The 121,896-nt window shown below is 38.1% G+C and overlaps 5 protein-coding genes and 1 pseudogene across 7 annotated transcripts; 1 reads left to right on the forward strand and 5 right to left on the reverse strand.

Annotated features, from left to right (window-relative positions):
* The window catches only part of LOC122663250, a 3,399-nt pseudogene extending 523 nt beyond the window's left edge, over nt 1-2,876 (forward strand).
* Nucleotides 2,877-10,204: 7,328 nt separating this feature from the next.
* On the reverse strand, nt 10,205-12,292 carry LOC122663251 (glutamate receptor 2.8-like). Its single transcript, XM_043858939.1, has 2 exons — nt 11,810-12,292; nt 10,205-10,957 (listed from the first exon to the last, which is right to left on the reverse strand). The coding sequence occupies exons 1-2, from the start codon at nt 12,290-12,292 to the stop codon at nt 10,205-10,207; spliced, it is 1,236 nt and encodes a 411-aa protein (XP_043714874.1).
* A 440-nt stretch (nt 12,293-12,732) lies between these two features.
* On the reverse strand, nt 12,733-33,851 carry LOC122663438 (patellin-3-like). Of its 2 annotated transcripts, none has more exons than XM_043859152.1 (4): nt 32,402-33,851; nt 32,143-32,292; nt 14,302-14,311; nt 12,733-12,743 (listed from the first exon to the last, which is right to left on the reverse strand). In XM_043859152.1, coding segments are annotated over exons 1-4 (1,533 nt in total). In that variant the 5' UTR covers nt 33,773-33,851; the 3' UTR covers nt 12,733-12,741. The 2 variants fall into 2 exon arrangements, with proteins under 2 accessions (XP_043715087.1, XP_043715086.1); XM_043859151.1 differs by lacking the exons at nt 12,733-12,743; nt 14,302-14,311 and adding exons at nt 31,071-31,803; nt 31,938-32,079 and having other exon boundaries at nt 32,168-32,292; nt 32,402-33,842.
* Nucleotides 33,852-49,056: 15,205 nt separating this feature from the next.
* LOC122663437 (ATP-dependent DNA helicase Q-like 4A) lies at nt 49,057-69,626 on the reverse strand. Its single transcript, XM_043859150.1, has 25 exons — nt 69,534-69,626; nt 69,278-69,448; nt 67,758-67,815; nt 66,800-67,429; nt 66,482-66,655; nt 66,265-66,395; nt 65,718-66,096; nt 65,501-65,632; nt 64,608-64,694; nt 64,170-64,297; nt 61,234-61,354; nt 60,988-61,139; nt 60,752-60,887; nt 59,532-59,655; nt 59,379-59,449; nt 59,103-59,171; nt 58,841-58,969; nt 58,605-58,763; nt 58,374-58,454; nt 58,118-58,279; nt 57,804-57,859; nt 50,369-50,495; nt 50,161-50,255; nt 49,974-50,051; nt 49,057-49,865 (listed from the first exon to the last, which is right to left on the reverse strand). The coding sequence occupies exons 1-25, from the start codon at nt 69,554-69,556 to the stop codon at nt 49,412-49,414; spliced, it is 3,927 nt and encodes a 1,308-aa protein (XP_043715085.1). The 5' UTR covers nt 69,557-69,626; the 3' UTR covers nt 49,057-49,411.
* Nucleotides 69,627-73,462: 3,836 nt separating this feature from the next.
* Nucleotides 73,463-76,070, reverse strand: LOC122660982 (GDP-fucose transporter 1-like). 2 transcript variants are annotated; one of them, XR_006332813.1, is made up of 2 exons: nt 74,787-76,070; nt 73,463-73,600 (listed from the first exon to the last, which is right to left on the reverse strand). XR_006332813.1 is itself a non-coding variant. In XM_043856257.1 (1 exon), the coding sequence occupies exon 1, from the start codon at nt 75,924-75,926 to the stop codon at nt 74,865-74,867; it is 1,062 nt and encodes a 353-aa protein (XP_043712192.1). In that variant the 5' UTR covers nt 75,927-76,070; the 3' UTR covers nt 74,661-74,864. The 2 variants fall into 2 exon arrangements, 1 of the variants encoding a protein (XP_043712192.1); XM_043856257.1 differs by lacking the exon at nt 73,463-73,600 and having other exon boundaries at nt 74,661-76,070.
* Nucleotides 76,071-87,156: 11,086 nt separating this feature from the next.
* LOC122663252 (ankyrin-1-like) lies at nt 87,157-117,403 on the reverse strand. Its single transcript, XM_043858940.1, has 8 exons — nt 116,822-117,403; nt 116,561-116,742; nt 107,897-107,903; nt 94,984-95,361; nt 94,459-94,643; nt 88,903-88,909; nt 88,180-88,755; nt 87,157-87,888 (listed from the first exon to the last, which is right to left on the reverse strand). The coding sequence occupies exons 1-8, from the start codon at nt 117,401-117,403 to the stop codon at nt 87,157-87,159; spliced, it is 2,649 nt and encodes an 882-aa protein (XP_043714875.1).
* Between the last annotated feature and the right edge of the window lie 4,493 nt (nt 117,404-121,896).

Genomic DNA, 121,896 nt, shown 5'->3' on the forward strand with positions numbered 1-121,896 from the left:
CTCACTCCAGGTGAAAGCAGTGTTTCATCTAGTACAGAGTCTGTGGTTAAGAACATCAAAGAGAGATTTGGATCAAAAGTTAGGGATATCAATGAGAGGTTAAAAAGTATAGCACAGGGTGGTGTTGCTCTAGGTTTGAACTCGAGCATGGCATCTGGGTCCTCAAGGCCCAGGGTATTCAGTGAAAGGCCACCCACGAGTTCTTTGGTGAATAGTGCTAAAGTTTTTGGGAGAGAGGATGATATGTGGAAGATTGTTCGATGGTTGCTATCAGACAAAACTCCTAGTAACAATGATAATAATTTCTCTGTGCTACCCATAGTGGGCATGGGTGGAGTTGGTAAGACGACTCTTGCTCAACTTGTTTATAATGATGAGACAGTTGGGAAGCATTTTGGTCTCAAAGCTTGGGTCTGTGTATCAGAAGACTTTGATGTGGTGAGGTTGACTAAAGAAATTCTAGAGTCAGTTACTCGCTCATCCGAATCTTCTAACTCATTGGATGTATTACAGAGAAACTTAAAGAAGAATTGAGCACGAAAAGATTCTTATTGGTTTTGGATGACGTGTGGAACGGAAACTACGAGAGATGGGATGTGTTAAGCACCACTTTTGCATTCGGTAAATCAGGAAGCAAGATATTGATTACAACACGAAACAAAGGTGTTTCATCAATCGTAAGCAATGTTCCAAACGATTATGATTTAAAAGGACTATCTGACAGGGCTTGTTTGGCATTGGTTAGAAAACACGCTTTCAAGGATGAAAATTCATGGGATGCAAATCGAAAGTTAGAAGTATTTGGACAAGAAATTGTGAAGAAATGTAAAGGCTTACCATTGGCTGTAAAGACACTTGCTGGCCTCTTGCGAGATAAAAGGGAGGACAATGAGTGGAAAGATATTTTGGAGAATGAAATATGGGAGTTAAGAGAGAGTGAGATCCTTCCATCCCTCTTGTTGAGCTACCATCATCTCCCACCACTTCTGAAGAGATGCTTCACATATTGTGCTTTGTTTCCCAAAGACTATGTATTTAACAAGATTGAATTAGTCATCTTGTGGATGGCAGAAGGTTTTGTTTATCCAAAAGGAAGGAAACGGATGGCAGATATAGGGGCTGGGTATTTTGATGAGCTATTTATGAGATCCTTCTTCGAGTTATCTAGTCGTCATCCTTCTAACCAAAGATCCCCTTTTAGTCAATCAAGCAACTTTTATTTTGTGTTCCCCGATGACTTTCATAATGAACTAGTTGGGTTTAGATCATTTTTTGATGAGTCATGTAGTAACACAGACGGCTTATCAAATGAACATCACACCAGCTCTTTTTTTGAGTCATCTTGTAATACAGAATCAGGATTTGTGATGCATGATCTGGTCCATGATTTAGCTCAAATTGTTTCAGGTGGAATATATTGTAGGAAAGAGCACGATGAGCCATCCAATGCTCTTACAATGACTCGTCACATGTCCTACTACTATATATGCAATGGTAAAGATGAGGCAATAGAATCTGTGGCCATGAAAAGCTTACGCACCCTTCTAAACCCTACGTGTGGTATGTTGTCGTCCACCATGCAATTCCAATTCCTACGTGTGCTATGTTTTAGAAGTTGTCACAATTGTGATTTGCTTGATTCAATTGGCAAGTTGAAACATCTAAGGTTTCTTGACCTCTCTTTTTCTGATATTGTGAGGTTACCCAACTCAATTACAAGTCTTTACAATCTACAAACGTTGATCCTAACTTGCTGCAAGAATCTTAGAGAGTTGCCTAAAGATGTGGGTAATCTTATAAATCTTCGACATCTCATTCTCCCTGATGGTTTCTTTACAATGCCGTTAGGAATGGCCAACTTAACTTGTCTTCAGACGTTGAACAGATTCATTATGGGGTCAAAAAATAAAAGCGAGTTAAGTAACTTGACCCAACTCCGTGGGACTCTGGACATTGTTAATGTGGAAAATGTAGCCAATAATGGGATAGCAGCAAATGTGATCAATTTAAAGAACAAGCCACACCTTCTTGGGCTACGGCTTTATTGGAGATATTATGGAAGCAATGAAAGTTTTCATGATTTGGGGAGAGGTGAAAAGGTAGAGGAGGATGTACTTGAGCAACAACAGCCTCATACGAATCTTAAAGCGCTAAGGATTGAAAACTATGGTGGTACGAGATTCCCAAGCTGGATAGAACATCTTTCCTTCTCTAAATTAGAGACCTTGCATCTCGTTAATTGTCGAAAATGCAGGTTCCTCCCTCATCTTGTACAACTGCCCTTGCTCAAACACCTATTCATCCACGGCTGCAGTGCAACAAAAATGGTGGGAAGTGAGTTACATGGGGATATCTCATCATCAAGTAATAAGCAATTCCGATCATTAGAGACACTACGAATTCAAAGGATGGTAGAGTGGGAGGAGTGGGCCAAAGTAGTTGAAGAAGAAGAAGGTGGAGGAAAATTCCCTTGCCTCCGTGAGCTAATTATAATAGATTGTCCCAAACTAAGGATGATCTCTCACCACTTTCCTAGCTTGGTGGAACTAAAAATAAAATTATGTGGAAACCTAAGAGAACTACCGCGACTTCTTCCTTCGTTACTACGGCTCCATATATGGGTATGTCCAAAATTGGTGGCACTTCCAAGTCTTCCATCCATTAAGAGATTGTATATGGGGTACTGTTTTGAGATAACAACATTGTTCAATTCTGACTACCCATCATCATCAGCCGCATCAGCAGCAACAACAACAACAACATCAGGTGTACATAGCTTGTTCCCTTGCCTCCTTGAGCTAAAAATTGAGTGTTGTCCCAATTTGAGAGAATTACCACACAATATTTCTTCTTTAGATGTTATTGGTGAAGCCTAATCTCAGTTCTAATCCAGAAAGTACTATGGTGTTTCTTCGGCGGGGTATTTCGCCTTCGAAACACGCATAAATGGCCCAAAAGTGCATACTTCAATGCCAAAGACCCTGATTCCTGAAAAGCTCATCAAGAGTTTTGAGTTGGTTTGGACCAGACCAGGTGGGTTTCTAGGGGTAGTTTTGTACTTTCCTCTTTGAGAGAAGGAAGAGGGTTTGTATTTTCTTCACATAAATAGTTGATTCAGACTATTGCTCGACCATGGATATAGCCTCTCTTCTTGGGGGTGAACCACGTAAAATCGTTGTCTTGTATACTTGATTTCTCTCTCTTTGCTTTCTTCTACAAAATCGCCATTCTGATGTGGTATTTTTCTAACATTGGAGTACTGCTTTATATATTAGAACTTTAATTCCTTCCCATGCTTCCATCTATCAAGACTTTGAAGTAAAGGGATGATACTCAACAACAAAATGATGCCTCATTTCTCATAACTTTACTTGTTGGCTATTTATGATATCTCTAACAGCTACTCAATAGATTTATGCAACACTTGAAAACGTTTAAAAATTATGTATCTTTTTTAGTAGAGATCTTATGATTCTTTTACAGAACAAGATTGGTTTGATATCCTTCTTTTAAGCCTTCAGATATTGTCCATCTGCTTTTGTGACAAACTGGGGAAATTGGTATCAATACTCAAGCAAGTACACACTTTAACATCTCTCCAAGAATTTGGAATCAAAACTTGCTTTGCTCTTGTGTCCTTCCAGGAACAAGGTTACCCCCACTGCACTTCAAAGATTGAAGATCATCATCCATTGCAAGAATATGTAGTCGTTGCCCATGGGACTATCACATAACCTCACTGTTTGAACAAACATCAACCAAATACAAACAAAAACGAAAAACAGAGCAAAATGACATTGAGATTTAACATGATACACACACTAGTATGGTATGCTACGTCTACAGGCGAACGTGTTTCACTCCATGTATATCTTATCCTAAAGTCCTTGCCAGATGGACTGTACAAACTCACATAATTTAAAACATTGAGAAGGGAAGGTTGCCATGCTCTTGAGTCCTTTTTCAGAAACCGTGCATCAAGAGCTATTGATTCTAGACTCTGGAAAACTGAGTTCCTTGCCTATTATTTTTCTAGCGTTGCCGACAGACTTATCAGCTTCCCATTACTTTCTGCCAATATTCAAGCTTCAATTGGTCACAAAAAATATTGGACATTCTATGCATGGGAATCTGTTCTATTAGTTTAACTCAACCATCTCTCTCTCTCTCTCTCATACTAATTTACTTTTCAGCTTGGCACATGCATGTTCCAGACTATACATGCACTTGAAGTTTTTATCTTCAGGTGTGGTGCAATGCATCAGACGTTGCATCTCACTTGTGCATTTATTTTTTCAAGTGCAGTGACCATTGTCCAATGCACTTTAAAGGTGCACTGGACAATGCACCACACTTGAGAGGATAAAAATCCCACACTACGAGCAGATGGGATAATAATTCTGAACTTTATAAGCATCAATTAACATATGTGAATTAATATCTACATGCTTGAAGCCTTTAAGTTTTTCTACCCAAAAAAAAAACCTTTTAAGTTTAGAATTGAAAGGTACTATGAGATAATAAATAAGGGTGTCAATCGGTTAGGCTCGGTCGGGCATAATCGGGCCTCACGGTCCTTAAAGCTTGCACCGTGACTGCCCGTTTAAGTATTCGGGCTGGGCCTGGTTGGGCAAGGTCGGGTTTCGGGCTATAATCGGGTAATGTAATCGATCCTTAACCGGGCCTTTAACGGTGTAGAACCAGGCTATGGGCCTGTTTAAATATAAACGGGCTTTAAACGGTGTAGCCGATTAAAATTGAATATTTTAATTTTACAAATAGATGTACTATCTTGCCACCTCTATTCCGTCTTTTTCCATTAAAATTGAATATTCCAACCATTCGAACATGGCCAATTCATTAGAATTATTGGCTGAAATAGTGCAGCTCGTGCTAGCCCATGTCTGATGATATAAATTTAAGCTAAAAAAATATCATAAAAAGATATCCAAGACATCAGGCCCAACCCAATAGAAAATTAATGTCATAAAAATATACCCAATACATCAAACCCAACCCAATAGAAAGTTAATGTCAAAAACAAATTTGGGCCAATAAATCAAACATGGCCCAAGCCCATAGCAAAGTTTATAAGTTAAAGGGTCGGGCTAAGTCGGGTTGTAACCGGTTGGGCTAGGTCGGGCCTGGAATCAGTCGGTTCGGTGGGCACCCAATGGGGTAGGACTAGGGTTGTAAACGGATCGGATTCGGCTCAGATAGTGCTTTATCCGCATCCGCATCTAATTAGCTTTCGGATGGATTCGGATAGTGCTAAATGGATACGGACACGGATACATAACAGATATTTTATCCGTTTACATATAAATATAGCTTTTCGGATAGCTATAGCCTATCCGTGTCCCCATCCATTTAGCTATCGGATGGATTCAAATAGTGCCAAATAGATACGAATACGGACACGGAAACGGATTTCAGCTATTCATTTACACCCTTAATTAGCTAGGACCTTACACCGGGAATGCCTGATTAGAAAATGTGACGGGCGCTTGAGGCCGCCTGGTTAGAAAACGTACCAGGCTTGAGTCCGACACGTTTAGTAAACAGGCAGGGCTAGGCTTTAGTCGGGCGATTCGGTTGGGTCTGTTGGGCCGGGCGTAGAATTGACTCCCCTAATAATAAAGGACTAGCTTCAAGATCTTACCAAGGGAAAAAAAGACTACCTTCTAGATAGATGCCTAATTGCCTAATAGGGTGGCTTACATTCCTTTTCTAGGTTTCAATGAGAACTCTTCAAAGTTCAAGGGAATCCTTCAAGGACTTTGTGTTGACTTGAGAGTCTTTCAACAATTACTTCTTGTTCAACAATGTGTTCTTCCCTATGCTTGGCAACCCTACGTTGAAGTTCCGTGGATCCTACTTCTTCTTCAACTATGCCTTCCCTTCTATATATGTCAACAACAGCCCTAGCTTGATTTTCCATGCGTACAATTTGAGTTACACGATACCTCCTCCTGAGAGCATTTGTGATATAATTGATAATATGTCTAGCGTTTTGCCTAGATGATTATATAGAGAGTAAGAAATATTCAAAAACAACATAATATGATAATTTCAATAAGTGAAAGTGTCTAACATAATATGACCAGTAACCCATGTCAGATACAAAATTAGTAAAATGCTTAGACGCTAATGCCTTGGTGAGAGGATTAACTATCATTAAACTTGTCTTGATGGGTATGATACTTACATATGAAACCTTCACAGTAGTTATCTATCAAAAAATAATAAAAAGTAAACGAAAATAAATTGGAGTATATAGAAAGTATCAAAATGATCAAATTGAAATGTGAGGAGTAGAGCTCCAACATGTGATCCATAAAAATAAAAAAAACAGAAGAAGAAGAAGAAAGAACCACTTGAATTTGAGCACACATTTGGATTTGGGTCATTTACCCATGTTTATAAGGATTCAGATCCTCTACTGCCAAGCTGCCCGGCAGGACCCTACTATCAAGACACAGCGGTAAATGACTGTCCTACCTTTACTCGGGCAAGGCGCTTGGGCAGGGGTAAGGCGGTCATTCCTCGCCTCGCTGTGTCTTGGCAATAGAGTCCTGCCGAGCTGCTCAGCAGTAAAGGATCCAAATTGTATTTATATAGACATCCAGACCTCAGTGACCGAATCTTTCTTCCATAAATGGCAATTTTAGGTATAGATTATTGAATTCACACTCTCAGAGTCGGAGTATGCTCAGTCATGAAATTAAAAAAATTTAAGATCTCAAAATATAGGTTTAGAGTATAAGTTTTTTGTAAAAAATTTGGACTTAATTGGACAAGTCTAAACTTAAATTTCTTATTCGATCAAACTTTATTGGTGCTGCCATTTTTCATCATCCTTTATTTATTTATTTATTTTTATTTAGTGAAACTTGAAGCTCACGTATACATATAGATATGCTCAAAAAGCTGCACCTTTTGGGTACTAGACCTAGATGCTATTAGACCCACTAGTTTAGATCTTGTTACTTTCCACCACATTAGTGCATTATAGAAGGCATCTAGTCCACCCCCTTTTTATCCCCTTTGTCCTCTACCCCCTCCAACCCTTTATAGCATTCAAAAAAATAAAAAAAAATAAAAAATAAATAATTGAATTTGATGGACACACTTCCAACTATTGGGAAACTGATTGGGCAAATGACAGTTGGTGTTGTCATTATTATTAACATAATCAGTGTGACACACAAACATAGAAGCAATGATAGACACTTAGACATAATGGACACACTCACACAGTCAAATAGTAGATAGATAGCATGTGTGACGTGGTACAATGAACGTATGTAGTGGACATATGTGATGTGGTAATATAGTGATAAGACTTATGTGTACACATGTACAAGACTGATGTGGCATAGTATATATATGACCACATGTACAGAGTACATAGCACAGTTGCAATGCACCTGTGATGAGACATAGTATTCAGATGAGCATGTATTGATGACATCAAGGTTCGAAAACTCGCGTCTCGGTGCCAACTCGGACCCTTGAAAAACCGAGTTGAGTCGAGTCGAGATCTCGCCGAGTTGTTGCATTTTTTTTTTTTCTCGACTCGAAGCCTCATCTCGGTGGGTTTTAGACCTAGTTTGAGTCTGAAACTTGGTATTCAGCCTATTTTAGGCCATTTAAACACAATGGCACTATCAGATTTTGCAAAAACTAAGTCCAAATAGGAGTTTCAGTTAGTAGGAAAGCAGGACAGACACTTACTTATGCTAGAAACCAGGACAGACACAAGACAAATACACTTATTTATGCCTAATATCATTTAAGTAAATGATATTGCATTTACTTAAGATATTATTCATAAATAAGCAAATACCCCCCTATTTGAATCCAATAAAAATAGTTAAAAAATCAAATTCCAAAAGAAAAAAAAGTCAACTCCCCAATTCAAGAACAAAAACTGAATTTTCGGCGGTAGGTGCAATTTTCAAACTTTCTAACGCAACTGGATTTTGACAGCATTCGTGCACACCAAATTAAGTTTGACCGGTACATAACTCTTTCAATATAAATCAGATTTTAGCAATCTTGGACTTGTTGGAAAGCTTTCTTAATTCAGTGTGCGTGAATGCTGTCAAAATCGCTCTGAATGAAAATAATTTTTTGGACATCAAAACAAATGAATATTTTACCGCACTTTTGGTTTTTAGCAATGTTTTACCATAATAAGAATTATGGAATTTTTAGATTTGAGAAAAACCCCAGTATTAGGATGTTGAAAATTGCACCTACCACCGAAAATCCAGTTTTTGTTCTTGAACTGGGGGTTGACTTTTTTTCCTTTTGGAATTTGATTTTTTAACTATTTTTATTGGATTCAAATGGGGGGAATTTTCTTATTTATGAATAATATCTTAAGTAAATGAAATTAAATGATATTAGGCATAAATAAGTGTCTGTCTTGGTCCTTGGTATAGATAGGTGTCTGTATACCAAGAATTTCCAACAAGATCTCGAGATTTGGCACTCATGTAAAGGACCTAAATGGGCATTTTCCTATGTCAAACCGAGAAACTCGGATATCTCGGAGAGATCTCGCCGAGAAAATGCACTTTTAGAATGCGTATGTGATCTCGACTCAAAATTTTAAAAAACCAAGAAACTCAACGAGATCTCGGTGAGATCTCGCGAGTTCTCGGCGAAATCTCGCGAGTTCTCGACGAGATCTCGCGAGTTCTCGAACCTTGGATGACATTGCAGCTACAATCAGAGTCAAATGTCAGTGTAGAAGGTCATATATTATCAGCACAATATTAGTATGTTGAGGTGGTTGTGAGTGCAGTGTACCAATTAATGGCAATACAGATATGTACATTGTTATGACCGTACTGGGAGTGAATTTTTTATGACCTACAATCACAAACAATGACTTGCAGTACAGTCAGGTTGACAGAGTTACTGAGGCATCACAGAGGTTTCAAGATGATTCACACAGGTTTCACACAATAACAAACAGTAACTGGAGAGTACATACAGGTCAAATTCAGTGAATATAGTGTTGGGTAGGTCGCAGAGGCTTTTCGAGCACATATGGAAGGTTATGTCAGTGTATATTATTGATGACTTGGCAGATCTGAAGTGGTCAAAATATGAGTTGGTAGAGCTCGAGTGATCAGAATGTGACATGACAGTGTTATAGATCCCTATTCCATTTGTTATAGAGTTTTGTAATTGTTGAAAAAACCCAGACCATGTTTGTAAGGGAGAAAATTTAGATATTTTGATCTTGCATTTAAAACTTAGTAAGTTGAGAATTGTTTAAGTGTAGGGATTATAGTCCTTTCCTTTCCATTGTCAAGGATTGAAGCAGGTTGGACATTGTGGTGCTAAAACACATAGTTGGGATTCTTAACCTTGCATTTGTGTAGGCAAATGTTGAAGTAGGATAACGTGTTCCTAAGTTGATGTTATTGCGGTAAAAAATCATTAGTTACTAAGTAAACGTTGAGGTCAGTTAATTGACCAGTACTCTGTGGACGTAGACACATTGCCAAACCATATAAACCTATTGTCATTGTGAATATTTATCTTTATTTCTGGATATTGGAGTGCTATGGTAATGGCAGGATGGGTATGGACTTCCTGATTGGCCTGATCAATTGTGATTGTGAGGTATGAAGGTATACAAAATTATAGACTGGTAGAATTGGAATACCCCAACTAGATGGTGTATGTGCCAAGCAACCAATGTAGTGTGAAGGATAACAGTATTTGTGATTGTACATCCGTGTGCGTGTGTGCTAGAAGTGAGATAATGCCATCAATGTTTTAATCAACGAGATTGTATTGTGTGTGTTGTCGTGCCATAATAGTTGATAAATGCAGTGGCATCATTGTTGAGAATACCGGCCAAGGGTGCAATGCAACGTGTATATATATATTGGGAATAATTTTTGGAATTGTGACCTTAATTCACCCCCCCCCCTCTTTGTCAACGTGGGAATATCACCAACAATTAATACCACAATTTAATACTTTAAGTTCACTGTAACAAATGAAGATGAAAAAATATTAAATGTTGTAGTTGTCAATGCAAAATATTGCAAACATACTTTCAACTTTCCTTAGATAATAATATAATAATATAACCAGTAAATAATTATATACAAATGGTAATAAAATTTCTATTATTGCTTTGGTTATAATTTTAAGAATGGCAAGTCATTGCCCTTTATAATGGTTTAGAGGATTGTATGGACCTCCTTGAGCAGTGACATGAGAGTCCTCCAATAATGACTTCATGTTCAACAATGGGATCGTGATCCTCTGCTGCCGCCTGCCTATGCGGTCGGCGTGCACCCTCACTTAGGGAAGGGTGAAATGACCACCCTACTCCACTCGTGCAGGGTGCTCGATCAATGGGTAGAGCTGTCATTTTGTCCCTACCTACGTGAGGCTGCATGCCGGCCGCACGGGCAAGCGGCAGGGGAGGATCCAAATTGTCAACAATGTGTTCTTCACTATGCTCACTATGCTCTGCAGCCCTACATTGAAGTTCTATGGATTCTAGTTCTTCTCTGACAATGCCTTCTTCTCTTTCCATGGGTACAACTTGAGTTTCAGGGTACCACCTCCCACTGAGACCATTTGTTATATAACAAAGAATATAACTAATCCTTTGTCTAGTGTTTTGCCAAGATGATTGTAGAGATATCCTGGCGGTTCGTACATGCCAACTGCCATACACAGACAGGAAAAAGTGTATTAACAGTGCAAGGACTGAAACGGCTATTATGATGATTAAGAGACCTCCGAAGCTTCGCAAAGAAAGCTTGTCGGTTGCTATGGAAGAAGCATCTGCGGTGTTACAATTTGTTTGACTTTCTAACCACCCTTGCTTAAGTATGTCCAATGTCCCATCATCAGTCAGATTTAAGATTGCCATTGACATATAAGAAATTAAAGGAGAGCCTTTAGGAAAGACCTGGAAGAAATTAAATAAGAAGCTACAATTAATATTTTCATAGAAAAAAAAAATAATTGAAATGCAGGGTTTGTTCATGAGCACCTAGAGCTACCACAAGTCAGATGAAGGTTGAAATATTGTGAACCGATATGCCTTAATTCTTCATCTCACTCGTCAAATTTCAGCCAATTAGAGTATTTGGTCATGGAAATCCAATTGTTGGAATTTCTATATCACACTTTCACATGACAAAAATAGATGCCCATCTAGGGAAATTATCTCCCCCAGTCCTCCAATGCCTGTAATAAGGGAGGGTGGATCCCATCTGGGCAGAGTGTTCAAGCAGGGGTAGGGTGGGCATTGCGCCCCCCCCTCTTATTACAGGCACTGGGGGAACTGGGTCAGGCAGGAATTGGAGGGGACAAAGTTCCTCCCATCTAGACAAAGTTTTCCCTCTACCTGGGTTGCAGGAATGTTCCTGCTACCCAGTTCACAACCAAAGAAACAGAATCTAAAAGGGTGTTTTGAAAAACAGAAAAACCTAATAAGAGAGTATGTGAACCTAAGGGGAAGTGAATTATTCCATTTCTTTGGCTGCAAGACTGGGTAGAAGGACATTATTCCCTCCAGTTCCCTGCCCGGCCCAGTCCCCCTAACAAGGGGGTGCAATGACCATCCTACCCATGTCCGAACACTTTGCCCAGCTGGGGTCCCCCCTATTAGAGGGACTGAGGAACTGGAGAATATAATTTTCCAACATTCTTCCTCATTTTCTTTCAACTTTAAACAATATCTAAGTTTCACCATTACTGTCTAAGGTCTGAGTTTCTTTTTTTTTTTTCCCACATTTGGAGAGAGAGAGAGACTTACAAAGCCAAATCCTTCAGAGGAGTAGGTGCGTCCAACCATGGTGTATTTATTACAATACGTATTGAGGAAGACTTGGATATAAGGAAGTTCATCAAAAATTGCAGCAACTCCTCCATTATCTGTTCCATTAGATAAAGCATAATGATATTCTTCTGGAGTGCTATAATTTCTGAGCTTGGACGGGTCCAATTTCAAATGGTCTATCAAGAATTCATTCATAAACGAACCATCTTGGTATCCCACATAATATCCATTTTTTATTATGTCACTAACATCTGTGATTGTTGGTTGCAACTGTCGTGTTGTTAAGATGGATGCGAGACTTGCTGTGTAACTTTGTGTCAGGATGAGCACAAAGAATATCCATGTGAACAATACAACCTTTGTTAAGTTGTTCTCAATCTTCTCTCCTGCAACCATTGAAAGAAACTTAATGTCAGGTACTTCATCGATGCCAAAAGTTTCAGATCTGATGGAACGCATTAAATCAAGCCATTTAACCTATCCCATACTAGGTTGGCTTAATCTAGCGCCCATACACTAGTGTGGGCCTCATTAGACATATAACAGACCACCACGCTTTTGCAATCATCGTTTACGACGGTTCTCACTCTAGGCAGCTTTCACTCTGGCAGTAGGTAGTCCTTTCCAAGCGGCTTCACTCTGCCCCAGGGTTTTTTCCTGATGGCAAGTAGTCCTTTCTTAAGGGCTTTCAATCTACTCTAGATAGCCCTTTCCTAGGTATCCCATCCTGTGACTCGAACCTGTGATGTGGTGCCCAACTCTGATACCAAATGTTAGGTACTTGACCAATACGCCAAAAGTTCTAGAGCTAATGGAACACGTTAAATCAAACCCTTTAACCTGTCCTATACTAGGCTAGCTCAATCTAGCGCCCATACCCTAGAGTGGGCCCCATTAGGCACATAACTCTCTATGCTTATGTTTTTAATGCAAATAAATGAGAACAAAAATAAGGTATGTGTGAGAGAGAGTGATCTGTTCCTTTGGGCAGGGTTAAGGCGGGTTAAATCCCCCCCCCCTCCCTCTTTTACCTCAGATTTCTTTAAAATTTGTAATAAAATTCTAGGGGCTGCCCCCGATCCCAGATAATATTCGGATTAAAAAACATGAGAACAGAAAGAAGGTAGAGGGTGTATAGACTTACGTTGGGCAAATACGAGCGTTAAGAAGGAGAACCAAAGGCTTGCTTGAAGTCTTTCTCGACGTGAGCTCCCAAGCTCGGTATTTGTATTGCGTTCAAGAATGCACACCACAAGCCCTATGTAGATGAAACCTACAACAGTCACCAGCCAAAGACCTCGGCTTAAAGGCTTTAAGAACATCCAGAACTCTTTCGCCAAATTATCTTGCTTTGGCACCACCATTGCAATCCCAGAATCTGTATAAGGCATTGTGAAATCTACATAACTAGCTCGATCTGTCAAAATCGATACATCCCCTACTGCTGCATCGAAGTTCTGTTTTGTTTCCATCACTAAAAAAAAATTAGTATTCTTTCATGAAGAAGATGATAGAAAAACAAATTATATATCCAACTCACTCACCTTATGATTAACTTGATAAATAAGCTGATCATAGTCATAAAGTTCTTCTCCATCTAGTGGGTAACTTTGAAATTCATAGGAGAGACCAAAGGGTAGCCTACTTGTAACATTTCGAAATACTTCTACAGAGAACCCTGTGACATTAATTGTCTCATTAGTGAGGGGGTCTCTTATAATGCTCACAAATTGAGTGAAGCCATCCTTAATTGGCACCAAAATTTTTAAGCTCTCTTTACCATTTATCAATAAATCCCAACCTTTTGGCTTGGTAGTTGAGTCCCCTGGCCATACAATAGCTTTGAGATTACTCATAGAAGAGGAATTTGTTAAATTAATTGTTGTGTTTAACTGCCTTGAAATGCCTCCTGTTGGGTTCCAATATCCAATTACTCTCTCCCCTTCCCTAATCACATTGAATATTTGAAAAGAAGAAGATTCCAACTCTCCATTAACCAAATTGAAATCACCACTCAAGCCATTAAATCTAGTGCTCAACATTTTTTGGAGAAGTTGTGGACCAATTGATGAGTATCCGAGGCTCGAAATATCGGTTAAATTATTGGTGTTGTTCCTACTAAGGAACTGAGGATTCAAGGTTCCAACTCCCTCTACTGCCATAGCTAGTGCCCAAACTGTATCATATGCCCATATCCCATAGAGACTTGGCTCAGATACTTCACTGAAAGACTTGTTGGAGTAGAAGTTTCTTTTCCATCTGACTTTAAAATCTTCAAGATTTTTGGAGTTTGGTATGTATGGTCTTACACCCAATATACCTTCCATTGAATTAATAGCATTGGAATCTATAGGAGCCAATAAACTTGATAACCCATCAGTAACAATCCAAGCATAACCTTGGCTCATCATTCCTGCATTTTCTGCAGTAATAAAAAGCTGAGATCCTATAGAAGAAGACATGTGAACAATGAAAACCCTAGTTTGCATGGTTTTCAATTTATTAAGCTCTATCAATATTTGATCATCTTTTGCATCCAAAGGAATTGTACTCCTATATGGCACATGTACATCAATCTCTTGGAAGGCATCAATGAAATAGGGTATAACCCCATTTCCATATAGGGTATCTTCATATATAAGAACCACTTCCTTCCATTCAAATGCTTGGATAATGGCAGCAATAGCTTTAACTTGAGTTGAGTCATTAATACCTGTCCTTATAAAATAAGGACTCTTAAGAGGAGAAAGAGAAGGACTTGTTGCAGAGAAAGACACAATTGGAACTTGAGCTTTTTCTCCAAGATCAATCACAAATGAAGCTTGAGTTGATTGTTGTGGCCCTATGATAGCATGCACCTCTACTTCTTTCATCAAGTATAAAGCTGCATTTATAAAATCTAGTAAATGAAAAGATCTAAACCCAAATAAATTAGTATTTACAACTTTCCTATTAACAAATTGCATAAGGTTGACCAAAAAAGAAAAAGAAAAAAGAAATTGTTTGTTTTTGTTTTTTTTTTATTTTATTTTATTTTATGGCTGGGATCATTTGTATTAAAAGAGAAAAAGAAAAAACTGGACTAAGCCAGATACCCAAACAAAGAATAGCCAACCAAACTTGCTCCCACCTACGGCAAACCCAACAGCAGGAGAGGAAGATCGTTAACACTAGAAAAAAATAAAACTAAATAAATCGATATCTCGATCTACATTGGGCATCAACTAACAACTCATCTTTGATTGAAGAAGGGAAGTTTATCACCATCTGTGGCCTAAAAGTTTTCACTTCTCTAAGATAACCCCTATCAATTTATTCAAAAGAAACAAAACTATTTACAAGCCAAGGCAATTGAACTAGGTCTCATGGACAGGACTCACTTGACCCAGATTAAAACCAAAATTCAAACAAATTAAAGGCTGCAAATTACAACAGGAGTTAAATTTGAACACAAATAGCACTAAAGTTCATAGAAGAAGATCCCATCAAAACTTCTCACCTATTCTCCCATATTGGATGCGCCCTCCTACTTTGAACGAAGCAAAGGTTCTTACGAGATTTCCTTTCCTTAGGGATAACCGCTCTACATCTGTCATCCATATCCACTTGGATATCACTGATGATAAAAGGCATGGCCCTCGTCTTGTTACGGAAAATACAGAAGTTTCTTTCCTTCCAGATATGACCAATAGTAGAACAGAAAGCTAGCTTAGCAATACCCCCAATAGAATTTCCCTTGAAGGTCTTTCTAATCCATCTAACCTCCATGATGACACTACTCCCTACCCTTCTAGAACAATGGCATAGCTTCAACACATTTAAAGTAAACCAATTAACTCTTTCTTAAGGTTTTATACCACTATTCAAAAACCACTTAATATTTCTATTATCAGAAGTCCAACAAGTACATTTTGTGGTCCCCTACAAAGAGATTGTCTACATCAAATATTAGCCCAATTAGATTATCAAAATCCTCCTAGTGGCCCAAGGTACATAAATAATTGGCATTGACTAATAGTTCGAGATATTGGATGGTTAGTTTTCCTAAAATTGAAAAAAATAATATATCATTTTTTTGGGTGAGGAAAAAAAATATATATGTGTTAATGACTTTAAATAATTGGCATTGACTAATTCAGAACCTTTTTTTATTTTTTCACCTACACTGGTATTCGATTTGGATTTATTGTTTTTCTTTTAAGGAAAATAACCACGAAGTCCCTAAATATATACGAAAAGAAAATAATTGACTAATAAAGCTTTAAAGAGAAGCAAAATAACCAAGTATATCAGCCTTTGCAAGTGGTTGTGTTAATGTAGGGTTAATATTTTTCTAAAATTCCCAATTTACCCTTTGTAAGTATCGCGGTCTTCGGGATGAGGGTTTCTCAGCCTTATGGCGACAAGGATTGGTTTCGATGAATAACGGCATATCGTTCCGACATATCATCATGGGGATTGGGATCATGCTTCATAAAGAAATGGAGTCGCCACCTAGGATTAGGGCCTAGGACCCAATGGGTGTAGCCCCATCCGGGATTAGCGAAAAGGGCTACGTGATTCCATATGGCCTGATAAGAGATTCAGGGTAAGTAGTCAGGTTACAAGAGTAGGAAGGTATTAGGCACCCACCGCGTCCGGATAAATCGGTCTTTCTACTAGATGCTTGTTTTTGAATATTCTCCCTTAATAATACATCATATATCAATATGCAAAGCTAGATTATGATGTACTAAACATGACAAAGAAAGAAAGAAAATATATCATTTACTATGTACACTAAAGCAAGTTACTTTAATGGTCTACATTATGCCAAAAATAATAAGAAGGAAAGAGACAGATGTCAAGAAATACAAGAAATAAATGAAAATGTACCAAATACGAAATATGCGATGTCCCACGGCTCATGTGGAGATGGGCTTTGTCGGACAGAGTAAGGACTATATGAGATGGGCTTTGTTACTCAGACTTCGAGCAGAGCAACGGTTGTATAAGTGATTCTCGTTATCTGTATACAGACAGAATAACGGCTATAAAAGAGATTATTGCTATCTGTATGCTAATGGAATAGCAGTTGGGTTGGGATGGGAGCATTCGTCACTCAAGTGGGTAATCGAAGGATCTACCCATGACTCGGACAGAACCGCTCACATTCATCTCAGAATGACTCAAAAGGGGACAAGAGAGCTTGAGTGGGAGTATGTATAGGGAGGGGACCCAGGAATCACAGCGCCGTAGGGTCCACCACGACGCCTTGGCGACGTCATCGCAGCCTCCCACGGCGGCGTGGTTTTTTGCCACGCTGCCATGGGGGGCTTCCACGGTGCTGTGGAGGACTGTCCACGCGCCGTGGTCAAAGTATGTCACTCCCCACACTTTTGGGCCTTAAATAGGCTTCTTTGCTCTTTTTGTGCCTATTTGGGCCTATTAGGCTTCTTTCTTTGGGTTAGGGAAGGTGAGCAGTACCTCCTTCAGCATTTGGTAAAAGGGTCTTATAAGTCATTTTTAGGGATATCAGGGTGATTTGGCTCTAATGTAGGGGCAAGAATCCTTCTTAAGAGAGATACCGATGTCTGTCCGTGTCCAGTTGTCATCATTGCCGGGGGATGACAAAATTCAGTGTCTACACCCTTATTTTAGTATCTTTCTGAAGTCCTAAACTCCTAATTAATGACTTTTAAATAGGAGAAAGAAAAGAAATATTTCTCTCATCATTGAGATAATGGAAATTTTGAATTTTTTGCACTCATAGAAGGAGTGCTGGAACAGAAAAGTTGTTCCCTAATAGAACTTTTTTTCTTGGTAAATATGATGAAATTCATTAAAAACTAGGAGAAAGAAACCAAACTTCATATAAATTAAAATAAAGCAAAGAATCAATACAGAGATCAAAATGAGAAAACCTAGCTGATAATTGGTTCAGTGAAGTACCTGAGGATGTTGCTGTTACAACATCATTTTCGGAATCCATGGTGTGAAGCACAAGTCTTGTTGTATAATTCGCATTAATTTCATAAAAATCAGATAGAGCCATGGAGATGCAGCTCTTTGCAATTTCCCCGATGTTCGATTTTAAGTCAAGAACAACTCCTACATGAAAGAAAGTTGTTGAATTGACACTTCCATTTTGTGCAACGACGTTCTTGTTGAAGAAGCATGAATAAGAGAGTATGAAGAAGAACAAGGAAAGAAAATATGTTGATTTCAACATTAAGAAGTATATACTAGAGAGCTTTGTGTTAATTTAGATTTGAATGCACTAAATCCATCTATTTTATAGAGGATTAAATACCACCTGCAACAAATTATGAGGGTATATCCTTCCCCATATAATTGCACTAAAGGGTGCAAAGTCACATACATTTCATGGAAACTTCACCAAACATCAGCAAATTAGGTCAACCCACAAGTATCTCAAAGTGGTAACAAGAATAGAAGGACAGTGATAGGATGGATGGCATTAAACTACATTGGTCAATGACTTATCTCATTGGGCAAGCAAAGAATATTACTTCCATAGTTGAATACCTAGTTTAGATTGATCCCAAGATTTTTTAAATGTCTTACACCTTAAGTAGAGTGAGGAACCCAATTAGGGCTAGGATTCCACATGTGATAATTGAAGAAGTTTCCATATCACGTGTGGATTACAAAGGGAAGAAATCTATATACATTAGGAAACCCAATATAGCGCATTCCATGAGTGAGAACGGCTATAACAATTGACTTCTTCTCTTTGAACAATCTAACAGATTTGGAGCCTCTCGAAGGAGAACCAAACCAAGTGGTACAATTAATAATAAGATTAAAATGTTTCTACGTAATTAACAACAAGTTCGATCTATATACATTAGGAAACCCAATATAGCGCGTTCCATGAGTGAGAAGGCTATAACAATTGACTTATTCTCTTTGAACAATCTAACAGATTTGGAGCCTCTCGAAGGAGAATCAAACCAAGTGGTACAATTAATAATAAGATTACAATGTTTCTGTGTAATTACCAACAAGTTCAATTCCTTTCTAAAAAAAATTGACAATTGCCCATGTTAGCAAGTTAAAACGAGAGAGTAGCATATGTCATGCTGATTTTCTTTGCTTCTTTTATTATTTTAAGTTTCTTCAATGAGTTATTTTTTTTGAAAAATCTCCTTAAATTATGGAATTAGTCTGTGAGAGAATGTGAGAAGGGAGTGAAGCAGAGAGAGAAAATGAGACGCAAGCTTTAACGAGCTTATAATGTCCACACAACAAGGGGGTTCTTCGATGTATTACATTTACATTGAGTCTCTCCTTTAAACAAGAAGGAAAGGATACATGTACAAGGAAGGAGAACATATGTTACAAAGAAAGGGGATAACTATTACAACCCATCATATCTTCTTTCCTTCTTGAAGTTGTTGGTAGGGTTTGTACTCTATCAAATCCGATGCTCTTGCACCATCAGTGTCAATAGTTGTATTTCTTCTTCTACACCCCATCAAGATCAAGGGGGTTGGAAGCACCTTGAGCTTGTTCACGAGATAGGAAAAGTGGGGCCTTCACAGCACCTTTGTGAAGATGTCCGTTGTTTGAACCTTGGTTGAGATAAAGCAAACATCAAGATCATCTTTTGACACCTTGTCTTAGACAAAGTGGAAGTCAATTTCAACGTGTCTAGTCCGGTCATGGAATGGTGGGTTTGTTGTGTGGTAAGTGGCACCAACACTGTCACACCATAAGATAGGGGCATGAGGCATATACAGGATAAGTTCTTGATAAGAGATTGAAGCCAAGTAAGCTTGGCGGCGGTGTTTACGATTGCTCGATATTCAGCTTTGGTTCTAGAGCAGACCATTGTTGTCTACTTACAAGAGTTCCACGAGATGAGATTTGTACCATGGAAATAGCATATCCACCAGTGGACTTTCTATCATTTGGGCAATTGACCCAATCCGCATCAGAGAACGTAGATAGTTGCATGGAAGTTTGTTTCTAAATGACTAGACCATGGGTGGTTGTGAGTTTCAAGTAGTAGAGGATGTGTTTTATTGTAGTCTGGTGCTCTATGGTGGGTCAATGCATGAATTGGCACACCTTGTTGACAACATAAGTAATATCAGGCTTGTAAGTGTTGCATACTGGAGGGTGCCAACAATACTGTGATACAGAGTTTGATCGTCCATAAGTGGTCCTGATAATTTTGATAACTGCTGAGAGGGTGAGATGGGGGTAGAACTGGTTTGCAATCTATCATATTCGTTTGTTTAAGTAGGTCAAAAATATATTTCTCTTGGGAGAGAAGAACCTTAATGCCAAGGAAATAGTGGAGAGGACCCAAATCCTTTATAGAAAAAGGCAGTGGTCAGTCTGTCTATGAAGCTGAATACATTGTTGTCAGTGATGATGATACCATCAACGTAAACAAGGATGTAAAGAGTGACACCCTTATTGCTGTAAATAAATAGTGAAGTGACAGTTTTTTAGCCACTAAAGCCAAACTCCAAGAGGAAAAAGCTCAAACGATCAAACCAGGCCATGGGTGCCTGTTTAAGACCATATATTGATTTATGGAGGTTGTAGACATGCCGTAAGAGCTGTGAATCTGTAAAACCTGGGAACTGGGAGATGTACACTTCCTCCTTTAGGAGGCCATGAAGGAAGTTGTTCTGAACATCGAGCTGGCAAATAGGCCAACCATGAGAGATAGTAGTGGAGAGTATCAACAAAATGATGGTCGGTTTGACCATTGGACTAAATGTTTTATGTGTAATTGGAAGCTTCCTATTGATTATCTCCCTTGGCAATCGAACGAGCTTTGCATCGTTTAATGGTGTCACCTGCCTTCTTTTTAACATGAAACACCCATTTGCATCCTATAATGTTCATAAAGGGACATAGAGGCACCAATGTCCAAGTACCATTTTTTTATAAGTGCATTATACTCACTATCCATAGCTTGGCACCATTGAGGTTACCTAGAGGACGTGGTGTAGTTGGTTGGTTCCGGTGGGGAACCATTGGATTCCGTGAGCAAGGATAAGGTTAGGGGAGTTGTGTAGAGAGAAGAACTTTAGGTTGACGTGTGTCATCTTTTGTTCAGGTAATCATGGGATGATGAGGTGGGGAGGCACTCGAGGAAGGTAGGTCAACAATCAAGCCAATAGAAGGAAGAGAAGTTTGGCAGCAGGAGGACCAGGGTGAGAAAGGGGAAGCGGCCTTCATCAAAAACAAAATGGCGGGATATAAGAATGGAGTTGGTGCAATTATTAAGGCAACGATAGTCGTGATGATGGGGGTTACAACCTATGAAGGTGTGCATTTCAGAATGGTAATCAAGTTTATGTTTATTGTAGGGTCGTAATAGAGGGTAGCATGCACTTCCAAAAATCCGAAGCTGACTATACTCCAAATGTGCCCCAAACAACCAATACATTGTTTAAAAGGGGTGTAGGAAAGCAATTAATAAGGAAGACAACGGTGTCAAAGGCATACTGTTGAGGTTTGGTGTCTTGACTTCTGATGATTGGACTATTTTATGGAGCCTCCGTGGGCCGAAATTATTTTGGGGGTTATTTTTGTAACTTCGTCCCTATTATTGTTGCCATGTTTTCGTAGTTGTTTGGGGTATTTAGGGTTAAAAATTGTAAGAGAGGCTTAAGCTAAAAACACTTTGTATTCCTATTTACTCCATCGATCAAAGAAGAAACATCATCCTTGTGGACGTAGGCACATTAGCCTAACCACGTAAATCATTTTGTCTGTGTGTGTGTGTTCTTCCATTATTGCTATTGTTTGCAGGTTCCACAAAACAACACATACTGCCAGTAATACTAAGGGACATGAGAATGAGCAAGAAGGGAATAAGAATAAGGATCCTCTGCCCGGGAGTGTGGCCTATGCCAGCATTCCCATGAGTCTATCTCTCTTTCCCTGTATGAAAAGATACATCTGCCCCTTGTTTTGAGGAGGAGAGAGACATACATTCTCTGGGAGTGTGGCCTACACCAGCTTTCCCATGAGTCTATCTCTCTCGATCTTTCCTATATGAAAAGACACCTCTACCCCCTTGTTTTGAGGAGATAGACACATGGGAGTGCTGGCGTAGGCCACACTCCCAGACAGAAAACTACTTCCCCTTAAACGATGTGGAGAAGAGTGACTTACCTATTTTTAAAACAAGGCTGAGCTACATTTGCAATGAATGAGGAAAATGTGGCATTTCTCTCAGCTGGTCTTGCCCAACTGGCAGTAAGAGAAAGACCCACACTGGTTGGGCCCAGTAATGTGATTACTAAATGGGATGGACCTACGTCTGAGGCCATTATCCAATGGATTGCTCTGCTCTTTCACTTCCAGTCCAAACCAGCCCAGATTGCCAATTGCCTGCTCAAACCTTCAACCAAAAGCTTGTTTTGACAGTCTATCCATCTATTGGGGTAATGTGGAGCGTGGTTTTAATAATCGGGTATTAGATCACCTGGATCCCGTGCTGGTATCAACAGAGCTCATATCATAGTAAAAAGGTCAAATAATTAAAACTCTAAAGAAAAATAGGGGCAAATCCAGACCAATTCTGATCAATTGACAACCCCCCCCCCCCCCCCAGTGTTTATAGCATGGAGCCACCCATGTCTACCAACGGCTAGCCACAAAACAGAGCCAATCCCTCATATGTTAGTCTAGACAGTCCAGCTTCTACACTGGACCCACAAATAATGGACTAAGAGTCCATGTTGGTGGGGACCCACAAAATGGGGTCCAGAGTCCAGACTCCCCCGACATGATCAACTGGTGGGAGGGGTGGAGGGTGAGAGGAGAGATACATGGGGTCCAATGTTAAAACCTGAAGAAGTCGGGGTTTGGCCTGGGAAGAGGTCAAGAGGTTGCACATGGTGGACACTCTGGCCCTCCCTCTCCAGCTACTCCCGAATCTCGCGTCCCTGCTGCCGTATCTCTCCAACCCCACCACCTCCATGATCCATGGACTTTCACCCTTTTCCAGGCCGGAATCGCCAGACCATGAAAGTGGGTCAAAGATTCTACTTTTCTTCGTGATCCCAACTGATGGAAATGGGTCGTGTTTTTGGTGTTTTTATCGGATACCCAAGTTTTTTTTTTTTTTGTTTTGTAAAAATCTGATTACAGAATACTTTCCTTCATTATTTTGCATTGAATTAATCTAAGAATATATACAGGTTACAGAGATAGAATCCTATTCATATTGGGATCAGTTGTGAGAAGAATTACACTTTGAGAAGGAAATAAAAGAGAAAAATGAGAGGGAAGATATGGGAGCCGTGCGTGACTTGGGTACCTGATGATAGTTTTCGGGTTTAGTTTTATAGATAATAAATCATATTGGATGCCTCCATGTAGGGCTGCAACAGGGTCGAATTAGGCAGGGTCTTTAAAAACCTCAGCCCAACCTTAAGTCTCCTTAGCAGGGTCTTGGCTTTGCCCGATCCTGACTCAGGGCCAGAAAAATTCAATCCTAACCCACCCTCAAGGTCGGGCCAGGCTGTTCCTGATTGGTCTTGTTGACCATGAAGGGGAAGGGAGCTACACGGGTTGGCCAAGCTAGGAAGAAGAGAGAGAAAGAAAGAAAGAAAGAAAGAAAAGAGAAAAGGAAGAGAGAAAAATAAGAAGAAAGAAGATAGGGCCGGATTGGGCCAGGCCGGGCTCAGCTCGAGGCCTCAACCTTGTCCTGGGTCGGAAATTCCCAACCCAACCCGCCCTCAGGGCCAGGGTATCTCAGCCTAGGCCTTGTTCGGCTTAGGGCTGGTTCAGACCGTCAAGGCCAAACTTGCACTCCTACTTCTATGCATTCCTTCATTGGCTCGCACTAGTGCAAGGGTCATGCGATTAGATAGCAAATCACTAAATCCTTCCTTTATATGTTTGGTTGGCAAGAATTTGATAGAAAAGAAATGAAAAAATTCAAAAATTTTTTAATTTGAGGAGAGAGATAGACACATAAATCAATCATCATGTCATGATCAGGCCTTGTTCGGCTTAGGGCTGGTTCAGACCGTCAAGGCCAAACTTGCACTCCTACTTCTATGCATTCCTTCATTGGCTCGCACTAGTGCAAGGGTCATGCGATCAGATAGCAAATCACTAAATCCTTCCTTTATATGTTTGGTTGGCAAGAATTTGATAGAAAAGAAATGAAAAAATTCAAAAATTTTTTAATTTGAGGAGAGAGATAGACACATAAATCAATCATCATGTCATGATCACAAAAAACCATCATGACACAATGATTGATGTATGTGTCTCTCTCTCTCCTCAAATTCAAAAAATTTTGAATTCTTTCTTTTCTTTTCTATCCATTTCTTGTCAACCAAAAATAACCATAATATGAGGGAAAAGGTAGGTGTATAAGTTTGGCCCAGTCAGCCAAGCCTGCCTGAGCTCAGCTCGAACAAGATTTGGGTTGGATTTTTCGTATTTTTTATTTTGTAAGAGCTGGATTTTTCAACTTTGAGGGTGGATAAGGGTTGAAATTTTTAGGCATTGGTTAGGGTTGGGCCAGGCCAAGGTTAAAGCCTCGGGCTGAGCCCAACCCAGCCCGGCCTGACACTGTATGTAGATTATGCTTTATCTTTTAAACTTTTTTGTTTATAGAGTGTAATTGTCTATTGAACGAAAGTTTGATAAAAGTATTTAACATTTTAAGTTCTTTGGGTCGTATCTACGGATCTATATCGGATCAATCAATATTCAAGATCAGCCTCGGTTGATACCAATCCAATCAGAAGATTCAATCAATCAGATCCCGAGATTGCGAACCATCACTATGCAACTCGAGAAATTTGGTTTGAGATCCGAACCGATTCAGGATGGAGACTATATCAAAAGTTAGTGTGATCAAGCTGAGGCTTTTATCCCTCCTTTGTTGTCAGGCATCCATTTCCTTCCGAGAGCAGATGAAGAGGTACCAGTTTGCCGCTCGAGGCGACTACCAAGTTCCAAAGACCAGCAATGGAATCAAGGCTCTATGACTGAGACCACCAGAAACTTCTTCCTTTGATAATTCTCACGTATATTAGTATTTCAAAAGAAGACCTGGGCCGGGATAGATTCGATCGGTGGAAGTTGTTGAGAGTGGGGATCTTGTAGGTTGATGTGGGAAGTTTAAAGAATGATAGGGGAGGTTTTATTGTACATTCACTTAAAAGAGGTTATGGAGACCAAGTAAGATAAATCTTCAGGCAAAGGAAGAAGAGATACGGATTTTTTTTTTGATGAAAGTGTAATCACACAAACCACACCAATCCCAAAAGGTTAATCGACTTTTAGGACCGTGGAATGGCAGATATATACAACACACACCTGATGTGAGACTAAACCTACACACCCCTTCTTTTTTTGATAAAAGAGATTAGGATTTGGCAGTTGTCAATGATTCTTCTCCTAAAGATAAGGAATTAAATGTGAATCCGGATCAGCTACCCACATTGGGACGGGTGGGGACAGATCTGACCCCTCCATGGGGCATGGGTCCCACACCCTAGAGACGGGTCCCATACTCCCATGAAGAGTTCAGATCATGGTTTGAGGTATCAGATTGGATCGGCTGATTTTGATAGGATCGGTATCGGCCTAGATCGATCCTGATACCGATTCGATTAGATCCAATTGTACGGACAGGGGTAAAAATGTAAAAAAATAATCTTTTTATAAGAAAATAGGGACAAAAGTGTCATATTTACCCGAGTTTGGGCGATCCCAATCCAATCCGATCTAGCCGATACCGAGATCACGAACTATGGTTCAGAATTCAGATATGAGATGATGTATCCTATTTGGGAGGGGTTTGTCTAGTTGTAACCTATTTTTAGTTACCTAAAATGCCCACTTTGTGAGAGGGTTGATTGATTGAATTGGGAAGAATAAAAAAATAAGGGTTTATATACTCACACACGTTGACAAGAAAGCAAAAGAATAAAATTGATTCCCAAAAAAAAAGTTCACCGCCCTCTTTTTCTTTTTCTTTTTCTTTTTTTTTTGCTTGTTTGAAGGAAAAAATAATTCCATTGCTCTCATTCTAGATTTAGGAAATTTAGATTTATGTGTCCATCAAACTCAATTTAAACAATTAAAATAGTAAGATGATTTACATTGATTAATTGGGTGTTTGATTGTCCTAAGGTTATGTCTTAAATTGTTTATAATAATTAGAGATAGAAATGAACACTTTGTTCATATGATTGTCGCATTGTGCACTAATGAGGATGGTGATCACAAAATCAAATATGAGTGTTTATAATTGTATATCAAACTGGATCACTTGAGAGTCTCATTAAGAAACAACACCCAGAAGTGGCAATTTGCGGAAGAAATACGAAAACAAAGAACAACAAAACATAAACACACACACAACACAAAGGATTTACGTGGTTCACCCCCAAGATGGGAAGCTACATTCACGGTCGAGCGACAGAACGAATTTCACTATCTCTAAAATGTTACAAACCCTCAACAACTTCTCTCCCAATGTAAAGAACAATATAAAGAGAAGCCATAAACCAAAAAGTACAAAAATGCCCCTAAAACCCAAAAATGACCAGTCGATCAGGGTCGGACCAGAACTAAACATATGTCGAAATGCATATTGTTTCGAATGTTTCGATGAGCTCTACACGACCCACTGTCATTGGTAATGATGTACGCACTTTTTAGGTCATCCGAATTCGTTTCGAGATTGAAATAGCCCTCCAAAGATACTCTGAACCACTTTCTGGACCGAAATCAGGCTTCACCAATAACGAGTCTTGTATGGATTACTATCAATTGTGTAAAATACAAGATTCTCAATAGTAGTTTATTTTTAGTTCCCAAAATTGAAAGGTCTTTATCATTGCAGTGAAATATTATGTGTCTTAGTGTACTAATAGTTGACATCTCTAACTATTTTTTGGTGCATTAGATTCATGATATTTATCTATGAATAAAAGAGATGCTAAATAAAGAATCAACTTCTCAAGTAGGTTGAATATCCTTAGAAATATATTGTAAATGGATAAAAATTACGAGCTCAATGGCATGTTTTGTAAATTGTTTATATGAAAATTTTAAAATAATATTATTTATTGATAATTAAGTTATAAATAAATAAAGAAATTTTATTGTACTCTTACATTCAATCAGTGATCAAAATTCTCTGTATAAGACATTTCGATAGATTCATGTGGTAACAATAATTATTTCAATGTCACTAAGTCCGTTATACGATATTATTAAGTGGAAAGACTAAAATGTAATGAAATTATTTCTTTGGAAATTTAATTGTCATTTCTTCTTAAAATTATCTTAATACGTAAATACCTATATTTATGGAATAAATATAGGGATACTTACGTATGATCATCTAATAGGATCTCATGCACAACTTGGCAAGTTGTGATACAAAGTTTCAATAGTTCAAAGTTATAAATAAAGTTGCAAAAAGGAGATAGACAACTTGATACACACAACTTGATACAAAGTTTGAAGAGTTCAAACTTATAAATAAAGCAGCAAAAAGGAGATAGAAACAGTTTCTTACGCAAGATTCGAACACACCCTAAAAGATACATATTTTAGGGGGAGGAACCTTTCCTCTATATATGTCCAAGACTTTCCCCATAGCTAGGCAACATGAGATTATTGGGGAGGGGAGTTTGAGGCTATAATAATTTCCCCAGCTCAATCCGTGGGGCCCTTTCCAATGATGACCCACACCATTGTTATTGGTGAAGCCTGATTTCGGTCCAAAAAGTTCAGTTGGGATCTTCGGAGGGTCATTTCGGCCTCGAAACGAGCTCAGATGATCTAAAAACTGGATACATCATTGTCAGAGGCGGTCTGTTGTGTTGGGCTCATCGAGACCTTCGAATCAATATGTTTTGAGACATGTTATGTTTTGGTCCGACCCTGTCCGGTTTGGTATTTTTGGGTCTAAGGGTATTTCTGTACTTTTTTGAGTTAGGGCTTCTTTATATAATGTTCTTATCTCTGGGAAGGCTGTATGAGAGGTTTTGCAACCTTTCCAAAAGATAGTAAAGTCTGTTCTATTGCTCGGCCATGGACGTAGCTTCCCATCTTGGGGGTGAACCATGTAAATCGATCTCTGGTGTTGTGTATTGTGTGTCTTTTCTGTTTTTCGTTTTCTTCTGCAAATCGCCATTTTGGGCATTGTTTCCATGACAACCGTTATATCCTTGAACCCACATCCCCACATCTTTGGGTTTGACTCTGATAGCATGTGTCATGGTCTTACCCAACCATTCCAAAGATATATCTATTAAAGAGAGAAATCATGCCACTATATATGCCCAAGACCTTCCTCATAAGTGAATGAAGTGGGATTCTTGGGAGGGAAGTTTGAGATCGTCACACTGTGTTCACTAACTTGAATTTGGAATTCTTTAATGTTGCATAAGATAAGATTAATCAATTAAATCATCGTGGTCCAATGTTAAATGATGACCAAAAGAATCTATCAAATCATTTTGGATGCTAAGAGGTTCCGGGAGGTGTTACTTGTTAGAGAAGGGGCCAAACATGCCTTAAAGAGTGTAGTAGTAATAGTAGGTGGCCAATGGGATAGACGTGCAAGCCAGCTTTAGAGTTTGTATTACAAGTAGTGCTTACGCTTCATCTTCTCAACCACTGACATTGTACTTCTCTGATTGAGACGTCTAGTGAGATATATGTTTTGAAGGAAGGAAGGAATGAGTTTGAATTATTCAGATAAGGCAATATAGGTTGTGGCCAAGTATTAACAACAAATCCCCAAATTTCTTCATTGATCTTGAGGTTGCTTGTAATGATTTCAATTCTAAATTAAACCAAACCAGACCAGATGGTTGAACCATCAATCATGGTTTTAATGCACGGTATTGAAGCGGGTATCGGTCAATTTGGAAACCGATATGATATTGGATCGATATTGGCAAGGATCGGCTGTATCGGACAAATTTTCCCTTGATCCTCCTTTAAAATAGGTTTTTTGACCGATTTACCCCTTGGGTGTACCATGTCTTTGATATGGTATCGGCATGGTATCTTACTTCATACGACTCCTCTTTCAATTCTTTCGAAGTAATTGGATCGATTATTTCCTAATAATTGTTGTACCTCACAAATCGGGGGATCAGCAAGGTGCAAAACCAATACGGATTGCCCAATATCCGTATCGATACTTAGAATCATTCCATCAGTAGCCTGTTAATATTCATATTTTGTGGACAGTGCATGAAACTATCTGTTACAGCCCACTTCCAAAAAATTTGTTGTATAAAGCTTGACTTGGGTGCTTGTTTACCTACCCAAACCACCACCCATGACCCATATTTATACAAGTTGATTCATAAACCAAACCAATATATCCATCACCAGAGTAGGTACCTGATGATCAATTATAGAGAGAGAAAAGTATTTTCAATGCCTAGCAAAAGGATTTTAATGTGAAAAGATTTTTGTGATGATGATGCTAGTTGAATACTTTTGAAGTTCAAGGATGAAAAAAGAGTTTGAAGAAGATAAAAAGCATTTTTTTGCTAGGGAAGATACAACCTTTGATAGAGTAGAATAACAAGAGACCCTAGAATTGTTGAACCAACCAAGAGTTTCGAATTGTTATGGTGTGGTGTATATTTAATATGGAGAAAAGACCTAATCACGTGCAACGTGCATCTCCTACATTCAAACACAAGGTCGCACAAAATGACTATCGTACATTTGAAGTCACTAAAAATAAGAAGAAAATCAATGAATACAAATTGATTTTCTTCTTATTTCAGTCATGATTCTAATTAGATTGGATTAGTGAAATCTTAATATACAAGAGGTAAGCTTCATTGATTCTAAGTAGAATCATCACTACTGTTCACTTCATATGCAGTCATATCTCTTAGTAAGGGTGTCAAAAATCAACCCAAACCGATTGGACTGACCAGAATCCCTTATCGGTCGTATATGGTATGGGGTTTTTAGAAACCAGCACAAAATTAAGATTCTTTAGATCAACTGTTAAGACCGATCAAAATCGAAAAAACCAAAGAAAAAAATGATAAAATAATTTGTTTTCATTAATTTCTTTTTATATATGAAAATTTGAAACTGAACCGACAATGAACCTATAAGAATCTGTTTTTTTTAAAAAAAAAAAAAAACAGATAAAAACCGATTGAATCGAATTAGAATATCACCTTAACGGTTTGGATTTGGTTTGGACTGGTACTTGCATAAAACCGATTCAGACCAACCATAATTACCAATTCAGCACCCAAAAAATAAATGCCAGAGGTTGAACCGTTTTTCCAATCCACCGCTCGTGATCTTGCCAAACAGTTCTTGTAGCATGTGAACGGTGTCCTTCTAGCACCTCCAAGTGGTACTGGTATCATATCAATGCAAGATTTTCTCCTTCCAACAAGGCAAAAAGATCAAATTGGATTCCAACACGCAACTGCCGTGGTTTGATGGCAAGTATTTATCAAGTTTCTAACCCAGCCAAACAATGGCAAAGCTTAAAGTTGTTGAATTCTAAATCTATGAACCAGTCCTGCAAATATTTCTGCATTAGAAAAGAACTAAAGCAAGCACCACCTGTTCTTTTCATACATGTAAACACTAATTACTAAGCAGGTGCTCAACAATTCATACACAGTTAAAAGTCCAAACTCTTACTAATGAAAGGTAGATGTAGCTGAACATTGAGCCTTGGGATGGTTATAAGAAAGCTACAAGTGGAATCAATAAATCAATAATGAACAACTATGAAAAGTAAAGTCCCCTACAAAGTGGAGATGGCAGATCCATGAACTTGAAAATTAAACTTTTCTTTTTGTTTTTACTTTAGGAAAGTGATTAAAGATGCAGCTTTTATGATCAATTTGAGCAGAGTTATACATGAGCTTTTTCAGTTGTTTCTTTTGAGGATTTTTCATTTCACATCAGAGAATGTTTAGGGATGTGAACAATGGGCTCAGGATTGTGAATGATACTTTCAGAATCACTAGCAAAAGGGCAAAAAGGGATTCAACACTTCAATTTTACCATTAAAAAACAGAGTATTTTAATTGAATTGGTGGATCAAATGATTAGGGAACCCTATTAAGAAACACAGCAACCCTTTACAACTAATAGCAAATAAGATATATAACAAAAGCAAACCATGCCCAATAATAACAGTTCCATTCTTTATCAAGATTGAATTTTAAACTAAAAAGACAGAAAATGAAGAATATCATAAATGAAGCAAGAATACTTAATAGACATCCATTTTTAACGGTGATAAAAAATACCAACAAATGTACATAGAAATTTTACAGGCATCAAAAGTAGTAACAGAATTTCTTTCCACACTTCTATAGCTTTCTTCTTACTACAGAGTCCATTGATTACTCTTCCTTCCACATTATCTTCACCAGTAAAATCTCACAAACCAACACCAAATTCATCTTTCATAAAAAGCAAAAAAGAGAAGACCCAAAAAATTCCCAAAAGTAAAAAAATATATATATAAAGATTAAATTTAATAGAAAGAAAACTTTGATTTCTTAACAAAAAGAACCCAACCCAAAAACTTTCAACTCTTATCTATGTGATGTTGCTGAATTCCTGATGATTAGGTGTGGGAGGCAGTAATCGCAGGTCAGCTTCTTGCATTTCTTCTTTTGAAAATTTTGTGTTCATCTGATTGAATTCCAACTCCTCATGGACGATCTAGTATTAGAGTGAACTCAATCTGAAGAGGGTTTGGTCTTGAACCTGTAAAGAAGCTTTTTCTTCTTGGAGCTGGTGTTGTCAATGGTGAGCACCACCTTTCCGGGCTCGCCAATCTTGAAAGTGTTGGAGATCACTGGTTCTTCAGTGGGCGTTATCTTCCTTGTCTTCTGCACAAGCACAGTGTAACCATCTTCTGCACTTGGGACAAATTCAGCACCATAACTAACTTCCCAACCGATTACTCGAAGCTCCCAAACGAGAAGGCATGTCTGCAGATCATTAATCCAAAATTAGAAATAACAGAAACTTTAACCGTACGAGCAATGGGCATTTATTGTATCAGACAAACAGATGTTTCTTTCAAATTAATTTATATAATTGGGAACTAGTAGAAAGAACCCACCTCAGAAACGGGGATTTCAACAGTGTGCTTTGATGTAGGCTTTACAGTGACTTCAATGGCTGGATCAGTTGTGGAGAATTCTTGTTCTCCTTCCCTGCTCAGGCCTCCATATTGAACTGGCACTTGTTCAGGAGCTACGTATCTATTAAAGAAACAAACACATCAGAAAATTCCAATTATAGAAACCTAGAAATAAATGAGAAACAGAGAAAGCTGTAGTCTTCACTGACTTGAAAAGGGTTTCAGCGGATTTTGATGGCCCAGCAAAGACAAACTTGCTCTTGGTTCTCTGGGTTAGGAAGGGACTGATCATCCGATTAAAGGCAAGATACCACCATGGAACATTGATGAAGACCTGAACAATCGCCAAAACAAAAACCAACAGGTGGGCAAAATCAAAATTCAATTAATCTAGTCCTTGAATCAGATCATTAGACAAGAAGATGCAGAGGAAAGAGTTGTACCTGTATGGCGACGAACTCAGGGTAGTTGTCCTGAAGCAACAAAAGGGCCTGCCTTGTTGCCAAGCGAAGCTCCCGCTTTGCGAGTCCAGGAGAATTCTTGAGATCATTAACCTGAACCATCGTGCAAATCCCATCTGGGCTAAAATCAAGCTTCCGAATGCTCTTCTCAAGGAACTGAATCCTCCACCTCAGGAATTTCTGTCGCTTCTCCTCATCAGAAAAGGCCTTCTGATACAACTCCTTGTTCTGGAACTCACCATAAACGTTGTAACACACAGGATGACCTTCCTTATCAGACCCATACATGAACACTGCCTTCTCCAGATCATTACCCAAGTCTTCCTCGAGAAGGGTCTCAATTCCGAACTCCTTTCTCCATGCAACGGTGGACTTGATCATGGCAAAAGCGTCCTTAACCTTGAAATCCCTGGCACGGAGGAACTTCAGAAGGATCGCATCGCTCCGCTCATCTGCAAGCAGAGGGACTCCCCATATAGACACCTCCTCTGGAATCAGAGGTGATGGCGCAGCCGCATCAGCTATCTCTTCCTCTTTCGTCTCAGCAGGTGCTGCAGAAGTTGACTCTCCCTCCGCTTCCTTCTCCGGTATCGCCGGTGCCGGTTCTTCAGCCGGGGCTGCAGGAGCAGAGACTGCTACGATGGTCTCTTCAATGGCCTCAACGGTCTTGGCACCGTCATCATCAACGGATGTTACCGTCTCAACCACCTCTTCAACCACCACAGCCGGTGGTGCCGCAACTTCCTCTACCGTCTCAACCACCACAGCTGGTGGCGTCGGCTCTTCTTTCTTCTCTTCCTTCACTTCCTCCACCGGTGCCGGCTCTGCAACATCGCTAGCCTCTGGCTTCGGGGGCTCTTCCGTCGCTGCTGGTGCCGACGCCTCGGCAGTAGCTTCTTCAGTAGTATCCGGCTTTTTCTCAGCCGGGGCAGGGGCTTCTTCAGTCTCGGCCTTCTTCTCCTCCTCAGCGGGCTTCACTTCCTCCTTCGCCGCTGGTGGAGGCGGTGGAGGAGCTGTGAACTCGCTTTTGTTAAGGGCTTCCTGGATGAGTTGCTTCAACTCTTCAAGAGCTTTCTTCTCTGGGTCAGGAAGATCGGAGACGACGTTGCTCTCCTCCTGGAAAGTAACCGCTTGATCGATGGACTCTACCTCAGTGGCCTCCGATTTCTCAGCCTCCTCAGTAGTAGCAGTAACAGCAGCAGCTTCTTCTTCTACAACGGCTGGTTTGATAGGCTCCTCCACCTCTGGCACCTCCGCCACTGGTGCAGGTGGTGCTGTCTCTTTCTCAATCGCCGTTTTCTCAGTCTCAGCCACCACTACTTCCTCTGCTTTCGTCTGGGTTTCTTCTGCCATGGCCGAGTAAGAAGAAGATAAAGATCGGTTTCTGGAGTTTCTTCGATCAAACGGAGATTTGATTGGAAACTGGAAAGAGAGAATTTGGCTTCTAGGGTTGAGGTTGAGGAAGAGAGGGGGTTATAAGAAGACTATATATCTCTGTTGTATGTGAGAGAGTGAGAGAGAGAGAGAGAGAGATGAGAACCAGTCTGTCAAACTTGAACAGACAGCTCGTACTAATCCCTACGTGGGACCCACAAACTCTTTATTTTAAATCAATAATTATTTTTCTTTAATTAAATAAGTAACGGCGTTTCCTGCCGTTCTCTTGCAGTTACCGTTGCTCGCCGGCGATTGGGCACTTCAGCTCTGTGGAAATAGAAAAGCTATTGGATGGGTTTACCGTTTTAGGTTGTTTCCTTGGTTTGATGAAACCTTTTTTCTTTTTTTTTGTTTTTTTGCGGCTGATTTTGTTTTTGTCGTGGTTTACAACTGGCTGAAGAATATTCCTCTCTTCAAATGGACGGTTTTAGTGTGTTTGAATTAGCTAAATTGACGGTTGAGACTAAGGTTAAGGTGCTTGACAGTGAGGATGACAAACGTGTTGGGTCGGGTCATGTCGGATCTGTCATAAATAGACATGTAAGTTTGAGTTTCCTTGGGGGTTCCATCGGTTTGGACCGGTTTTAATTCAATTTTATCGATTTCAGTGTGAGAATGAGTGAGTCCAAAACATGATCCAATATGGGTACATTAGTTTCAATGCGGTTTTGATTTGGTTTCGATTTCTCTTATCAGTCTGCCCGGTAAAAATATTCAAGAGTATAAAAAAAAGTGTATTTTTTTTATGAATTCTGGGTTGATATCAATTTCTTACTGGATTATATCAGTTTCGATTCAGTTTTTTAAGTTTGATTTGGTGTTTTATCTTTTTAGTACGATTCGGATTGGTTCGATATCACAAAATCTCAATCTAAAACATGATCCAATAAACTTATATCGGTTTCGATTCAGAGCAAGGTTTTGACACCCCTAGGTATGCATTCAATAGGTTCTAAGTCTAGAATAGTGTAAATCTAAGCCTAATGGATTTGAAGGGTTGAAAAATTAGTAGATTTGTTGAAAACGGACCCATGTTGATGTTCATATCGACCTAAATCTAAGCCAATTAAGGGAAAAAAAATTTATTAGCAATAATACCAAAATCATTAATTTAATTAGTTTAACTTCCCCTATTACCAACCATACTATTGGGGATCTTTATCACCTCCAGTTTGCTGACCGACCCAGTTCCCCAGTTCCTCTAACAAAGGGGGGCTGAAATGACCTCTCTACCCATGCCCAAACACCCTGCCCAGGTGGGGTCCACCATCCCCCTATTAGAGGAACTGGGGAACTGGGCCGGTCAGCAAACTGGAGGTGATAATTTTTCATACTATTGGGGTTTGTTGTTTGAGCTTTGGACTAGAAATGGAAAAAGTCAAAGAAAGGGTTTGGGAAAGGTTGCAAGTTAAAAGAATAAAACATGGTTGTTTTCATTAAAAATAAACAAAAAAACATGGTTATGTACGTACTGTCTCATATAAGTGTACCAAACCCACACGTTTAACCTTCCCCATTGTCATCCTCTCTCTCTCTCTGTCTCGTAAACAAACACTAATCTCACTTTATCATGTCTAATGTCATAATTAGTGTAAGAAATAAATGGTAGAATCATATATGTCAAATTTAGTTTGGTTTTGCTTTTGGAAAAATGATTATTTTGAAGTAAAGGAACAATCTACAATGACCCAACAGAGTTTGGATAGAGTTGGTCAATAGTCTTAGGTCTTTTGGTACTTGTATTATATATATGTGGGATTTTTATTATTTAAAAAATATTAAAAATATTTTTTAATTGACAGATTATATATTAGATAAAATATACTTAGTAGGTGTATGAGTTGTTATCCATGTGAGGAACACCTTTTTTCTCCTTCCTTCTATTGGTGGAGAAGGTGTGAAAAGGGATTGAGAAGATTAGGACTTAGAATCATACTAATACAAGGATGGTTATATGCATCAAAATAGCTTATTCTAATTAATCACCTTTTTTAAACCTCTTACTAAATCTAAATTTCAAATGACTTAGGTAGGTTCCTATTCATTTCAAGAACCAGGTCCTTTTTATCACAAAATAATTGGATGCTAGGTTAACTTGAATGAGATGGATTGAGTCTCAAAACCTATTGTTAAGTATCAATTTTAAGTTCTTAATTTCAACTCAGATTAATTACAATGTAATACATAGTGATTATTATTGAAGAACCCATGCAATCAAAGTATCAAATTGTGCTTTAATAAATACATTTTGTATTGGTGTTTTTAGGAAATTATAGCTCATTTACCATATCAATACCATAAGAACCCTAAGGATGTAACTCAATTGAGGGAGCATGCCTAAATCGACATGCATCCTGAGTTTGAATCCCCTTATCCCTTTGGGACCACATAGCATTTATGGTTCTCATAGGATTCAGTGTTGATCCAATGCGTGTGTATAGAGGCGTATGCATGTGTCCAAGTGATTAGCCTGGCCAAAGGTCCAGATACCCTTGTTTGCAAAAATAAAATTTAAATCGTAAGACTGTCACAGGGGAATGAAGAGTAAAAGTATAATATTATCTAAGAGTCTAATCATAAGGTCACTTCACTAGTGGAGAAAGAATTCTTCCTTCTCCAAAGGTGAAGGAAATTTTTAGCTTTTTTAATATATTACACAAGAATTTCATCACTTTATATCCAAACCCTAGAGGATAAGCACCACGTAATGAGGAATAGGTAAGAAAATAACCAGGTTGATAAACTGATCAGTTTATATTTGTAGGGAAGACAATTTTTTAATCTTTTTTATCTTAAATTTGATCTGTTTGTACTAAGGAAAAATGTATTATCATCCATTTTTTTATATTTATTAAAATCAATAGGAGGAGAGAAGGGGTAGGTGGCTACTATAGAAATTGGAGTCTTAACACTTTTCAATTTATTAATAAATGACATGCTAATAATTATTGATTAATTTCATATATTAGGAAAGCATATCCAAATAAAATATTTCAGGTTTCTTGTACAATTGTAAATATAACCTATAAATTAACAAAAGAAATCTAAAAATATCATTAAAGATATTATTATAATTGAAGAGTAGAAGTTAGAAATCTAAGACATGAAAGACATGAATGCTTTCTTTATGATATTTAACTATTTAAAATAGTATACAAATTTTAGAAGTTATTCCTCCACTAACTTGGCTTGGTTGTTTACCAAAAAAAACATATATATATCCTTTTAAACCTTGGTATATGCTCAAGGTTTAAAATCTCAAAATCAGGTATAGAATTGGATTCCATTGATTTCAATTCAATTCGTCCTGAAATTAATCGGGAATTGGTCTAATTCAATAAGACTTAGCAAGCAAAGAATCAAGGTTAATTAAGATTGGCCTCGATAAAATTCGAACCGGTTTATAAAACCCTAAATACATTACCTATCCAACAATCAATGACCTTTCCTTCTCTCCATCCCTATCCCTTCCAAAACTATTCAATGACTAATCAGCATTTATATAGTATAACATGAATGAAACTTTTTTCTATTACCAATTGAAGAAAATTTTCTCCTATTTTTCAATTTTCATTTGAATCATTCTATATTGTCCAAAATAATTGAAAACATAGATGTGGCACTCATTGCCTTGACTAATCAAATTAATAATTTTTTAATTAAAATAGTTTAGAATTAAATTTTTTTGTAGTTTAATCCCTCTAAGTCCACCCTTTCCTAAATTTAATACCATAATTATGATTAAAAGTAAGTGAAGCAATTAATACTTTGTGTCCATATTCAATGACACTTCTCTTTCTTTTGAAAGGAAGAAGAGGGAGGAGGATCTAAAATTGAAATAGTTCAACAAAAGAACTTTTTAGAATGTAACATTCGGTAGTATCCTCACTTAAACATGCTCAATGTCCAATAGTGCATCATCAAAATTCCTAATCAAGAAACAATAATGGCACTTAATTTCTGTACAAATGGATGAAATAATTTATCTTATACATGGTTTTAGTGTATGATATTAGATTGGGTATCAGTCACCTTCAAAACCGATACAATATTGATACGGTATCAGCATGGATCAGTCGTATTGGACAAGTTTACCCTTGATTTTCCTTAAAGAAACAGATTTTTTTTTACTATTTTATTTCTTGTATTTACCATTTCACCGTTACGGCATCAATTATGTATCGGTATTGGTCACCTTCAAAATTGTGTAGTATTGGCTATATCAAGCAATCCGATACCATTACCTCAAACCATGATTTTATGGAAATGTCTAGGCTCATCGTCAAGGTGCCTAGACTATGTTTGTCTCTCTTCTACCCTCTTGGAAAGGACCACCCTATTCTTCCCCATGCCATCCACCCATTGGTCCAAGTTGCCAGTATGCCTAGAGCGGGTAGCAAGTCCACCTTTTGTCCTTCACCCTAATCTTATTATCCTAATAATAGTTATAGTTGTGTGTAAGTAATCTTTAATGTCCAATATTTGAATTTTTTTCTTAGAGTGACTAGACACACCGTTAACATACCGTAAATTAGCGCCCACTATGTGGATCTTTCTGTTCCCCTTCAAAATGACGATTCCATAACCCTATTGGTATGTTCTTTATTTTTTCTTTTTTTTTTTATTGATTAATTGCAATCTATGTGAGTAGAATTGAATAGGGTTTACACCTAAGCTTCCTTGTACTTGTATGAAAAGAAAGATTACAAATTCTAAATAGATAGTTGTCATTTAAACAAGGAAGGCAATCATTTTATGTCTAAATCTGATTCAAACCCTTTCATAGGTTCAATCCCCATTAAAATGTTTAAAGATTAAAAGGAACAAAAGGCAGAAGGACAAACAGATAAGCAGAGACTGACGAAAGCTGAAAACTTGTTAATATATTGTCAGACAGAGAAGCAACTCGGGACAGAGTTTTGACAGACTACACAGATTCCCCAAAAATCTTCTTTTTAGGTTTGCCTTTATTTTAATTTTTTTTTTTCCAATCACAATGACCAATCAGAGCCGTTGATTACGGCCAGGACAGTACGTTGCCACGTAAGCTGGGAAATCCCGCTTCCGCCGTCAAAATCTTTTTTTTAAAAATAATTAGAAAAAAAAACCCAAAACCGCAGGCGAGTTAAGAGGTGGTATCTTTAACGACCGTTACCGTCAAATATAACGTCGTTTCTGCTGTGAAACTGTGAAAGTACTATCAGTTAATGACGCTCGGCGAATCCTAAGAACAGAAGGTTGTAACGGAACGACACTACGACTCTGAAACGAAGCCCCTGTCAGAGACGGTGGGCTTTTAACTCGTGCGCGTGGTTCGTGGGGCCCACGAAAATGTACAGTGCCGCAATTCTCTCTGATTTTACTTGATTTGAATTTATGTTTTTTTAAATCTATTTCTCTGGTAAGGAAAGAGGAACAAGCGACAACCCGAGTTACGGTTATTAAATGGGCCAGTTCAAGTTGAATCTATTTTTGGACTACATTGCTGTCAAGATGGGTCTAATGAAGCTCTTGTGGGTATTAGAGTTTGGGTTTGGGTAGACCAATAAACAGATCGGATTCGGTTCAGATACGGATTGGATGTGATCGGATCTGGATATTCTCTGACCGAATATAAATATCTCTAAATGGATTCAGATGTGAATCGAATTCAGATTTTCGATCATCCATTTACATCTTTGCCTTGTGTAACCCGGACCTTCCTTCTCCTAGCAAATATAATTCACTCTCAATCCATATCTCTAAAATCATGATCCTCTTTTTCTCATATTCTAGAACTTGTTGAACCTTCAAAAACCCTCAAGATGATTATTTACTTAATTTTTTTATTAATAAGTATTCAGATTTTTTTCTGAATGGATTTGTATTGGAGTATTTGGATTTTTTTCTGAATATCTCTAAACAAATACGGATGCAGATCAAATTCAAATTTTCGGTTATCCATTTATGGCCCTAGGTTTGGGCTCTGGTATTTTAGTATAGGAAATAGTTGGTCGAGCTCTTAATGCATCTTGCTATATCCAAACTAATGAATTAAAAAAGTATAAAGGTTGGGTATGCTAGCGTTGTGCTCAGTTCTGTGTTTGCCTCTCTCCTCACCCCCATGAAAAGCCTCCTTATCCCTCCAGTCGCAAACCTCCCCCCCCCAACACACGTACACACATTTATCGAGCCACTAGCTCCAAGGAAACTTAGCAGTGTGTCGAACCTCCACTCATTAATAAATGGAAATTTCTTTTTGATTGTCTTTTGTTTTATTTATAAATGCTTTTTAATTCATGAGTAAAAAAGATTTTAAAAATAATTTAAAAATGACTTATTATTATATTATTCTTGATAACTCTAGTTGTTTTGCAAGGTTTTTGAGCATGCATAAAAAATGATAGACTTTTATCATCATTGAAGGAAGAAGTATGTTATATTATAAGGGTGAAAAATAAGGTTTCAACTTCCTGTTCACCAACTTTGGTTACAACAATATTTTTCCCTTAAACGTCCAAGTAAAATGGGAGATTGTCCCAAGGCCTTGTTAATAACCAATTCTCAACTATTTTTCTTAGGGGAGCAGTGTTTATAGTTGGGTAGGGTACGCAGAGTGTTCTCTAAGCATGCCTTGCTTTTGCCACATGGTTGGTTAGATTAGACTATTATTTTCTAGATAAATGAAACCATGAAACCATAGGGGTCGGTTGTTCATATGTCAAATTCATCCTAATCAGAGTTACCCGAGTGGCAAAATCAAGCATTGAAAAATTAATGACTAAGAGTAGGTGCACAACAAAAGATGGACGGTTGACAAATACAAGGATACATGGACATGCAGGAAAGGAATTTTATGGAACTTGAGTTTGCAAAAATAGGTGGCCCTCTCAAAAATCTCTTCATGAGGGGCGGCCTAGAAAATTAGCCTTTTTCTTAGTTTTAGAGCAAGTTTTGTTTTGAAGATTTTATATGGATTGATGGAGTATTTGGAATTGACTTAGAAAAGTTTGAACAACGCGGATTTGACTTTTATAGAACCTTAATCAAACATGAAAATGCATGTATATGGTGTGCAAAGGGCAGAGATCCATAATTTATGAAAACTGATGGATTTGTAGCACCACAAGTCAACATGTGAGATCGTAATTTAAAGGTTTTCTCAATATTATGATAAATTTGGTCTTATTCTAGAATCATATAATTTTTTGTTGCCAAAAGTACGAAATTTCAAATTTTCTATCCTACAAGCAATTTTTATACAAGTGGTGTTACTAAAATAGAAAATGCATTATTTGTTACACAATTATTTTGTGGATAAGTGGAACCCTGGAAAAATCAAATATTGAAAAAATAAGGTCTAAGAGTAGGTGCACGACAAAAAATGGACAATTGATACATACAAGAATGTATGGGCATATATGCAGGTATTTTATGGCATTTGAGTATGAAAATTAAATTGATACTTGTCCAACAATATTCAATGGGTTGGACTTGTCAAATCTTGCCTTCACATGGCAAAAATACGTGGCCACTAGAAAATCACTCCATGCGGGTCGGCCTAGAAAAGTTTTGTTTTTTCCTTAGTTTTAGAGGAAGGTTCTAAATTGAAGAATTTATGTGGATTGATGGAGTTTTGGAATAGACTTAGAAAATTTTGAGTAGAACAGATTTTGCTTTTATAGAACCCTAAATCATACATGAAAATGCATGTATATAGTAACAAAGGATGTAGTTCCTTGATTTTATAGAAGTGAATGGATTTATAACACTGGAAGTCAACTTGTGACATCATAATTTAAAGTTTTCTAAAAATTTTGATAACCCATGTCTTATTCAAGAATGAATTTGGAATCATAAGGTTTTTGTTGCCAAATGTATGAAAAAAATCAAATTATTTGTCCCACAAGAAATGTTTTAAATTAATACAAGTGGCATTACTAAAAGAGAAAAATCACTAATTGCTATACATTTATTTTGTAGATAATTGGAACCCTAGGGGTCCATTGTTCATATAATCATATGTCAAGTTCATCCCAATGGTATACCCAAAAATATTATTTTTTATCTCAATCAAGTATTGGAAGATTAAGGGTTAAAAGTAGATGCATGACAAGAAATAAATGATTGATAAATACAAGGATGCATGGACATAAATGTAGGTATTTTTTGGATTGAGTAAGCAAATTGACACTTGTTCAATCCAGACCACTCTCTCGATATCCAATGGTTGGAATTACCCAAATATTGCCTCCACATAACAAAAATTAGTGGCCGCTAAAAAATCTCTCCATGTGGGCTGGCCTAGAAAATTTTTTCGCTTTTCTTAGTTTCTGTTTAAGGTTCTATTTTGAAGAATATATATGGATTGATGGAGTAATTGGACTGGACTTAGAAAAGTTTGATTAGAATGGATTTTATTTTTATATATATAACCCTAAATTATACATGAAAATGTATGTATATATGGTATCAAAGGATAGATACCCATGATTTTATAGAAGCGAATAGATTTAGAGCATCATGTGAGATCGTAATTCATAAATTTTTGATAAATTTTTGATAAATTTCAAGAATGAATCCAGAATAATAAGATTTGTTGCGAAAAGTATGGAAATTTCAAATTATTTGCTCCACAAGAAATGTACTAACATTTAATAGGAGATGTATTACTAAAAGAGAAAAGACACTAATTGTCACAGATTTATTTTGTGAATAAGTGGAACTCTAGGGGTCATCTGTTCATATGACAAGTTCATACCAATCAAAGTTGGCCAAGTGACAAAATAAAAGTACTGAAATTAAGGGCCAAGAGTGGATGCATGACAAAAAATAGATGAATGATAAATACAATGATGTATGGACATACATGCATGTATTTTATGGAATTTGAGTATGTAGCTTGACATTTGTCCAATCTAGACCACTCTCTCAATATCCAATGGTTAGAATTGACAGATCTTACCTCCATATAGCAAAAATAGGTGCCCCCACCAACAACTGCTTAACGTGGCCTTCATACCCATGCTCACCAAGAGGTCTCGAGTTGAGTCTCTTGGGTATCTTATCCCTCCCGGTTCAATCCCCCTTCTATCAACTATATATGTAAAGCTCCCAATTACCAAAAAAAAATAGGTGCCCCGCTTGAAAACCTCTCTTGACAAACTAGTCTAATTTTCTTATCTTTTTTTTGCATTTTTCTTAGTTCTAGAACTAGGTTCTATTTTTAAGACTTTATATGGATTGAAATGTATTTTGAAAAGGTTGGGAAAAATGTTTGAGTAGAAAGAGTTTTACTTTTATAGAACTGTAAATCATACATGAAAAATCATATATATGGTATGCAAAGGATAGAGACCCTTGATTTTTTATGGAAGCGAAGGGATTTATAGCACCGGAAGTCAACAAGAGAGATCATAATTTATACGTTTTCCCAAAATTTATTTTGTTTTATTCAATAAAGAATTCATAATCATAAAATTTTACTACCAAAAGTATGGAATTTCAAATTATTTGTTCCCCACGCAATGTTTTAAAGGTTACCAAAGAAAAAGCAATATTTTTAATTTAATACAAGGAATGTTACTAAAGAGAAGACATTAATTTTTTTTGTTGTTATAACGAAGAAGGCATTAATTATTACACATTTATGTAGAGATGATAACTTATTAATGATTAAGAGAGAGGGTTCCCCACGAGACTAGTATGAGGAGGAATATGCATGTCACACCAATGGCCACTGTGAAAAGGTAACATCCACACGATACCATATATTCAAAGCAAGCGTGAGAAAATAATTTTAAAAAATTATTTGAGAGAGAAACTGCATTTTGACGTCATGGAGAAGTTTTTCCCTAATGATAATTTTATTTTGTTTTTTTCTTGTCAAATATAAATGGTGAAACTTAAACTGCCTACAAGCACACAAGGGGGCATATGGTTAAATGAAAAGCAATAGGAATTTGGTGGTTGATCCATGTTCTTCCCTTGTAAGACTTTGGGACCAAAAATAAATATGATAGATTAAGAATTTTGAACATAAACATAAGAACATAAGAGGACAAATGTTTAAATGAGAATAATAGTATCTACAATTATTTCATTAAAATTAAAATAAATTTTTAAATCCATAATTTAATAATAAGTTTATTCTCCTACTTGTCAAGATCCCACATAGTTGTAATATGAATTGATTAGAAGGATTAATAAGCTTTAATTAATACATAAAGATACTTAATCATCATTCGAAATATCGCACTTAGGGTTAATTATTAATTTCTGAGAAATTAAAAAAAATAAAAAGAAGGAAAAAAAATAAAGGTGAAAAGATAGAGGAAATCCAAATGTAACAACCATTATAACTGATATATAACAACAAAGAACAAGTCTAGTTCCACATATCATTTCAAATCATCTTTCTCCTTTGTTAAGGCGTGCAAGAAGAAGAGAATGCACATAGAGGATTCATCTTTAAAGTGGGTCCTACCTTCTCAAGGGCCATGTGGTGAATCAAGCTTATGATACCAAGTTTGGCCCATACCCATGGGCCCAAAAAATCACTTAGGATTCTATTCTGTCCTGGATTCCCGGCCCATGTGGGACAGAGCTTAAGCCATATTAGCCCCCTTTAACTGACACACATGGGAGGGTGGAGAGGGTGGAGGGCCCTAAACTAAAGTCTAAACATCTTTAATATGATAATTATAATAAGGTTTTATTTGTTTAATTATATATATATATATATATTTATTTATTTATTTATTTATTTATTTTTGGTAGTTTAAGAGTGTGAGGAGGGAAATAGCAATGATTAAGGAAGCCTTTTAGAATGAGGTGTATAACGTTAGCTGTCTATTGCCAACTGTCATGAATGAATCATTGGAATTAAAAAAACTTTTTTTTTTTCTTTTTTGATATTTTTTATCTATTTATTTTTTCATGTTGGGGTCATGGTGTAGAGTCTGTAGACAGCTCTCTGGCTGTTAGATTGGAATAACTAAACATGGGTCCCACATATGATGAAGTATAAGGAGGACAGCTTTGCATGTTGTGGAAGAAGAAGAAGAAGAAGAAGAAGAAGAAGAAGAAGAAGAGCAGAGACTTAAAGAGAGAGAGAGAGAGAGAGAGAGAGAGAGATGTGAACACCACTACTATAGAAGTCTAAAATATGAGGTGAGTGGGCCCCACCACTCCTTATCAGATTCTTGCTTCTAAGGTTTTCTTTCTTGGTGTTGATGGAGATTCCTTCCTTTGTATTTATATGGGTGAACAGGACCTTCGTGACAGTGACAGTGACAGGGTGGAATATAGGCATCCAATGGGCGACCGTTGAGGCTTGAGACTTGGGATTTTTTTCTTTCTTCCAACGGTCGTTTTAACTGTAATAACGGTTATATGGCTACGTGCAGGTGAAAGACCGTCATTTTCGAAGAATATGTTATTTTTGGTAGTACCAAACACGTCCTCCTTTCCAAAGTTTAATGTGGTTAATAATGTGTTATATGGAAGGTTGATTTAGTAAAATTTAACTCATTGAATAGAGAAGGTACGGTTTTGGATTCACCATCTGCAAGGTTTAAACTTTAAAGTGGGATTGGGGATCGAACCGGTCAGTGTTGATTCCAGTCTGACTCGGTTGGATTGGCTGATATCCAACGAATTGATCGAAAATGGAACAAAATTGATGGGAATTGATTGGACTAAGCACGGCTGATTTATATTCAAATCGGGTGGTTTAACCGATCCAATCCCAATTTTTGAAACCATGACCATATGTGAACGATGATAGAATTGGATGGGAATCAACCTAATTCCAATGATTCTAATTGAATCAAATTTGGACAGACTCGGTGAGGCTGATTCTTCTTAAGGTTTCGTTTGTTTCAACATAAATTTTTACCTGAGAATTTTTTACTTGGAAAATTTGACTTGTAAAATATTACATGTAGCAAAGTTTTCCAATGTTTTTTTAGGCTGAAACAATTGGAACCTTTTACTACAATCATGAATATGAAGTTTTACATCAAAACTCTATAATTTATAAACATGTATTAACTCTTTAAAAAAGTCAGCGTGTGTTGATATATTTTTCTTTTATTTTAAGTCATTCATTCATTTTTTCAAAATGAAATGAATCTTCAATGTTTTGTATTGCACCATGTTTTGCCACATGGAAGAGTGATATGGTAATCTCGATTTATGAATATCTAGAAAATAGTCAAAATAGGTCAAATATCAAATTTCAAATCAGATTCAACCATATACCTTGTGTTAGAAAAACAATGCCCAGAAATGGAGATTTGCAGAAGAAAACGAAAATAGAAGAGAACAATCAAACACACAACACAAAGGATTTACGTGGTTCACCCCCAAGATTGGAAGCTACATCTATGGCCGAGCAACGGAACGAATTTCACTATCTCTGAAATATTACAAACGCTCAACCACCACTCTCCCAAAGAAAAGAACAATATAAAGAGAAGCCCTAAACTAGAAAGTAGAGAAATGCCCCCTAGAACCCAAAAATGACTACTCAATCAGGGTCAGACCAGAACTGAACATATGTCAAAATACATATCGTTTCGAAGGTCGTGACGAGCCCTACACGACACACCGCCTTTTGCAGTGATGTACGCACTTTTTAGGCTATCTGGACGTGTTTCAAGGCCGAAACGGCCCTCCGAAGATCCTCTGAACCACTTTCTAGATCGAAATCAGACTTTACCAATAACACCTTGCCATGTATCAGTATGTTCTCTTTTATTTATAGCCATTCATTCTTTATGTTTTAAAGGATTCACAACATGGATGAATCAAAACTCTACTCAATGGACTTGGAAGTTTTCACTATTTTGCTGGATATTAGATCTGTAATTAAATCTTTTACAGATCATACTGAACAGTAAATGGTGTTTGAGGGATAGAAAAGACACCTCTGTTCGACGCCTCTACTCCTTATTTTGAGGAGGAGAGAGATAAACTCATAGGAGTGCTGATGTAGGCCACACTCCCGGACTGAGTTCTTTTTTCCATAGTCTATATGCGAGAATCTAAAATAGATAAAGTGCACAGATGACCAAACTGTGGATCAACCATTTGAACTGTCAATCTCACACTGAACAGTAAATGGTGTTTGAGGGATCAACCAAATCCAACTGGTTGGGCAGGGAACTTAGATTGTTCAGATCAGACTCATTTTCAAAACATTTGATTGAATAGGTCAGCTTTTCAGCTAGAGATTCTTAAGTGTGCAGAGTGATATAGATACCTATAGAGAAATGAACTGAGCCACCACTTGAGTGTTTGGTTAGGGAGTCAGAATCCCATGGAATGCAAATTCCAAGGATAATGCCTGCATGAAACCTTCAGGTGTGAGGAAAAAGAATCAAAAGGGTATTTGGTAAAATTGAAACTCAAAACCTGGAATTAACTAAAACGCTCATATGATGCTTTTCCCCTCCTGAAGGTAACATGCAAAGCTATCATTGGGCTTAACAAAATATAGCCCTGAATAGATTTGAATGGTGGAGGGATAAGAGCATAAGGCTTTGTTGAGGAGATCTTCCACTTCCACCACCATTCTTCGATGAAATGGTGATCCCAATCTTGGGAAAGCCAACCAAAGAGCCAAATCTAATTGTTCTCACAAATATAGAATGGAACAAATATGCTCAACTGTTTCATTGCCACTGCTGCTTACCTATAGAAAAATTATGGTTTTGGCAGAAAAGATCTTAGTAGAAATTTTATTGATAAGGCCTTTTTAACATATTCCTATGCAAATAGTGAATACTCTTAAGGCTGTCTTTGTTTTGCAATTTTTGGAATAGATTCTGAATCTAGAAAGCAATTTGAAGCAAGAAACTAGAGAAGAATCGAGCTTTAAAATGCATTCTAGACCCAAAATCTATTCCAAGAATGCATACTAAACACCAATAAAAGAAGTATATGAATGCTTGGTGAGATAAAATGTGGCAATTGTAAGCTGCTAATTGCAATAAGTTCGGCCCAAACACTCTGAAGTCTGAACCACCTTCCCTATATTATATGTGCCATACTTTAATATTACCTTTTACCTTTTGAAAGCAAATTATAGCCAAATATGTCATGGTCATATGGCATCTTTCCTGTCTTTGAACCAACTATTTTGGCTTGCATAGGTTTCAATGGATGAGTTCTGACTGGGGCATCATTTTGGGCCTCAAGTTGAGAACAGGCTTCAAAGAGACTATAGTCCATTCTGGGTCTAGAATGCATTTTAAAACCCAATTCTTTTCTATTTTCTTGCTTCACAATGCATTCTAGACCTAGAATCTATTTCGAGAATGCATACCAAACACAGCCTTAATTGTACTCAACATATCTGCAGAGTATCAAAATAACAAAAAACAATCAGAAAGCTAGAACAAAATTGTTTAAGTCTGAGATAAAAATTAAACAGTTGTACTCGTAATTTAGATCAGGATTTGAATCATATGATGGATTTTCCAAACCTGACCTGTTTGATGCCATAAGATAGCAGGTGTTGTTGCAAGATATGTTGCAGTCTGACTGGTAAAACATTCTCATAATAACCATATTACCTATTATGTGAACCCAGCCCAGAAAGGCTTTCAAGGGAACCCTCAAATCACTTAACTTCACATGCCCACATTAGAAGACCGTTTAATTTTAGCTCAGTTAAGTTTTGAAACAGATCCAGCCGTTGGATTGTGTCAGCCAGATTGCTAGGATCCAATGCTCATGATACACTTTTTATCTACTAGAAATTGCAAAGGTAATTATTCTTTTATTTTTTTAGATAGGCCTCCAATATCTGTTTGTAGTTTGCCTCAATTATGCCTCAAGGAGGCATGATGTGGCCATTCTAGACAATCCATCAGAAAACTGACCCTTTGGATAGGTCAAGAGCTCTCTTATGGATGGGAAACAAGGAAACAGTTGAATAAAGAGTGAGTCAAATATTAGCCCTAACTTGACTACACATCATGATTCAAAGAATTGGGTAGGCACCAGTGGTTTAAGAATCGGGATTGGCCTCGGCCGAGTTTGATCCGAACTGGATTTCTAGGTTTTGGGCATATTTCCCATTCCTGACCGATCAAGGCCAATCCCGATCCAGATATTATGTTCTTTAACAATCCTGGTAAACACATATGGTCACCTAAGTAGAAGGAAAGTTAAAAAGGGAGGATGTGGGGGTGAAATGCTGACCTCAATCATGATCTAACTTGCACCATGTCGGCTGAATTTTCTTAAATCAAGAATCAAGGTGATGTTCCCCCAATACCAACAGTTACACCTGCAGACTTGTAAATAGTCAGCCCTAGGATACCGATACTATACATGCATACTCGATAGATATTTGCGGAAATACAAAACTCAGGTCTTGTGATCAGATTAGCAGGTACAGCCTGATCCATGGAGAATCTTTGGCCAATACTTCACAAAATCGGACTGGTATCAGTACATCAACAATGGCTGATCTGCCGAATCTGATCCCGATACTTGAAACGCCGTGCAGGAGTAATATAAATCAAAACACATCCATACTGAATTATGATAATCATATCAGATCTACCCATCAAAGGCATACTTCTGGAACAACTCCTGACCTTGATCTTGAACTTTGTTTCCTGGAGTTGACCATGATGGTAACACTCTGCCTCCAGCATTCTTCTGAACTTTCAAGTCTGACCCTACAATATCCTCGTCAGATTTGGAATCATCTAAATCCACCAGATCATTATCTAACAATTGCTCATCATAGTTTGGCACTTCAGAATTATTACGCTGATCATTTTTTTTCAGTCGCCCCTTCGTTGCCCTTTTCTTTGATAGGCCATAACTTTCAGTAAAGTCTTCATCCTCCATTGTGTTGGAACAAAGAATCTTGCTGGTGTTTCTCCTCCTCTTGACTGTCCCAGTACTATCATTACTGCCGCTGCTATTCTTCTCCACATTATAGTGATCATTAATGGTAGATTCGATGACTTCCAACACCCGATCTCCATACTTACTTATCTTCGCCCTAAATCAAATCCTCATGTTCAATAGTAAACTAATGAATGATCTAATAATAAAAATTCTAATAAAGAACCAAGTAAATAATTCAAACTTTAAAGCAACCAAATCTTACTTTCCAATGCCATTGATCTCAAGAAGTTCTTCTTTTGTCCTGGGAACCCTCTTGCTGATCTGCTGCAATGTGGCATTTCTTATTTCAAGAAGAAAGAATGACATGTCAGGACTCATTGCCAGGATCAATATAGAAATCTCTGAACACAACAAGAGGAAAAAAAGATAAATAAACTAAATGAACTTACTGAAATATGTGGTACGCATAGACCCCCTCACCAGCTTCCTTCAAAAGAGCAGTTCGAAGCATTCGCAAAGAGGAATAAAGTTTTGCTGAGAGATCCTGCAATTGAATGCACACAACCGTTTTTAGCAGTTAATGTTAGTAATACAATTATCATTAAGGTGGAAAAAAACAGCAAGGAGAAAATATATATGTTGATGACTTAATATTACCAAATCCACATTTTGAGGTTGGCCAGGAGTTTCACTTTGTGCAGGGCTTATCTTTCCTGATAACAAGCCTTTTGCTGGTGTCACTCCAGATTTGCTCATCTTAGCTTGTTTTGTGGAGGCCGGGAATCTGCAAGATAGATCAGATCTCACGACCACAATATATAGGTAAAAGGCAGGGAAGAACAAATACTGATCCTGACACATATTGATGATGATGCTGACAATAATAATGATCACAAAATAATAATAATAATAAGTGAGAAAGAACACTAACTGGTTGCGCAGCGTGGAGCGTATCTACGCTCAGACACAGCCGCGCGCGAAATGACCGGCGCACCCCCCTGGAAAGGCGGAAAGGACCAAGGGTGTGCCGGTCATTTTGTGTGCAACTATGTCTGGGCGGAGATAAACGCTGTGCTGCGAGACCGGTTAGTGTTCTTCCTTCCCTAATAATATTAATAATAGACCAAATGTTCTTTGTGTCGGGGGCGCAGGCTGTGCCCAGACACATGGGGGTGGGCAAAATGACCATCCTGCCCCCTTGAATGGCAGCCAATGTGTATGGGCACAAGTTGCGCTGCGGCACAGAGAACATCAGCCCTTAATAATAATAATAACAATAGGCAAAAGGTTTTGTGCACGGCTATGTACGTGTGTGGTCGTGCCTTCAACCGTTGGATTGGGGGCAAGGAGAAAAAACTCGGGTTTCGACCTGACCAAAACCAAGATTTGGTCGAAACCAGGGATTTTTTCCTATTGATGGGAAAACCATGGTTTCGACCCCAAAAAAAGGTTTTTTAGGTCTAATTTTTTGCAGGTTGCCTATTTTTGACATTTTAAACACAATTCATGAATTAATTTCACCAAAAAATCACTCAAAATGGTACTTGTGGTTATTGGCCCAAGTTTACTAATGTACGTACTAATACAAACACTAAAGTGGTATTATAAATACTTAGTTCACATAATTTTAAAATACATGAACCCTGAATAATACATATTATTCAAATAAAACATCAAGTTGCTCCTTTCTCAATTCCATGCAGAGTTTTTTGGTGGGTCTAATCCACGAGCAGTGTACCACAGAAGATTGTGAAGTTGTTCCTCCGAATGCACATGTGTATCCCATGACATGTTATGGGACCTATTGTTCTCATAGTCCACTACTGCCCAATAACCAATCTAGGGAAGGGCTCACCAAGAGTGTAAGAAAGTGGAGCCGGCAAACATGGCTGAGATGGATACCCGAAGATACTGTCGACAAGAGATGATCCAACACCTGTCCCATCCCCATATCCATATGTAGCAGTGCTCTTAAAGGATGGTCCACTAGTATATCCACCCCCATACGGTCCATACCCACCATGTGATGCTGATCCGACACTCTCGAACGCACTATCATGATGTTGTGCTGGACTCATCCCAGATGCTTCATCGAAAGGTGCAAGTCCATACCTACGACGTCGATTGTAGGTACATACACCATGAAGTTCATCTTGTGTTGCATGAGTAAACTGACTTTCTCTTGAAAATCTCTGTGGTTGTGGCTCTGGATCTACCTCTTGTTGTCGAAATATTTCATCCTCAGCATGACGTAATTCCTCTAGTCAGGGATTATCATCATAATACCCACCAGTCCTCATACTACCACCACCACCATCACTATCATCATCATCATCATCACCACCACTACCATGGCCCTGAGTCTGGGTAGGTGGTTTAGTACCATCAGAGGAATGGGATTAGTCATCATCACAGCTCCACTACTACCAGGGTGTGGCTTGAATGGACGTGGTGTCTACGAACGAACTCTGCCATCTATTACTATATGCTCATCAACATCGACACCCATCTCTGAAGCAATATGGCTTTTGGGTTGACCCCCGCCCTCATCTAATAAAGGAGAACCTCGATCTCTAACCCATCTAATAAATGATCACCATCCAACATATATAAGACATTTTTTCAAATAAATGTTGTAGGAAAATGACATTTATGAGCAGAAAATTTTAAAAATAATTCAAATATAAAAAAAAAAATCGCTCCGGTAGAGTTGTAGATGAGGCCATTGTAACTCGCATATAAAAAATTGAAAACAATCTACCATATTTTTATTAAAAAAGTACAAAAAAAAATGATTTTTTGGGTTTGAAACACTATTACCTTCTTCAAGAGATGACCAAATTGGCGTGGGGATTGCAAATCCAAACTGTTGGTAACATGTTTGTGGCAAGATTCCCCTCAAAAATGCAAAAAGCTAGGTAAAAAATGGTCTCCCTGGTCGAAACCACCAAAATCCTCCACCTTCTGTCGAGTTTTTAAAGAGAAATTAACAATAAGGTCGAAACCAGGGATTTTATATCCTTGGTTCCATATGGTTCGACCACGTTTTGATCGAAACCACTATTTGGGTCGAAACCTTAATCAAAACCATCGAAACTTGGTAGAGTTTTTGGATTTTTTAAATTCCCCACAACTTGTCTCGAAAACCGAGACAACTCGGTGGTTTCTACAGGTTTCGATCGAGTTTTGCTTCCATGATTGGGGTTGAGCGGCCGTGTATTGTACATGGTCGTGCCCATCCAACGGTTGAAGGCACGACTCTATACGATACACGACTGTGCATAAAACCTGGTGATGCAGGTTCATTACCAAATAGGGCTTATTTCTTTAGAAATACGTCTAGGGGTGGGATGTATATATGTTGGGCCTTTGATCCCAAGGGTTTTCTATGTAATAGGCCACTTTAATGAGCCTAAACTAGGGGTATATAGGTTGCATACGGGATTAGCCCAATACTTAGTTTATTTTTATGTTTTTTAATTGAACCGGTTCAAATTGGTTGCATACAATTGGTTCAATTTAAGTGATCATGTGACTTGGTTAAGTGGTCATGTGATGTAAGTTGGGCTGGATTAAGACTCTATAAGTCCAGCCATGTTTTGAGTCTATTTCCTTTAGTATCTAGTTTCCTAGTCAGTTTAAATTACCTAATAAGTTAGGGATAGGGTTAGGCCATTCCTTTTTAGTGTCTAAGTCTATTTTTGAGTCTTCTATATAAGTTTGTAAGGGAGGCCAGCATTGTACACGAATTTTAATTAATAAAACTCAGCTTTATGCTTGCTGCCTTTGTTGCTGCCTTTGCTCCATCGTGAGTGTGCCTTGTAAGTAATATCAAGGCTACCTTGTGGGTAATATCAAGGTGAAGAGATTGGTGGACTCCGATCGACTCCTTGCATCTTGTAGATCAGGAGGTTCTTCTTCTTATTCAATCAAGCTTCTTCAAGCTACTGCTGCTGCCTTTGCAGGAGATCAAACCAGTAAGTAATTTTAATTTCCTACATATATCCTTCCCTTCTTCATCCTCTAACCTAATCCACTCTATCCCCTCCATTCCTCCACTCCATTAAACCCAAAACCTGCAACTCAATTCTGTCCCGAATTGCAGAATTTCATAACTCATCCCTAACCCTAACCCTAATTCTGCCCTAATTAGCCTAAGCTGTCCCAATCGGCCAGCCTTGTTTGGTGATCCTATTACCCTGGCTCCTAGTGGGATTATTCCTATCTAGGACTACATCACCTGGCTCCATAATAATAATAATATATGATTATTGAATATATTCAAGCTGACCTTGTAATCTGAAAAAATAAAATAGGGGTTAGTTATTAGTTCATAAAGCTCCATCTGATTTGGATCCCAACTGAATTTCCATATAATTTTGATTGAGTGCTAGTTTTTGGAGCTGTACTGAATTCTGCAAGACAGTCCCTTTGTTTGACCAAACTGACTGACATATAGGGGACCAATCAGAAAAATGCTTGCAGAAAAGGGTTTTGAATGCTGTTCAATTTTGGTTTAGCAGTTTTTTAATGTGACTATATTTGGTGATGACTTAATTTCCTGTTCTCCGGTTGTATGAGCTCATCAATAGATCATTTGGGTTACTTTGACCCTTCATCACACAAAGTGGTTGTCACTTGGTATGGGCTCAGCCATAAAGTGAACCCTGGAGAAGAAAGATCTGACCAATCAAAATCTATTTATAATTCTATTTTATTTAGAGTAAAATAGGTTAGAAAATCGAATAAAAAATGGAAAATGTCTTTAGAATTGAGAGAATTAGAATCAAAATAGAATAGAATATTCATTTCTTATTTATATTCATTTTTTATTAATCAATTAATATATAAAAATAAGAAACATAGGGAAATGAACTGCACTTGTTGGTGTGAGCTGAACCCAATCTATCATTTCTTTTCCGGTTGTTTGGGAAGTTATGACTAAGGCATTTAGAAGGAATAATGAAGGCGGGCCTTGGCGCAACGGTAAAGGCTGTTCCATTGTGAATTTGTGACCAAGTGGTCATGGGTTCGAGTCTGGAAACAGCCTCTCTGCAAAAGCAGTGGTAAGGCTGCGTACATTATGATCCTCCCCAGACCCCACAGTGGCGGGAGACTTGGGAACTGGGTACGCCTAATGAAGGCATTCCACAATTCAAAGATGTATAGAAATAGAACATCAGAAAAAGGAAATGATGATGCAAAGTTGTGCATTGGTTGGAATTTCAAGCTTCTAAGAGGATTTCCCAGATCTTTGCTATGGTTTCCCATAAATTTGGAAATGTAGAATACTGATGAAATCTGGGCAGGGGGAATATTTCAACAGAAACTTAATGGGAACTGTCAAGTTGTGTCGGTTCTATGGGAACTGTTAAGTTGTGTAAAGTACACTTAAGTCGTAGTCTTTAGTTGTAGACCCAGTCAACAACATCAACATCCTAGCCTTACCCCAACTAAATGGGGTTGGCTAAATGGATCCTTGCTCTCCACTTAGCTCTATTCGAAGTCATACACAAGTCCTAAGCTATGCATGTCTTTCCACTCCTTCATACTGGAGCATCCCAAGGCCTCTGCTATACATGGCCATGCCACCTCAAATGACTCTCGTAGCTTATCGATATTGGAGCGACTCCTAAATCAGCTCTAATATGGTCATTCCTTATTTTATCCTTCCTAGTTTTGTCACACATCCATCTCAATATCCTCATCTCCGCTAACTTAATTTATCCATTTGACGCTTCTTAACTGCTCAACATTCTGCTCCATACATCATAGCTGGTCGTATAACAGTCCGATAAAATTTTCATTTAAGCTTTAAAGGAATGCGCCAGTCACACAACACTCAGAACACACCTCTCCACTTCATCCACCTATTTTAATTCTATGAGTAACATCATCCTCTATATCCCCTTCTTTATTTATGATTGAATCCAAATACCTGAAATAGTCACTTTGTGGAATCTCCCTCATCAATTTTTACCACAACATTAACCATCCTAGCGTAACTAAAGTTCCACACCATATACTCCGTCTTTGTTCTACTTATCTTAAAGCCTTTTGATGAGTAATTACTTGTTTATATGTCAATATAATAAATAAATGCTGCAACCAAGGTTCGAGTAATTAGGCTTCTCTCTCTCTCTTCTCTATTCCTTATGTCCAAATACTGATTCAAGTTCTATTACTGTCACATGGTATCAAAGCCTTGATTTTAGTACCCGGGATTCCTTTTTCATTCTGTTTTGAGCCAGTTTCTTTCATTATTTTAGTTTCCTAGTCAGTTTATGTTACCTTATTAGTGAAGGATCAGGTTAGGCATTTCAGTTTGTGTTTAAGTCTATGTTTTTGAGTCTTCTATTTAAGTTTGTAGGGGGCTACAGCCCTATACACGAATTTGATTAATGAGATTTTGGCTTGAGCCTTTTCTTTTATCCTATGAGATTCAGATGACTGTGAGATGCAGTGCTATGTGGTGGGATACCATTAATGGCTGGTGGGATTCCAGTCGAGGCTAGGTGGGATGCTTAGTCATGTCTTCTTCTTCTTCTTCTTCACTCTTCTTCTCCATCAATACACAAGTAAGTAAACCTTTATTTTCTGACATTATGCCATTAGCATGAAAGTTCAAGTTCAGGAAATTTTCTGCAACTTCTGTTCTATCCGGAATTTATACATTAGACTTTTTTTTTATATTAAGCAATTAGGCCATTAGAATTCAGCCAAAATTTGACCAGTTTTTCCTCAGGCATAAAGAGGAACTCGATTCAAATTTGGTACATATCAGACCATCTGATCTGTATATTCAGTGAAATATCTAAACTGCCCCTTGTTCTTATGTTTTACTGTTTTACTGAGTTATTCACTGAATCGATTTCTCTGTTAGTATTAATCTGTTTTGGCAGATAATTCTACCCTGTGATCAGAATTAAATAACAAATACTCAGCCTTATCCCAACTAAATGGGGTCAGCTACATAGATCCTTGCAAGCCAAAAAATTAATAATAGTAGTAAAAAGAAAAGGACACAACAACATCAACAGCAACACCGCAATATCCCACCTAAATAGGGTCGGCTACATGGATGCTATTAAACATCCAACATAATTCTGTTCCTTGATCTTTATTTTGATTGGCCAACTTACTGTTTTACCCCTATCCTATTGCTACTAGGATTCTCCCATATCTTATGATCCAACCATTGGATCAATTTCTAATTGTAAGCAACTATTCTCCTACATGTTTACTCAACTTGAGTTTCAGCCCCATCCGTCCATCTGATTTAGTTTACTTTGAATTCTCCTAAATCTGGTCATCTATTCTCTGTATTTCGATCCTGTTCTTGGTACTGTTTTGATCTTTCAAATACATTAATAAGTTAAATATTCTCATTTTACATCCTTTCTTTGAAGTATATTTTCATAACATTTTGGATTTGTTCAAGGAAAATTGGGTGGATCCTTCCAAGCTGCAGCCTTACTACAAACCGAAAATTTAAGGTTGTGGAAATAAGGGCAACCATCTTTAGAAACTTATCCCACATGGAATATGCTGGACAATATGGAAGGTAAAAAACTAACTGGATTAAGAAGATTCAAAATCAAATCATGCATCGATTGTTCTAAAGATTAAACACTTGATGAATATTTGCCTCAAATAAGATTAAGTTTAGGTAATTGAAATGGGTTGATTATTGTAATGCAATGAATAATTATTTTGACTGGTAAGACGCCGTATACTGTTTTGTTTGTTGCTCTGTGTCTGTTCCATCTTTTTTCTGTTAGTTATATGAGCCTGTACCTCTCCCCTTTTTAATAAGATTTAAAATTTTCATTCAAAGTAAATCTGTCTTTACCATAAGCTATAAGAATCTCCTTCACATCAAAGTCGAAGGATCTAGCTAATGGGGATGACATCACAACTCAATCAATGTGGTACTTATTAGGGAAAGATTTGGGAAAAGATTCTTATATATAAAAAAAGTGGGGGGTGGAGGAGGAGCAAAAAAGCCATAACCACCCCTTCTGCTAAGTAACAAACACAAGGAATAGGGAAAATTTTGAAGAAAAAAAAGGAATAAAGAAATATCATCCACCTCAAGATAATCTTCTGTCCACCAAAGCAGAGATCATTTGCTTTTGATTCATTTACCTAAAGAACAGAAGAATTGAAAAATAAATATTACTTATGGATGTAAACATATGGTGAGAGCAAACTCTCATTCCTTTCATATATTTAAAAACATTCACAGTATAAAAAAAGGGCGTACCCAGTGCACAAGGCTCCCGCCACTGCGGGGTCTGGGGAGGGTCCTAATGTACGCAGCCTTACCCCTGCTTTCGCAGAGAGGCTGTTTCCAGCCTCTATTTTCACAGTATAACAGAATAAAAATAGAGCAGTTTTTTATACCTTTAATACTGATGACAGAGATCCATAAATATCACTCTTCTTAACATCCTCCAAAAGCAATTCCTCAATAACAAGATGGCGCAATACTCTGGAGGCATCTCCTTTGGGTAAATGTTTACCGGCTCCATGAAGGCTCAAAGTATCATGTCTGTACTTCTTAACCTAAATTTTACAAGAACCAATATCACTAAAAAGCGATTACCTTATGGAAAATAAATCAATAAAAAGAATACGAAAACTTAGAGCATTAACGCACATTCTGGCTCAAGGAACCCCTGTAGACTTCCAGCATATGAGCTGATGAATGCTGCTGACCTGTTGACTTCACCAATTCAAGCTACATAATGCAGCACAGAAATAATAGGACAGGTCAAATCCGTAACAGGATGTTCCAAAAAAACCAAAGAAAAATAAAATTCAAAACCATCAGGTATTAAAAAAATAATGAAAACATGAAACACAAAAAAGGTAAGAAGATTATTCAAACCAAGTGCCTTGCTATGTCAGTGACATCCTTCTCAACACAACTTAAAGTCTTGGAACAATTATCACAAGTCTTTCCACAGTTTGCAGCATCAAATTTCTCTCCAAAATGAACAAGTTGTAGGAAGCGTCGACAATCAATATCATCTTCACAATAACTGACCTGTAAGTTTAGGTCTAGTAAATCATTTGAAACCAACAGCAGGCAAAATAATAAAAAGAACAGCTAAAAATAAGTACCATACGCAGAAGATTCTCAATATTTGTTTCTAGTATCCTCCCTGAATTCACCACAGAGGTATGCCTTGACCCTAGTGCCAAGGGGCTTTGCTCTATTACTCCTTGGCTAATCATATGCTTAATTCGAATCTGTACAAAACCAGAGAAAATTTGAGAGAGAGAGAGACGAACCAATCTTGTCAATGTTAACCACAAGCAAAAATAGAATGGACTCCAGAATTGAATCCATAGGTTAAATTAGTTAAGATGGTGGATAACTTACATAGTCACTATAGTTGTAATACAACACACAGGAAGAACGCTGACCATCTCTACCAGCACGACCACACTCCTGTAAAATAGTGACTAAACATCAATCTTAGAAAATTGTTAATGGCCTACTTTTAAGCATACTCATCACTTCTTTACAAGAACTTGATATTTAATAATATTATTTAGCATATCAAAAAAAAAAAAGCATACTCATCACTCTCTCACTTTTTGATTTTTAAGATATCAATCAAAATTCAAAGGAAAACTAGTATTTTCGCAAATTTACCTGATGGTAGCCTTCAATAGATTTTGGAAGCGAATGATGGATGACAAACCTGACATCGGGTTTGTTGATACCTGGAAATCGTAGGTCAGCACAGGGATTCTATGGCAATAAATGATAGCCAGAAAAAACAACTAAAATGGTGATGAATGATACCCATTCCAAAAGCAACTGTAGCGCATATTATATTAATCTCATCTTTGCTCCACTGCTTTTGAACAGAAGCTCGCTGTTGAGGATCCAGGCTACCATGGTAAAATGCTGCTTTGTGGCCACATTCCTGAGAAAAATAAAAATCATTTTAGTGTTAAATAAAGGACCAGAAATACAAGGTTGACAAGGAATAAGTATAAAATTATCTTAATAAACAATAATGACAAATTCAAAGAATTTATAACAAAAATTTGTACACTCAACAGTAGAGTAGTTATCGCCTCTGAAAAATCATTTACATTCTGATGCTTGATAGCCAAAAAATGGCAATTTGCCTCCATGTGGTTAATGAATTTGAGGAGTACTAGATATAATGTTGATTTCAAGTGTCGTAGGCCTCATTAAGAGTGTGCTTTGTAATGGTGTCTTATGTGATTACTTGTTATTCTTACTGACTAATTGTGAATATCTTCTTTGCTTACTCTGGGTTTTGTGCATAAGCACTAATATTTAAGAGTTGCAGAGCACAATATTCAGGAAAATATGCTACATTCCTTATGCATATTTCAGTTGTAGGTATACTTTCTTCTTTTTCTTTAGGTTCCTTTTCCCGCTCTTTTTCCCTTCTTCCTCCCCTCCTCTCCCCCTTATTTTCCCATTTTTCACTGAAACTGGTCTGGAAACCTAGAAACTTAAGGCAACTTGCCTTGTGTGCGTTGTCACCTAGGCAACGCCATGCTTTGACGACTATGTTTAGGTCACTGAACCCACCCAGATCAATGGGGAGATTCAGTTTTCTTCTGATCACACCCATCCTAGATTTTTTGTTTGATCAAACCACTGGGCCGGATGGGTTGGATTACCATGCTTTCATACTGCACTGAGAGATGTTAAAAGAGGGGAAGAGAACAAACAAATAAATAAAATTCTCTATATGTTAGTGGCTCACCCCAGGGATACATTCCCCTTGAATTAATCTAAGTACGGTTAACTGCTCGGGGCTTGGGGTACCTCTTCCTCTCCCCCCCCCCTCCCTATTAAAAAAAGGAAGAGCTTACTAATAAATAGAAAACAGGTTAGCCTGCATTTTTAAGAAGTGAAATTTGATTCTGATTCACGACGATCTACTTGATGTCAACAGCACATTCCACATATTAATTCAAATAAGAGAAAACCATACTATTCTTTTTAAATAATTAGAAAAATTTTCATAAGAGAAAAACCTGCAACTTTTCAGCAACTTTCTCACAATCCATTCTCGAAAGACAATAAATGATACCACATTCATCAAAATGGTTTTCTTTAATAAATTTGTCGATGTCATCCAAACACTTTTTTGTCTTGGAAACTACGGAGTACCTGCAGTTCAGGGGGGGGGGGGGGTGTGTGTGTTAAATCAGTACCTTAAATATTGATCATTATAAAGTATGAAGCCAAAGTAAACTCATTTCATACTTACGATAAATTCGGGCGATTGAAACTTTGTCGAAATACAATGCAATCAACAAGACCAAGAGCTTGCACAACATCTTCTTTAACACTTGCTGTTGCAGTAGCAGTTAAAGCCAACACAGGAGTTTTTGGAAACCTTTTTTTCAAGATACCGAGGCCCTGAATAAAAGAAGGATTAAAAGTCAAACATCAAATAAAATTATGAAGATTCAGAAAGAAAAGGGAAACAGAAAAAGGATTGGAATTCTATAACCTGATAATCTGGTCTAAAATCATGTCCCCATTGGCTTACACAATGAGCTTCATCAATAACAATCCTAGCAAGTAATTCACGAGCATGTAAACTCTCTAAGTGTCTCAAAAGAACATCGCTTCTGCATGCAAAAGATATATTATTTTATTTCCAGATAAAAACATCAGTCTATAACTTCCCTCACAGCATAAAATGAAATTCAGAAGATTGAGGAGCATCAGTCTGCAAGTGCTAATACATTATTTTAAAAGCCCAGTACATATCTGCACAGCTGATTTTATGGCCACACCCAGGAGAATAAATTGATTTATAATTGATTTATATGCAATATCATAGTTTGTGTGAAGAAGTCACGGTGATGTCTCAAATTATGCATGTCTTCTCTGAGTAAAATGTTCGACTCCATTGACTCATTTTCACTCCTCCCAATTCACTTTCTTGAAAGACAAGGCAACAAAAGAAAAAATTAACTAGGACAAGAGAGGGGGGAAAACAGAGGCCAACCCCCAAATGACCAATGCCCAACAACTACCTATGGCCATAACTTACACCCTAAAAGCAAGACCGCAAAGATAGAGGCAAAGGGGGGAGATAGGAACTGAGCTTGGTTGGATTGCTTTCCTCCATGGCCCAACAACTTACCAGAAAGCCTCTGCTGTTTATCCATTCCAGGCCCAATTTTTTTAGCATAGAATTTCCCCCTTCTGTCTACCTCCCAAACCATGTCAATTCCACATCTCTCTTTAAACTCAGCTATCCTAAAAGAATTGGCCAAATTCTCTTCTCTCCCAGGAAATAAAAGAACAATTTTATTTCCAACTTCAGCAGCCTAAGCATGATCGATCAGTGGCAGCATATCTTCTACTTTCACAACGATATTCACAATCTCAGTCAATTATGGGTTAGAAGAAGCAAGTGGGAGAGATTCATAATGCTGTTAAATGGATCCTCGAATATTATGAATCATTTTCGCTTTTGTTGATTTACCTAGCACACTAGCACACTCTAGATTGACTTGATTAATGGTTTAATACTGTAGCTTGCAGCTTGCTGGTTCTCCTTTACTAAGTTTACCAAGTCATATGTACTCTAGCAGAAACAGGTGGCTGGTACAGAAAGAAAAACTTTTTCTACTTGGGGAGGGACAATTAAAATGGGAACCAAAAAACTCAAACATTAAATTAGTTACACTGCCAGGATACATTGGCATCACACACCAATCGAATGGAGAGAAGGGAGGGAGTGCATTTCAGTACGTATACAGGGGGCCCACATGATTAATGAGGAGAGAGTCACATGATTGTGAGAAACTCTTCTCCCAAGTTATTGTTATAACAGAAAAAATTACTTCAAAATATAGAGTGCTGGTTGTCCAGCCCATTATCATACATGTACTAAATTTTAAATTAAAAATTAAGGCTTGTGCTCTCTCTATGACCCAAACACTCCTAAGACTAATTAAAGCTCTCTCCAAAATAGTCAAACCCAATCAGACCTGTTTTTCATGTCCAAATAGCCCAAAAAGGCCAAAAAACTATAAAATCCTGAAAGTAAGCATCCTAGGAACTGTTAACAGGAGAAAATAAATCTAAATAACCTAACAAAGTGACAACATGCAATCTATGGCTGCCCCTAGAGTTTTTGTATTCTTGGAGAGTTTAGCAGGGTTAGGGAATACAGTGGAGTTGGAGAGCTGAGAATCAAAAAGGACAATTTTCCTCTCCTGCAATGGTTTCGAAAGAAGCTAGTTCTTTTTATTCTACTTGATTGTTACTGCATCAATTATACAACTCCATTAATTGTAGCAAAAAAAAAGAGTTTAGATTAAAGGGGTGATCAGTATTATGTTTGGGTTTTTTTATTCCTTCCCATGTTTATCTTTTAGGCAGGTTGCTGACCTCATGGGGTAGAAAATGATTCTTGTCATGTAACCCTTGATTTTATGTAAAGACATTATCAAAGCATTAGTGCAATAAAAGAGCATTCAATTTGTATACTTTGGCTCAAAGCCAAACGAGGTGAGACTAAAGATAGGACTACCATAAGCTTTGGTTTTTTTCACTTTCTTTTTTATCTTTAGTAGATGGTTGCAATTAGTTCATGATTCTTGATACGTGAATTGATTTTATAATGATATAATAATCTCCATGACACAACACAAGTGAAGGGATGAAAATCTTCTCATATATCATATTTCTAAAGTAGGCAGCTTAAGAAGTGGTATCAATAGAAAATGGGGTTTTAATTCACTAAAAAAAAGGTCTAACCCAAGTTTAGGCTGAAAAAAATTAAAAGACCAGGTTTTCAAATAAATCTGCTGGGATATTTAGAAAATTATTCAGGTAGCTAAAAGAAGATATATGGAACTAGTTGATTTAATGGTTTTTGAAAACTCCATAAGGAGAGTGCGTTGGAAACCTACCCATTTTTTGATAAGCAAAAAAGAATATAAATTTCAAAAAAAAAAATTGTTCAACCTAAACTAGGAGAAACAGGATTGGTTGATTTAATAGATTTCAAAGACTTAATAAGTAGAACTGTATAAATTCATCAAAGTTTTTTGTCTATTTCTTTCAATTTTCTCTATTATTCTTTCTATATGTTTCAAAAAAATTGAATTCAAAACCCCACTAACATTCTTAACCCATTTCTTATAGCGAATTTATTTTAGTTCAAACAATTTGTGTAATCAATTAACTGTTTTTTGTCCTCCATTGATAGGGACAAAGACATCGGACATCAATCCACCCAAAAGGTCCAACTTATTACCCCTTCTCTTCATAAACTAATTCCAACATCAGCTCATCCAGTTGTTGTAGTTAAGTACTTAACTGTGCTAGAGCATGAGATGAGAGAAGCAAATTGACTAAGAGAATAAAGGCGCTCTGAAGAACATTATGCTAAGGAAATCTAAGATCAAAGTAATGCAAACTCACTTAGCAACTTTCTCAGGTGTGACATATAAGAACTTGTATTTACAGCAATCTGAATTCAGTTCTCTAAGGATCTCCTGTTGTTCAGACCACTCCATATTTGCACTTAGGTAAGCAGCGGGGATGTTTGCCTTCACAGTGATATTCAAAAAGATAAGCATAGATTGTTGATTTAAGCACTTTTTTTTATAAAAAAAAAAAAGACATACCCAATGCACGAGGCTCCCTCCACTGCGGGTTCTGGGGAGGGTCATAAGGTACGCAGCCTTACCCCATTTTACAGAGGTTGTTTCCCGACCCTAACCCATGACCACTAAGCCGCAATGGAGCAACCTTACCGTTGCACCGAGGTTTGCCCGATTTAAGCACTTAAGATAAACAGGAAAAATTATTGCATCATATCATATAGATAACTTTTTTTTTTTTAAAAAAAACACCTACCTGAAGCAAATGCATAATTTGATCTTGTATGAGTGAGACAAGAGGCGAAACTACCAAAGTTATTCCTGGACATATAAGAGCAGGAAGCTGCAAAGTAACATGATTAAGTCCATAATCTGTAGCACTGTTGCATCATTGAACTCTCTTTCTCCTTTTTTTTTTTTTTTGGGGGGGGGGGGGTGGGGGGGGAGGGGAAGCAAACACTACCCAGTAAAACTGTATCTAAAAAATCAAACACCTAAAATAGAAGTGCAATAAAAAAGACTGCATCATTCAACAGAAATACTACACTTTCCCAGCATCACCACTACCTAAATCTGACAATGAGGTGTTTCTGAGGTATTTCATTGTCCACTCAGCAAAGTTAATAGTTGTAAATGAGGACATCAAATGTCATACAGGGACAAGAACTGAACAGAAAGAAAACCATATTGCCACACTCAAGGTTTCAAGCATTAGGATCAGATTGGGCTGTGATCGGAATATCAAATGCCAACAAGCCATCCAATAATGTGAGGTATCAGCCAAAGATTGGACAGGATAAGGCTGGATAGCCCAGCCTGATCCCAAATTCAATACCAAGTATTAAATCCTTGCTCACACTTCATGGGTAACTAATCACTAATTGTTATGGCAAAACAGGCATACAAGATAAAAGAAATGAAACTTGGAAACAACATTGATCATGCACAACCATTTGGAAATGAAACGTTTCACCTTTTTCCATATTCTGAAATTGACAGTAATACCATAATAGTATGATTATCATTGGTCTAATCTTGTTGAGAAAGAGGACTTATGATTCTAGGGACTAATAGATTGTTGACCATAAATGGAATGATAGGAAATTCCTTAAGGTGGCACCTAGGAACAGAAAAAGGGATCCTTTCTACCTGGTATGTCAGGCTCTTTCCACCACCAGTTGGCATCAAAACAAAAACATCATAGCCACTCATTGTTGCATTTATAACCTCTCTTTGATTGGGGCGGAATGAATGGTTTCCAAACACTTTCCGGTTATTAGCCTGCAACAGGAAACAAAGTACTCAAGCAATCAGATTATGAAGCTGTATTATGCTGAAGATCACAACCAATAGTGTAGATAAGAACCTCCAGCTTTTTGGTCCAAGAGAAATCTCGACTACTCCACTTTGAGTCATTTGATCCTTCAATATAATTAACATCAATCAACTCTGGAACATATGGTTCTGCTTCCAGAGGTCTGGGTGGAGCACCAAATTTGTCTACAGAAGAGAATAATACAGATGACGAGTTCCACTTTCCACAGCTCTCTGGCTCATTTTGCAAATCAAATTGGGCATCAAGCCGCAGAGGATTTATCCTGAATGCACCAGCCAGAGGAGTTTCATATTGGAAACCCTTTGATGTGGCTGTAGTAGCCGAAAAATGGGACCTCTGTCGTTCTTCATCCATTGAGAAAGAGTGAAGACACTTTTCAAGTTGCTGAATTTGTTTATTCAGCTGCAACCTGACTAGGAAACATGCACAGATGCATAAGAACAGAAATATGATACTTTTTGGCACCAAAGAGTTTAAAAGTTCAAATTAAAAAAAAAAAAAAAAAAAAAAAAAAGACAAGAAATTTCTGAAGCAGAAAGTCAAAACAACACAGAAATGTAAAAATCAAGTAGGCAACCTCTCCTCCCGAAGCTTCTCTATGTGTGCTGGACTGAGGTCATCAATATTGTCAAGAAGTTCATTTGATATGGAAATTAGCTTATCTTTCATCTCTTGCAAATGTCCTGCAGCTTCTGGGCAAAGGCCTAACTGCATCAATTTCAGGACTCCATAGTATCAAGCCGATGGCAAACTGCAATTGAGACAAAGTCGTAACCGAATGCAAAACTGCATACCTTAAAACCATGATTACATTCTGTGCATAGTTCTTGTGGCAAACATTTTACAACAGGTCTTGAAACATTATCTTTACTCATAACAGATGTAGAAGGTGGAGGTTTAGACTCCAAAGACTGAGGTGTGCAAGTTGTTTGATAGTGTTCCAGAACTATTTGGTCCACATCAATTTCCTAAACTCAAAGTTCACAGATTAGACAAGTCACATCCACATTCAAAAATCACAATTCACCATGAGAAACAGAAGAATGCTATGGATAATAAGAGCAAGAGAGAGACTAGAATGGCTGGCATAAATGAACTGAAACTAAAATTACCTTTAGTATATCATCATCAACAATTTCATTAACAAAACTCCCTCCATTTCCTTGCTCCTGGTTAACACAATGATTATTGGATAGCCCATCGCCAATCCATGCATTAGTACTGAACCGCCCTGATGCGTCCCTCTCTTTTGGTTGCCCTGCACCTAAGCTATCTTCACTAGGATAACTCCTGCTTTGTAGCAAGGAATTGCCATGTTCTCCAGCCATAGCACTGGAATCACTAAAGTTTTGATGCGTTTGAAATTTATGATTAACAGATAGTCCATTGACAACGCGTGCGTTAAAACTGTGCTGCACTGGTGCTTCCCTCTGTTTTAATTGTCCAGCACCAAGGCCATCAGTAGCACCAATCCTGCTTTGTGGAATGGAAATGCCAGATTCTCCATCCATACCACTGGAATCACTCAATTTCTGATGTGTTTGAAATTTTTTATGTGCTGAACTTTCATAAGATCTATCCGCCAAGTCAGAAGAGCTCCATAAAGTACTTTTTTTTATACAAGAATCTAATTTCCTAGAAGGCAAATTGTCTGAACCAATATTCTGAGCTACAGGTCCAGTTACTCCGGGTTTTAAATAGCTCCGGGATGTCATGCTAAGGCTAGAAAGAGCTTGCCAAGCCTGCCAAAAGTTAACCATCCTACCAGTCAATGTACATCTAAAATCAATGGTTCCATGCAAACATGCCAAAAAAAAAAAATAACAATTGTATAGCTAATGAAAGTGCCTCGTGAGTGTAAAAAGGCTAAATTGTTCAATTGAGACAACAATTTCACTTTTGAGTTAACTGAAATCTCTTTAAATATAAAGCGATGGCTTCTAAAAAAAATGATAAAATTCAAAATAAAGAGATTACAGGAAATAAAATGATATGGCCCGAACAAAAATATAAAAGATAGGGAATTAATCTCATTCCCACAAATCCTGTTACAACAAAATAAAACTTTACCTTGTTAACAGCTGAACTCTGCATCCTTGGAGGAGTATTAATTTGGCAAGCCATTGACCTAAGGATAAGTAAAGAAGTTCATGCAAATAAAAGAAACATCTGTCAGAAAATATCTCAATGACAAAAGAATGTCTCCACATTGATAAACAAAATGCAGACACATGTCTGAACAAGTTTGTAGAAGTGGACAATCACATGATACAGAAGGACCTGAGAGCAAGGTACTAAAACTCGGAACTCGGTACCAACTCGGCCCTTGGAAAAACCGAGTCGAGTCGAGATCTCGCTGAGTTGGCGCATTTTTTTTTCCGACTTGAAGCCCCAACTCAGTGGGTTTTAGACCTAGTTTGGTCTGAAACTTGGTATTCAGCCTATTTTAGGCCATTTAAACACAATGGCACTATCAAATTTTGCAAAAACAAATTCCAAATGTGAGTTTCACTTCGGACCATAGGTTGATAGGCGACAACGTACTAAAATACCCTACTCTACACATAATTTAGTAATAGAAAGCAATCAAAACATTCAATTAATGTTCTTAAAATAACTTAAATAAGCATTAGAAATGTTAAAGTGTACAATACATCAATCTTTAAACAAATGTTACATAAAATGTGGTATGTTAATGTTTTCAGTCCCAACACGATCCACATAGAATTCCCATGTCATAGTGTTGTTGTAGTTTTGCACATAGTATGCCACTTGAAGATGTGTAGCTGAATCCTTCAAATGTGCAGCTGATTCAACTCTTCCGAAGGTCAGAACTTGAAATCCACAAGTAAAATGAAGAAGGAGCTTCAAATGGGGAAGAAAATGGCCTTTGGACAGAACTCAACCGAGATATGTCGAGTTAGGTAAGTTTTAAAGAGGTAGATGGATCGAGTTCTGGGTCGACCCGAGATCTCTAGTTACCCGAGAACTCAACCGAGATAGTGTAATTTTTAAAATCGTATGGTAACTCGACTCGAATTCTCAAAAAACCGAGATCTCGCGAGTTCTCAAACCATGCCTGAGAGAAACCTCCAAGGTGAAAATGTCTTACAGATCAGAGGTTAAAGCAGAATTGTGGTGGTACCATTCCCAGTTCTATACATAAACAAGGTCTATCTAACATGGGATGACTTGGGATGATCCTCGTAATGTTTGCTTTCAGAACTATGGAGTAAAGAAATCAGCTACATTATGAGATTAATGCACCACACCATTGCCTTCAAATATACTAGAGATTCTTTAATGATTTTCATTGGAGAGAGAGTGTAGTGCATAGATATAAACTAATGCCATTGGCCATGAATTGGACAAAATCATCTTCCCTTATTTCCCAAGGGCAAAAATGCAGGGCACAAATTTCTCAGCTGTAAATAGCACTCTGTAGGGAAAACTCTTCCATAATGCATTACTTTTATTCCTTACAATTTTGTCATGTGTCAAATAAAATATAGAAAATAAAACCACAATATTTTCTAAGAAACTTCTAAAGACTAGCAGAAATAGAAGAAGAAATGCAGATCAGTAAATACCTGGCAATTACTGATCCTCCACGGGGCATTTGTGTTTGTAAGGACAACAGAAAATTTGAACTCAGAAACTTATTTTGACATGAGAAACCACTATGGGCATTGGCATGATGAGACCAATTTTCTTTGGGAGGTTTATCATCACATTTGGAATCTCTACATGAATTGGTTTTGCTGCAGTGGAAAGAAAAAACAAATAGATTTATAAATAGGATAAGAAATTCAAAAAGAAACAAAAGCATACAATTTTATAACTTGCCTTGGTGATTTTCCTTTAGTCATCAGTTAAACATATTCACACACTTCTAGTAACGGAACCTCCTTGATCAAAACAAAAATAAAACCACAAGACCTGCAAACGAAACTCCCACTGAAAGAGTCGGTAAAAAAGAAAAGCTCCAGTAAATAAGAAAATAATAGAAAATATTTTTTTCTTTAAAAAAATAAGTTAATATAAACAAGTTTTTTAAGCCTCAAAATACGCTCAAGTGATTTACAAGTAGCATTTTATCCATGAAATTATACGGTCCACCCCTCGACAACAATGCTTAAAAGACCTACCCTCATATCTACTTCCATGTGAACTAAGTCAACTAACAGCATGAATTATACTGTTTACTTATGGATTTGATTAATTTTAGAACTGCATAGATCTGTAGGGAACACGCTAATATTTAAACAGTGCTACTCTTTCTAATTTGGCAATTCTACATAATTTTATTGTGGCACCCACATAAATCTGTTTCAGCACCTTCATGTTTACAAAGTTCGACAGGAAAAGTAGTCCAAGCTCCACCTTTGGTCCCTCCCTTAATTTAATTTGTAGAATTTCTCTCGGAATTTTACCCGATTTGTATGACTAGCTGTCAAGAACTCTAAATTATCAGAAACTACTTATCTTTTTCTTTTTTTTTTTGAGGGGGGTGGATAATAAACTACTTATCTCGCACTTTCACGGCTAAATTCTTTTATTCTCAAAATACTTATATTTTGCTTTCACCGCTAAAATCTGTCTTTATTCTCAATCTGCATACCTTACTCTTACTGCATTAGTTTGGTTCAGTTCCTATAGTTAATTTTGTTCCATTTGATCTCCATTGTAGAAACTATGGAGTTCAGGATTTCCCTCTGACTCCAGAGTCCAGAGTGAAGACATTCCTAACATTTCATGATTCCTGCATATTTAACCACATGCATTGATTGTTGCCACAAAATCTGTTTATTTTCCATCGAACCCTTTATAGGACTTTCACATGCTTTCTCCTTATAGCATGACTGTCAACTCTGTCATGCCATAAATTGTTAATTTATGATGAATTTAGTGAAAGTTAAACACAGAAGCATGAATTTTCTGAGAGCCACCTCCAATGTGCATTGATAAAGTCTAAGAAAGTGCAATCTTGGGCCCTGGTTTAGAGACATGGTCCATCAAGAAGCTTCATTCCATAATGACTGGATTTTGATTTTCACCACAAAATCCCCAGGGGCAAGACAGCAAAATACATGCAGCTGAACAAGACAAGTGTTTGTGACTATACGTCCAACTCTTTGGACCCCACAGCCTTATTCACTTATGATGTTGTTGGGGTTACCACTTACCACACTGTCTGTCTCAGACTTAGCAGCTCTTACATTCATTGGTCAGCCCATTGTACATATGCAAATCCCATCTATACAACCAATGCCATCTGTTCTTGAGTTTTTTTTTTTTCTTTCGTAAATAAGGGAAGAATCTCTTCTTCCTTTGACAAAGAAAAATGACTGTTGATCGTTCCAACAGCCCCCTGTCTGAGGCTGCTGTTATCTTCTAAGTTTGTTTCACGAGTAGGTTAAACTTTGTTAAAAAAATATGTCATCTTCATGATAGGAGTTGATGTCTTATACGGCTTTCTTCTTTATCACTCCATTCTGCTTCTGTACCCAGTTACAATATTTCACAATTAAACAATATGTGCAACAAAACACATGAAGCTAGGAAGCGCTACCCTCATGGAATAAGTAACACTTGAAAAGCCTACGCAATGAGATGGAAGGAGGAACCACGAAGAGTGGAAAAAGAACCAAGACAAACACAGGTTTGACAGTTTTACAATGCTTAATGGACTTTTAGTCCCCAAATGATCTTCTGAGACTTCCCCCTTTATCCTAAAAATTCCCAGGGCTACTTCGATGCTTCGAGAAAACCAATACCGAAAATGAATCAGAACTGATTTAACGAATCCATTAGAAATAAAATAAGAGAGAGAACCCTAGAAATTACCTTCCATAAGCAGCCCTAGCAATACTTCACAGAGAACCAGAGACAGAAGCGAAAGAGAAAACCTGAGATATCCACAAACTCAGATTCTGAAGGGAGCTCATTTATCGGTCTTTGGTGTGTCACAAACAATAAGCACATATCAATATAACGAATAGAAAACAGAAATGTCGAGAAATGACATCGAAATCTTTCACATACTTCGAATAAAAAAGGTTATCAGGAAAATAAGAAAATGATGATCGAAATCTGACCTTCTTGTCTGATTTCAGGTCCTTCAGTGAGCACAGCATGCTCTAGAAATTCATATTTTGCAAGAGACAGAGAGAGATGAGAAGTCGGAACTAGCGCGGGCAGGACAAAATGAAAAAATGCGAGATTTTCTCAATGTTAATTTGAGTTTGGCGGCAAATTTCGGTGATTCGATGAGGAAAGGTTAACCTTGAAACTTTGAAACTTTGAACCTCTCACAGTGAATCAGGAGATAGCCTAAGGCAAGTAATGTGGACCTCATGTATGAACCACAAGATTGGAATCCTTTCCAGGGATAATCTAGCCCGACCAATGGTAACACTTTCCTCGATACTAACCCAGCCCATCTACGTGAGCAACCCAAAGACAGAAAAAAAGAGAGAGTAAATTGGTCCATGTTAGCCCGCCCTAAGGTGCACCCCTTAATTTTAGTCTTTTGGGCTTTTGGAATTTTGTTGGATTTAGGCTTTATATTGTATGTATTCTCGGAATAGATTCTGGGTCTAGGCTTTATATTGTATGGATTTAGGCTTTTTATTGTTGGAATAAATCTATTTTGAAAACGCATAGCAAACACAACCTAATCTTTCGCTGCTACAATCACATGCTCTGGCTGATAAATCTTGCGTCTTCCTATTTATCCAGTTGGATTGAAATTGAATGGAGATGAAATAATCTGTTTCAATCAGACCATCATGACTGCTTGTGATCACCCTAGATTGATAAAATAGTGTCAGGGTGGACCCTCACATATCAAACCTAATTCAATTTCAATGTGAGATAGAAATTCATAGGGAAAATGCATCAGGGGCCATGGATTATGAGGAGAAACCTCATGTTCTTCCATAGATGAGATCAAGGATCCTGATATGAGTTTTTATCATTGCAGCTGAGGAATGCGCTACCGCTTGTGTTCAGCCGATGTTCCTAACCCTCTTAGGGATGGAGCCATGGGGAAAGATTTAGGCTCTTCTGGTTGGAAGATATGGAAGGGGAAGAGAAGTGAAATCAATTTTAAAAAAAAAAAAAAAAAAACACCTTATAATCATGATCGTGTAATTATCTTACCTCTTATTGCCAAAAACCAGTACAATTACTTCAATTAACTCTATCAAGATTTTAAAAACCAGAATGGGATATAGGATTGGCCTCCATCAATTGCACATTCGAATTGAATTGAAACTTGACCAATATCCTTTAAATTTGAATTAGAAAGATCAATATTTCCAGACCTTTGATACTTTGGAGTTTTTTATTTTAAAATCTTGTATACCTAGCAACAACAGGCAAGAAAGGTAAGTTTCTTCTTAGTTTCATAGATTATCTACTATTTTAATGACTAAGAATGAAAATTGATTGAAAAAATGAAGATCTAAATGCATTTATGGCTATTTCCAACTGAGTTTTGGAAATCAACATTAGTTTTGATTCAGTTTTTCAAACCATGAGCTCTACGGTTAGTTTAATAAAAATAGGTTACTTTAGAGGCTATAACTTCTTCAACCAAATGCAACCAAATGAAACAAAAATATAATGTAACTGTTATATAATGGAACTTCACAAGAAGAATTACATGTAATATATTGTAGCTTGTAAAGTAAACAACAACCAGATTTTGAATGACTTGGAATTAATTACAACATTATGTTAGGTAATGATTACAAAAATTCCTCTTTAGTTTTGATTCAATTTTACTGCCCTGCCCTTGATTTCCCTTGCAACCAGACACCTGTATGCTTTTCAACTGATATTTTCAGCATTGCTCATGAAGTGTGGAGGTCAAGGTGTGAGACATCTTTCGCTCTAGGCTTACTTACCTGCATGCATCAGAACTTGTATTGAGTTTATTATCATTTAAATATAGTAACATTAGAGAATATGATAAGAATGGTTAACTTGATGCAACCAAATTTTTGGAACTAGAGCTATCAAATCAGAAAGATGTGTTAGATATACTATGAAAATGAGTTCAGCCAATTGACCTAGAAGTTCAGCATTATATAGTGTCTAGAATCCATGCATGTGTTGTAACAGCAAAAGAAAACCATAAATGGTATAATCTCCATTTAATGGTCCAGTCAATGTAAGCTTATGTTGTTGACCCACTGATTAGCAACTTATCAAACTTGACTCCCATTTCAACCATCTAGTTTACTATTACTAATCTTTTAATCCCTTTATCTTGAAGGGTTACCTACATTATGATTAACTCTACAGCTTAAATGATTTAGTCCTTATACGTTGCCATGGAAACTGATATGCCTACAGCCTCCTCATCTCAACCATATAGTTCACTATTACTAAGCTTTCAGGATCGCTCGGCCTGGACCGTACATTGAAAACCAGGTCATTTCCTGGGGTGTGCAAATCAGTCCCCAGGTTTAGTAGCCCAAGTTAAATTCCCATTCAAGGTCTAGGCAAAAGGTATATAAATCAAAGCTTGTGCCTTCTACCTATTTTCTTAAATAGTAACTTCAATTCAGATAATTGAAATAGTTAACTTTGAAGAGGTTTACTTGAATGTAATCTTATGACACCAGCTGATCAAATAGAATATGGACATTTCTATCAGTTTGGTCCTAGCAAAATCAAATCTGTCCAAATTCGGTCTTAAAACAAACTGATTCATGCTCATGAAAATTGGTTGAAAACCAACCAATTAGACCATCCCTTGCATTTTGGTTATTCTTGTGACTACTTGATAGATGTCTTGGCTAAACATTAGATTTTGGAATCACGAACCTGATTGATATCTAAATTGTTTACGATAAAGGGGTAAAACGATTATCATTAAAGATAAACCACAAGTAATGAAGTAATGTCATTCCTCAACTGAGATTGTATACAAAGATTTCTTCCCAAGAGGCGGATATCATATATCAACAAATACAATTTAAGCATCAAACCATCACCTCACACCAACCAGCAAAAAATCAAATAATATAGCACCAACAAAAAAATAAATATGCATTGCAAGAAATCCCAAAAGAAATGAACACATACCTAAGGACTACAGCTCCTGATGCTATGTGTTAAGCATTTGTCACCAATCAGCAAAAGAAATGATTACGATTACATAGCTCATACAGGGGAAATTTTACCAGTTACAATTTTTCCATTTTTCTTATCTTCAGAATCATTGCCATCATCACCATCACCATCACCATCCATCTGCTTAAATGCAGAAGAACTGTACTTTACTGAAGAGATACCACCTCCAGCAACAGATTGCTGATAAAGAACTCCCCCAACAATAGTGAAAATCAAGCAAAGTAAGCCAAAGGGACTAGCATGTTTATCCCAAATCAAGGCATTGATTGCTACTGTTAGAAACTTATTAACTACACCAGTTACTGTAAATGCTGTAGCTGAGATTGCCTTCCTTGCTGCAAATCCGAAGAAACTAATAAGCAATCCAAAGACGCAGGACAATGATACTGCAGCAAATGCCCCTGATTCAACCCAATTCCCAGAATTTGATCTCACAGCAGAGAACACATCAATATACTCTCCAGTCAAGATCCAGAAGATCGGTGCCATCATCAAAGACAACAAATTATTATAAAACACGAAACCCCAAGTATTCAATCCCAGATTTGTCACCATGTGTTTGATGTAAACCATCTCCGTAGTAATTGTCACCAAATAAACAAATGCCCATGAATAAGCAGTGAGAGTGAATGCCGAATCTGTGGCCACATACCCAACAGCACCACCCAATATGATCAACAGAGACACAAATGTGAGCTTAGAAGGGCATGGTTGTTTCCTAAATGTGGTGTCCGCAATGGCCACCAAAAGAGGTGTTAGGGATCTAAAAACTACGAAGGTATCGACATTGGCGTGACGGAGTAGATTCGTGTTGGTGAAGATCGCGAGGTAGAAAACAATGGCAGCAGGAAGAAATTTCTTCGCCGTCTCCTTTGAGAATGGATCATGGTAGAGAAACCCTAATTTCCCAAGAACCCAAACTCCTAAGACTGAAGTCAAGTACTGTAGTGCAGTGAGTAAGCCAGGGAAATTGAATTTGGTAATGGCGTATTTGTTAATGACTGCAAGTAAGCTTGAACAGAGAGCGTATCCCACAACGAGACTACTAGTAGCGTAGGATTGAGTTGGAGCAACTAATCTAGTGGAAGCCATAGATTTTGCTTCAACATATACAAAAAAAACAGATCCAAAGAATAGAAAGAAACCCGGAAACCTTGTCAATCACAGTCTGATTAGTGATTACAGTACGAAATCTGTTAAATGCTTTTGAAGAAATAAAAAGAATCTGCCATGATTGGCGGAACTTATGAAGATGAAAACCCGCCAATGAACAATTTCGTAACGAGAGAGCAGATTAGAACAATCAGAGAAAACCCTAAAAAAGACAAAATCCAAGAAATTGGAGAACTGCCTTGGCCCTTGTGCAGTTGTGCGCTGGTAGGCGCGGCTACCTTCAACACAAACCCGTGTTTTTTGGGTCGTGCTTTTTTCGGGTCCCACTTTTTACGCACGTTCTATTGGCATTTGGGAGTGGGACACCACTTATTTGAGATTACTGGTTAAACCGTTCAATTAGGATCAGGATCTTCTCCTTGGCGCATTGGACGGTTGGGAACACCTAGACACGCTCCTGGTGTTAACACTCAACAACACGTTACAAGCACAACAGATATATATCTGGTATGGCAGATAACGCGTTGTTGACAGTTCCACATGGAGATCACATGCGAACGGATCCTCTACCGTCTCCAATCTTCATTACTTTAAAATAATGAAAAAAAAAAAAACAGGCGTGTGGGGTCGGAAATTTTATCTTTAAAAAAAGTAACAATTACTATCTATCCTACACTTAGCCTATATTTATTAAAACTATCCTATCTTAAACTTCTTTTCTATTACTACCCTGCTTTTAAACTTTTACATCTCCTTCTACCCTCATATTTTTACATATCCAGATTACCCTTTCTTGTCACCTAGTAACCTGATAATCAATTTAACGTACCGTTCATCTTCTACTTTTTATTAATTTTGTCATTAAAATAGTAAAAAATGAAAGCACCTACCCACTTCTTCTCTCTCCCGTTTTTTATTCTATTCATTTTTTTTCTTCAATTTTTCTATTTAATTAATTTTTTGTTCAACATTTCATCCTCATCGTTTTTCTTCAGACAGATCATGGTTCTAAGTATCGGTACCATATCGCCCGTTGATACGTACCGATTTTGCTAGTCACCGATACGAATACCGTGTCGATATCGTATAGGTAGCATGTTACGGACAAGGGGTAAAATTATCAGAAAATTCATTTTTTAAGGAGATTCAAGGGTAATTTTGCCCGATACAACCGATCCAAGCCAATACCGTATTCGTATCATATCTATTTTGCAAGTTACCAATACCATGCACTAAAACCATGGAACAGACCGACTCTTCAAAAATAGTTAAAAGTAAATTGAATAAAAAGAGAAAGAGAGAGAAGAAGTGGGGTGTTTTGAAGAGAGTTGATCTATTTCATGGTTTTAATGCACGGTATGGGAATGGTATCAATAACTTGTAAATCGATACGATACCGATATGGTATCGACCTGGATCAGCTGTATCGGGCAAAATTACCCCTGAATCTCCTTAAAAAAATAAATTTTCTGATAATTTTACCCCTTGTCTGTACCGTGCCACCAATACGGTATCGATATCGGTGACTAGCAAAATCGGTACGTACCTTCCGATACAGGCGATACGATACCGATATTTAGAACCATTATCTATTTGAAGAAGAACGATGAGGATGAAATGTTGAATAAAAAATTAATTAAATATTAAAATAGAATAAAAAAAATAGGAGAGAGAGGGAGCGGGTGGGTGCTTTCATTTTTTTATTATTTTAATGACAAAATTAATAAAAAGTAGAAGATGAATGGTAGGTTAAATAGATTAGCAGATTACTAGGTGAAAAGGAAGGGCACTCTGGGTATTTAAAAACATGAGGGTAGAAGGAGATGTAACAGTTTAAAAGCAGGGTAGTATCAGAGTTTAAGGTAGGGTAGTTTTAATAAATATAGGCTAAGTGTAGGGTAGTGATAGTAATTGCCCCTTTTAAAAATCAGATGCTCTTAATCATAAGAGGTTGGTCATTTCACAGGTGGGACCCAGGGCCCACCTGTGAAATGACCAGCCCACCCCTGTTTTTGTTGTCATTTAGTGGGGTTAGACCCTCCAACTCTTGCCACCGCAAGAGAAAATCCATTTCTTCAAAATACCCTTTTTAATCCAAACCGATTTGTGCATGTGATTATAGGCAACAGGGAAAATTCCAACTAACCAGGCTGCAGAAATTTTTTGGCCACAGAGACTAGTTCAAGAACCTGGCAGGAGCCTCGTGCACTTGATACGCCTTTTTTTTTAAGACTAGTTCAAGAGCATTTCCCAATCTTGCGAGCAGTTCATATTTTTTATTTTTTTAGGAATGTGATTCTAGTGTGAGGCTCGCATATTATTAAGTTAGTATTTTTTGTTTTTATGAAAGAACTAGGATTCATGATGTTTTTTGTTTTTTTTCCTTTTTTGGGTAGAGGTGACAATGAGACACAAATAGAACACAAAGCTGAAGAAAAATAAGGATGGGGAACTTTTATAGCTCTTTTGGCTTACCATGTCTTATCCTAATTTTTTTTCTTGATTATAAAACTAAAATATAGTCTTGATCAAAACCTGCGATTTTTTTCAGGTTAACTTGAACCTTGGTTTCGAGGTCCAGAAGATGTTGTTTTGCCTTGATTCTTGTTGTGCTGTCTATTTTTGACATTTTAAACCCAATCCAAGCATTAGTTTTACATAACGAACACTAAAAATATTACTTGTGATTTTGATCAAAGTTTGATACTGTATATTGTTTTTTGACATGGTATCGAATACTATATATAGCTCCTTCAATATAAATGAGATTTAAACAATCTTAGATTTGTTAGAAAGATTTGTTTTGATAGTTATCCAAGATTGCTTAAATCTCATTTATATTGAAGGAGTTATGTACCAGTCAAACTTAATTTGGTGTACGCGAATGCTATCAAAATCGCTCTGAATGAAAATATTTTTTTGGACATCAAAACAAATGAATATTTTATCACACTTTTGGTTTTTAGCAATATTTTATCATATTAAGATTTACGAAATTTTTAGATTTGAGAAAAACCCCAGCATTAGAAAGTTGATAATTGCACCTACCGTTGAAAATCTAGTTTTTGTTCTTGAACTCTTGACTTTTTTTCCTTTTACAATTTGAATGATATTAGACATAACTAAGTGTCTGTCCTGATTTCTGACAGTTTCTATCATAAATACTTATCTATCCTAGTTTCGAACCAAGTTTCCCCTAGGTTCGATGGGCATATGTGTCGAAACCATTGAAATATGGTTGAAACCATCGAAACCTGGTCGAATGTAGGGATTTTATAAAATCCTTTTTCAACTCGTCTCGGAAACCTATGAAATCGAGTTAATTCAGTGGTTTCGATAAGTTTCGATCGAATTTTTCTTCTATGGTTTCAGACTTGTAAATTAGGTCTATTGTAGTTTCAAATAGGAAGTTTGGATACAAATCTCAGAAAGTATTCGTGAGCGGAATAAGTTTTTGAAATAGATGAGAGGGAGATGTAAAGGGGAATGGGTGGAGGTGGGCTGCCAGAGGAGAATTGTGGGAAGGGAGGGGAGCGGCGGGATCAATTAGGATTTTTATCCTCTCAATTACACTGCCCGTACTTGACCTCAAGTATATCTAACAGAAGATGCAGAAATGACTATCTACCCCCTGCCCGAACACACTGCCCAAGGTGGAGTCCACATGGGGTCCACCTCCCTCTATTAGATGTACTTGAGGTCAAGTATAGGCAGTGTAATTGAGAGGATACAAATTCGATCAAGAATACCTTAGTGTTTAAAATTAACATGGGAGAAAGAGAGGTGGAAAGAAAAAGACGTTTGGGTAGAGTTTTAAGAGTAAATATATTGCAGGTACGAATTGAGTCTCTCTCTGTGCATGTCGCCATAAATATAAGTTGGATGGGATAAAGTTTGGTTGATAAGCAAACGCAAAGGTCCCTACTCCCTACCCTATATGTCACGTTTCAATTCAAAAAGAGGTAGTCATTTGGCAAACTAAAATATTAAAATTTAGGGAAATTTACGTATATCATCCTTGTGGTTTTAAATAATCACATCTACCATCTTTGGAATTTAAAAATTACTTTCGTACCCCTAAGTATTGTTAGTTTTGAATGAAATGACAATTTTGCCCTTCCTTTCATCTTCTTTTGTTTTCTTCCTCTTTCTCTTTCAACCCCTTTCCTGCAACTCCGCCCCCACCCCTGATGCTGGTCCCGCCTCCCATCTCCGCCCTCTGTGACTCGCCAACACCGCAACTTATCCATGTCCCTAGCCCCAGCACCTCCACCCCCTTGCTTGTCTCAGAAGTGCTTCTCTTTGGGCAGCGGCGGTGAAGACGGTTTAATTGTACGAAACGGTGAGTTTAGGGTGGATTTGGCGACGGCAGTGAGGTGATGATGTTTGTTGGGTTGCAAAAAAACTTGAATTTCCATAAATCTGCACCGAAAGGTCGATCGAGAGAGAGATAATGATAGAGATAGAGACTTAAACTAAAAAATGGGAAAAGAAATAGCAGAGTCCACACCTCCTTCCACAGACGCCACATGGACTTGCTCAGCCTAACATATGATGGCTTCACCACTTAATTTTCTTCTCTTGGAGTTTCTTATCTCTTCTTCTGTAGATCACAAGCGCTCTTTATAGCCTGATTCTTGGATAGCCTATGCAGGGCACAATGGCCATTTTAAAATTTGAGAACAGGGGATGATTGATGATAGCCCATCAAATATATACAGAAAAACATCTAAAAAAGTAAACTTTTATTACTGATTATTAACATTTCTTTGCAATCTTTCTCTTATTGTCATATTCTTCTTCTTCCTTTTTCTGCTATCTTTATTTTCTTTTCTCTTCTCTCACTTTGATGCTCTGTTTTCTTAAATGGGAATGTCCGAATCAAGCCAATCTATGTTTGCGTTGGACCTTAATGGGATAATGCTTGAGAGTCCTGGTGGTGGGAAAAAACACCAACTTGTCCTCTTCAATTGGAACCCATGTGAAGCCATTGATTAGGTGGTGAAGGAATATTGAGATTCCAACTCTGGCGAGTTCATAACCTGGGTAGAGGCGTGGACCCCCTCCGAATGGTGTGAACACATTTCTTGTTCCTGTGCTTCCTCCTCCCAAAGAACCCGAATTGCTCTGTTTTTCAATCACATAAATAATACAGCTTTTCATGGTGATTTCAGTGTCGACAACCAGGGAAAGAAAACCCACAAGAAATCGATTAAGCTGAAATCCCCTTTTCGGCATTGCTTCTATAGGGTTAATGGTTTCCCTCTTTGTTTTGTTTATTTCAAATTTTGCAGGAAAGGGGGTGGGGGCCATGGTGATGTTGTTGCGGCAAAATTTGACCCAAACTCTCCTGTGGCCGAGCTGACCTGTGCAGAAGAACATAAGAGGCTAAGGAATACCAGCCTGAGCCGGCGGAATAGCTCTGATGCCTAAGTCAGACCTCTTGCAACAGATAATCTCAAGTAGAGAAAATGAGAAGTCAAGTCTCCTCCCCCTTTACCTGGGCTTGGAGTTGCTATTTATAGAGTTTGGATGATAGATCGATGTAGGCCTTTCATCGGTGCTAGACCGTTGTTCTGGTCTCCAATTTGTATAGGTGGAGGTCTTCTGGTGCGGACACCTACCTCAAAGAGTCATACGAAAGGCATGACCTTGGGTCCATGCAAGATGCATGATGTGGGTGAAGTGATTCTGTCTTTAGCTTGATTGTCGGCTCGAGTCGGTCTGGCATCGGGTCGGCCTAGAATTTGATAGTTGTAATGAGCTAGATGGATGATCTAAGGGTCGGCCCGGCATCTGACTGGTATGATGACCTGGATGGATAATTTGATGGTCGGCTTAGATCAGATTGGGTTAGCCCAACATTTGACAGGTATAATGAGTTGGATGGATGATCAGCTCGGGTCGGCCTCAAATTTGATGTTTTTCACATGTCATCCTCTCACTGGTCGATAGTAATTTGGTTCATCATAAGCTCTCCAGTAATTCAGGGTGAGGTCGCCCTAAGTGAGTAGTCATAAGTTCAAGAAGGTTTACTTCACGCCACAGGTCAACATGTTGCTCGGTTCTCTAACATGGCCGACAATCGCATTGAATTCGTTCATCTGTATTTCCTCGGGAAAGGGTGTGACGCTTTGAGCTCAGACTTAATGCTTCCTTCTTGTCTCCAGAGATCGATTCTTCATGCCTCATGGATGAGGACATTACCAAATCGGAGGTCGGCCTTGTCTCTTACCAACCCGGAAGTCGGCTCGTCTCCTCACGGATGAGGTCTTTACCAACCCAGAGGTCGGCTCGTCTCTTGCCAACTCGGAGGTCGGTTCGTCTCCTCATGGATGAGGTCTTTACCAACCCAGAGGTCGGCTTCGCTTGTTGCCAACCCGGAGGTTGGCTCGTCTCCTCACGGATGAGGTCTTTACCAACCCGAAGGTCGGCTTCGTTTGTTGCCAACCCGGAGGTTGGCTTGTCTCATCACGGATGAGGTCTTCACCAACCCGGAGGTCGGCTTGTCTCCTCACGGATGAGGTCTTTACCAACCCGGAGGTCGGCTCATTTGCTCACGGATGAGGACTTTATCAACTCTGAGGACAGCCTCGTCTATTGCCAACCCAGAGGTCGGCTCGTCTGTTGCCAACCCAGAGGTCGGCTCATCTCCTCACGGATGAGGTCTTTACCAACTCAGAGGTCGGCTTGTCTCTTGCCAATCCGGAGGTCAGCTCGTCTCCTCACGGATGAGGTCTTTACCAACCCGGAGGTCGGCTTCGTTTGTTGCCAACCTGGAGGTTGGCTCGTCTTCTCAAGGATGAGCTCTTTACCAATCCGGAGGTCGACTCGTCTGTTGCCAACCCGAAGGTCGGCTCGTCTCCTGCCAACCCGGAGGTCGGCTCATTTCCTCACGGATGAGGTCTTTACCAACCCGGAGGTCGGCTTCGTTTGTTGCCAACTCGGAGGTTGGCTCGTCTCCTCACGGATGAGGTCTTTACCAACCTGGAGGTCGGCTCATTTGTTGCCAACTCGGAGGTCGGCTTGTCTCCTCACGGATGAGGTCTTTACCAACCCGGAGGTCGGCTCATTTGCTCACGGATGAGGACTTTATCAACTCTGAGGGTAGCCTTGTCTATTGCCAACCCAGAGGTCAGCTCGTCTCCTCTCGGATGAGGTCTTTTTATGCCAATCTGTAGATCGATTCTTCACACCTCACAAATGAGATTTTCCTTCCTTGTCGACCTGTAGGTCGATTTTTTACACCTCACAGATGAGGTCTTCCTTGCTGACCCGTAGGTCGGTTCTTCACACCTCATAGATGAGGTTTTCCTTGCCGACCCGTAGGTCGGTTCTTCACACCTCACAGATGAGGTCTTCCTTGCCGACCCGTAGGTCGGTTCTTTACACCTCATAGATAGGGGTGCAAGTTTAGCCCTGTCGGCCCGAACCCGCCCTGAGCCCGAACAGGGTCTGGGCTGAAATATTTGGCCCTTAGGGCGGGTCAGGGCTGAAAATTTCTGGCCCTGAGTTAGGGTCGGGTTGGGTTAGGGTTGAGGTCTTGAGCTAAGCTTGGCCCAGCCCAGCCCGACCCTGATTTAAGTTATACTATAAAATATATATTGATATAATTTATACATTATAGACTTTAAATTTCACCCACATTTTTTTATATAATATATTATATATGAAGACAATAAGTGTTATATATAATTTATTATATTGTTATTTTATGTAAAATTAATAAGTTCTTCCCAGTCCATTCCAACCCATGCATTTCTTTTCCCCTCCCCATGATTAGGGCCAATCAGGGTCGGCCCGGCCCGACCCTGAGGGCGGGTCAGGGTTGGATTTTTCTGGCCTTGAGTCAGGGTCGGGTTGGGCCTGGGCCCAGCTAAGGGGACTTAGGGTTGGGCTAGGGTTCTATAAAGCCCGGCCCAACCCGACCCTGTTGCAGCTCTACAGATGAGGTCTTCCTTGTCGACCTGTAGGTCGGGTCTTCACACCTCACAGATGAGGTCTTCCTTGCCGACCCGTAGGTCCGGTTTTTACACCTCACAGATGAGGTTTTCCTTGTCGACCCATAGGTCGGGTCAGTTCTTCTAGAAGTTTCTGATTGCTATACTACTGACATGATGGATCGTCTCCATAGCTTTTCTGATGCGGTTTCCCACAGACGGTGCCAATCTGTTGCAGCAAAATTTGACCCGAACTCTCCTGTGGCCGAGTTGACCTGCACAGAAGAACATAAAAGGCTAAGGAGTGCCGGCCTGAGCCGACGGAATAGCTTCGATGCTTAAGTCAGACCTCTTGCAACAGATAATCTCAAGTAGAAAAAAAGAGAAGTCAAGTCTCCTCCCCCTTTACCTGGGCTTGGAGTTGCTATTTATAGAGTTTGGATGATAGATCAGTGTAAGCCTTTCATCGGTGCTAGACCGTTGTTCTGGTCTCCAATTTGTATAGGTGGAGGTCTTCTGGTGCGGACACCTGTCACAAAGAGTCATACGAAAGGCATGACCTTGGGTCATGCAAGATGCATGATGTGGGTGAAGTGATTCTGTCCTTAGCTTGATTGTCGGCTCGGGTCAATCTGGCATCGGGTCGGCCTAGAATTTGATAGTTGTAATGAGCTAGATGGATGATCTAAGGGTCGGCTTAGGTCAGATCGGGTCGGCCCAGCATCTGACTGGTATGATGACCTGGATGGATAATTTGATGGTCGGCTTAGATCAGATCGGGTTAGCCCAACATTTGACAGGTATAATGAGTTGAATGGATGATCAGCTCGGGTCGGCCTCAAATTTGATGTTTTCCACATGTCATCCTCTCACTGGTCGATAGTAATTTGGTTCATCAAGTGTCGACAATCAAGGAAAGAAAACCCACAAGAAATCGATTAAGCTGAAATCCCTTTTCCGACATTGCTTCTATAGGGTTAATGGTTTCCCTCTTTGTTTTGTTTATTTTGAATTTTGCAGGAAAGGTTGTGTGGGGACGAGGTAGTACAATTTTAAATATGGAATGAAGTGCTATTAAGGGTATTATGGGTATTTAGATTAAATTTGGGTGATGACATCATCATTTAACTGTTCCAATCTAAACAATTGTAAGAATATTCCAAAATATAGGGGAGGTTTTTGAAATAGATGAAATTTCAGAGGTGATAAACATAATAGTTTAAAACCACAAGGGTGGTAAACGTAAATTTTCCTAAAATTTAAGAAATACTAAAAGGACATCATCACTTAACTGTTCTAATCTAAATGTAGGGGTAAAGTTGTAAGAATATTTCAAAATACAAGGGAGGTTTTTGAAATAGATAAAATTTCAGGATTGATAGATGTAATAGTTTAAAACCACAAGAGTGATAAACTTAAATTTCCCTAAAATTTAAGAAATACCAAAAGGTTAGGGTATAATTAGATGCATGGCTCCTTATCAAAAAAAAATTAAATGCATGGGTTTACCAAAAAAAAAAGGGTAATTTACACATACCACCCCTGAGGTTTGATGAAAGGATATTTTCACCCCCTAATTTTGGAAAATTCTGCGTACCCTCCTGAGGTTTGTAAACGGTAACAAATAAGCCCATTTTGTCAGTTCATGACTAACACTGTTAAAAATTAGACTTGAATTGACGAAATTGCCCTTCTAAGAAGAACCCAAAAAAAAAAGAGGTGAATGGACAAAATTACCCTTACAAAGGGAAAAAAAAAAAAAAAAACAACAACTTACAACTCATCTTCCCAATCGAATTGGGGAGGATGAGTTGCAGGTTTCAAAATCATAAGAGTTTTTCTTTTGTTTCTGTAATTATGATTAAGAGAAATAAAAAGAGTGAGTTTTAAACTGAAAAACCCTAGGCAATTGGGTTTCAAAACACTTTTCAACCGTTTAGGGATTCTGTCGGGTATCGTGTCTATAGCATTCATCCGCGGAACTCTAACTGCTCGCTTTCTCTCCACTGCTTTGACATTTCAAGTCTCTCTTTTTCTTCTCAGTTTTCTGTTTTTTTTTTTTTTTTTGGGAGTATTTGGAGAAGAACCATCTATATTTTTGCTCCTCGATCGCTTCTTTGCTTGAATCTCCATTACTCTCGTGATAGAAGATCTTTTGGGGGCATTCCTCACTGAAATTTCAAAATGTCTTCCAGGTTTCAGCGACAGTGGCGGTGCTTGCAGCCTTGTACATGAAAGTTTTCCTTAGGGATTCAATCGGCGGCATTGATGCGGCTTCGCTGCGAACAATCTCCAAGAAGACAAACAATGTTGTTCACTTCGATGACGATTCCTCCAAGAAGATACAGTTTTTTAGTAGAATCCCTTCATTGATGAGGCTTCGCTGCGAACAATCTCCAAGAAGACAAACAATGTTGTTCACTTCGATGACGATTCCTCCAGGAAGATACAGTTTTTTAGTAGAATCCCTTCAGTAGAGGAGATTCTTTACCTTTTGAGGATTAGGTAACTACATTCCATTCACCGAAACGTTCAAAATTTCAACCTAAACTCTGGATCTCTGTACTGCAATTCTCGCTTTCCATGATTGAATTTGGCATTCTTCAATATAAGTATCTAAGATTAGGCCTTATGGATTCCATTATTTCCTAAGATTCCAGGTTTCGGAAATTGCTTTTTCACATCTTATTTTATTTATGGATTATATGATTTTATTTTGCAGCACAACCTTTTCACAAGTTACAGTTGTTGCATTCTTCAACAATCTTGTTGGTTTTTTTTTTTTTTTTGGATTCTTTTTAGAAGGGCATTTTCGTCAGTTCAAGTCTAATTTTTAACAGTGTTAGTCATGAACTGACGGAAAGAGCTTATTTGTTACCGTTTGCAAACCTCAGAGGGGTACGCAGAATTTTCCAAAACTAAGAGGTGAAAATATCATTTTATCAAATCTCAGGGATGGTATGTGTAAATTACTCAAAAAAAAATTTAGATGCATGGATATTAGAGAGAGAGAGTAAAATTTGAATTTGGGATTAAACCCATTATTATTATTTTTTTAATATTGATATACACACAAACCATACATAAACACCCAAAAAGTTAACCAACTTTTACGACAACGGAATGGCTATACACAACACACCACACTCACATAAACCCATTTTTATTTTTACATATGATCACCAGTACAAAGTTATACACCAGTAATTCCCTGCATTTATTTCACTTCCAGGCCCGGCGTTGCTGCAGCCAAAGAGGAAAATCCGTCGCTAAAAACTCCCGGGGACGCCATACTTACGAATCAAAATCATAACCACAATGGTCAGTATAATCACGAGAAATGGAAGACATGCCAATAATGGCATCAAACCCCAAAGAATGTTTGAAGTCGACATTGTACAAGTAAACCACATAAACAGTAGTGCTATTAGAAGTGGCAAACGGTAAGGGTATCCTGGTGCGAGTCGAGAAAGTAGTACGCAAGATAAAACGAAACCAATATAGTTTGATAATATAATTATGAAGAACACAAACGGAGAATTAGTTGCGAGAATCGCATCTCCAGCATGGTGTGTTGGTGTAAGATGATCTTGGTCGTCTGTCGTATCATCCTGCCATAAACCACCGGGAGGTGTAATTACTGTCTGGTAAGTCGCTGTTACAACCAAAACAGCTACTACAAGTAGATCATTTCTTGCTTCAATTGGATGTCTTGAATCCAAAACGAAGTATCTAACCAATAGTGCCGCAATATTATTCACAAACCGGAATATCCCTGAACCAATCCTTAGTTTACGCTCATTGTCTTGGGCTTCACCAAGGATCCTTTCTACTGATGATCTTTTCTCCTGCTGCTCATCCCTAATTCCTCCCCTATTTGCTGGGAATTCTGATAATCGTAAGAGATCCAAGGCTGTCAACTCGTGATTGTTCTTTATATTCACCTGCACAACATTTCTAATAAAAATGTTCCTCTGCTTTACCAATAGCATTTCAACCACCTGTGCGTTGCAATTGAAGGATATGTAGAGATAGAAGAAGATCATTATGAAGTTAATTTCGCAACATTCTCAATTCAGATGATAAAAATAGTTGTTATTTATAGGAAAACAAGGGTTTAGGTCAGATGGGTTAATTACTAGATTATCCCTCAAAGCCTGAGTATTAATACAAGTAGGATTATATTAGAACATATGAAGAGATATTACATAAATACCCTTTTCAATTTTTATCGTCTAATTAATAAGAATTAAATGCGAAATTATTAATGTTCAAAATATATAATTAATTACCTTATGATGTCCTCTTATAATTGCAAGATGAAAGACAGTGTTGCCATCCTGATCTTGGCAGCTTAGAAGGTGATGGTAGATGAGACAACCTATTCCGTAAATCCAATTCACCAATGCCTTAAAGACTTCAACTTGATCATATTTCAAGGCCAGATGAAATGCAGTCTCTTTCTTTTGAGTTAGATCCTCGATACTTTTGAGGTTCCATAAGAGCAATATTTTAGAAACATTGATGTGTCCATTGATAATCGCGCAATGAAGAGGAATTCTTCCTTCTCTACCCTTGAGTTTACGAAGATTTTGGTCAACAACTATGAGTTCCTTCACAATCTCTACATTCCCATTCATTGAAGCCAAGTGCAGAGGACTATATCCATCTTGGTTTAGCTTCCTGGTGAATGAAGGCTTCAGATTTGCAATTTCTACCACAAAAGAGATTTGATCACCTAATACAGCCCAATGTAATGGAGTATTATTGAATTCAATACGATCAATTTCATCAAGGATAGTTGGACGTTTGCCAAGTAATGCATACAGAGCATCTATATCTCCATTCCGAGCCACTTCAACCAATTCCTGATCCATTAGATAATGATCCAATAATTAAACAGGTACCCCCTTTATCTCCTTTCCTTTATATATGTAGATGATGAAAAACCCTAGCTTGATGGATCTCCAACCACCTATGTTTTCCCAAGATGCATGGAATAATTAATATTATACATGAAAACTAGCACAACATCAACAAAAAGGAATATGAAATGAATATACAAAAATTAATATATATATATATATATATATATATATATATATATATATATATATATATATATATATATATATATATATATTGTGTGTGTATTTGAGTGGTGCATTTACAAAAGCTCGTGAAATTGACTTGGTATGAGCATGGCTCTCTCTAGGGATGTAAATGAATAGCCGAAATCCGTTTCTGTATCCGTGTCTGTGTCCGTTTAGCACTATCCGAATCCGTCCGAAAGCTAATCGGATGCGGATGCAGATATAGCACTATTCGAGCTGAATCTGATCCGTTTACTTCCCTAGTTCTCTCTGTATTGATTGCATCTTTTGGAATAACTGGTACCAAGGTTATACTTAAGAAAGTGGAAATCTATGTTGACGATATGATTGTCAAGTCAAACTAACACTATATATAGAGAGAGAAAACCACCTAGAATGGAAGAACCAAAAGAGTAAAAAAAATGAAATAAGAGCAAAGTTATTTAGGACAATCTAAACATCTGCCACATGGTAGATTGGATGGAACCAAATTTTGTGGTTAAGTAGACTTCAAGGTCCTTGCTTATGGTTCAAGTTTATTTACCAAACAGATTTATCAAGTGGGAAAATAAATCTTTAAAAATATGGAGACCATGAATGAGAGGGTTTATGGACATACACGACGATCGAAAAAAAAAAAACAAGGATGCAAGGACGAGATACATGGATGGATATTTAAGTTGTGTTTGGTATGCATATTTGGAAAGCATTCTACATCGATTTTGCAATTTTGGACAATAAAAACAACTAGCTATTTTTATCATCCGAGAATGCGAAGTCAACCGAATTAATGCAGCATACCAAACACAACCTTAATTGAATTATAAAATTTGACAGATGACTATACATAAGTTGTACAAAGTAATTCAACAATTAAGTTTGCCAAAAACAGTTGTGTTTTTGTTGCTCAAAATGGTGAGACCATCTTGAGAAGCTTATCATGATTTTCTTATAAAACTATAAGCGAATTGAAGAAGAAGAAGAAGAAGAAGAAGAAGAAGAAGAAGAAGAAGAAGAAGAGGCATGTGTAAAGGACTTACCTCTACTCCCAGCACTGCTCCCTCCTCCTACTTCCTGATCTATCTAAAATAAAATGGTCTTCTTTCCACTACAAATACATAAAACAAAACATCGCTTTCAATTGAATTATAAAATTTGACAGATGACTATACATAAGTTGTACAAAGTAATTCAACAATTAAGTTTGCCAAAAACAGTTGTGTTTTTGTTGCTCAAAATGGTGAGACCATCTTGAGAAGCTTATCATGATTTTCTTATAAAACTATAAGCGAATTGAAGAAGAAGAAGAAGAAGAAGAAGAAGAAGAAGAAGAAGAAGAAGAGGCATGTGTAAAGGACTTACCTCTACTCCCAGCACTGCTCCCTCCTCCTACTTCCCTGATCTATCTAAAATAAAATGGTCTTCTTTCCACTACAAATACATAAAACAAAACATCGCTTTCCTGCCGTACCTGCAATACTGGGTTTTATAGAATTTAATTCTATAGCATGACATCACTTCACTCATGGTGAAGGAAGGAATGCTTCCTTTTCTACCGGTGAAGGAAAGGATCGAGTTTCCCTTCACTCGTGGTCAAGGAAATCTTCTTTCCTCTACTGATGAAGGAAAGGACCCAATTCTACTTCCTGTTTTTACCCGTGAAGGATCGAATTTCCCTTCACCTTTTGCGAAGGAATTCTTCCTTCTCTAACAGTAGGCAAAACCGTCTAATACGATCGATTTATACCAATACATTTTGGTTTTGTTATTGTTTTCTTAACGGCTAATACCAGTTTCGATATCATGAACTAAAACCTTGTAACAAAAAAATCTGTTTGGACACACGATTTTAAAGAATATTTTTTGATCATTTTTATTGGTGCTTTTACACAAGGATGGTGATTGAATAAAGCTCACCCAATCATATCAGATGGTGGGGGGGGGGGAATTAGGCAATCCGTATAAATACACGAGTGAACAAGCATCGTATCAGAAATGGACCGAGTTTCCTTTCACCCAATTCGAAGAAACTTTCCTTCACTACGGGGCTCGAGGGGGGTCAGAAGAGACCCCAAGGGCATTTTCATCCTTGTACCGTAAAGGTGTAATGAAGACCCTAGGGAGGGGTTACCATCCTCCACCACCTAAGATTGATCTAGGTTTTTATTTGGAGACTGTTGTTCTTGGCTTTTAGTCCCATGACTTGTGCGCTGAAGAACTCCCGGATTTGGAGTGCACAAGATGGGGGAAACATGGGTCATGCTGTTGGCTATGGTGTTTTGTTCTTCTGCCAGGGTTTTGCCTTTTGAAACTTGAGGTTGTTTAGATGTGGAGAGTTGGGAAGCCCTGGTGTTTGCCATCTTTGGTGTTTGTAGGTAAGATCGATGGTACACGCGATGTTTCCTATAGACGGCGTCAATCTATTGCTGCTTTATTCTGACCAGGCTAAAATGGACGATCTGTAAGGAAGATGGAAAATGGTCAGGTAACCCCGAGATTAACCAGTGGTAAGTCTGATGGATAAGTTAGAACCGAACAACAATCAATATTTAGTTAAATAAGGTTAGGGTCATAAAGTCTCTACCTGCCTCTGTCAGATACTGTTCCTTATATAGTTTGGATCGATTTGCCTTACGATCCGATTGAGTGGATGGTGAGCTGTAACAGTCGGCAGAGCTAAGTCGGTCTTCTTGAGTTGCAATAATATGACTGCATTGATGATGATGGCCCACTTGGTTATATAATGTCAGAGGACCTCATAGTTGTATCGACACGTATATAAGTATATCTTTACGTATATCAATATTCAACTCCTTTCATCCTGAACTTTTCTTACCCCTTGTTAATTCCCTTATTAATTGCTCTTTCATTTTTTAATTTTTTTAATACCGCCCTTCTCCTCCTCTTCTTCTTCTTCTTTGCAAAGAGCCAGCGACGTGATTGTGACACCACCTGTTTACCGCCGCCACCCACCATTTTTTCAAAAATTTTTTCCCATTCAGGAAGGTTGTTCCACCCCAAGCCTTCCGGACTTCAGTTGACACCCATCGCTGCCCGTTCCTTACCTCTCCATCGCAGACTCGGCCATTTCCTGGGCAGCCTCCCCATCACAACCACCTTTAGCTCTCATCCGCAGCGAACCCGCCGCAACCCTTCATCCTACCCCCACCTCAACCTCCCTTTTGAATCCCTGTGAACGTTCCGTATATTGAGAAGAATATCTGAAATCACCCAGACCTTTTTCCTCATACTTCTATGAGGTCTTTTAGAGCCCATCAAGTAAGCATAGATGGTGGGGAAGTAGAAGTCATCATCTCCAGCCAAACAAAATAGATTAAAAATTGATTGCTATTTAGTAGAATAAAATAAGGATCTCCTCATCTTCTCATTAACAAAAGTTGTTAAAAAAAAAAAAAACACTTTTGTTTGGAAGAAGGTGGTTCAGGCGGTGGCAGTGACAGGATGGAGAGGGGGTGGGCGCGACTCGGATGTTGGTTGGCAGAGGGAGGAGAGGGATGTTCGGTGGTGGTCGATGGGGGTAAAGGGATTGGGATGATGGGAAGACCAGAGGGTGGGGAAGAAAGAGCATATGCCGGTAGTGGTACTTGGGCGGTGGCAGAGGCTGGGCGGAGCAGATCGAGCGGTTGCAGACTTGTGAAGTTTTTGCGGAGAAGAAGATAAAGGAATGAATAAGATTAGTCATTGCAACAGGGAAGCAAACCCCATAATAGATTTTTTAGCAAAACAGGCGGATCAAAGTGGAGCATTTACCCTCTCTCCAAGGTTTTCCCCTCTCATTGAAGAAGAGTTGTGGGTTGATGCACAACATAGACCAAGATTTCGTTTTCTTTAGTTTGTAGTTTGTGGGATGTTAATTCCTCCCTTTTGGTGATGGCCTCGATCAGTCGTGGAGGGTAGACCCCCTTTGCTTGTTTGTTTGTTTGCTTTTCTGGTGTATCATTGACCCAACTTATACATTCTTTTTCGTTTTTTTTTTTTTCTCTAAATTCAAATGATATTCTAACCAAAAAAAAAAAAATGAATAAATGATACGCGGGACCCATTAGGAGAGTAAAAAAGTTAATAAATGAAGTTGACGAAGGTTGAGAAAAAAAAGGAAAGGAGAAGAGGTCTCTCCTTTGCCACACATCACCTTAATATCGTAACAGGGGGATAATTACTCTCCTGGGTCTAGGAGAAGATCCGGATTGAGAGACCCTAGATGAACTTGCGGAGAGCTCAGATTATTAAGTTACCTGTTCCCCAACTTAGTTTGCACACAGAACAGATGAGGCGCCTGTCTTGACCTTTGGTGATATAATTATTTCAGGTTCACCAACGTCCTCTGTCTAGCCTAGAAGATGAAATGAGGCGCAAATCGATGGAACAAAAGGTGAAGCGATGCACATAAGGTTTGAACAAAAGTGAAGCGAGACGTAGAAGAACTGAGGAGTTCCTCTCTTCTTCCTCATTTTCCCATAGAGATTGAAGCTTGCTTCTTTCTTCTCTCGTTGATCGCCTAGGCAGAAGTTTTTATCAGGCACAGATTTCTAATACCAGCCCAGTTTTCTCTTGAAAACGTTTTGAGAAAGTGCAGAACAAGGTTAAAGGTGTTTCACAAATGATGTTTCAAAAACAAAAAGGACGGTTCGTTTCAGTGGCACAGAAAAACGGATCGGTGTACCCAAACGTTATATTATGCTTTTTTTGTGTCACTGACACAGAAAAACACTACAAACATGTTTCTGAAGTATTACCAAACGGGTTCTTATGCTCCGAAATCAACATTTCTGGTGAAATACAGTGTAACGACCAAATAAACAGGATGCCCGGTCCTACTCCTAGTCGAGAACCATTTAGAATGAAGACCCATGGAAAAAAATTATAAACCTGTAAATTAAATTATGCAATAAAATAATATTAAATTATTTATTCCAAATTAACCACGTTTGATGGACACAACCCAACACTGCCTCCGGTGCGTTTGAAGGGGCTTGATAGAGATAACCTTCCCACCTTTGACTTTTATGAGAATGTTCAATGTAACTGGTAGCCATGTTGGATAATTTGTTAGGAAGATTCCTTCTTGCAGGTTGTAATCTACTCATCTATATATATATATTGGAACCGGAAAAAAAACCAGGTTCTTGATACCATGTTAACACACAAATAATGTAATATTCTGATTGATCTTCATCTCTCTACGATGTAGAGTTTATATAATGAGTACATGAAAGAAACCCTAGACGACTTAAGTTGAGTTACATATAGAATCATAATAAAAGAAGAAGACCCAAGGGATAGAAGATGATATATATATCACATGTGGTTCGACCAAATTAAGAGAGAAATACGGATTGAGTTAGTTCTCACCAATTCGACTCCTCTACTTCCGCCTGCCCTTATTATCGTGTGCGCGCCACACACAAGCAAGGCGGAATGTACCCACTTTGAGTGTGTTACTCAATACGTGTTTACTACGCAATAATATCACAGGCACGTTTGGCTCCAACTCCACGAAGCATCCTTTCTACTCTTTCAAAGTTCCGTACCTTTAGGTCCAATAAGATATCCAAGGCTGTCAACCCATCTTTGTTCTTTACATTGACCTGCACAACATTTTTAACAAGAAGGTTGCTATGATGTAGCAACAGCTCGACCACCTGTTGCAATGGAAACTAGCTCGATCAATAAAAGAAGTGTCATTGAGTGTTGGGTATATTCTATAACCCTAATATATGTTCTAATATGAATAAGGAATCAGGGTGTACGTGGTGGGCCCTACTGGATAGAACCCATCTAACCTAAAACCTTAGTCTTTTCTATAAATACTAGCTGGAGGCAGCAACCTGTTTATTCCAAACTTGATATGTAGGGTGCATTGCTTAAAGCAACCTTGTGCTTAAACCTAAACCCTATCATTGAGTACAAGATCACAACAACATGATGAGGAAAGGGAGAAGACTATATACGAAGTTGTTTCGATGTACTTTAATATTTTACCTCATGATGTCCTCTTAAATTTGCAAGATGCAAGACAGTGTTGCCTTCGTGGTCTTGGTCGCTTAGAAGGTCATACTGCCAATGATATCGAAGCAAATTCACCAATGTTTTGAAGACTTCAACTTGATCATGCTTCAAAGCCAGATGAAGTGCAGTCTCACTCTTAAGAGTTAGATGTGTGATACAAAAGGGGGAATTGGAGAGCAATTCTTTCAACACATTGATGTGTCCAGCAATGGCCGCACAATGAAGAGGAGTTCTTCTTTCTCTACCTTTGAGATTACAAAGATCATTGTCAACTTTCAAGAGTTCCTTCACAATCTCTAGATTCCCGTTTGTTGAAGCCAAGTGTAGAGGACATAATCCGTCAGAGTTAAGCTTCATAGCGAATGAAGGCATCAGATTTGCAATCTCTATAGCAAAAGAGGTATGACCAGCTATTACAGCCCAGTGTAATGGAGTATTAATGAATCGAATACTATTAATTTCATCAAGAATAGTTGGACGTTTGCCAAGTGATGCATACAGAGCATCTATATCTCCATTCTTAGCCACTTCAATCAATTCCTGATCATCCATTATATCGAAGCACAGGCAGAAAAGGGCAGCGCGCCGTAGAAGATCTATGTTGATGAAAATATAAGCAGAGACTTATTAATCTATTTTCATTGCTTTACATCTTCAAAATGAATCTTTCTTATAAACTATAAGCGAAGAGGAAGAGATAGATGTGTGTAAAGGGCTTGCACTATTTTCAATTTTCACCACCTTGTTGAGCAAAACATCACTTGTCCTGCCGTACCTGCAATACTGGGTTTTATAGATTTTAATTCTATAGCATATATGAGGTCACTTCACTCATGATAAAGGAAGGCATTTCTTCTTCTCTACCGATGAAGGAAAGGACTTTAGCTATTCTTCCTTTTCTACCGATGAAGGAAAGGATCAAGTTTCCCTTTACTTATGATGCAGGAATTCTTCGATCTTTATCTACCAGTGAAGGAAACCTTTGGCCATATTCCTTGGTGGCAACTTAACTTTTCCCCATACTATCAGCATGAGGAAAAAAATGATACACCCATTGTCCCAAAAAGATCCTATCCAGCACTCTGCCTGGGCAAGGCGTTCGGGCAGGGGTGAGGCGGACGCCTCACTCTGTCCAACGTTGCATGTGCAGCCCGGGCAGAATGCTGGACAGGAGCCAAGCCCCCATTGTCAGGGTTTTAGGAATCTAGGCTATCCATATAAATACACTAGGGAACAAACATTGACTGAGTATGGTGAATGAAAATAGAGTTGTGTCGGGGGGATTTTTCTCCTCTCAGGTTCCCCAATATGTAAGTTCTTTTAAGTACCTTTCTAGAATCGTAACATGTGGCATTAACTGATCTAACGGTCAATATTTAATAACAAGTTCTTAAGTTCTTATCTAACCCTGGTTACCCCAACCCATACCCTAACCCTGGTTAACCATTCTAACCCTGATTAATTATACCACGATTCAGATCTGAAACCCATCCTCGTTCTTCTTCCCAACGAACCTTCCTCCTCAAAAATCCAATCGAACCCAGAAAAACCCCATCGTTCTTCTAAAAACTTGTTATTCCAATTGGTTGAACCAGAACAATTGTGAATCGACCATCCCACCCGCATGAGCGAACCAATTCCTTGTTAATGTAACAAGGGTCCAACCAAGGTTATGGTCGGACCATGTAGTACAGAACCTTTTCCATAGGAATAGTTGGAAAAGTTAACATGTGAATGAGAATATGACAAACGGAAGTAGCCGTTAGTAGAGTGAAAGTGTAAATCCCACTTGGGCACTTTCGTAATAATGGTATTGACATGCTTTGATTCTTGGGATTATATTAGTAATCTAATTTCCTGATTAAAGAAAACATTAGTAATCTAATTTCCTGGCTTTTGACATGCTTTGATTCTTGGAATTATATTATTGTACCTATTTTGCCTTCATTGAATGCATATGAAGTAACTAAAACTTGTTAGATAAGAACTTAAAAACTTGTTATTAAATTTTAACCGTTAGATCAGCTAATACCACATGTCACGATTCTAGAGGGTTCTTACAAGAACTTACAGATTGGGAAACCTGATATGAGAAAAATCCATTTGTAAATGCCTTGATAGAGATTAGCAACTCCAGAGTTTATTAACTACACAAAATGGTAATCAATCTCAATATGTTTTATGCATGCATATGTGAAAATCCTTTCAAAATATGTCCTTCAATCTTATATATTGATTTATATTTAAGAGTTTACAAAAAATTACAGTAATTAAAAAACAAAAAACCCCATAAAAATCCAATAAACAACATATGGTTAATACAAATGTGTTTTTTTTTTGTGACACGTGTACCAAGTTATATATATTTGTGACATGTGTACCAAGTTATATATAAGGAAGTTGAAATCTATGTTGACGAAACGACTGTCACGTCAAAGACTAGGCAAGCCCCCCCCCCCCCCCCCCCACCACCACCACCACCACCACCACCACCACCACACACAAACTAAAATTATAGAGAAAGCCACCTAGAACGGAAGAACCAAAAGAATTTAGAAGAAAGAATAAAGTTATCTAGGACAGTCTAAATATCTACCATGTGGTAGATTGGATGATACCAAATTTTGTGGTTAACTAGACTTCAAGGTCCTTTCAAGTTTTAGATCAAACAGAGTTATCAAGTGGAAAAATAAATCTTTAAAAATAGATTAAATTCCTCTACAGTGTGGGCATCTTATTGTGCATTGCAATGCAGGCTTTATAGCTCGAAACGTGGAAGAAGCTTAATTCACCCAACGGTGTGAGCTCGATGCAAGACAGTTTTTTTTTCTTTCTTCTAGAATATGGCACTGTTGGATATCGCATCTTCCATGTATCGAGCTCTTACGCCTGCACTGTAGTACACTGCAAGATTAAGGCATTGCAGAGGTTTTTTTCCCTTTAAAAATATGGAGAATATGCATGAGAGGGTTTATGGACATACAGGACAAATGAAAAAAAAACAAGGATGCAAGGTCGAGATAGATGGATGGATATTTAATTGGAGCAAACTGAAATATTAAGGTTGAGGTGTTGAGCGGAGCACCTCTCCAATCCCAGCTGCACTGGCTCCTCCTCCTTCTAATATAAAATGGTCTTCTTTCCACTACAAATACATAAAACAAAAACATCGCTTTGTTGTACCCTCCATGCAATGCTGGGTTTTATAGAATTTAATTCTATAGCATGAGGTCACTTCACCCAAAGTGAAGGAAAAGGAATTCTTCTTTCCCTACGGTGAAGCAAAGGTGGTGTAAGGAATTCTTATTTTCTTTACTTTTTACTGTTGAAAAAAAAAAGACCCAATTTTACTTTCTTTTTTACCCGTGAAGGAAAAGATGGAATTCTGCCTCCTCCACCAGTGAGGAAAAATAATATTGGTCATATTCCTGTGTGGCAGATTTCCCACAAGCCACCAGTGTGACGAAAAAAAAAATGTTCACCAACAGACAGGGTTTTAGGGATCGGTATAGGATCCATATCAGTATTGGCTGATACTAGACCGATAATACGGTATGAATAGATGATAAAATGGCAAAAAAAAGTGTGGTATCGGTATCTTTGAAGGCAAAACAGTATAATACGGTCGATTTGGACCAATATATTTTTGGTTATGGTATAGGTTTTGGAACTGGCCGATACCTGTTCTGATACCATGAACTAAAACGTTGCAGCAAAAAAAATCTGTTTGAACACGGGATTTTAAAGAATATATATATATTTATCATTTCTATCCATGCTTTTACATAAAAACATGATTGAATAAATCTCACCCGATAACTCACCCAATCATGTCATATAGTAGGGGGGGAAAATTAGGCTATCCATATAAATACACAAGTGAACAAGCATTATTTCAGAAATGGACTAAGTTTCCTCTCACCTAATGCGAAGAAACTTTCCTTCACTGCAGAGATCAAGGGTGCTCAGATGAGACCTAGGGGCATTTTAATTCTTTTACCATAGGGGGTGTACTTAAGATCCTAGGAAGGGGTGACCATCCTCCACAAGACTTTTCCCTTTAGAAATACTTATGCATATTTTTTTCTATTCATCAAATGATCAAGTAAGTCATTCGTGTATCTAAGCATTCGATTGGGGTGTCCTCTTAATCCGTTTTTGTTTTTTTGTTCATCGTTGCTATGGAGAGTTTGTCTTTTACTTTGAAAGTTTATAAAAATTTCAATTTATTTAGGGGGATTCTCCGATGCCTAAGTCAGATCTCTCTGAGCAACAATTGAGGATAGTGAAAATGTTAATCAAATCGGTTCTTAATTCCGTATACCAACATACTGGATGTCGTTTTTTTAGCTCCCTAAATCTATACGTTCTAAGTTAGACTCAATTAATGCTAAGTGTAGGAGAGGAGACAGGAAGGATCAGCATAAATGGAGCCATGTATCTTGGAGTCTTTTATGTAAATCAAAGTTTGTTGGTGGTCTTTTTTGTTTTTTTTTTTAAAATTTTGGTAGAGTCTTTTGATGGTTTTGATTTTAGATTATGTTCACTTCATAATAAGGCTTTGTTTCTTATTCTTACTTAGACGCCTTCTCAGAAACCCTGATCAGGTATGAGCCCGAATTCTTAAAGGTAAATTCTTTCCTAATAGTAATTAATTTATTGCTTCCTTCTACCGATTGGAATTTTTTCTTATCTTGTGACATTCCGAAATGGTTTCTGGCAGCTGGACCATTAGGATTAAGGACGGAACACCTTCAGTCTTCATTCATCACTGAGTTGTTTAAAACTTGTGTAGCAACCCTTCATTAGATAGGACTGAAAAATTTATCCTTTTATTTCATTTGGGTGAGAGCCAAAACGCTAGGATTTTTGACACCTCAAAACCTAACCCAAGTAAAACGATCCAACTGATTTCTAAATATTGGATATATGACTTGAATTTCTGTTCATCAATAGACCGAAGGAACGTTAACTTATGTAGTAGGGATGAATATCCGTTGTCCATAGACGAGTACCATAAGTTATTAGGGGTCATGTATTTTACTTTCTTATGGCAGCAATTTGATCATCTATTAGATGCTGCAGGATGGGCATCTAGTTTATTGGTTCGCTCTCAGTTTATTGTTGCATACATGAACTGAACCATGGTTTTGTAGGGAGACCACAAGAATCAGAGATGCGAGGGTTACTTCAAGGGTTGAAAAGAGAAAAAGTGCATAGATGGGCAAAAGTAGAGGTGTGGATGGACTGCCAAAAAAATAGTAATATGGTTAATGCAAAAAAGTTATGAAGGATGGTCATGAGAATTTCTATGATACTTATGTTTTTTTGTTTTTTTTTTTTTGGTAGAAATCTTTTGTTGATGTATGTATTTTAAACAAGGATAGAAGAATTTTTTTTTTTGGACTAAGAATTATCTCAATTGCCTATAAGTGGGTTGGGAGGGCTAGAACTATGGGTGAAACAGGGCCAGATTTTTTAAAATCCTAGCCCAACCTTGAGTCCTCTTAGCTCAACCCAAGCCCAAATGGGCTCTAGGTTGGGCTGAGTTATCTCAGCCTAGGCCTAAGACTACCGGGCTCAGCCTAGCCCCGTCCGGCACTGATTGACCTTGATTTTTTCCAATGGCTGATTTGGCACTGATTGCCCTTGATTTTTACTAGGGCCTGGTTGCCCCTGACTTGCCCTATTTTTTTGCCATTTATGTGGTTCTATGCATTAAAAAAATTAGACATATGTGATTGGGTATTTGGTTTTTTCATATTCAATTAACTATGAGATTTTTTATTGGGTTATAAAACTTAGCCCGATCTTAAAATTTTAAATATTTTTTGTTCAATAGATAATTAGTCTTTTTTTTTTTTTTTTTTTTTTTTTTGGTGGTAAACCAATAGATAATTAGATACTAAACAAAAATTGCAAAATGTAAACAATAAATTCTAAAGCATAACCTAATACAGGGCCGGACCGGCCTGGGCTTAGCCCGAGGCTTCAACCCTGGCCCAGCCCAATCATGACCCAGGGCCTGAAAGTTTCAACCCTAACCCACCCCTCAAGGTTGAAAAATCCAGCCCAGGCCCTGTTCGGGCTCAAGAGTTTTTTTGTTGATTCCTAATAGTCTAATCCGGAAATTTCATTGACTGTAATATTGTTTGATACCTAACATTCTAATGTAAAAATTTCATTGATGGGAGTCAGTGGACATAGGAACCCATGAAAAAGAGATAACAGTTTTATTAGAAAGTTATCCGCTACTCAAAGTAGAATATCCTGCGTTTGTTCAGCAATCCTGTAAATTTTGAGGACAAATTTTTTTTAAGGGGGGTGGATTGTAATATCCTGCATTTATTGATCGATCCTGTAAATTTCAAGGATGAAATTTTTTTAAGGAGGGTGGATTGTAATATCCCGCGTTTATTCAGCGATCCTGTAAATTTCAAGGACGAAATTTCTGTAAGGGAGGTGGATTGTAATATCCCGTCATAATGGGGGAATTAATTTAAAGCTTAACCTGTGATGTAACACCCGTGTCCAAAATACAGGGGTAATTTGGACATTTCATACTTTGACGTAGACTCTGTGCTGACAGTTAGGGATGTAAATGGATATTCGTAAATTCGTATTCGATCCGCGTTCGTATCCGCTTAGGAGAATCCGAATCCATCCGAAACTAATCGGATACGAATATGATAATCCCCCTATCCGACCGATTATTATCCGATTCGTTTAGCAGTCCAATGGTAATAAAATATCTGAAATATAAACTCTGTGTTTGTCTATCCTTTTAAGTTGCCTTATTGGATTTTGTTATCTTATTTTTATAAATTTATAAGTTAAGATAATGTGATTCTTTTTCTAGATTTGCTATTGGTTTATATATATTGTTTTATGCAATGTGATACATGAAATTACATATCTATTAAAAAATAAAAAATAACAAACGTAAGAGAATAAAAGACTAAGAAGAGTAGAAGTAAGGGTAGTTATTGAACTCTCAAGTCTCAACCCTAACCCTCATCATAAAAACGGTAAATATGTCAACGGATAGTCAAAAAATCGTATTTGATCTGTATTCATATCCATTTAGGAGAACCCGTATTCAAAAAATCACTATCCGAAAATTATCCGAATCCGTCTGAAAACTGATAGGTTATTATCCGAATCTGTCCGAATATAATCGGATACGAATATGATAATGCCACTATCTGATCGAATTCGATCCGTTTACATCCCTACCGACAGTTGATTGATGATCTTAAATTTCAATTCGTGATCACTTGCATTCGAGGTAAAATGGTTTAATATAATATTTTGGTTCATTGAGGAACCAAATTAATACTGGTATGGTTCGGCTCAATTGAATAGGATTGGTTCAGATTTTGGTTCAACAGTGGATCGACCAAATCAACAAGCAAAGTGGTTCAATTCGAAATAAATCAATTCTGATTTCTGGTTCAAGGACTCTTTAAAGCTTGGTTTGGTTGTGAGAAACCTCCTTGATTAAAGAAATAATAAAAGAGTAAGATGAGTCCAAGAGGAAGGGATGTTGGAAATAGCTAAAGGGAGGTGGCAGCAACCTATTTCAACCAGGTATCTTTTGTTGGTATTTCAAATACAATATGGACAACAAGATAGATAAAACAGTAGTCTCTCATGCAAGATTTCCTGTTCCCACATGTTGACCAGCTCATGATTATAAGTTTCCTATCAAATTAGGGCCCTAATGGTTGTTGATCTTAATGGAAAGAAGTCAAGAGATTAAGGATTTTATATTTCAGAAGGTTTTTAAAAAGGAAAGCCAATTCTCATCTATTTGCGTAGATGGGTGAGAAATTTTAATAAAAGGTGTACATGGCCACTGTTGAAAGTGTGTTCCCATTGGTTCTAACGTCCAAGAGTTTGAGGATTTCTCTAATGCGTTGTTGATTTATAGATTCCTAAAAAGAAGTTGGATTAGGATTGGGATTTTATGGAATCATGGTTCAACAAGGTGTCAGATCTTGGTCTCCTTTCTTATGTTTCATCAATTTTTAAATGCGTCCTTTAACAGCTGTGCTAAAATTTTTAATTGGAAAGTTTTCGTGATGGAAAAGTGCTTAGGGATGGTTAGGTGTAAATTGATTTTCCATACCTGCAACTCATGTTTCTCAATTGATTTTGGGGAAGACGAGTTGCAGGTTCGTTTTTTATTTGTTTTTTCTTGTAAGGGCAATTCTATCAGTTCACAGCATATTTTTAACATTGTTAGTCATAAACTGACGGAATGGGTGTATTTGTGAACGCTTGTAAACCTCAGGGGGTACGCAGAATTATCCAAAATTGGGGGGTAAAATTATACTTTTGTTAAACTTCAAGGGTGGTATGTGTAAATTACCCAAAAAAAAAAAAGGGACTATTAAGAGAGCTATGTAAAAAACGGAAAATTTTTTGTTGCTATGCTTGTAGCAGGAACATACAAGGTTGGAAGCCAAGGAAATGGGATAATTCACTTCCCTTTTGGGTTCATAAATACCCTCTTAGGTTTTCGTATTTTCTAAACTACCATTTAAGATCTCATTTCCTTGGCTGCCAGCCTTATAGTAGGAATATTCCTGCTACTAGTGTAGCAGCAAAATTTCGTCCTGTAAAAACTTGCATCTTTTTTTTTTGTGCTAAAGGATCATGTATTATATATATATAAAGAAACCAAAATAAAATACACAGAGGCAAGGCTAAGAGCCAAGCTAAAACACGCCAATAAGAGAGACTAACTCCTCACCTTCGGCAAAGCCATCAACAGGGAAAAAGAAATCGCCACAACAAAAATCCCAAATAAAAAAAAGATCAGAGATAGACCAAGCGAAATCTCGAGCTACACTGCGCATCCACTAAAAGATCATCCTGAATCCAATGGGGGGAACGACATACTAAACCCTGCATGCTATTATTCTCACTAATATTTATACCCCTTCCACATCTTCTAAGTAATGAAAGCTGCCTGCAGATCTTTCTCATCCAATTCCCAGTCAAAGCCCAAAGGATCAGTATCACGGCAAATGGAATCCATGTTATCAGACCACTGAACACTACTTCAAATTTACAACTTGCATCAGTGAAGAAGATTGGTGCCGACAATATATAAGTAATCACCATAAACATTTGGGCTACTAGAAGTGGACCACGGAAAGGGAATCCTGCTGTGAGGTTAAAAACTAGGACTGAAGATACAATGAAACCAGCATAATTTAAAAACATAACTACATAGTACATAGTTGGAGCACGAGTATACCAAATTGAACTTCCAGCGTAGGGTTGCAATGGAATTGAAACCCTAGCTCAGCTCGATTGTTAAATTAGGAAGTGTACGTCATTTAATTTGATGATCCATTGAATACAAGATCACAACAACAAGATGATGAGAAAAGGAAAATTTCGAGAAGGATCGATGTAATGTAGAAGATATATATGAAAAAAATTAAGATCTCTGTCTGGGAGTGTGGCATGAGTCTATCTCTCTCCTCCCGATGTGAAAATTAAGACACCTCTGACCTCTAGCTGCTCCCTTGTTTTAAGGAGGAGAGAGATAGACACATGAGAGTGCTGGCATAGGCCACACTCACTCCCAGACAGAAAACTGCTTCCCTATACATATATACGAAGTTTAGTTTAATTAAGTTTAGAATGTCATGCTACCAGTGACGTTGAAGCCACTTCACCAATTTTTGGAAGACTTCAACTCGATCATTCTTCAAAGCCAGATGAAGTGCAGTCTCCTTATTAACAGTTAGATCCGTTATACAATTGGGGCAACTGGAGAGCAATTCTTTCAAAACATCGATGTGTCCAGCGATAGCCGCGAAATGAAAAGGGGTTCTTCCCAATCTACCCTTGAGATTACAAATCTTATTGTCAACTTTCAAGAGTTCCTTCACAATCTCTAGATACCCATTTGTTGAAGCCAAGTGCATGCAGAGGACTATATCCCTCATGATTTAGACTCACAGTGAATGAAGGCATCAGAATTACAATTTCTGCCACAAAAGGGGCATGGCCAGCTAATACAGCCCAATGTAATGGAGTATTAATAAATCGAATACTATTAATATCATCAAGAATAGATGGACGGTTGCCAAGTAATTCATACAGACCATCTATATCTCCATTCTGAGCCACTTCAATCAATACCTGATGATCATTCATTATATATATATATATATGACAATGTCCAACCAATATTAAACAGGTATCCCCTTCTCGATCTCTTTTCCTTATGTAGATGATGAAAAACCCTAGCTAGCTTGATGGATGTTCAACCACCTATATATGTTTGCCCAAAGATGAAAAATTAATAAATTGTCTAAAAAAAACCTCATGAAGAAGTGAGAATAAAAAAATGAAGAGATAGCATGGGTTCATAGATGGTGTCAATGATAAGGTCAGAGAATACGTACGTCTCATGATATTGTTCGCTTTGGACGCTTACTGTCATCATCACGGTTTTAAAAAGCCTTATGAGGGAGTGAGAACTCCAATATTCCTTCTAAGAATCATGGTTTTCCCTTCAATCACCGATTTGGTACTATCTTAGTCGCCCCTGCATGGGCTAGCTTTTACCTACAACAGGATGTAACCAAATTCTGTGGTTGGGTAGACTTCAAGAGCTTTGTTTATGTTTCAAGTTTTAGACCAAACAGATCTAGTTATCAAGTAGGAAAATAAATCTTTAAGAATATGAAGACTATGCATAAGAGGGTTTATGGACATACATGACTGGTTGAAAAAATACGACGCAGCAAGGACGACACACATGGATGGATCGGATATCTAATTGAACTATGAAATTTGACAGATGAGTATCCATAAGTTGTACAGAGTAAATCAACAATTAATTAGTTTGCCAAAAAACAAAACAAAAGCAGTTGTTTTTGTTGCTCAAAATGGTGAGACCATCTTGAGAAGCAGCTTATCATGACAAACTGTCTAAATTAAATGAAGCTTTCTTATAAAACTATAAGCGAAGAAGATGAGATAGATGTGTGTAAAGGACTTACAATACTATTTTAAAATATTCACTACCGTGTTGAAGAAAAGGATCCAATGTTAGAATTTTAGTTCTAATAAAATTCCATATGGACATAATTAAATCCCTAAACCAGGTTAATTAGGGTTTTGGTCTAATAAAGTGGGGTCATTAAGTTATACTAGAAGTCTAATGTGGACTGGCTTAGTGTGGGCCAGATAGATTCCTATTGGGACTGTGATGAGTCAGACCCTATAGGGATTACTATATAAGGAGAGCTAGGTCCCCCCTCTACCCATCACAACTTATTATTCTCAATTGCTATTGAGGAGTGCATTCTTGAAAGAGAGGGAGATATTCAGTGTTCGTCGTCCCTGCGTATTTGGTATTCTCATCAAGCCAGTTACTTTGGGAATAGAGGGGAAGCACCTAGATCTTTGTTCTTTATTTTCCACTGCAATCATCATCACTATAGATGCGAAACAAGGTCAGTGGTTCTATCCCTATTTTCTATTATTTATTTGATTGTGTTCTTGAACGCCCTATGGAGATCCTGGCTCATGGGATTTTGTCCCTATTCGGATCGATCTATTCTAGCATGTGGTATCAGAGCCTCCATAGATCCGTTCTTGAACCTATATGGATTCAAAATAATAGAACATAATAAGGAAATCGAAATTTTTCGATTCGAATCAAGGTTTTTTCGGTTTTCCAAAACTGATCGAAACGGCATTTTGCCAATTTTTTAGCCGGTGAAAGCAGAATCTCACCACATGGGTGCGTAGAACACAAAATTTTAGCGGGTGGATCGCCGCCGCCGCCGTCGGACTGCGCTCTCACTCGCCGTCAAGTTTATTTTAAAAAAAAAAAAAAAAAAAAAAAGATTTCTGGGGTTTTGCTATCGTGCGCCCCTGATAGTTATATAACTGTGCTAGCGTGCGTCGTCGGGTCGGACCGACCCATTAACCCGACCATATAACCCAAAAATGTGACTCGGTCAGGTCTGGCCGAACCCGGTTGGAGCGGGTCCGAACCGGTTCTTGCGAACCGGGGTTGAATCGAATTGCTTTGGTTTGACTTTTCGGACCGGTTTGACTTTTCAGACCGGTTTGACCAGTACAGTCAACCGGATTTGGACTTAAACTTTGACCGGGCTTTCTGGGGGCTATGAGACTCCGTTTGGGGTCCCGTTTTTTGCGTTGGCTCTGTTTTTCTGTGCTCTATACAGTGGTGCCCTCTGTTTTGATCAGATATGTATATTTTAAATATTTTTGGTATTCTTTTAATATATGCCCTTTTATGTAATTTATCGGTTCATTCTATTGGGAACCGAACCAATTTCTGAATTGCTGGAATACCTATCTTGATGAACAGAATTATTATTATTTTTGTGTTAATTTTAAGATATTTAAAACCCTTTGTCATAAATTATAAAATAACACATTGTTTAAGGATGTAAGTAATTTTGGAAAATCCCAAAAGTGGGTTTCATGGTTTCGACAGGATGCAGCCGCCAAAGCGACCTTCCTTGTTGGATTTGTGAAACACCAGTCTTATACAGTTGTGAGATGTCCTTCAACTCTGATGTGTGGTCATACACCCAAAGGTGGTGATCATGTATTGGTACTTGAAGGGGTACATATACAGTATGCATGTGAATAGGCTGACCCTAGAATTCTGCACACCCAAAGGTGGTGGATTTTGAAAGTTGAGCTGTATTCCCATGGCCACTGGTATGTAGGGATTTTTAAAATTGCATGTTGAGAATTCAGCCTAAAGGTGTTTTCACAATGATGTGTGTAAAATTCTCATTAGCTTATAAAGTTTTCAAGCTGTACTTGCATCATTTTAATAATTGTACTGTTCATTGTTTAAATTTTCAGTCACCTTCTTTGTCAATAATAACATGGTTACTATTGAGCTCCTCACTGGTCAAACTTTAAGAAGTGGAAAGAGGACATTATGTTTGCTATGGAAATGGCGGATGTGCACACGTCCTTGTTATGGATACACCAATGGATCTAACTACGATAGTCGAGGATGAAAATCTCATGCATCTTGCATGGCAAAAGAGTAATCGACTCGATATCTGTCCATAAAGAGGTCGATATCGAACACCTAAAAAGTGGTCTGCCTGAGAAATGTCTTGCCAGGAATTGCTAGATGCAATCTCCAAGAGATACAAAGTTTCATCGAATCGAGATTGGGACACTGAAGGGTTATTTAATATGGAATATGATGGTTCTGGGGTGTTAGGGATTATATTATTAGGATGGTTGATTACCAAACTAAACTCAAGGCCTTAGACATTCCTCTTCCGGATGCCCTAATTGTCCATCAAGCCTTAAATACCCTACCTTCCGAATTTGGCATCATAAAAACCAACTACATTTTCGAAGATGGAGTCCGGAGTATTAATGACCTAATTTCTAGGGTTGTGTCGAGGAAGAGAAAGCGAAGAAAGAGAAAAAGCCTCATGCCTGTTTACTTCCAAAACTCGTAAGAGTAAAAGTCTAAAAACCATACTCATAAGTCTGCAATAAACAGTCCGATCAGACTAACAATTTGGGACCCAAGAAAGACTCTTTGAAGAAAGAGAGTGATCGCTGCTTCTTTTGCAGGAAGAAGGGTCACATGAAGAAGGACAGCGACAAATACAAGGCTTGGTTACTCAAGCCCAAGCAGCCATCAGCTAAGGATTCTTTGACTTTTGTTTGTGAATCCAATCTATCAGAAGCCCCATCCAGTTCTTGGTGTCTAGATAGCGGTGCAACTAACCATGTTGCTTTTACTATACAGGGGTTCATATATCGGAGGAGGCCAAACAAGGATGAATCAAGGCTGGTCGTAGAAAATGATGGACATTCTGAAGTAGAGTTCGTGGGAGATGTCATTTTTTTATTAGATTCTGGTTTTAAATTGACTTTAAAGAACACCTTTTATGTACCGTCCTTTAGGCGGAATTTAATTTCGGTTTCAGATTTGGACATTAGTGGTTTCTATTTTGAAATAAAAAATACTATGGTTAATTTATTTTTTAATTCAACTAAAGTTGGTTCTTGCTTTATGTCCAACGGATTGTACAGATTGTGTTTGTCTCCCACTGATATCTATGTCTCCTGTAATGTTGAAAGCGTTGTTTCTAAAAGACTCTTACCTAAAGAACGATCTTTCCCATTGTGGCATAAGAGGCTAGGTCATATTTCTAAGGCAAGAGTGGAAAGGCTGATAAATTCTAACATCCTGCCTACTCTTGAAAGTGATTTAGAAACTTGTGTAGACTATTGTAAGGGAAAGATGATCAAATTAAAGAAGAAAACTGCAGTCCGTAGTTCTGACCTGCTAGAGGTCATTCACACTGACATCAGTGGTCCCTATACAGCCACATTGTGTAAAATTTTTTATTTCATCACTTTTTACGAGATGATTATTCCCGATATGGATACATGTACTTAATTAAAGAAAAGTCGAATCTCTTGACAAGTTCAACATTTTTAGGACTGAAATTGAGAAAAGATTAGGGAAAGTTATTAAAATTGTTAGATCGATGGTGGGGTGAGTATTATGGTAGACATGGCGATCTTGGACGGGTTAAGGGCTCGTTTGCCAAATACCTTGAGGACTCGGCATAGTTAGTCGAGTTTACTATGTGAAGTCTGAATAAAATGGGGTCGCCGAAAGGCGTAACCGTACACTTATGGACATGGTGAGGAGTATGGTTAGTAGGACTAATTTACCTAAGTTCTTATGGGGTGAAGCCTTAAAAACTGCTATTTATATCCTTAATCGTGTACCTACTAAAGCCGCTCCTCTTACACCTTTTGAGTTGTGGACCGATCGTAAACCCAGTTTAAACCATCTTAGAGTTTGGGGGTGCCCTGCATAAGTGAAGTTGTATAATCCGACTTTAAACAAGTTGGATCCCAAGACTACTCGTTGCTACTTTGTCACTACCCGGATCATTCGAAGGGATATAAATTTTATAATCCTGCGGAGGCACTAGGATTGTGGAGTCACGACAATGAAGTTTACGGAATTTGATATGGCAAAAAGAATGATTGTTCTCGACTATTCAAGATAGTCACATTGTTGGTACATCGGTACCTATTCTTCTACCTATTCTTCTACCTATTCAGACGGATGTGGGGCATACTTGTGCCATTGGTTACACTGCGGGAGTTCGGAGCCGATATTGATATCGTCCCCGACATTCATGTAGCACGATGAGATTCCTCTTATTCAGGATGTGATTGAGGATCCTATTATTGATGCAGTTCAGTGAGATTCCTCAGATTCAGGTTGAGGAGAGTGGCACCGTTACGGAGATCCACCAGGAGAGAAGGTCAGCTATATCACCTATCTATGAGGTCTATCCGGGAGAACATGACTATGGCATTGGTTGTGTGGTCGATCCGGTTACTTATTCAAGCTGTTTCTAGTCCTCGATCAGATTTATGGATAGACGCGATGAGCGATGAAATGCAATCGATGAAACATAATGATATTTGGGAGCTTGTTGATTTACCTAAAGGTTGTAAGCCCATTGGTTGCAAATGGGTGTATAAAACCAAAAGAGATTCCAAAGGAAAAGTTGAGAGGTTTAAAGCCGACGGTAGCCAAGGGATTCACTCGAGAGAGGGAGTAGACTACAATGAGACTTTTTCTCCGGTCTCCTCGAAGGATTCTTTCAGGATGATCATGGCATTGGTAGCTCATTTTGATATGGAGCTGCATTAGATGGATGTTAAAACCGCCTTTCTCAATGGCAATCTTGATGAGGAAGTCTATATGGTTCACTGAGGGTTTTGCGGTGGATGATTCAGATCATCTTGTGTGTAGACTCAAGAAGTCTATCTACAGTCTCAAACAAGCTTCTAGGCGGTGGTATCGAAATTTGTGAGTGTTGTGACTTCGTTTGGTTTTATGGAAAACAAAGTGGATCGGTGTATATATCACAAGGTCGGTGGGAGCAAATTCTGTTTTCTCATTACGTATGTGGATGACATCCCCTTGCAAGCAGTGACCTAGGGATGTTGCATAATACAAAGTAATTTTTATCTAGGGAATTTGACATGAAGGACCTTGGTGAGGCCTCTTTTGTTCTTGGGATTGAGATCCATAGGGATCGTTCTCGCCGTTTATTAAGTCTTTCTCCGAGGGCTTATGTTGATTGTGTTATGGAGAGGTTCAGATATCTTGGATTGCAAACCTGGGAATGTTCCTGTTCTCAAGGGTGACAAAGCGAGTTCGACACGATTGCTCGAAAAATGAAGTGAGAGGGATGAAATGAAGAAGGTGCCTTATGCTAGCACACTTGGTAGTATCATGTATGCTCAGTGTCCATGCGGACGGATATTGCTTTTTGTGACGGAACTTCTTGGCGGTATCGATCGGATCCTGGTCTTAGCCACCGGGTTGCTACCAAGAAAGTATTGAGGTACTTGAAGGGGACAAGAGATTATATCTTGACTTACGACACGTTCCGAACTCAAGCTAGTGGGGTATCTGACTCGACTTTTCTTGGTCGTGAGGATGACAGAAATCCACATCGAGGTTATGTTTTCTTGATGGGAGGGGCGATATCATGGAAGAGTAAAAGCGGACATTGGTGACCACCGACTATGCGGTGCAAAGTTTGTAGCATGCTATGGGACTGCTACTCAGGCTATTTGGCTCAGAAATCTCATAAACGAGTTGACTATTGTAGATTTTGTGGATAGACCCATCCGGATATATTGTGATAAACTCTGCTTGTGTTGGTTATAAACAACAATAAAAAATTTAGAGGGTCTAAACACATAGAGGTCAAGTATTTGACCATAAAGGAGAGAGTAAAGGAATGTGACATTGTAATTGAGCATATTGGTACAGATGATATGGTTGCAGATCCCCTAACCAAAGGTCTTCGCCCTTGTGTTTTTGAGAGACATGTCATGAGCATGTGCTTAGTTGCATCATGGGATGTGGTTAGTTAGTGGGAGTTTGTTTTATTTTGCTTCATTGTAATTTAAAGTTTCTTTTCATCTGTATTTTTACCTTATGGTAAACCTTGGTTTATATATATATCAGGTGTCATTGCATGCAGTTTTTTTTAAACATGATGAATATATTTCTGATTTTAAATTCTTAAGGAATGTGTTAACCTTAAGCAAGGCTGGGGCATTAAGTTGTTAGCCTAAATGTATGTCTTGTAACACATAAAGTGTAACTCGAGTTATTTCTGATGAGACATATAAATTCATTAGAATCACAAAGTTTATTTCTCTAGTGAGCCTGTGCCACTTAAAGAAGAGAGATTTTGGACTGATAAATGGATAATACATAAGGAATCACTACGTGAGTATTATCTCATTGCCACACTACCACATTGCATCCATGTTAGTAGAGTTGAGGGCTCTCGTGACCATGGAAGGCTGCGTGTCGCTTGATCATAGATGCAGTTACCGCCATGATTCGGTGTCTAAAACTCTATGGGATATGATTGACTTTCTAATATGACCTCTAGACCAATTTATTTTAAAAATTATGCACATAAAGTTTTCTTAAAGAGTTGTTAGGTTGTGATTTGTTTTGGTCAAAACTGTTTTTAAATCTTTTTAAAAATAAGGAATTTAATGTAAGTCCAAGTGGGAGAATGTTAGAATTTTAGTTCTAATAAAATTTCATATGGACATAATTAAATCCCTAAATCAGGCTAATTAGGGTTTTGGTCTAATAAAGTGGGATCATTAAGTTATATTAGAAGTCTAATGTGGGTGGCTTAGTGTGGGCGGATAGATTCCTATTGGGATGTGATGAGTCGACCCTATAGGGATTACTATATAAGGAGAGCTAGGTCCCCCTCTACCCATTACAACTTATTATTCTCAATTGCTTTTGAGGATTGCATTCTTGAAAGAGAGGGAGATATTCGGTGTTCGTCGTCCTGCGCATTCGGTATTCTCATCAAGCCGGTTACTTTGGGAATAGAGGGGAAGCACCTAGATCTTTGTTCTTTATTTTTCGCTGCAATCATCATAACTATGGATGCGAAACAAGGTCAGTGGTTCTATCCCTATTTTCTATTATTTATTTGATTGTATTCTTGAACGCCCTATGAAGATCCTGGCTCATGGGATTTTGTCCCTATTTGGATCGATCTATTCTAGCACCCAATTCAACTTCGAGTTCCTTTTTTAAAGAAATCAAAACCGATTGGAAGCTGGACCATCTATCAGGTTGCAGGATGGGCATTTGGTTTATTGGTTCGCTCTCGATCAGTTTATTGTTGCATACATGAACCTTGGTTGGTTTTGTGGGGAGTCCACAAGAATCAGAGATACGAGGGTTACTTCAAGGGTTGAAAGGAGAAAAAATGCATAGATGGGCAAAAGTAGGGGTTTGGATGGACTGCCAAAAAATAGTAATATGATTAATGCAAAAAAGCTATGAAGGATGGTTGTGGGTGTTTCATTTGTTGATGTATGTATTTTAAAGAAGGATAGAAGAATTATTTCAATTGCCCACAAGTGAGTTGGGAGGGCTAGAACTGATAGGTTGGGTGTTAGCTTGAATGTTGAACATTTTTTATTTAGTTAAACCATTTATCTTTTCGTCTGAAAAAAAGTCATTTGTGGATCCCCAATAATTTTCCCTACGTAATTATATGCGTCACATTCATACTGATACTGTTACACACACTGTTGCAAGAATTTTGGGTTGATTCCTAATAGTCTAATTTGAAAATTTCATTGACAACATTATTGTTTGATACCTAACAGTCTAACGTAAAAATTTCATTGATGGGAGACGGTGGATATAGGTGTTGGGTTTTAGACCCAATTATTATGACTTGATTTGTTGGGCCCATATTGATTCTCGTAAAGGGGATCTAATGCAGACTGTCCATTGTGGGGATGGATTAGGTCTAGGGTTATATATATACATTTATGTTGGTCCCTGCAGCCACCACTTACATATATACAGAGTTTTTCTATTCTGCTCACAAGAAAGGAAAATGGATCCCTCCAAGTGGAAGGCTGTGGAAGATCAACATTCAGGGAGAGATGAAGAAATCGTTGATTACTACTGAGAAAAGGGAATTAAAACTTGGATCTACTGCAAACGAGAGGAACGGGTATGTGACCTTATTTATTATTCCCATGGATTGTATTCTAGCATTTGAGAAGGAATTAGGTCATTGTGTGTGTGAGTTTATTAAATCCCTAACAAGTGGCATCAGAGCCAGACCTTCACATGCTAGGATCGATTGTTAATAGTAGTGTAAATTTTCTTAGGTAGCCAAGGCTGCCGCATTAACGGACAACTGGGGAGGTCACAGTTGTAGGGATTGTTTTGATTTTGGCTGGTTGGAGAAATTTTTCCCAGCCAATGAACTAAACCTTGTCACCGTTATGTCGTGGTTTAAAAAAAAAAAAATCAATCAAAAACCAAAACAAAATAGGGGTTGTTTAGGTTCTTGGCCGGCAGGAGGAGGAGACATTCCATCCATTTGATGGCCAGTGGTGGTCATCAAGGACCGACGAACCTTCATCGAGGGTGGCGATGGGATTGCGGGCAGTGCAGTGGCCGACGATGATCTGGTCTCTATCCACACTTGCGGCTTGCCGCGTTTTCAAAAAAATGAAAAAAAGGTGTTTCAATTGGTCGGAGAAGTATTTTCCGTGTTCTAGGAGTAATGTACCCATCAGTAAAGGGGACAAGTTGAATAGAAGACAATGTCTGATGAACGATGTTAAGAAGGACTCTATGAAGGACAAGCCTTGTGCTTCTGCAATCGGGAGTTTGATGTATGCACAGGTTTGCACCCGGTCGGATATTGCTTTCGTAGTCAGTGTACTTGGGAGGTTTCAGGCGAATGTTGGATTGTCACTGGCACATAAAAACACTAGAAACACGTTTATGAAGTGTTACCAAATGGGCTCTAATGCTCCGAAATCAACATTTATGGTGAAATACAATGTAACGACCATATGAACAGGATGTCCGACCCTATCCCAAGTCGAAAACCGTTTAAGGTGAAGACCCATGGAAAAAACTTATAAGCCCGTAAACTAAATTCATGCAATAAAATAATATTAAATTTATTTATTTCAAATTAACCATGTTTGATGGACACAATCCAACACTACCTCTGGTGCGTTTGAGGGGGCTTGATAGAGATAAGCTTCCAACCTTAGATTGTTGCATGAGAATGTTCAATGTAAAAATTAGGTTCTTGATACCATGTTAACGCACAAATAATGTAATGTTGTGATTTCTATTCATATCTCTACAATGTAGAGTTTATATAATGAGTTATTGACCCAATCCCGCTACATTTTGGATCTCTTACGGCGCACTGGTATGGTTGACTGTAAACCAGTTCGGATGCCTATGTCCACCATTAAGGATTCGGATTCAAGGGGTCTCTATGCCAACCCGACAAAATACAGATCCGTGGTTGGGGCCCTACAATATGTTACACTTACTAGCCTTGATGTCGCATTTGCTGTTAATCGGGCCTGTCAATATATCATGCTCCCTCCAACAATCATTGGCAGCTTGTCAAACGTATTCCCAGGTACCTTAAGAGTACACATGGCCACGGTCTTCTATTGGAGCCTTCCTCCTCTCATCGTCTATAGGCCTTCACGGATGCTGACTGGGCTGGTGATGGTGGTGATCGCAAATCCACGGGTGGCTTTGCCATATTTCTTGGCCCTAATCTTATCTCCTGGACTTCACGGAAACAACATACCGTTGCACGTTCATCTACAGAGGCTAAATACAAAGCTTTGGTCGATGCCTCTGCAGAATTGATTTGGTTGGAATCTCTATTTTTGGAACTTGGTTTTCCTCTTCGTGGGTCCCACGTGTTATGGTGTGACAATATCGGTGCCACTTACCTCTCCGCCAATCCCGTATTTCATGCTCGCATCAAACACGTTGAGGCTGACTTCCACTTTGTTCATGCTCGTGTGGCCATAAACAGTTTCAGGTGCAATTTATCTCCACTCATGATCAGCTGGCTGACACTTTTATCAAAACTCTCTCCACCGCTCGCTTTGAGTTCTTACGGGACAAGCTAAAGATTCGGTTATCCGATTCTCCACCTTGAGGGGGTGTATTGAGGATATGATTCTCTCTCTCTCTCTCTCTCGATTGTACATTCCATAACCATCACTTCCTCTGTCTTAGGTAATCCATATCACATGTGAAAGATATTATCACATGTGATATCGATTTTATCTTAGAATAGGAAGTCTCTCTATGATCTCGGTTAGGATATTCTCTGTAATATTTGTTTCCATGTATACTTCTATCTCTTGTATCATGTATTTAATACTCCTCTATTGAGGAATCACAAATCAAGGAATATTATTGCATTGACATGAGTACATGAAAGAAACCCTAGACGAATTACGTCGAGTTACATATAGAATCATAATAAAAGAAGAAGACCCAAGGTATAGAAGTTGATATATACATGTGGTTCGACCAAAGAGAGAAATACGGATTGAGTTAGTTCCCAAAGTTTGAGTGGGTTACTCAATACTACGTGTCTACTACGCAATAATATCACGGGCACGTTTGGCTCCAACTCCGCGAAGAATCCTTTCTGCTCTTTCAAAGTTCCGTACCTTTTGGTCCAATAAGATATCCAAGGCTGTCAACCCATCTTTGTTCTTTACATTGACCTGCACAGCATTTTTAACAAGAAGGTTGCAATGATGTAGCAAGAACTCGACCACCTGTTGCAATGGAAACAGGTGAGAAAGGAAGATTAAGGATCAATCGATCGATGTAGAAGTTGAAGTTTCATTTAATTACCTCATGATGATGTCCTCTTAAAATTGCAAGATGCAAGACAGTGTTGCCTTCGTGGTCTTGGTCGCTTAGAAGGTCATGCTGCCAATGATATCGAAGCAAATTCACCAATGTTTTGAAGACTTCAACTTGATCATTCTTCAAAGCCAGATGAAGTGCAGTTTCCCTCTTAAGAGTTAGATGTGTGATACAAAAGGGGCAAGTGGAGAGCAATTCTTTCAACACATTGATGTGTCCAGCAATCGCTGCACAATGAAGAGGAGTTCTTCTTTCTCTACCTTTGAGATTACAAAGATCATTTTCAACTTTCAAGAGTTCCTTCACAATCTCTAGATTCCCATTTGCTGAAGCCAAGTGTAGAGGACATAATCCGTCAGGGTTAAGCTTCATAGTGAATGAAGGCATCAGATTTGCAATCTCTATAGCAAAAGAGGTATGACCAGCTATTACAGCCCAGTGTAATGGAGTATTAATGAATCGAATACTATTAATTTCATCAAGAATAGTTGGACGTTTGCCAAGTGATGCATACAGAGCATCTATATCTCCACTCTTAGACACTTCAATCAATTCCTGATCATCCATTATATGAAAAACCCTTGATGTTCAACCACCTATGTTTGCCAAGATGGAATAAATAAATTGTCTAATATACAAAAAAACTAGCACACAATGGGGCGGCAAAAATCCCAACCCCTATGAAAATAAGATCCAGATCTTCAGACACAAGGTGGTGCACATTGATCGCCTTACCCCTGCCCAAATGCCTTGCCTGAGCAAGGGTAAGGCAGTCATTGCACACGACCCTGTGTCTATGCAGCACAGGCAAAACAGGTCAGCGTGCCGTAGAAGATCTGTGTTGATGAAAATATAAGCAGAGAGACTTATTAATCTTTCTTATAAACTACAAGAGAAGAGGAAGAGATAGCTGCATGTAAAGGACTTACACTATTTTCAATTTTCACCACCTTGTTGAGCAAAACAATGACTTGTCCTACTGTACCTGCAATACTGGGTTTTATAGAATTTAATTCTATAGCATTAGGTCACTTCACTCATGATAAAGGAAGGCATTTCTTCCTTCTCTACAGGTGAAGGAAAGGACTTGGCTATTCTTCCTTTTCTACTGATGAAGGAAAGGATCAAGTTTCCCTTTACTTATGATGCAGGAATTCTTCGATCTTTATCTACCATTGAAGGAAAACTTTGGTCATATTCCTTGGTGGGAACTTAACTTTTCCCCAGACTACTAGCATGAGGGAAAAAATGATCCACCCATTGTCCCAAAAAGATTCTATCCAGCACTCTGCTCGGGCTGCATGTGCAGCACCGGACTGAGTGAGGCGTGAAAAGACCGCCTCACCCCTGCTATCCATATAAATACACTAGTGAACAAACATTAACCGAGTATATGGTGAATGAAACTAGAGTTGTGTCGTGGGGATTTTTCTCCTCTCAGGTTCCCCAATATGTAAGTTCTTGTAAGTACCCCTCTATCGTAACACGTAGCATTAGCTGATCGATCTAATGGTCAATATTTAATAACAAATTTTTAAGTTCTTATCTAACCCTGGTTACCCCAACCCATACCCTAACCCCGGTTTGATCAGCTAATACAGCCCAGTGTAATAGAGTATTAGTGAATCAAATACCATTAATTTCATTGAGAATAGATGGACGTCTGGCAAGTAATGCATACAGAGCATCTATATCTCCATTCCGGGCCACTTCAACCAATTCCTCCGCCTGATCAGCCATTATATATATATATATCACAAATGATAGATAATGATCCAATAAATAGGTACCCCTTCTCTCCTTAATTTCCTAATGTAGATGATGAAAATCCCTAGCTTTCATCAACAAAAAAAAAAAAAAGAAGCTTGTGATTTAATAAATTGTCTTATATACATAAAAACTAGCACAACATAAAAAAAAAAAAAAAAATATGAAATTAATTAAGGGTATATATAAAATTTAATTTCAACAAAAAAAGGCTTGTGATTTATTGGATGTGTACTTTTTATTTATTTATTTTGTGTATCTGATTGGTGCGTTTAAAAAAGCTTGCGAAATTGACTTGGTATAGGCATGGTGGGTCTGATTGTATTGATTGCATCTTTTGGAATAACTGGTTATTCCTTACATCGAGACCAAATTGGTTTCTGTTTGTGACACGTGTGCCGAATTATATATAAGGAAGTTGAAATCTATGTTGACGAAACGACTCTCAAATCAAAGACTAGGGTGGGGCACACACACAATCCCCCCCGCCCCAACTCAACACCCACACATCGGCGAAATTTTGCTGCTACACTAGTAGTAGGAATGTTCTAGCTAAGAAAATGGAATCTTAAAGGATATTTTAGAAAATACCAAAACTTAGGAGGGTATTTATGAATCCAAAGAGAAAGTGAATTATTTCATTTCCTTGGCTGCTAGCCTTGTAGCAACAAAATTTTTTTCCCCCCACACACACACAAACTAACATTATAGAGAAAGCCACCTAGAATGGAAGAACCAAAAGAATTAAAAAATAAAAAAACAGAGCAAAGTTATCTAGGACAGTCTAAATATCTGCCTTGTGGTAGATTGGATGGTACCAAATTTTGTGGTTAAGTAGACTTCAAGGTCCTTTCAAGTTTTAGACCAAACAGAGTTATCAAGTGGGAAAATAAATCTTTAAACATGGATTAAAATCTTTTACAGTGGGGGCATCTTGTTGTGCACTTCAATGCGGGCTTTATAGCTCGAAATGTGGAAGAAGCTTAATTCACCCAATGGTGCGAGCTCAATGCAAGACTTTTTTTTTTTTCTTTCTTCTAGAATACGACACTATTGGATATCGCATCTTCTATGTGTCGGGCTCTTATGCCCGCATTGTAGTACACTGCAAGATTAAGGCATTGTAGAGGTTTTTTTCCCTTTAAAAATATGGAGAATATGCATGAGAGGGTTTATGGACATACAGGACAAATGAAAAAAAACAAGGATGCAAGGTCGAATAGATGGATGGATATTTAATTGGAGCAAACTGAAATATTAAGGTTGAGGTGTTGAGCGGAGCACCTCCAGTCCCAGCTGCACACTGGTCCCTCCTCCTCCTTCTAATAGAAAATGGTCTTCTTTCCACTACAAATACATAAAACAAAAACATCGCTTTGTCCTACCCTGCATGCAATGCTGGGTTTTGTAGAATTTAATTCTATAGCATGAGGTCACTTCATCCAAAGTGAAGGAAAGGACTTCTTCCTTCCCTACCGGTGAAGCAAAGGTGGTGTAAGGAATTCTTCTTTTCTTTACTTTTTGCTGCTAAAAAACAAAAACCTAATTCTACTTCCTTATTTACCCGTGAAGGAAAAGATTGAATTTCCCTTCACCCATAGTGAAGGCTCCATTTGGTTGCAAGGGGAATTAAAGGGAAGGGAAGGGAAATTTTTCAAACCTAAAAAAGAAACTTTTGTAATCATTACCATATGTGATTATATAAACTATTTAAATTTCTTACCATATATAGTAAAGGTACATTTCACATGTAATATTTATTTTACATTTTAAACCAAAGGGAATTGGATGCAAAGAAAAGTGGAATTTAATAACCAAATATGGAATGATTTGGAGTTTCCATATTTGGAGTTATTGATATTGTCACATGGTGTCACAGGGGGTAATGATTACAAAAATTCATTCTTTAAGTATGAAAATTTCCCTTCCATTCCCTTTAATTCCCCTTGCAACCAAACGGAGCCGAAGGAATTCTGCCTTTTCTACGATCAGTGAGGGAAAATATTGATCATACTTCTTGGTGGTAGATTTCCCAAAGGCTACGAGCATAATGGAAAAAATGGTTCACCCACAGACAGGGTTTTAGGAATCGGTATAGGATCCGTATCAGTATTCTGGATCGATATGTAATACGGTATGGACATATGATAAAATGGCAAAAAAAAGTGCCGGTGAACTCAAAACAGTATAATACGATCGATTTGGACCAATACATTTTGGTTATGGTATTGGTTTCAGAACTGGCTGATGCCTGTTTCGATACCATGAACTAAAACCCTGAAGCAAAAAGTCTGTTTGGACAAGCGATTTTAAATTATATACATTTTTTAAGGGAAAATTATGCGTACACCCCTGGTACTTAGCCTTAAATACAAATTAACCCAAGGTTTCAAAAAGTGAACAAGTACACCCCTATAGTTTCAAAACTATGCTAAACTAACTGTCCATTAGGCATCCAACGTTAAGTAATGATGTGACGTTGAGAGTGGATATGAAAATATACTTTTACCCTTTCATAACAAGGAGTGAGGCGGCTTGTCAATCAGACATGTTCGAGGGGAGGGGGCAGTAATTTACCCTGATATGATCCATATGACCTCGTACCCACTTAATTAAGACTAATTTTTAACAAAGAACCACAATCCCACCATTAAGGCATTAACCCTTTTTCTTCTTTTTTTATTCTAACCTGTCAAGGTTTAGCCTTTCTGGTTTCTACAACAAAGGATTTGGGGTAGAGGGAAGCCCAAGCCCCATCCTACCAAGAACCACTCTAAGGCTTAGGCTTTGAGAGAGAGAGAGAGAGAGAGAGAGGGGCATCGCCCAATGAGGCATCTGACGGTTGGGCTGTGCTGCACACATCCCAACGGTTGACTGGGCATGTGTCGAGATGTGGGAGGCAGAGTCCAACCATCGGATGCCTCATTGGGCTCTCCACTCAGTGGAGATGATGTAGGCCCAGACCAAGGCCACTTGGACCACCGAATAATTGTAAGAACACCAGCCCATATTCAAGCTCAAAAGCTTAGGTTCAACCCAAGGCCTAACACTTAGGATTGACCCATAATGCAAAGTAAGCCCATGACTAACATTTCTTAGTCTTTGTTATGTCATGTTAGAGGTTTAATCTCAGCCATAAAATCTTATTGTAAATGGATGGTCAGGATAAGGTAGGAGATTTTAAGGTTTGATATGTGAAACCCTTCACATCCTTAGTGTTTGATGATGTGGCATCCATTTTTCCAAAGATTCTCTTGGTCCAAGCTCCTTCAACTACTTCTCCCAAGAGTCTT

The sequence above is a fragment of the Telopea speciosissima genome, chromosome 5 (genome assembly GCF_018873765.1).
Source record: "Telopea speciosissima isolate NSW1024214 ecotype Mountain lineage chromosome 5, Tspe_v1, whole genome shotgun sequence".
NCBI lineage: Eukaryota > Viridiplantae > Streptophyta > Magnoliopsida > Proteales > Proteaceae > Telopea > Telopea speciosissima.

Bases quoted from the DNA above. Each gene is read 5' to 3' on its own strand.
- LOC122663251 (XM_043858939.1), bottom strand. From the start codon at position 12,292: ATGCGTTCCATCAGATCTGAAACTTTTGGCATCGATGAAGTACCTGAC. The intron at 10,958-11,809 runs GTAAGTCTCTCT...AATTTCTTCCAG, and splicing joins CCTCTGAAGGATTTGGCTTT to GTCTTTCCTAAAGGCTCTCC.
- LOC122663438 (XM_043859151.1), bottom strand. From the start codon at position 33,772: ATGGCAGAAGAAACCCAGACGAAAGCAGAGGAAGTAGTGGTGGCTGAG. The intron at 32,293-32,401 runs GTACAACTCTTT...GCGATTGTTCAG, and splicing joins CTGAGTTCGTCGCCATACAG to GTCTTCATCAATGTTCCATG. The intron at 31,804-31,937 runs GTGGGTTCTTTC...AATGATCTGCAG, and splicing joins TTGAAATCCCCGTTTCTGAG to ACATGCCTTCTCGTTTGGGA.
- LOC122663437 (XM_043859150.1), bottom strand. From the start codon at position 69,556: ATGACTAAAGGAAAATCACCAAG. The intron at 64,695-65,500 runs GTAGAAAGGATC...GTTACTTTGCAG, and splicing joins GAAAGAGCCTGACATACCAG to CTTCCTGCTCTTATATGTCC. The intron at 58,764-58,840 runs GTACTTATTTTT...CTAAACTTACAG, and splicing joins TTGAGAATCTTCTGCGTATG to GTCAGTTATTGTGAAGATGA.
- LOC122660982 (XM_043856257.1), bottom strand. From the start codon at position 75,926: ATGGCTTCCACTAGATTAGTTGCTCCAACTCAATCCTACGCTACTAGT.
- LOC122663252 (XM_043858940.1), bottom strand. From the start codon at position 117,403: ATGGATGATCAGGAATTGATTGAAGTGTCTAAGAGTGGAGATATAGAT. The intron at 116,743-116,821 runs GTAATTAAATGA...CCATTGCAACAG, and splicing joins TAAGAGGACATCATCATGAG to GTGGTCGAGTTCTTGCTACA. The intron at 87,889-88,179 runs GTAATTAATTAT...TGCAACGCACAG, and splicing joins TTATAAGAGGACATCATAAG to GTGGTTGAAATGCTATTGGT.